This window comes from Diabrotica undecimpunctata, unplaced genomic scaffold, assembly GCF_040954645.1.
Source record: "Diabrotica undecimpunctata isolate CICGRU unplaced genomic scaffold, icDiaUnde3 ctg00000578.1, whole genome shotgun sequence".
Taxonomy (NCBI): domain Eukaryota; kingdom Metazoa; phylum Arthropoda; class Insecta; order Coleoptera; family Chrysomelidae; genus Diabrotica; species Diabrotica undecimpunctata.
Genome location: NW_027311891.1, coordinates 16,628 through 160,806, shown reverse-complemented (window position 1 = coordinate 160,806; position 144,179 = coordinate 16,628).

Genomic DNA, 144,179 nt, shown 5'->3' with positions numbered 1-144,179 from the left:
CCATAGTTCGTGTATTTTTTAATATAACGTTCTCTAAACCAACAGTAGCGTAGAAAAATATAATAAAACAGTTGTTGCCATTATAAATGGAGAGATAATTTGGTAGCTTTTTAAAAATGGTGCAAACATTTAATTGTCATTTTTAACTTTTTATTATTTTTTTTAAATACTTGGTTGAAACAAAAAAATATGAATAATGTCCAGCATCTTCCCATAACAAAAACTATGATCCATTCCGTCTGATTTTTTTAGAGAAAATTTTTTTATACCTTTTTCAAAACGTACCAAAAAAAAATTAAAAAATGACACACCGGTTTTATTTTGGCCCTCGAAATGTTACTAAATAACAAACATTTTATTTTCTAATATCTGTGATGTTTGATACAAGGCACTTAATTATAAAAAACAAACTAACAAAAATTACCAATTGTTTATCGATAATTGCGAAATTCTATTAAACAAACCTATTCGTTAACTTGTTTCTGCTTCTCCTACAGCTATCCATATTTTCCCAGAAATATCATTTGGTGAAGTGAGTTAATTTCATTAAGGTCAAAGAAACAAATATTAGAGTTACTCATAATCGATTTAGTGTACTTTGGACGACCTAATTTTAAACACTTAACTTTACTGTTCATCGTTAGGTCTCGGGAAAGTTGCCTAAAAATACAAGTGACTACTATCACGATTCTGTCAGGTATATTATAAATTTTGCCAATATTATATACATATATATATATATATATATATATATATATATATATATATATGTGTGTATATATATATATATATATATATATATATATATATATATATATATATATATATATCGGATATATATCGCAAAAAAACGGAATCTCTTTACTGCTTTCATCGACTACAAGAAAGCGTTTGATTCAGTGCCACATGAATGGCTTATAGATATATTAAAAATATATAAAGTCGATGATAACATAGTTACCTTTTTAAAACATATAATGTCAGATTGGAAAATTCACCTCAAAATACCTGGTGAAAACAATATCGAAACTGAAAATATTGCAATCAACCGGGGCCTATTTCAAGGAGATTCGTTGAGCCCACTGTGGTTTTGTCTAGCGATGAACCCCCTATCCCAGATACTGAACTCAACTGACACAGGTTTTAGCATCAAAAATAACACCACTGATGTTGCAAAGCTTAATCATCTATTGTATATGGATGATTTAAAACCATTAGCTTCCACTCGAAGACACCTGGATCACATGCTAAAAACAGTAGAAAATTTCTCTAATGATATTAGTATGCACTTCGGTCTTAACAAGTGCCGTGTCTTAAATATAATCAAAGGAAAGGTTGACCATAAGCAAATAAAAACTGTGATAACTACTGAGTTTATACGAAGGGTAAAACAGCTGCTTCGTTCACACCTTAACAGTAAAAATTAGTTTAAGGCACTTAACACCTACGCATGTTCCGCGCTTAGCTACTCATTTGGTATTGTTAAGTGGACAAAAACCGATATAGAAAATCTTCAGCGAAAAGTACGAATACACCTCACAAAGGCACAAAAACACCATCCTCGAAGTGCAGTAGAAAGAACGACATTACCGCGGTATTTAGGAGGACGAGGACTTATGGATATAAGTGAGCAACTAGAAAAACAAATTACTAGTTTAAGAACTTATTTTCAGGTGCAGGCTGAGACATCTACTGTACATCGCGCGATTTGCGCAGTAGATGATACAACACCGATCAAACTGAGGGAACCAGAAATGCGCATAAACCATCTTACTAAGGACGAAAAAATGCGCACCTGGATGGGTAAACCTCTGCACGGGCGACATCCCAATGAGGTCAGTCAAGACCATGTCGACAATATACCGTCGAACTATTGGCTGACATCAGGAAAGATGTTCCCTGAAATAGAAGGTTCACTACTGGCCATTCAGGATCAGGTTATACCAACCAAAAATTACCTGAAATATATCGTCAAAGACTCTCAGGTCAAAAATGACAAATGCCGATATGGGTGTCAAGCTCAGGAAACCATCCAACATCTTACCGGGGGCTGTCAGGCATTTGCTGCAACTGAATATAAGGAACGGCACGACTCAGTAGGAAAGATCATTCATCAAGAGATACCTATCAAACTGGGACTTCTTCAAACAAACTATCTTCCATATTATCAATACGTTCCTGAGAGTATACTTGAGAATGACAACTACAAGCTATACTGGGACCGCACTGTGCTCACAGATCAAACAGTGGCACATAATAGACCGGATCTCATACTTGTTAATAAACTAAAGAGACAAACAACATTAATTGATGTGGCGATAGCCAACAACAATAATCTTCAGTTAAACAGAACGAAAAAATCGCCAAATACAGGGATCTGGAAATTCAAATACAAAGAGAGTGGAGAATGAAAAGTACCCAGACAATACCTATTATTCTCTCTACTACTGGAGTCATTCCAAAGAACCTCCTAGAAAACATAAACAAACTAGGTCTGAATGAACATCTCTACAAGACCATGCAGAAAGCTGTACTACTCTCAACGTCCAGATGTGTACGAACATTTCTGGGAGATACTCCAGCATACCAAGTCACCTAGGGCCCGATAACACGGAAACACGGAAAGAGTCACACCAGAGCTCAATCCTTTTGATACCGTAGGTATCTGGGATGATTGAATTTTCCCATTGGAGGGAGTGTGAGCCGTATGGCTAAATCTGGATATAATAATAATAAGATATAATAATCCGAAAACTGCACGAATTTCTTCTGCGTCCGTAGACTTGGTGATATATTTATGTTGGTCATTATAATTCTGAGCGACTAAACTAATTTTTTTATTAGTGCATTGGACAATATCTTCTACAATAATATTATCCATGAATAATTCCCAGCAAGAAATTGGCGACTTGCAATGTTTTGCATTATTTTGAACACCGGAAAGTAAAGTTATTAAATTTTCTTCTCGTGTTCTAACCGATCTTTATTATCTTCAAACTTATTGTTGTCTTGAGAAGAATCTTCCGACAATGATTGATTTTCCTGATTAGAACTTCCAGGCTGTCAATTTTCCATTGATTGAAGTTGATTTTCTAAAACATCAAAAAGTCTTCATCCTTCATCTTCATTCGCTTTCTGATCCTAACTCTGATCCATTTAATTTATCCTGCCAAAGCTTTAAGAGAACTTCTTGTTCTTTCTCCCAACTACACATATTTCTATATGTCTGAAATTAAGAATATCTAATCAATTTTCAATATTCCTACCAATTAAATTATGTTTCTGTTAAAAAAATAAAGATAAATTGTGCTAGTATAAGAACTTACCTGTTAATAATTAACCGGTGTTGTGGGTTTAAAATTACCCAAAAACTAAATATTATTGCACTTCAACTGTGTAGTGGGGTTAAAATCACCCAAAAGTCCAAAAAACGCGACACCACTCGTTTCAATTTTATTTATATACTGAAATTTATGATGCAATACAAGATCTGTTATATTATGGGAAGGTACTCGTGGCGCCAGATGAATCTGGCGATGTTGCCACTATTTTAACAAGCGTTAATGAATGACGTGGGTGATTTTCACCCCACAACACAGTTGCCGGGTTAATAGCTTATTTGTATGTTTTAGATAAAAAATATATATCAACAACTATGTTTCATTGATGAATCATGCTAAGTCATAGCATTTAATTGAAAAATTATTCTCAAACTATGATTCAAAATTTTGAAATTTTACCCTTGTCATGTTTCATTTAAACCCTATTTTCAGTATTTTATATATTTTAAATAATTTGTAACATCTAATCTTCTCGAAACTGTATTTTGTTTCTCCTATAAAATTTAAGTTTTATGACTTACTATGTTTCAACTAAACTGATTCTAAATAGTGCACCTGTACAATTACAATTGATCACATTTAAAAGTCTTGTTCACGGGTTATCCTTTAAATTTGTAAGTAGAATAAAAGTCCTTAAAAATTATCATTATGTCTATATTTTGTAAACATGCGTATTTGTTTCATGGAGTTAATAGGTAAGAAAATAATAAATTTCTGAAATATATAAAACATTTTAAAATTTAGGGCCGCAGCTTTAAAACAAATTAAAATGGGATAAGCAAATTCCTAATGTCTTTAAAATGATATAAATAATCTGCAAAGAAGGCGTCCATATTATTAAAGTTTTGTAACGAATTTTACTTTTGGGTAAAATGGATTCCTGTTCCAAATATTAATTTTCATTTATTTTCTCGAACACAGCTACTGGGGAAATATGACGTTGGAGATTAACATCAAGAATTTAGAGCTTGTTTTCCAAAGACTATCTGTTATTTTTCAGGACCGTGTGATTAATGATAACACATTTTTTACAGTTGAACTGACACCGATATGAAAAAAGTTTTCGGATGTTTGGCACTGGCCCGATATTAACAAAAATTCAGTAAAACTGATCGAACTGCTATGGCTCATTGGTGTTTTATGTCGCTTGTATGATTTAAAGTAATGAACATCGTTATGGAATATATGAAGGAATAATTTATCCTCCAATATTTTCATATCCGAATGACATGAAAATCTTTTTAACTTTATCGTTCTATCCGTACGAATATTTTACTAACTACCGCCCCAATGATTCCGGTATGAAATATATTTATCGAAATGTTGTGTTTTAGGGAATTGCTAAAGTTATTTTAGAATAATTAGTGTTATGTTGGTTTGGTGACGGTTTATGATCGTGTCTAGAACATCTATTTAATGAGCCATTTAATTAAACCGGTAATCTAATATGCTACTATAAATATACAAATTTATAGTTAGGCATAAAATAATGAAAAACATATAGGCCGATGACTCTAGCTAGAGTATAGGTCGCTTAATTTCGTAATCTTTTTTAATCCATTTAACGCTGTTAATTAGTCCGCATATATTCTTTAGATTCTTTTCTAAAAGTTTTGTTTTTTTCCTTTGTCTATTACCTGTTTTCATTCTCTCCTCTCCTAAATATTTTCTCTCCAGTGTGCAAGTTGGTCTTTTCATTATATTTTTAGTCTTTCTCGATTGTTTATTACTGGTTTCCAGTTCGTTATTCTCCTAATTGATGCATATTCTTCTCTTTTTTGTATGTGTCCAAACCATCTCAGTTTTTATGCTTTAATATATTTTACCATGTCTTTTTCTTCGGTTTTATTTATTATTTCATGGTTTATCAGTTTTCTGTGTTATTCATGTTCTGACTTTATTGGGCAATGTGTTATAATTTTTCTTTTTATTATCCTTAGTTTTTCTTCATACGTTACTGAACCAGTAACCGATCAATTCTATGACCAACTACAAGTAGAATGTGAAAACGCACAGAAGAGAGATGCAGTTATAGTCCTGGGTGATATGAAGATATGAACGCGAAGCTGGGAAAAGAGCCAATATATGCAGAATCCTTTGGTAAGCATAGTTTACATGATATTGCCAGCAACAACGGTATAAGAGTGGCACAGTTGGCAATGGCAAATAAACTAAGAGTTGTTAGTACGTGTTTCCCTCATAAAAATATTGATTAAGGAACCTGGATGATACCTGGTACTAATAAATTTAATCAAATTGATCACATATTAATATCTAAGCGGTGGGCGACCTCCGTAACAGATGTTAGAACTTATAGAGGCGCAAATTGCGATTCGGACCATTTCTTGGTTATATCAAAGATAAAACAAAGAATATCAATGGTAAGAAAAGGTAAAGGCGCCAAACAAAGAAAATGGAATACATATATGTTTAAAAATCCTAAAAAGAAGAATGAGTACCAGCAGAAAATAAAAGTAATATTAAATGAAAGAGGAGAACAAAACAACATTGAAGAAGAATGGAATATCATCCAAACGTCAATTACAAATATAATTGATTTTTTCAGCTCTGAGTCTCTGATTACCTTACTCCTTCTAGTATGATATTAAACATCTCCTTTTCTTACATCATGTTCTAAAAAAAAAGAAATTATATTGATGTCGTTTGTATCCTTGCGTTGTTTTGACTCTAGCCGATGAGTCAGTTGTAATAACTTTGCTGGTATTTTCATTCTTTTAATTTCTTCTAATAATTGTTTTCTGTATATGCTATCGAAGGCCTGTTGGAAGTCGATAAACAATATGTGTATTTCTATGTCATGTTCGTAGCTTTTTTCTATGGTTTGCGTTAGTACGTGTATTGCGTCTATTGTTGATCTTTTTTTTTTCATTCCTGTTAATAGTGTCCTATATATTTTGTTCTATGTAACATTTAGTTGATTTCTGATGATTGTAGTTAGTATCCCATACGTTTTGTACAGTTACATAATAGCTCTATAGTTTTTGCACTTATTTGGATCCCCCTTCTTAAAAATTGGTGTGATGACTACAAGTAGAATGTGAAAACGCACAGAAGAGAGATGCAGTTATAGTCCTGGGTGATATGAAGATATGAACGCGAAGCTGGGAAAAGAGCCAATATATGCAGAATCCTTTGGTAAGCATAGTTTACATGATATTGCCAGCAACAACGGTATAAGAGTGGCACAGTTGGCAATGGCAAATAAACTAAGAGTTGTTAGTACGTGTTTCCCTCATAAAAATATTCATTAAGGAACCTGGATGATACCTGGTACTAATAAATTTAATCAAATTGATCACATATTAATATCTAAGCGGTGGGCAACCTCCGTAACAGATGTTAGAACTTATAGAGGCGCAAATTGCGATTCGGACCATTTCTTGGTTATATCAAAGATAAAACAAAGAATATCAATGGTAAGAAAAGGTAAAGGCGCCAAACAAAGAAAATGGAATACATATATGTTTAAAAATCCTAAAAAGAAGAATGAGTACCAGCAGAAAATAAAAGTAATATTAAATGAAAGAGGAGAACAAAACAACATTGAAGAAGAATGGAATATCATCCAAACGTCAATTACAAATATGGCAAAGGAAACATTAGGTGAAACCTCAAGCAAAAGAAACGAGGAATGGTTTGACCAAGATTGCCAACAAGTAATAAATAGCAAAAATATAGCTAGACAGAAATGTCTACAAAGGGATTCCCGATCGAATAGAAAGGCATATGAAGAACTCAGAAAAGATGCAAATAAAATATGCAGAAGGAAAAAGAGAGAAATGTTGAATAAAAAAATACAACAAATTACAGAATATAATAACAGAAGAGAGACTAGAAAATTTTCCAAGGAACCCAAGCAATGCACCCACGGATACATGACAAGATCAACAATTTGCAAAGACAAAAATGGGGCAATTATCAGCGAGAAAGAGGAAATAATAAAAAGGTGGAAGGAGTATTTTCAAGAGCTGTTAAACCCAGAAAAAAACAAACCGAAGATGAAGAGATAATTCACCACACAGCAGAACAACTAGTTGAGCAACCAACATTGGAAGAAACGATAAATGTCATAAAACATCTAAAAAATAACAAAGCACCTGGCACAGATGGAATAACTGCAGAACTGATAAAGAATGGTGGACATGCGCTATGGAGGCGTATCCATAAACTAATCGACCGCACATGGACACTAGAAGTCATCCCAGAAGATTGGAAAGTAGGAATCATACTTCCTATGTACAAAGGGGAAGACAAACGACTGCAAAAATTATAGGGGCATAACAGTTTTAAATGTCATCTACAAGATATTATCAGGAATTATATACAGCCGCCTGGAATCGTTTTCGGAGGAGATTATTGGTAAATACCAATGTGGCTTCAGACCAAAGAGGTCAACTATAGACCAAATACATATGTTAAGAGGTATACATGAAAATTGTGTTGAATATAACATACCTATTTACTACTTGTATATCGATTTCAAACAGGCGTTTGATGGAGTAGATCGACAAACGATGTTAATGCAACTATCTATGTTAGGGATACCCAATAAGTTGGTTAAACTTATACGAATGACTCTAGAGGGTTCCAAAGCTATGGGGAGAATAGATGGAGATATGACGCAGGCCTTTGATATTGAAAATGGAGTTAGACAAGGGGATGCCTTATCAACAACACTTTTTAATCTAACTGTAGAAGCTGTTGTTAGAAAACTGATCTACTGATCTGAAAACTATCAATACAAGATCTATGCAAATATGCACATATGCGGATAATGTTATATGATGATGTGATATAAATGAAAGCAAAACAAAATATATGGAGTGCACAAAATCGAATGAACATGAGAATCTGAAGGTAGACAACCATACCTACAAATATGCCTCCACTTTTCCCCACCTAGGCTAAATAATAAATGACAACAACAACATCAGTCAAGAAATACAAGCACGGATTCTTAGCGGTAATAAGTGCTTTTATGCATACAAAGACTTAATGAAAAGTAAGTTACTGAATCGTGAGTCTAAGCTGAGACTCTACAAAACAGTAATTAGATCAGTGGTCACATATGGATGTGAAACGTGGACCCTTTCAACCACTGATGAAAATCAACTGAGAATATTTGAGCACAAAATACTAAGGAAGATATTTGGATCAACCCAATGCAGCGATGGTTCGTGGAGAATTAAAATGAATCACGAGCTGGATGAACTAATGCAGAGCGCAGATATTGTCAGATTTGTAAAGTCACAAAGATTAAACTGGCTTGGTCACGTAGAAAGAATGCCAGATAATCTAGCTGTAAAAGTAGTCCAGAGATGGAAGCCCCAAAGAAACAGAACAAGAGGAAGGCCCCGTAAAAGATGGATAGACGACGTAGAGAGGGGTCTTAAAACCATGAACATCAGGCAGTGGCGAAGGAAAGTATCCGACAGGGCAGAATGGAAGAACATTGTTAAGCAGGCCAAGACTCACAAAGGGTTGTAGCGCCATTAGAAGAAGAAGAAGAAGTTTTTCTTCATCTTTTTTCGTAAGAGACATCACTTTCACGCTATATATTATCACCGGTCTAATTGCTGTTTTATATATTTTTGTCTTTGTTTTTTTGCTCATTTTTTTGTCTTTCAGCATTTGGTGATATTTCCAATACACTCCGTTCTTCGTTTTAATTCTTCCGCTTATTTCTGCACTCCTCTATTTTTGCTGTCCACTAACATCCATAAGTAATTCATGTAATCGACCCTCTGGAATTTATTTTCACCGATTTCTATTTCTGTTAGTCTGTTACATCGTCTCTTCTACTTATTAAGTCTTTTGTTTTATTCTGATTGATTATTAGTCCTCTTAGCTTTTGTTTGTTACGTGCTACCAACGCTAGGTGGTCCGCCTATCCTATGATTTGTGTTAAACTTTATAATTGATTTTTTCAGCTCTGAGTCTCTGATTACCTTACTCCTTCTAGTATGATATTAAACATCTCCTTTTCTTACATCATGTTCTAAAAAAAAAGAAATTATATTGATGTCGTTTGTATCCTTGCGTTGTTTTGACTCTAGCCGATGAGTCAGTTGTAATAACTTTGCTGGTATTTTCATTCTTTTAATTTCTTCTAATAATTGTTTTCTGTATATGCTATCGAAGGCCTGTTGGAAGTCGATAAACAATATGTGTATTTCTATGTCATGTTCGTAGCTTTTTTCTATGGTTTGCGTTAGTACGTGTATTGCGTCTATTGTTGATCTTTTTTTTTTTCATTCCTGTTAATAGTGTCCTATATATTTTGTTCTATGTAACATTTAGTTGATTTCTGATGATTGTAGTTAGTATCCCATACGTTTTGTACAGTTACATAATAGCTCTATAGTTTTTGCACTTATTTGGATCCCCCTTCTTAAAAATTGGTGTGATGTGTCCATTTTTTGATTCTACGCACATGTTTTTGTCCTTCCGAATTTTAACCACTGCCGTGTAAATTTGGTTTAGCAGCTCTTCTCCCCCGTTTAGGATCAGTTCATTGTTAATTTCATCTGGCCCCGTTTTAATTGCTTAACGACGTCTATGAATTCTGGATACGTAGGTGCGTCTTCCTCTTTCCCAATCTTTTTTGTTTGTTTTTATAGTTGTTTTTGATAAGGTGTTGTTATTTTCTATATTCAAGCAATCTATTATTATCTTTATTATTTATTTCTAACTGTTGCATTTGTTCAGAGATCCATGTTTTGTGGCTTCTTGCTTTTCTATTCGGAATTTTTCTAGTTGTTCCTTTCTTCCATTCTGTAGCCATTTGTTTGTCGCAAGGTTTTTAGTTTAGTTTTCATCAAACCATGCTTACGATTTTTTTGTTTTCTTGGTGTCTTGTTATTTGTTCTGTCATTTCTATTATGCTGCTTTTTATGTTGCTTAATTTCTTTTCTATATTCTCATTGTTGTATCTATTAAGTTTCTATCCCAGTTCTTTAGGAGACTGTTGTTTTGTTTGACGTGTTTTCAATTTATCTCTGTCCCATTTTTTCTTTCCTTGTTAATATTTGTTTTAATTATTTTCATCCTTATTTTTTCTATTAATGATATGTGATCAGTGTCCGCATTTGCTCCTCTATAAGATCTTACATCTTGTACTGTTGGTGTCCATTGTTTCTGTCTTGTACTGACTATATATGTGTGTTGCAGATGCTAGGTTGCACATTTTTCATCCATTATTACTTGTGACTTCATATCACTTGTGGTTTTTTTCAGCTACATTTTGGTTATAATCTTCCCTTAACACATTTGCATTAATGTCGCCCAATATTAATAAGATATCTGTTCTGGGAATATTTTATAGTCTCTTCTAGGATATCATAAAATGCTACTTAATCTTCTTGGGTTGCTTATTCTGTACATGGCAGTTAAGCATCGATATGTTTTCCAGTTTATTCTCTTTTCTGATATTGGATATCGTTTCATTAACTGTATTATAAATTGTTTTACTTTTTCTTCTAATCTTCTATTCACCATAAAGGCTGTCCCATTTTCCCCAGTTTGTTTTCTTCCTAATACGAATGGTACGTAATCATTTTTTTTCCTTGATTCTTCCATCGTATTTTCCGCAGAGCCATAGTTTCCAGTTCACATTTTTTCATTTTTAGGTCTTTTCTTGCATCTTACCTATTTCTTACCTATTGTTTTGATATTAGCTTTGTTTGAATATTTAGCTTTGTTTTGGACTAACTTTGTTGAGTTCAAATGTTGTTGAATGTAGGTTGTGATCATTTGCATACTTTTTTAAGTAGCCAACATTGTTTCCCAGGCATTGTCGCTGAAGTACAAAGAAAAAACTTCGAAAGGTAATTTTCCAGCAATCTTATTTTATGAGTAGCATGTTCTTTTATCCATTTTGGAATACGGTTTTTTTTGTAGAAATTTTCACCTTTTTTGAAAATCAGTGAAGTTTTTTTTTCTCATCTTCTGGAAACTTTTTTCCTTGTCTTTTAGGTCGACAACAGGTGATAGAATATACACAGCATCGATTCTGTCTGCTTGTTGTAAATACAATCCTCCTGCAATAACGCCAAAAGATTAACAATTGACAAAGATCTTCGACTTATTCAGGATATTACCTAAAAACATTTGAATGTTGATTTGCATAATATTGTTTCGGTATTTTGAGGAAAACCAACTTATTAATTATTGCCAATACTTACTTTTTTTTTTCTGAGACTGATAGCAAGACTCTCTAACTAATTTTGTGTACAAAACCAAAACAGTTGCATCACTCTTCGATACCACCGTTGCCAAACTGTATAGATTCTCGTATAATCCCAATGTTTCGTATGAGCAACAATACTTAAAATACGTTACTAAAACGAAACTAAACAAAAGTTTGCAGATATTTATAATATATTTTAATAAACAAGGCACTGAACTGAATTATTAGACATTTTAAATGTATTTATTATCAGTTTCTATTTTTACTTAGTTCAGACAAACTGTACGTAACTATTTAAATAGATTAGACAAAATTCTAATAGTAGAAAATAACTTTGGAACACTAAATTTTTATACTAAAGTCCACAACATTCTTTTCGAAATGACATTTTTAGTAGGTAATCGGTTAATCCTTCAACATTAACCCTTCAACATTAAAAAAATAATAAAATAATGTTTTGTTTACGCAACGTTGGGGATTGATGGAATCTACAATTACTTTTAGGAGTTCTCATGAACATAGAAAGTGTACGCACTTCGATTTTGGATAAATATGAACAATAAAGTTGCGATAATTATTTAATCTGCGACAAGTTAGGGTTGTGGAATAAAATCGATACAAGTGATAATTAAGTATATGTGGGCTGTTTTGAAGGAAGTTAAGGAAATTCGCAAGTGTTTGGATTCTTCGAGGTTTGAACTAACCTCAGAATTGCTTCCATTTCTTTTTTAATCTTTCGTGCAATTCTAGAAGCTCATCACTTGGGACTGTTAAGTTTTCTATCTGATTTATGGTGGACTATCGTCATTTTTACATCTAATAAAAAATTGGAAAGCAATACAAATGTAATTAACACTCTTATTAAAAAAAAAATAGAAAAAATATAAGTCTTAGTAAGTGATACAAATATAAATGTACACAAATGTACAAGTCGATGTACACTACTCGTTTGCATACATTGTACATATATTCCTCGGTCTTCACCACATATTATTATAGCGTGATGGCATTGGTTACAATGTAGGGATGCTATTCTCGTTACTTGGACAATGAATATATGCCTTGCGTTTTTTTTTTGGTTAACGGACATTCAACTTCTTCGGAAATTTTGAGGACACCTTTAATATTTTTTTTAAGATTTAGACGTCAAGTTGTAATACCCAATCGTTCTTTTAGCCAGAGTTCGGTGAGATGATGGGCCAATTCAACCATATATTCGTATCCTAATAAAACTTTTCCATTTGATTTTAATGTGTTTTTGGTGTAAATAACAAAGTAGTTAGTTCAGTCGTCAGAGAGTTGACCCCTAAAAATCATACGAACAAGCTGAATTTTTTCAGAGAATATTAATTTTGGGAACCCAAAAAAGATGCAAAAAAGTTTACCAGTTTAACCCCCGGCTTCCCCCTTAACACCCCCTCGTAGTGGGGTAAAAATGCAGAAAAAAATCGATTTACAAAGAATCTGTACACCATAGAAAAAATGTTTTAAATAAAACATGTAGTTGAGATCATTTTAAACAAAAATGTTTTTTAAGCATTTTTCATGTAGAATAAACCATTCTCTTAGAAACAACGCTTGAAGCGACCGTCTATTTTTCTTGTCAGTTACGCGCGCGAAATCAAAGTTCAATAAAATTTGTATCAGCTCGACGGTAAAAATTCGATATCTTTTGATCCAAATGTCCTATCGACAAAAATCAAGATGCGTTTTAAAGGCAAAGGGTGCAGCTTTCGTATGCAGTTTTTTATTTTGCCGAGAATAAACTTAGTTTTTATAAAGGTGTTAAATAAATTAACGTGGCACGATTTTTACCATTACCATTATAAAATTACCAATAAAGCTTTTAGCTCATTTTTAATCATGTTAGAAATATTAGCTCGACTAGCATATTTTTTAGATTGTTTTGTAATTTCTGTATTTAAGTGTAACGATGTCTTCTTCTTCTTCTTCTTCTTAATCGTTAACCTGATTCAGGTATCGTGATATCATGAAACTATTAGCTAAATTTTCCAATATAACGATGTACGACATAATATATCATATGAAAAAAAATATAAGAAATATTCTTCAACTGTTGGGTAGTTTTTGGCATTTATTTTGGGACCAGATATAAAATGAATAATATTTCTAGCTGCTGTTCTTTTTGACAATTTGATAATTTTTTTCTGCTATTTTGTTTGACTACATATGCCCGTCTTTACCTTTTAGAGCCTTTTTCGGATTTAAAATAAACTGATAAACAGTGGCACTCTTACCTAATGTTCCACGTACTTCTGCTGTATATTTTTCGCTTTCCATCAATATTGCTGTTATATATGGATCCATTAAATTTTTAGATAAACTGGTTACACTGGATGGCTGAAAAATTTCTGAATTACCACTATTTTTAGAGTCATCTTCTTCATCTGAATCGTCTGATGCAAACTCCAAAGCATATTTTTCCTTCAAAAGGTTCCTGCTTACTATCTTCACCATTCACTATACGCTGTATTTCATCGTTTATTTCATTTACCGTTAAAGGGTTTTTTGATGACATAGTGCTAAAATTAAATAAAATTATATTTACTACAAATATAAAAAATAATTAGATAATAAAAACGTCACCGGCGTCCAGATAAACTCGGGAGACAAAAACTATTCTCCCTTCAAAAATTGTTGAGAGCACAAAATGTGCCTCAAAGTCATTAAACGGTCGTAAAATTTGTATCATCATAGGCGTTCCTGAGGTGTTTATTTATTAAATAATAATATAATGTTTTAATACTGTTATATATAATATTAATAATGTTTTAATACTAACATATTTAGCAAAAAACAATTAAAACTTTCACGGCTAATGTTGGTTATTATATTATATTAATAAAAATAAGAATTTACCCATTAACAATTTTATAAATAAGAATACCTTATCTCTTTGGATATTTCAATACTAATCTTCGCGTTTAATCACTTTACTAGAAAACCTGGAATTCATATCCGAAGGTACTATTCGTTGCAAGATAATTGGGATGGAATTCCCCAGATTTTTAATAGTATTGTGTTCAGTTTATATTCGAAGAAAAAGTGAAGTTATTAAGAAACGAAAACAATTTTTTTGTTTAGTACGTTTTTGATCGCATGTAATTTACGGCTCGTCGGTGTTTCTGTGTCTACGGCAGTAATAAGAATTTACTTACGAACATATACGTACCTTTCGCTCGTGTTCGTTTTGTTGGATTGTTTGTGATGGCTTCATTATCAACATCATCAAGTTTTACACCAGTACTGTTGCGTACAGTCAATAAGTCTGTCTCTTCACCAAGAGAGAAGACTATTGTCCTAAATGTTCACGATGCTCTGGTTTCTCAGAATCCCACAAACACTGTTCGCAACATAGTCGAAAGTTGTGCCAACATGACTGGCGTAGGGGAGTCAACTATATATACGTTCCTATCAGAAAGAAAAAAAAAGTCCTTGAAGAAGCACATAGCTTAAACAAGGTTAAAACGTTCAGTCAGTCAGTCAAAGAAAAAAACACTGTATAGCTAACCCAAACACAAACAAACACTTACAGAGAGGGAAAAAGCCTATTAAAATTGATGAATTTGCCAAAAATGGTATTCGAAGGAAAACTCATGGATTTTTTTTCAAAAAAGAAATACCAAACCTAAACAAAATTTTACAAGAAGTTAGAGACGACCTGGATTTGCCTCATATCGGACGAACTAAATTGTGGCAAGTTTCAAAAGAATTAAATTTCCGGTGGGAGAAATCAGACCGAAAATCACTTTTGATTGACCGGGAGGAGATAATATGTTGGAGAAGAAATTATCTAAGATCCATACGAAAATTCCGGGCTGAAGGAAGGCCAATCTTCTACCAGGATGAAACGTGGGTGAACTCAGGTCATATTCTAAAAAAAATTTGGTCAGATAAAAATATATTAAGCTCCAGGCAAGCCTTTATGGAAGGTTGGTCTCCTGGCATCTCCCCACCTTCTGGTAAAGGCAGTAGATTAATAATTTCTCACATTGGCAGTGAAAAAGGATTTGTTAAGCATGGTTTGTTGGAATTTCAGTCCAAAAGTACAAAAGACTATCACGAGATGATGACAGCTGATGTTTTCGAAGAGTATTTTGAGCAGACGATTGAACACATACCACCAAATTCAATTAAAGTATGAGATAATGCACCTTATCATTCAAGACTAGTAGAAAGACTTCCAACGACTGCGTGAAGAAACAGGATATCCTTGACTGGCTGAGGAATAAGTATCTGCCTTACGAAGATGGAATGGTAAAAGCAGAACTTTTAAAAATTGTCCGGCAACACAAATCTAAGTTCAAGAAATACGTAGTTGACAAAATGGCGGAAAGGCGAAACATCACAGTCCTTAGACTTCCACCCTACCACTGCGAAATAAATCCAATTGAACTCATTTGGGCACAAAATGAAAAGTTATGTGGCTAGAAAAAATACGTCGTATAAAATACAAGCTGTACGTGAATTTTTATACGAGTTTTTACAATATTGTTCTGAAGCTATTTTCTTGTGGCATTTTAAATTAATTTATATTTAAATGGGAATAAGCCACAATTAAAGGTTAAAATACGTTTATTGACGTTTCAATTTCCACTTCGAAAATCGTTCTCAAAATACAAACATTAGTAAATTAAACAAATTTTGTTTTTTGTTACTTAGTGAAAAATTCTACTAATAATTTAATTTTATCTGACTCATCTATATTGACAATTCAGACATACCTTATACATTTTAAAGTAGAAGACTTTAAAATGATATTGCCAATATTGTTGAGTTGCGTTCCTGGGACGACTTTACTTATAAGATAGTTCATTGGATTACATGAAATCAACTTTAACTTGAGAATATCCGTCAGAAAAGATCATAACATGTAATTCGTCTTTAAAAAGACAAATACATGCCATGATGACAGTAAAATTCTCCTGTTAGTGATTCCATAGTAAATTATGAGGGAAAAACCAGGAAAAAAACCTCATAATACTATCCCGACATGGTAAGTATTTGATCGTGCATTTAGTTTACCTTCAATAAACACCAAATTTCGATTTTATATGTTTGTTATTTAAAAAACATAAATGATGTATTCTCTATTATGTTACTGACTTACCAATACTGGTATTTTCCTTTTAATAACTTTTAACGTATTTTAACCTTTAATTGTGACTTATTCCCATTTAAATATAAAAGAGTTTTTACAAAATATTACAGAACAAAACTGGATAGATGCAGTAAGACATGTAATAGAAGAAGAACAAAAAATGTGGGTCTTGATTACATAATTGATGCGACCGTAGAGACACAACCGCTAATTATTAACCCTCAAGACGACTCGATTCCGAAGTTGATCCTATTTATTTTGAATTTGAATAGTTTTCTAATCGTAATTATATAAGGCAAGAGTAGTTGTAATCGTAAGGTATTAAAGGAGAAAGGCGCAAAATGTCGCCTATCCAAATGTTCAAATTCTCTTTTATTTTCACCCCTGTTAGATAACATATCAAAATAAACATTGTAGAAGTTTTCAGGGACTTTCTGCCCTTACTAGTAATGTAATCTTTTATTTTGCGTTTAAATTTTTCAAAAATATTTATTAGTTTTCTTCGGATTAGAAAATAATGGATACATTTAAAACACATTGAAAATTTTGCCAGGCCACATTTGGCGCCTTTCCCCTTAATTAAATAAATGTATCTTTTACTATTTTTGAATAAAATAAAGAAGTTTTATTAAAACAAAAATACAATTTACATAAGTACAAATTAAAAAATATATTTATTTAGTTCAAATAAATGTTTCAATCATATACTCTACGACACTGGTCGGTCATCTGTAACCATTCAACATACCTTCGTAATCGGATTATTAGGTTGACTGCTGTATTGTATTCCTTCAGATACAAGGTGAGTTAGTCGAAAACATCCTAAACCGTCAGTTTCAGGTTGGTTTTTACTATTATATCGTATTACCTATCTCCTCTGTATTTCAGTTCTCTAATTAGGGTCTAACTTGTAGTAAGTTATCGACAAATTGTGAACCGATTATAACGTAGACAGTGGACTTTCGTAGAATTGACGACTTGCCCTCAAAAAATATAATTCATAATTACAGTAGTACTGAAATACACCCACATTAAATCAAGACTAAAGAAACAGCTACTAAGGAGTGTATCGGCATATGTTACGACATTCCACCCGAAGTGCAACGGAAACCGAGAAGCAACGTCAAATTTACGTTATTCCACCTCTCTAGGGTTAAAGTAACAAATATTTTGCCAATCTTCACCTATACCCAATAATATATTTGAATCTTATTGATCAAAGTTAGGTAATATATATAAAAATCTGTTATGACCCTGCCATTTAAACGTAATAAACTAATAATAACAATCATCCATTTGTGCTTTACATGATTTAAATACTTTCCTGTGCAATTAAGTTGTCAAAAAAATCAATATACGACATTACAATTTATATTTTAAAAAGCTGGGAGACATTTAAATTTCCACCTATTTTACCTAAGATAAACAATCATGCAAGAAGTTGACGAAGAACCTGTTAGTGACGTATAAGAAGTAGCTCTATGACATTCCGCGTCTCATATCCTAATCAAATTTAGTCCCAACCCACTTTTCGGTTCTTGAGTAAATCATAACGAGTTTCTGGCATAACCCAAGTTACCGAAGAGGTACATTTTCGGGAGCGAATTATTAGAGCCGATGAAAACAGGGGCGTAGTCACTAAACGATTTCTAGCATTTTTAAGTATGGTTGTTAATTAAATTTTTGGTGATAAATTTTTTCCTTAAATATTATGGTGTTATACCAAAAAGTCGAAATCCGATGATTTCTTAGTTTTCGAAACCAAAATTAATAAAGTCTGTGGCTTCTAAAATTTTCAAAACAAATCAGACGATGGATGGAGCGACATGAGGAAAATAAATTTGCATTCCAGAATACATCACTTCATATAGACAATAACGTTTCGTGAACTGGTTTCTTATACTCAAAACGAGTAAAGAAAAGTACAGAAAAGACAGTTAAGGTTTCATACAGGGCTTCTGCACAGTCGCTCTAAAGAGTGCTGAGAGAACGAAATACGTATAAGTTTAAGAATATATATTATACCTATAAGTGTAGGCACTATACTGAAATTAAATCTTAACTGTCTTTTTTGCATTATGGTGTAGTTTATATTTTTTACCATTTTTTGACCTTTTTTGCAGACGGGTCCTTTTAATAATTTTTAGTCATTTTGTCATTTCAAATATGTTGGATCTTTTTATATAGGTATTCATTTTTATTTTGAATTAACGTGTCTCGACATCTACAGAGTTATGATACAGAGTTTACAAGGGTAGACAATAACAATATTATGTAAATTATATTTTGTATGTGACACTGTGTATTCCTTAAGAAATCTATTAGGGTGTTAAGTCGGCTTGAACCGTTCAGGAGTAACTTTAAACTGTGCGTTATATTGTTGACAATGCCAGTGGCCTGGTAGTGTTGACATTCTGTGGGGATGTGGATGGAAGAAGAAGTATTATTTAATATTAATTTACAATTCTTTTTTTTTTACTGTAAACTTTTAAAGTGGTACACTTGGTTTATATTTGTCGGTTTCCAAAGTAATATGTTCCAATATTCATATGTCAATACTTAAAGGTTAAATTTAGTTGCTGCAAAACACTTTTTGTTGATGTTAACTATTTTTTTTTTGTTACAGGTATGTCGATATAATATACAATATCTCTACACAATATATCGTAGGTAAGTTAATTTATATGAATTTTAAAGAAAAAACCAAGAAAGTTTAAATTTCTTTCAAATAGGTATAGCCTTTGTATAGAGAGCTAATATCTTTGTAAATAATCCAGATAAAACACTATGTTACAAATAGTTTTATATGGTATTACTATTTAATTTGTTAAATTGAAACTTTGTTGTGATGGTTGTCGATTATTAGATTAGAAGAGATCGGATTTTTATTAAAAAGGCCAAAATCTTAACATTTTTATTTAAAAAATTGCCTTTATAAAAGGTGTATTAATAAAAAAAATCTACCGGGCTACATGACAGAACATTTTCGGAATGATTATTCCATCAATAGTGCTATCCTAAAATAAGTAATCTCACTTTAATTAAAGTAAACGTTAAAGTTAAAATTTTGACCAAGGTTATTACAAAAGTGTGGTTAATACTTACTGGATGTACATGTTTGAATCCACTAAAGATGTATGTAAAAACCCTTTAAATGTAGATTGAAAAACTTTGAAGATGTACACTCAGATGCAAAAAAACGCAACGAAAAAAATGTTGGTCAAATTCAAAGTATTTTAATTTTTTTATTTTTAACCTTATTTTGATGATTTTTTGTCACACTGTGTATAAATTTATATATTTTAAACAGGTAAAGTCAGTTTTGTGATGAAATTTTATACTTGACTTATTGTACGGGGCTAATTAAAACGTGATTTTATTATCCTAACTTTGAAACATTCTGTGGAATAATTCTGTTTGCAAATTCTTGTAAAACCTTTTTCCGTTGCAACCATGCCTCCTAAGTATCGTGTTTTGTGTTTCATGTTGAAATATGCATTCGTTTATATTTTAAAGCCAAATGAATTTACCACCCACAACTTAGGACTTTTTTAATTATAATTATTTTGGAGTTATTTTGTAATACGACGAGGTGGCTTGGGTGACTGTTATCATTATGTCATATTGACATATGTAGCTAGAGTACTACATACTTATCGTTCTATCATCCAAAGGGTAGTGAAACGTTTTATATGAACTGGAACAAACAACGGTAAAGCGGGAAGTTGCAAGAAATACAAAACTACCCCTTTAGATGATCGTTTTATACGAGTCAACGCTTTGCGGGATCGTCATTTAACAGCAGTGCAAACAGGAAATCAGTTTCAAGAGGATCGAGGCGATATTATAAGTGTATTTACAGTTCGTCGAAGATTACATGAATTTGGTTTGCAAAGTTGCAGACCAGCAATTGGGCCAAGTTATTTCCACGGCACAGAGTGGCTAGATTACAATTTTCCAGGGAACATTTACATTTGAATTTAGGACAATGGAGTAATGTTCTTTTTACAGATGAGTCGAAATACTGTCTTCACTCATCAGATGTGAGAAAAGGAACATCCCGAGAGGTGCACACTTTTCTCAATATATCGGCAATGATTTTCTATTAATGCCACCCAAGGTAATGTGCCACCCCAATCTGCAATGTGTGTGCCATGCTTGATATAAATATTAGAGGACGCAAAGTCGCACCAGCCTCAATTAAGGAAATTCGCTTGGCTCTAGAAGAAAAACAACAAAACATTCTTCTTCTTCTTCTTCTTAACACGCCATACACAAAAGTGCGTAGGCGACTATCTCATTACTAGAATTCTGTTCTTGGCGGCGTGACACAGCTCGTCTGTATTGTGTATTCCTGTCCATTCTTTAATATTCCTTAACCAGGATAATTGTTTGCGGCCGGCTCCCCTCCTACCTTCGATCTTCCCTTGTAGGATTAACTGTGGTATTTCATATTTTGCTTCTCTCAATAAGTGCCCAAGGTAACCAATCTTTGGTTTTTTAATTAATTTGAAGAGTTCTCTTTCCACGCCGGCTCTCTTAAGGACGTCATCGTTTCGAACTCTATCCACCCAAGGTATGCGCATCATTCTTCTTAATGACCACATTTCAAATGCTTCAAGTTTGTTGATAGATGTTTTTTTCAAAGTCCACGTTTCCATGCCATAAAGCAAGATGGACCATATGTAGCACTTGACCATTCTGTAGCGTATTTCGAAATTTAGGTTTTGATTACATAGGAGCGGTCTGAATTTCACAAAAGCTTGTCTTGCCATTTGTATTCGGGTTTTTATCTCTTGTTGTGGATCCGATTGGTCATTGATTGTGGTGCCAAGGTATTTAAAAGTTTTCACGCGTTTTATGCGATCGTCACCTATGCATATTATCGGGTTTTCTGGAGGGTTTCTGCTAATGACCATATATTTCGTTTTCAAAATGTTGATTTTGAGGCCATATTTTTTACCTATGCTATTCACCTTATCAAGTAATAACTGCTGATCTTCAAAATTATCAGTTATAATCACTGTGTCGTCCGCATAGCGTAGGTTGCTAATTGGTATGCCGTTCACCTTAATGCCTAATTCCGTGTCTTCTAATGCTTCCGTAAATATATTTTCAACATATAAATTAAAAAGCATCGGAGAGAGTATGCAGCCTTGACGGACACCTTTCCGGATTTCAAATTCATCCGTATATTGGTCTTGATCAATCCTCACCTTTGCCATTTGGTTCCAGTATAGATTCTGAATAATTCTGATCTCCTTCTGGTCAATGTTGGCCCTATGTAGTAGTTCCATCATGATATCATGTTTAACATTGTCAAATGCCTTCTCGTAGTCGATGAAGGTGAGATAGACATCTTTTGTAGACAAAACATCCAGCAAGATGATATTCGCAACCTCATAGACACCATGAGCCGACGTGTACAGGCAGTTATAGAGGCTATGGGAGGTAATACAAAGTATTAAGTTATTTTTAGTTTTTGTTTCTTATTTGCGTACTTAGGTTACATTTAAGTTGTTTTTCTTATGTTTTTTTATTGTTATCATTGTTCATCAAAACCGAGATCATGTTGTTGCTTTTAAAGTGCTTCTATGATGTCGATATGACATTCCTTCGATATCAGTCACAAAATCCCCCTTCGTCGATTACAAATTAATAAAAAAGTTAATGGTAATAATAGCAAAAGTCGTAAATTGTTGGTGGCAAAATTATTTGGCTCCTAATCCATATTTTCACATGAAACAAAAATCATAATACTTAGAAGACATGGTTGCAACCGAAAAACAAGGTTTTACTAAACTTCGCTAACGAAATTATTCCACAGGATGTTTCAAACGTTTTTTTGCATCTGAGTGTAATTTGAATTATATATTGGTATTATATAATATTGGTGCGTATAAATGGTTATAGAAACTTAACAAACTCAATATTAATTTTACTTAAAAGTAATTTTTATTGTTCATATTTTTCTGTAACAAAAATTTTCACCAAGTAAGCGTTTCAGCGTTAGGTTGGTTGTACGTTGCAACGAATAAATTAACTGTCAGTTATTATTCTACATAAACACGTCTTTACAAAGCGGCAATATAAACAACTGATCAATATCATTTGCTTTGTCTGAACCTTCCAAAAAAAGAAAATCTGCTCCTGCCTCTGAATGAAGGTGTGGAAGGCACGAAAGTGAGTCACAAGTGATGCAAATTGGATAATAGCAATTAAAGTTCAAAGCGAACGATTTCATATTCAATTTAACGTGTATATCAGAAGTTTGATTTTCGAAATCCAAACGTTCGTAGACTGAGGAAAATGTGTGCCTGGATTACGAATGAAATTGGATGTGATATGTTGAATCACAAGGAAAATGTTATGTAAGAAGTTCTGAATCACTTTAAATTTAAAAATTAATACAAAACTTTTCAAAAATTCATTTGTGTGCTATAATAGCAATATATTTTATATATTTTTATTATATTACAATATTATAGAATTGAAAGAAATGTTACAAAAACAAAAAAACGAAGTATTTAAAACGGTAGGCGTAAAAATCAACTATAACAAAATGAAAATATTGAGCCAAGAATAGGCAAACTTAACAATATCAGTTCATAGAAAACATCGAGCGGTATGTATACTTGGTGAAACTGAATCAAGAGGTTTCAGCTAAAGTTTTCATTAAGCATCGTGTCACACAGGGATTTATTTTGTCACCAATGTTGTTTAATGCCTACACTAAATCAGTTTTCGAGATAACGTTAAATAATCGTTGCTCAAGCATTAAAATCTGTGGTGAAATTATTAATAACATCAGAGACGTAGATGACACGTATTGGCAGAGAGTCTGTAAGACCTTCAAACCCTGTTGAACGCTGTAGATAACGAATTCACTGAAAAGGGCTTAACAATCAACACAAAAAAAAAACAAAATGGATGTTGGTCGGAAAACTAGTACTAAAGTTAGATAACAAAATCTTGGAAAGAGTAGAGCATTTTAGATATTTGGCTAGCTAAATTGACTTCAGGTGAATTGAAAGTGATGAAAAAATTTCGACCAGAATAAAATTTGCACAACAAAACTTTATTAACTAGCGTTGTGCAGTAGAAATCTGTCATTTAACATACGTTTACGAGGATTACATTGCCACGTGGGGTCCGCTTGGTTCTATGGATGATAACGGACAACAAAAATATAAAATCTTAACAAATTAGAAACATTGGAGTTGTGGTGTTACCGTCATCTGCTCAGAATATCGAGGACGGCACACATATCTAACGAATGTGTTCTATAGAAACCATGCACAAAAACGAGAATTGATCAAATTTATTTATCAAAATGATAAAGGTCCAAGATTTCGGTCATATAATAAGATGTCACCTCGGGGGAACAAATAAGGGTCTAACCACCTTCTGATATCCCCGGGTGCTCTGTAGAGGGCTTCGAATATACTGTCGAGAGCTTCTCTACTTAAGTCCATTTTCGGGTTATGGACTTGGAAAATATTTATCTTCGGTGTCTTGTCTTGAAAAAGGCAAGATATTTCTTACATGACAATTTCTTCGACGAAATAAAACACCAAGTTAAGTTGAAACCATTTTCAGCCACAGAGTATGGTAAATAAATGCAGGAAGCAGAGCCCCGAGAGCACTAAGCTCTCGGAGAGCCCGTGAGGAACTGACCTGAAAATATTTATATGCGCTGTTCGAGCGATAAATAGGGATTTCCAGGTCAAAAGCCAATGGGAAAATTCGAGGCGGGGCGATGCGCATCGAAATGCGCATGACTATTGCATTCGATGACATCCCCCCTCCTCTGGAGACTCTGCGGCTGGAAAAAATATTTATTGAATAAAAAATACAATAAAAATACATGTGAAAATACACAAGAAAATATGCCTAAAATTACAAGTAAAATGTTCAAAAAGAAATTCACACAACACTGCACTACTTACAGGAGGAGATAGGTGGTGATAACGGCATCTCAAGCTCCTACAGGTCCATCCTCGGTCGGTGTGCCAACTCCTCCAACGGACTCGTCTTCTTCTTGGTCGTCCGGATCCCATCTGCCATATCCAACGGGGTTTCGTAGAGTACCAGTGTGCCGAAGCCTACGTGGTCGTCCAACCACTTTCGGTAGGGGGGCGATGACTAGTTCTACTCCGGGACTTCCATCGGCATCTGGGACTTCTAACTTCGAATAAGCCTGGCTCGTCAAAGGTGTCTGCACGTCGAAGGCGTCAGGTCTGCAGAAGGCCTCGATGTCGGAGTGTTAGAGTATTACTTTCCAACACTACGTGGTTCTCCCCATTCTTCTCTTGACTTCAACCTATGTTGAAGTCAATGGTGTGTTGCCCTCTGTGAATTCGAGATGGGTCGTGGGTTCGGATTTTAACAACGTTGTCGGGCGCCAGGTCACCTCGGGGGAACAAATAAGGGTCTAACCACCTTCTGATATCCCCGGGTGCTCTGTAGAGGGCTTCGAATATACTGCTTCTCTACTTAAGTCCATTTTCGGGTTATAAACTTGGAAAATATTTATCTTCGGTGTCTTGCCTTGAAAAAGGCAAGATATTTCTTACATGACAATTTCTTCGTCGAAATAAAACACCAAGTTAAGTTGAAAGAATTCTCAGCCACAGAGTATGGAAAATAAATGCAGGAAGCAGAGCCCCGAGAGCACTAAGCTCTCGGAGAGCCCGTGAGGAACTGACCTGGCTGACCTGAAAATCGCCAATATTTATATGCGCTGTTCGAGCGATAAATAGGGATTTCCAGGTCAAGAGCCAATGGGAAAATTCGAGGCGGGGCGATGCGCATCGAAATGCGCATGACTATCGCATTCGATGACAAAGAAGACCTAATTTCGCCCTAAGTTAATATCTCAAGGTTTCAAAATGGCGTCCGATAGTTAAGCCGCAGTTTTAACGGCGGAACTAAATAAGCTAAAAAAGCAGGAACTAGTTGACGTAATAGTTAATTACGTTACGAAAAGTTACAACTGTCCGGTTCTAATCCTCAGTTGTCAGGTTATGTTAATAAATTAACACAAACAGTGCAAAAATATATTAAAGCATTCAATGTCGAATATAACCTAGACGTTATTGTGTGTGATCAGTGTATAACTAACAAGGAATCCGTAAACTAATTTTCGAAACCAAATTTGATTTTAATATCAGATGTCGCTATTTGCTTCTATACGAAGCCATGTTAGAGTTGCTTCCTAAGACAGAAAAGATTTATTTTCACTTACAAAGCGACTGTGAATAGCCGTCTCTGATGATCCTTATTGGGGTGAAATACGTATAAGCAGATACACAGACGCACTGTACGTGAAATCAAATCTTAACTGTCTTTTTCCTTTTATTCCGATATACTCTGTACAAGTACTAGAAACCAAATTCACTAAGGATTTTGCTTAGTAGAGGAGACATGTCGTGGTATGCAATTTTTAGATTCCCCATGTCTCTATTAACATCTGATATCAACGTCTGTTTTGCTTTGCAATTCTTAGAAGGCACAGATAAAAGCAAAAATCTGAATTTGGTTTCGAAAATTAGTTTACGGATTTTAATAATAGATGTCGCTATTTGCTTATATACGAAGCCATGTTAGAGTTGCTTTCTAAGACAGAAAAGATTTATTTTCACTTTTAGAGCAACTGTTAATAGCCGTTACTGATGATCCCTATTAGGGTGAAATACGTATAAGCGGATACACAGACGCACTGTACGTGAAATCAAATCTTAACTGTCTTTTTCCTTTTACTAACAAGGAACTAACTAAAATAGAAAGTGAACTTGCCGCAGTAAGTAAACTATCATTTCATCAAGAAAAACGTACGGAGAAGCCACAAGATTTAATTTCTTTATTAAAAGATAAATATAGCTTCGTTATAGTTTCATCTAGCTATTAACTAAAGACATTTGTAACAACTATCGAGGAATAGCAGTGTTAGGCAATATCTCGAAAATTAATAAAAAAAGAGAATACAGGCAGAATTCAGTAATATGGAGGCCAAAGAAAAGGTTGACCATTGAAGCAAGTAGATCGGCTATTAACTATCTCTTGACAATTATCAAACTTATAAAAAAATGGCTCGAAACCAACCAACACACCTCCTATATCTAGATTTTTGAAAAGCATACGACAGTGTTCCTTAACAAAAACTATGGGAAGCCTTAAAGAAACCAAACATCAACGTAACTGTAGTTAAGGCATTGCAAGAACTCTGTAAAAACAAAACAAGCAAAATAAAGATACGCTAAGAAATATCTAAAGGGTTTGTGGTAGACAAAAAACTCTAACAAGGATGGTGTTTGTCACCAAGTTTGTTTACGATCTATTTGAAGCAAACTCTGAAGACGTGGAAAAAAATGTAGTGGCATTAGAATCCTTGTAAACGACACCAAATTGTAAACGCTATGCTTTGCAGACGACCAAATAGTCTTGGCTCAGGACTATAAAGATCTACAATATGTGACAACCAAAACTATTCACGAATTAATTCGGCCAATAGCATGTTATGGCAGCGAAGCATGGGTCCTGAAAGAAACATCCAAAAACAAACTCGACACATTCGAAAGAAAAGTACTGAGGAGAATACTAGGACCTGTGAGGGAAAACGGAATCTTCAGAATTCGATATAACAACGAGCTCTATCAACTGTATAAGGAAACACCCCTGTCAGACTTCATTAGAATACAAAGATTGCAATGGGCCGGACATGTGATACGAATGGGAGAGGATAGGCTACCAAAACGAGCACTGAACGCCAGAATGCAGGGAAAGAGACCAGTTGGAAAGTCAAGAAAGCGCTGGGAAGACACAGTAAGCAGCGACGCACAAGCACTTTTAGGAGTCCGTGTATGGAGAAGAGCAGCCACAGACAGACAAGGGTGGAGGCAAAAAATAAAGGAGGCCAAGGCTCATTTTGGGCTGTAGTGCCGTAGAAGAAGAAAACTATTCACGAATATTAGAAATGGGGATTAGAAGTAAATGTCAAAAACACATAATAATACACGTGTATAGGAGTAGAAAAACAAAATGAAATTAAGAATTATACCAACAAATAAATTGGTGTAAAATACATGCATATCTAATCATACACATAACAAATTTTGGCAATTTAGATCAGGAGATTAAACACAGAAATTACCAGGGAAGACATGTCAATCGGTAATTGAACAGCATACTGAGGTATAAAACAATTAGGATAATCAATAAACACAGAATCTATAATAGCATTGTCAAAAGGATGGTTACATATGGAAGCGAAATATGGCCTGACGGAGAGAATCGTAAATACTTTATTGCCTTTCAAGATTAGACAGAGTAAGAATAGAGAGAAATTCAAAAATATGGGCTTTAAACATAGAATAATAGAGGACATCAGAGTCATCCAATTAAGATGGTACGGGTACTTACCCAACAAATCTAGTGTCACACAATATGTATCTTATGTATATAAGGTACATGTTGTTTGACATGTATGTACCTTAACTCTACTAACAAAACTAAAAACAATCCATATCTCTATGAAGCGAAATTTGCTTTAAGTTTCCCTGAGGAACATGATTAGAACTACCGAAATAAGACGGACAACAAAAGACAGAGACATTGTTTAATTAGTGATTAAAATAAAATAAGGATGGACTGACCACATAGCCAGATATGATCATAAGAGATGGAAATAAACAACGCTGGAGTGGTTACCAAGAGATATGAATAGAAGCAAAAAAGATCTCAAAAGAGATCGGTAGATAATTTAAGAGCAGTAGCGAGCAAGTAGTGTACAAAACCGATAAAGATGAATGTATTTGGAATATACTTACATTCAGGAGTAGATTGATAAAGGTTGACGAAGAGCAAGAAAGTGAGTTGTTTATATATCCACAAGGAAACTAAGTTCCTGTAGCTGGCTGTATACCATGTATCACAAAAAATTTTTGTCAAAATCCTTTATAAAAGGTATATAAATTAAAAAAACCCAAACGGGCTATGTCATGAAGACAAAATTTTTCGGAATCCATATTCCATCATCAGCGTCTAGGTGTACATGTTTTGAGCCACTATTCAGCTACTGATCTCATCATCATGAACTCATCAGCAACTGATGAGTTGCTATCATCAAGTCCTCGTAGACACTTCGTCTCAGGACCAGCAACTTTATGTGGAGTCGTACGTTGACATGTTATCATATCCATCATCATCATCATTTTGGCTTTACAACCCTGTGTGGGTCCTAGCCTCCCCAAGAATTTTTCTCCAGTCGTCCCTATCCATCGCCTTCCTCCGCCAAGCACGTATTTCCATATTTCTCATGTCTTCATCGATGTTATCTAGGAATCTTGTTCTGGGTCTTCCTCTTCTTCTTTGACCAATAGGTCTATCAAGGAGCGTTTTTCTAGCTGGGTCGGTTTGCTCCATCCGCATTACATGGCCTACCCACCTCAGACGTCTTATCTTTATGTGTTTTACGATATCTGGTTCCTGGTATATCCTATAGAGTTCGTTACCAGTGGATATGTTATCATATCCACTGGTAACTTTAACATCCTAATATATAAGACTAAATAATGTAAACTAAATTATAACCTATAACTTTCAATGGGTTTTTACCTAGATATTTGGTGGCTCAAAACATGTACACCTAGACACTGATGATGGAATAATATGGATTCCGAAAACGTTTTTTTTTCATGACATAGCCCGTTTGGGTTTTTTAATTTATATACCTTTTATGAAGGATTTTAACAAAAATTGTTTGTTTATATATGTTTGGACACGTTTAGAAACTGTCAGTGCCTACACTATACGATCGGCGATGATAACTAATCGTGTATCGTCTATGATCGACACAATTTTCCTGCAAGCGTCCACACAATCGTCAGTAATAATATGTCGAACGACAAGCATTAAGCGATTCCCTTTGATGCGTCTCCGAAAAACCGACAATTGACAGGTTGTCGGCGATCATCGACAATGACGGGCAAGTATAGCCGAGTACGTTCTCTACACAGTCATGCTCGCGCTAAGCTGACCTTAATCGCCGACTGTGAAGATTTCATAATGCATGGCTTATTAAGCTTATTCTTCTGTTTTTGAAAAGTAATAGAATACAAATGCTTTTCAAACCGAGATGGTTACTTTCATAAAGTTTTACCTTGGCGTGCGCGGTTATCCACTATTATTTAAATTTAGCTAATATATAAATATTAAAAATATCAATAAGTGGAAAAAAACTTCTTTATTCGGTTTTAAGCCTTTTATATTTCTTAAACGTCATTTATAATTTGATTACTATTTTTTCATACTAAATTGAGTTTTTAATAGGTAGCATAATTTGTAGATTTTAACTGTCGAGAAATATAAATAATATTGATTATTGAGACAACTATAATTGGGCAAACAAAGGTAATTTTAATTAATTTCCAAAACCCGATTGAACACGTCACTAGAATTAGATTTACGGGTGTCCTGTTTATTCAATTAATAGTCGCAAGACCGAACATTGTACACCATAGACAGAGAGATAATAACATGTTAAATGATGCAATTAACTTTAGCCAATATCAGTTCAAACCGAGTTAATTCTCCATGAGCCAAATTCCCAAGTAATAGGGTAAGATGAGGTGACATGATCGTCGGTGTAATGCCCTCTTCCGTAGGGACTTCCTTAGGGGTTTGCTTGTCTTTCAGTCCTTTCTGTAATCCTGACCGACAGGACTCAAAGCTACAGCAATCCATTATCCTCTAATGAATTATTTACTTTCTCTACGTCTTCGCCGAAAAACGCCAAAAAAGTTTTTGTTTTGGTTCAGCCGGGTAATTCTATTAGCTGGAGTTTATTACTAAATGAAGTAGAATGATCCTGTCGAAATTGGAGCCGTTCGGGTATCCAAGAGAAGAAATTAATATGTTTTGGCAGTGCGGTGGAAAGAAATTAATGAAAAGAAGTAATTGTTCGACACTTACCGCGAAAACGTTTATATTTTTAAAATTATACTCGAATTTTACTTTATCAGATCTATTCTTTAAAAATATTTATACTGTAGCGGTGATACGGTGAGTTGAATGTCGTGCAAGTAAGCACGATTTTAAAATATTTTTGATATACATTTTAAACTTAATTTAAGTTTCTATAAATCTTTATAGTTTAATAAAGTACCAGTTCGCATAGCAGGGTTAAAGTTTTATGATTACAATAAAAAGTTTCATTTGGAAAATAGCATATACAGAGTGGGTTAGAGGAAAATACTGGGCTGGTTTTAGAAGTAGTAATTAGATAATTTCATCAGATTATAATTCTGCGCCAAATTTAAAAAACATACCCATCATATGTTTAAAGATTAAAAGGCAGCCTACGACATTTTAAATAGAAGAGACATTTTCAAAGCATTGAAAGAGCTAGAAGTCCCAAATAAGTGGGTAAATTTAACAAACCTAACCTTTGAAACTGATGAATGTAAACTACAAATCCAGGAAGAACTGTCTGAATCTTTCAAAAAAAATATTGTTTCAGAAAGACTCTTTCTCCTCTATACTATATAATCTGGTTTTGAAAAAAGTAATACGTATGACACAAATCACAACCAACGGTTTAATAGATATCAAGTCAGTGCCAATGTTTGCCTATGATAACGGATATCAATATTATGGGTTACAAAAATGAGACAAAAGTCGAATATGCAATACGAATTTTAGAAGCTTCCGAAAAACATGCGGACTATAAGGTATATGGTTTCACCTCATTTTATAAAAGACATGACAACACCGGAGTGGAAAAGAGCAGATACATTCTTTAAAATATATTTGTGTCAGGCGCTCTCAGTGTGGAGAAAAAAGTGCTGCAATAGGAGCATTCCAACCAAAGACGATATATTGTACACGATACACTTTGCTGAAGAGCAAGCCATTTTAGCTAAAAACGAGAGTAAAATAGACCATATGCTTAAAAAACTGGAAGAGGAGTACACAAAATGGTGCTTACAAACCAGAAAGCCTAGAAATTAAAATGGGAACTATAAAGTCAATCGAAACCTTTAAATACTTGGGTATCCAAATAATATCAAGGGCAGGGAGTATTTTCTTCTTCTCATTGCGCCGTCTCCTTTCGAAGGTTGGCGATCCATATGGCAATTGTAGTTTTGGAAACTGCTGAGCGAAAGATCTTTGCGGATGAGCGGTCGAACCATCTCCTCAGGTCTTTCAGCCACGAGTTCTGGCGTCTTCCTACTGATCTTTTGCGCTGTACTTTTCCTTCCAGTATAACTTGAAGTAATTCATATCTTTCGCCTCTCAACACATGACCCAAGTATTGCATTTTCCTCTCTTTGATTATTCTTAGTAATTCTTTTTGTTTACACATGCGACGAAGTACCCCAATATTAGTAACTCTCTGTACCCACGGAGTCCTCAACAACAGGGAGTATTCATAAATAAACATATTCCAGAATTGGCCAAGCAAGATTAGCCACTGGACCGTTACATGGATTACTGTGAAATAATTAAATAACAAAAGAAATTAACAAAAGAATTTATAAAACAATAATGGAAAGTATTGCGTTGTAAGGGGCCAAACTCTTGGAAATAATTAAAGAAAAAAATCAAAAGGCCATAAAAATGAACTATTGGAGACGATGTGGCTGGCTCACTAGATATGAAAGGGGGAGAAACGAAGATATTCGAAGATAAATGGAAATCTTTCTAAACATAATATTATATACAATTGAAGTCAAAAGACTAAACTGGTATGGACAACTTCAGAGAATTCCTGAAAATAGATGGTGAAAAAAAAAATAAACTTCATTCACTAGAAAATAAGCGAGGTAGACTAAGGCGGTTCAGGGGAAAATATGTGAACCATACAATAACCTTCAGAGATTTAAAAGCTAAATATTACTTCGACAGAAAACACTAAAATTAGAATGCAGAAAATGGCACCTGCTGAAGAAAACTACTGCTGGAAAAAACCGCAGAATTTGCACGGCAAATACGTATTATTTTGGGCTCAATCTCCTTAAATCCTTAATTTAATCAAATAAATACAAAGGTAAAACTCTACAAACCAATAATACAGCTGGTCATATGTTTCAAAAATCTGAAGTTAACAACATGCATATACTGAAACAAAATGTAATGAAAACATGTTAGGATGTTTCATAAGAAAAGTACTAAGGTGAATCTACGGAGCGGTGAGTGACAATGGAGTGTGTAGAAGAAGATACAACTTCAAACTTTATAAAATGTAGATGGAAACTTTTATGTATCCTAAAATGCATTAAGATCGTCTCATGTGGATACGGCATGTAATACGGATAGAACAAACTGACCCAGCTAGAAAACGCTCCTTGATAGACCCATTGGTCAGAGAAGAAGAGGAAGATGAGAAATATTGGACCCATGAAAAATATGGGAATATGTGCTCGCCAGAGGAAGGCGTTTCTTAGGAACGACTGAAGAGAAATTATTGAGGAGGCTAGGACCCACATAGGGTTGTAAAAGAAGAAATATGATGATGCGTGGGTTTACCTATTGAGGCGTAGGCTGCAATCAGTTTAATTAGACCAAAATATGCAAACAATAAATATTATCGTGTGAAAGAAACAGGTTGTTAATGTTTTTGAAAGGTATTTGATAATATTTTCCGTTTAATAAATGTTTATTAAAATCGAAAAAAGAGCAAAACTTTATAAAAGTGGAAAAATAATAATATTGTATTATTATTTTACATTTTGTTGTGGACGGCGCCACTTCGAGAATTTTTGATGACATTTTTTTGAGTAAATATTTTAGTGATTTTGATTAGAAAGTATGACCTAAACAGAATTTGGATGTCAAAAAACGTATTATTGGCTCTGCTTATGGAATTAGCAGGGTTTTGTATATTTCAAGAGAGTTTGTCTCGTGAATTAATTTCTTTGGTAATACTCAGACTTATGTTGGCCATTCAAAATCAATTCCTCTGCCAAGCTACCGTTAAGCAAATGTATCATTAACTGATTTTTAACACTAAAAGAAATAAGGTGGAACTACATCCTGCACAAAACAACATTTGTCTGTTTACATCCTGTAAGAAATTATCCAAAATATTACTAGAAATACTTAAGCAAATCAAAACTAATAATCTCAATTAAATTAAGTAATTTGAAAGAAAAATACATCGTCATCCTAGAGTGTCAACCTGCTAAGTCATTTTAAATAATTTTATAGGAGAGCAAAAAAACGTTGTAAAAATACAATTTTTTGTTTAAATAATAATCTAATACCTGTATCATTAAGAAATATTTTTATTTTACAATATGATGATGAAATTGACATAGATATATTCATACATTTACATAGATATATAACCAGATATATTCTGGTTATTAGCTGAAAAGTGCTAATTTTGGAGATAGCAGGTTTTCGCCATTTAAAAGCGGTAGTAAAAATTGACTTCACAGGTTTTCAAGGATCTTTTAAATAAAACTAGATCTTATTGCTTTAATTAAAATAAAATGAGTTTATTAATACAAAATGAAAACCAAGTCGTAAATCAAAGTTATTGAAAAAGTAGATTACTACTATTAATCGGAAATAACAATAGAACGTTTTTTTACTATTCATGGGGAAGCTCGTCGTAAAATGTATGCATGTGTGTGTAATCAACGAGAAAAGTCTTCTGAATAATTTGTAGATCTTCATATTTTCGCACGGTTATTTTACGCTTTCTGAGTATAGATTTTGTAGTGATTTTCTTTGAGGAAGAATTGTCCATTTTTATGTAAAATGCGTCTTATAGTGAATTTGTCTTTCGGGTGAATATCAAATAGCACGATTATCGGTATCTTCTGCATCGCCCTTTACCCTTTATGGTTGGATACTTTTGTAAAACTGAACTGCATTGAATTTCTTAAAGAAGTCAAAACTTAAATAAGTTACTTTATATATAGCTGGTTTCTTTCTTGCCTGCTGGCAGACGGTGACATAATCAACAGGTACGTTTATTATCCTATATTTTAGCTTTTGTTCTATCACTGAGTGGACAGAATCCACTTCAATTTGTGTATGACCAGGCTCAAGAAATTTCTGTTCTATTGTTATATTATGATTTATTGCTAAATTCAGTAGGGCATTGGCCATAACACAATTGCGATTTTGACAGCTACAGCCATCAATAAAAATAGTAATGGTCTCCCCATTCTCATTCTCTTGCTTAGCAATTTCAGAAAGAATGTGGGTTTCCAAAATGATACTCAAATACTTGCAAATTCTTCGGCATTAAGACCACCTTCGGCTTTATTCCAAAGATAACAAAATACATTACTATTTATTAGATTGTAGAAGCACAGGTTGTGCACTTGTAGTTTTGTTCTATGATAAAGTGTACTGACGTTTAATTTTAAAGCCATCAGCACTACTTTTTCTCATCTTTTTGTCCTTTTTCTTGTCTTCTCTGGCTTCTGTTTTTCTTTGAATGTGTGCTTTATTTTTATCTTCCGAAATACTTCCATTCCATACTTCCATACATCCAAAAATCGATAAATCAATATCGATACGGATCAAATTCTTAATAAAATATTTATCAGCAATATGTTTGCTTAGAATACCTTGGCATGTCAACTGTTCTGGCAGATCTCTTGGAAGTAAAGTTTGAACAAGCGTTAGGTAATAAGAGTAAAAGTTTTCTTTTTTTTTAATAATAGATTATCAATCATTTAAAAGCTTTACACCAAATTTCGGTATTAGGAGAAAATAAATGTTGATTTATAAATAAAATTCTATACCTTAGATAATGTATTTTGTGTCGACAATCACCCTTCCCATGAAGTATTTGTAACCTATAAAAAGTTTTTAAACATTATAATTGTAAAAAACAAATCTTTCTTACGAGTTCGGCCCTGAATGAGCCACCGAAAGGCGTGTTTATTTTGGTCTCAACAAATTTGCAAATTTTATGCAGTAATTATAACAGTTTATTTATAAATAGTTAAGTGACAATTACATGAAACACCAGTAAGTGAACACATCATATTAGTTTTCATTAATATAAGGTGATCAACCAGTTTTTGGTTGATTTTTAATTTAACAATTATCAATAAGATACGACTCAAGAAATATTATTCCAGTTTTACTACCTGTTTGATTACTAGGCAGGTCCGTATTATTTTTAAACACATGTTCCGTGTTAAAATCAAAAATGGAACCTAATATTCAGTCTCTCTAACATACCACAAGTATCGCAATTACAGACAAATACCAATAAAACCTATTCATCAGCAGCTTCTACACAATTTCCCTCAAAACACCAAGCAATTGTCTTCAGCGCTTTAGAAAATACTCGACTGCAAGATTACTTAATTCCTTTGGGTAACCTAATTCATCCCAAAAATATAATATTTTCCTCCCGACTATCCAATAATCGGATTTGCATGTACCTTGCAAACAAAAAAATCGTGGACGAATTCATGCAAAACCATGGACACATACAAATCCAGAACAATATTGTACAAGCTAGAAGATTAATCTCACCAGCGGAACGTATTGTTTTTTCAAACGTATGTCCAACAATACCACACAGTCTGTTAGTTGATTATCTACAAAGTATTGGACTTAATATGGTCTCTCCTGTCACTTTTCTGAAAATCAGTTCCACCCTTCCGGAATATAATCATATTTTAAGTTTCAGAAGACAAATATATGTCAGTCCCCATAATATCTCCTTACCCGACTCATTCACCTTAGACTTCGATAATACAACATATCGAATATTCTTATCTCAAGAAACTATGGCCTGTTATAACTGCAAAAAGTCTGGACATATCGCCACCAACTGTCCCGATAAACTAGAATCAACAACAAATTTAATTGATTCTAATAACAGTCAATCTACTACTCCTTTCACCCCTGACATCATGCCTCAACCTGCATCAACATCCATATCAAACGAACAAATTTCCGTCCAAGAAAAATTAGCAAATAATCTGAGCAATCCTTATGGTCAAGAAGAAGTCAACACCTTGGAAAGCTGCAAAGTAATCAATATCGATCTTCAGCCAAAACGTAGTATCAATGATGTTCTTACGTCTCCAGAAACAACCCATACAGAAAAATCATTTGCTGTTCCTACATCCAAACCTAGAGCCAAGAAAGTTAAAAGCAACGAGGAGCATACATGCATAAAATCAACAAAATCATATGACCTTGAACCTGCCAAAGATTTTATCCAAAATCATTTACCCACATTTGTTCTCAATTTTGACCAATTAAATCTACTTCTAAGCAATGTTAGCGGCGTGCAAGACCCTTCTAACATAATTCAAGAGTTTTGGGATTAGTTCATATGTTAACTAAAGTTCATCCGCAATTAAAAGATAGATCAACCAAACGTTATATCACCTTCTTAAGAAAGAAAATCCTCCGGCACTTGGGTAACGACATCTCTGAATCCGAGGGCGAGTCATCTCAGGTTAACCCGTAAATTCATATTTTTCGTATATAATACAATTCACTAAACTACTGCAATGGAATATAGATGGATTTTTCCATCGACTCCCAACCTTACAAAAACTTATTTCTGAATTCTCTACCGAAATAATATGTCTCCAAGAAACAAATTTAAACCCCCAAAAAAACTACAATTCCAAATATTTTAACATTTTTAGAAAAGATAGAGTACATGACAATAATTTCTCTTCAGGTGGTATTATGACACTTGTCAAAAAATCTTTGGTTGCAAATGTTTTTCCTGTCAATAGTAACATTGAAACTATAGTTATAGAGATCACCGCTCCCGTTCCAATTTTTATTTGTAACATTTACCTTCCATCTAGTTCTTCAGCTACATATGAAGATTTAAAAAGCCTTATCGAACAGATACCCTCTCCTCGAATCATCGTAGGTGATTTTAACGGTCATAACTTTATTTGGGGATCTAAGCGTACTGATCACAGAGGAAAACTTTTAGAAAAGGTAATGCAGGATCTTCAATTAAATTTTCTAAATGATGGTTCACCTACAAGATTTAACATCTGCACTGGAGAATCCTCCGTGATAGATTTAAGCCTCTGTGATCCAGGTCTTGCTCCGCGTCTCTCTTGGAATGTTCTCGAGTATACTTATGGTAGCGACCATCACCCTATTACCATTGAGAATCTCTCAGGTCAGCCTTGCCCAATATCCTTCTTGCCCAAATGGAATATAAATTCGGCTAAGTGGATCGATTTTGAAAATTATATAGATAAGGCTTTGGAGAGTCTTATACTGAATGATAATATTAACGATTCTTTAGGTAGTTTTAATAGTGTCATTCTGCAGAGTGCGGAGCTCTTCATCGGCAAAACAAAGCCCATTAAAAATCATGTTTCTGTGCCTTGGTGGAATTCGGAGTGTAACGAAGCAGTACGTGCCAGCAAAACAGCTTTTAATAGATTTAAGAAGCAAAAAACAGTCGAAAATAAAATTAACTACAAAAAAATGAAGGCCAGAGCTCAACGTTTAATAAATCAAACAAAAAAATCCAGTTGGGCCCAATATGTCTCTAGCATTAACAGCTCCACTCCTGTAAGAGAAGTATGGAAGAAAATACGTAAAATTTCTGGTATAAAGGAGTCATCCCCAATATCTAGTCTCAAAATAGGTAATCAAATTGTCACCTCTCCTCTTGAAATTGTTAATACATTAGCTAAAAACTACAGAGAAATGTCTTCCAATGAAAATTTTGACCCTGTATTTCTGAAAAAGAAACTAGAGGCCGAAAGGTCTAACCTCTATTTAGAAAACTATAACATTCCATTAAATGCTCCTCTCACGTTACAAGAACTAAACAACTCACTGAACGATCTAAAAGAAACAAGTCCTGGGCCTGACGATATCCCAAATATTTTCTTAAAGCACCTACCCACTTCCGCTAAAAATTACATGCTTCAATTATTTAACTTCATTTGGCAGCGACACCAGTACCCATCTGTTTGGTCAAAATCTATCATTCTCCCATTTCTCAAAAGCCAAAAATCTCGTCTAGACCCCAATTCCTATAGACCGATAAGCCTAACTTGTGCAATGGGCAAGCTATTAGAAAAAATTATTAACTCAAGGCTGATTTGGCATCTAGAAAATTCGAATTTACTTATAAACGAACAAAATGGTTTCCGACAAAACCGATCCGGTATAGACAACATATTGGACCTGGAAAGTGATATTCACGAATCTCTGGCAACAAAACAGCATTGTATCGCAGTATTTTTTGACTTAAGGAAAGCATTTAATACATGTTGGAGATTCAACATTTTAAAAAAGTTACAGTCATGGAACATTCGTGGAAATTGCCTTCATTTTATTAAGAACTTTCTAGAAAACAGATCTTTTCGTGTAAGAGTTAACAACTTCTATTCCGAAATGCAGGAAGAAGAAAACGGTATCCTTCAAGGCTTAATTATTAGTCCTACACTTTTCTTAATTGCTATTAATGACATAATCAAGAACCTCAAAAAACCTTTAAAGCACGTTTATATGCAGATGACTTGGTGGTTTACGTAAAAGGCAAAGATATTAATTTAACTTCATCAATTTTGCAAACTTTCTTACAAAAACTCGAAAAGTGGTCTCGCGATACTGGTTTTCAATTCTCGGTTACAAAACCGTTGGTATGGTATTCTCAAAAAAGAACTTCTCAAATAATCCCAATCTCAAGTTTTTCAATACATCGCTATCCTTCAAATCATGTGTAAAATTCTTAGGTATGTGGTTTGATAATCAACTTACTTGGAAAGAACATATTAGACAATTAGTTTCGACTTGTCATAAGAAACTTAACCTAATGAGAACACTGTCAAATAGATTTTGGGGCTCTGACCTCTCTACCTTACTTACAATCTACAGAACTCTAATTAGATCAAAAATTGATTATGGATCAATCGCTTACGCCTCTGCTTCCCCCACATTGTTAAAACAACTAGACTCTATTCACAACACAGCACTTAGACTCTCTCTTGGCGCATTTCGAACGTCACCGGTGCAAAGTTTATATTCTGAAAGTGGGGAGCCTTCATTATATCACCGCCGAATTTCCTTAACACTTTCACACGCAACGTCAATAGCCTCAAATGTAAACAAACCTCTATTTAATAATACGTTCACTAATAAATATATAAATCTCTTTACCAATAGTACCAAACATAAGCCTTACTATGAGCGAGTACGGTGTTACCTGAGATGTCTTAATATAGAATTCCCAATTACCTTTCCAATCAATATTAAAAGCCCCTCTCCTTGGAAAATTAATACCCCAAATTTAAATACTTGTCTAACCCAATACAACAAACATATTAACTGTTACGCAGAGATTAAGAATAATCTAGATCTAATTCTCCGTCAGCATTACGAACATTGCTATAAAATCTTTACAGATGCATCTAAGTGTGATAAAGGAGTAGGTGCTGCATTCGTTACTCCAAGCGATACATATCAATTTCGTCTTCCAATCTTCTTTTCGATTTTCTCCGCTGAGCTCTATGCAATGTTTAAAGCTATCATACATATAAATTCTAATAACATTCCTAACTCTGTTATCTTAAGTGACTCACTAAGCGCCCTTCAAACCCTTAAACAGATCTATCCTAAAGGTCCCCTTGAGAAACTGATAAAACTAGAACTCATGAAGGCTCAAGAAAATTCTAGGAGTATCAGATTTATATGGATTCCATCTCACATTGGTATTGCTGGCAACGAAAGTGCGGACCAGTGCGCGAGTGAAATTGCTAAATGTGTCGATATAGAAAAAGCCAAGAATCGAAATACCGCGAGTGATATAAAAGCTTTTATAAAAAATCGAGTTTTGTGCAAGTGGAAAAACGAATGGCAATCTTCTCAAACTTCACTGAAGCAAATTAAAAATGACGTTACAGCTTGGCAACCTTCAACCAGGAACAGAAGAGAACAATTGGTGATAACTAGATTACGAATTGGACACACGAGACTTACTCACTCATATTTACTGTCCAAAAGTGATCCACCTATTTGTGAAACATGTAATGTACAAATAACCGTTAACCATTTATTAATTGAATGTCATAGATTTGCCCATTTTCGTCTTACATTTAACGTACCTAACAGTTTAAGTAATTTATTAGGCACTAATTTTTCTGTTATTAATATCGTAAATTTCTTAAAATCCATAGGAATATTTTATAAACTCTAATTTTGTAATTCTGTAGCCGCCGCTAATAACCATTATGGTGGATGCGGCTGTAATTTCTAAATAAAAAAAAAAAAAAAATCTTTCTTACGATGTTGTTTCTTATAGAAAGCTCTGAAGATGGCATGTTACATGCCGAAAGTACTCAGCTGATATTCATAAAAGAACTTACACAAGTAGAGAAAATATGGGAATTTCAAATAAAAGATGGCGGCCAGTTGGATGGCTGGTATGTGGCGTTGAGGCCGTAGAAGTAGCCTCTGGGGATGTGGGGGTGATGTACAAGAAATATAAGTATGAAAGAAGTACACCCTATCGTGATAGGGTTGAAAAAAAGGGTGAGAAGTAGAAAATACGCAATATTGTTGTAATAATATTGTTGCAATGAATAATTTGCTGACAGAGTTGGTTAGGTGGCGTTGGGGCCTGTGTAGATGTACAAGAAAGCCTCCCCTGACGTCAGAGGGGGTGTGTGTTCGAAATGGTAAAGAAGAAGCGGTGAAAAGATGAGTAAAGGAAATTTTATGGTGTTATGTAGATATTTAGTAACAAAATATGATAAATGGGGAAATTAGGCAATGCAGATACGTCGTTTATATTGGTCATTAGCAAGCTAAAAAGCAACGATTTAATTTTTTAGTATTAAATAAAATTTCATTTTATTCATATAAAGAAACGAATTTTTGCAATTTAAACCATCAACTAGATACGCCCACTTTCTGATAACGCGTAAAAGTATATACAGTTTTAAAATTAAGAGAAAATGATAATTTCATTTTATTCGAACGAATGTTTTGTAATTTAAAACCATCAACTGAATACACCCACATTCCGATAATGCGTTAATGTATATACAGTTTAGAATTCATATAAAGAAACGTTTATATAAAGAAAACGAAAAAATCGTTTTTCAATTGCAGTTCTATCTTCGTACCACTGTATATCGGCTTTTAACTTTTGTATTTTTTCGTAAAACTTTTCTAATCTACACCGTATGGAAGACATTGATGAAATGACACAGGTTTAACATAACGAATAAATATATAGTAATTTTATATTTGTTTGAAATTTTCGTTAGTCCTGACCTGTTTCTAATAATAAAATACTTATGTGTTAAATAGTATGTACGTATTAATTTAAATTTCGTGTAAGCAAGAATCATAATAATTTCAGTTGATGGTTTTAAATTACAAAACATTCGTTCGAATAAAATGAAATTATCATTTTCTCTTAATTCTAAAACTGTATATACTTTTACGCGTTATCAGAAAGTGGGCGTATCTAGTTGATGGTTTAAATTGCAAAAATTCGTTTCTTTATATGAATAAAATGAAATTTTATTTAATACTAAAAAATTAAATCGTTGCTTTTTAGCTTGCTAATGCCCAATATAAACGACGTATCTGCATTGCCTAATTTCCCCATTTATCATATTTTGTTACTAAATATCTACATAACACCATAAAACTTCCTTTACTCATCTTTTCACCGCTTCTTCTTTACCATTTCGAACACACACCCCCTCTGACGTCAGGGGAGGCTTTCTTGTACATCTACACAGGCCCCAACGCCACCTAACCAACTCTGTCAGCAAATTATTCATTCCAACAATATTATTACAACAATATTGCGTATTTTCTACTTCTCACCCTTTTTTTCAACCCTATCACGATAGGGTGTACTTCTTTCATACTTATATTTCTTGTACATCACCCCCCACATCCCCAGAGGCTACTTCTACGGCCTCAACGCCACATACCAGCCATCCAACTGGCCGCCATCTTTTATTTGAAATTCCCATATTTTCTCTACTTACACACTATCAAGTTTTTTAAGAACCTACACCTGTTGCCAGTTTGACCTAAAATCTATTGGTTGCCTAAATGATGCCTGCGTTATTATTAAAGTAATCCATTCTATAATTCTATAAATCCATTTTTTGAATATCCACATTGTGTTACTGGTAACAGATTTGGCAATTTTAACAAAGTCTTATTTCGTAATTGTAAAATTGTTTCGAATATTTAAAAATACACGACTTTGTGTCGATTAGACACATAAATACGGTTTACCTATATTTTTCTTAAATCAAAATCTTTATATCTGCCACTAAGCCAAAAAGCAAAAACCTATATATACGCGAACAGATCGATATGCAGAAAAAATTCACGTTAATCGTCGCGAATCGTTGGATATAATATCACGCCCTGTACAGAAGAAGCTGAGAAGATGAGAAGGTCTAACAATGAGAGCGACAGCATGCATAATTCATACTCCTAAATAAATATATACCTACCCCAGAAAGATATCATCATCTGGCTGGATTATTACCCTTCAGCAATTTACGCTACAACTGTTAGTCGGGTCCTATTGTTGTACCTGTATTACTCCAGACCAACTGAGAATTAGTGTCATCATTATTTGTTTCCGTGTTGCTATGGTTATCAGGAGAGGATTATTGTTCAGACAATAGCAGAATACAAAGTTTGTTTAAAATGACGCTATGATTACATTATTAGAAAACAACTTAGTAGACGTTTGAATTCTAATTTAGAAAAACCAAAATAAAATGCTATACTATATAAAATAATCTCAAAGACAAATATGAAGGTAAATAACAATAAAAGAGTATATTTTTACGAATTATTTTAAGATAATAAAATCTATATTTTGTACTGAGTTTATACGATTCTCCGATAGCAATATAATATTAGTCGCGAAGGAATTACATTTACATCAGATTAAAATTATTCCTTTATTTGTATTTTCAAAGTATATGAATAAATTTACTAAAAGTATGAATTATTTAAAAATACAAATTCTAATATAATAATAAAAGGGTCAATACAGAAAAATTTTGCAAAAACAGCAAAAAAAAACTTCCATTTTTAACTAATCTGGTATTCAAATCCATACTCAGCAAAATAGCGATATATTTAATAATTTATTCAATTGGACCAAATATTTAAGGTAATGCTGGTTTCGTATTTTTTCATTTAAATAACAATTATGATAAAAAATTACTAGTTTTTAATTTGTGCTCTATTTTGACAACCAAAGTTGCTTATACACAGAAAGTGTTACATTGGTTGGACATTACTTGGGCAGTAATTAAGACCATCCATTAGATCATTTCCATAGGCTTTTTCCCATTATTAGTTCGCATGTTCGTCCTTTACAGCACTATGAGGTATCTATCTCTCCTAGCATTTCCTATATACGTTTTCCATCTTATAGTAAGTCGTTCTCTCCGTCTTTTTTCCGGCGGGTCCCAGTCCAATATTCTTTTCGATTACCCATGCTCTGGCATTCTTTGTAATATTACAACAGTAATGAATAATATCAAATTTAGACAAAAAAGAGCGAGGCACCCGAAAATTTTTTGATTGCGCCGCAATTGTAGGTAGCGATTATTCACCGTTTCTATAATTACATTCTTTAATTGAACACCCTTTTTAAATTACCAGGAGCCGCCACTGCCTACCGTGTACGAGGGTGGATTGATATAAAACTAGCCCTGATATAAAAAACAAGTTTTTTGGAATTAAATCGATTTATTTCTCAACATAGTGCCCTTTTAGCTCGATACACTTAGTAAGACGATATTCCAATTTTTTTATCCCATCCGAATAGTACTTCAGCTCGAGCTCTTCAAAATAGGCCAAAGTTACAGCGACGACTTCATCATTTGTTGCGAAACGGCGTCCTCCGAGCCATTTTTGTAGCTTTGGAAACAAGAAAAAATCGCTAGCGGCAAGATCTGGGGAATACGGTGGGTGTTCAACCAATTCATAGCCCAATTCGTGTAATGTTGCCATGGCGACGGCCGATCGGTGAGCCGGTGCATTGTCTTGGTGAAAGAGCACTTTCTTGCGTTCCAAACCGGGGCATTTTCGATGCAATTCGGCATCGAATCGATCCAATATTGCTGCGTAGTACTCACCATTGATTGTTTTTCCTTTTTTCAAGTAGTCGATGTGGATGATGCCCTTCTTTGGCGGCCCTTCGGCCTGTTTGCACCACTGTTTTGACTGTTCTTTAGGCCTCCCGGGACGCTCATCATCAAAAACACTCGTACGATCACGAACAAATTCAGCTTTCCAAAATTTTACTGTTGCTAACGAAGAAGCAATCTCACCATAAACTTCATCCAGGTCGGCGTTGATTTGCACATTCGTTTTACCCTTTTTGTGGAGAAACTTAATCACCGAACGATACACAATTCGGTATCAAGTAGCGCCATCTATCAAAGGCTAGTTTAATATTAATCTATCCTCATATAAATTTCCGTAGTTATCGGTGGTTATTTGCATATTCCGCTTGTGTGTATACTTTTACATCTTATGTTATTGTTTTGCTTGCAAAACTTTATTACCCTTTTAAAAATTTATTAAACGATGTAAATGACAAAAAGTACACAATTGCATTACTCTGAAGGACACTGTGAACTAAATTGTAATCGAAATAGTGAATAAAATGACAAAATATACAACTAAGATATCAGAAGTTACACACATTTTATATTTGAAAGATTTTTAGTATCAGTAGTAGCAGGAACGGTGTGTGTTAAAATATAAATAGATCAAAAAGATATCTAGGAATCTTTATTTAGGAACTATTTTACGAAAAAATTCTTATTTTAACTAGATGTATAAATAACTTAATAAAATTCATTATTTTTGTTTATAAACAGCTAAAATTTTACCATGGTCTCTTCTTAGATTATCTTTAAGTGGTTGAAATATATGAGACTTCCTTCTGTTTGTGTAATAATAAATATACCGAAGGTGTAAAATCAGCGGGTAGTCCTTTTAATCAGTTTGCTTCCTAAAGTCCATATAGAGACTAAGGCTTAGGGCCAAAAACCCCTTGGGAGGCTTGCGGTGCTATGAAGTACATAAATCTGTATAAAACTTTAAAATCTTAGGAATTTATCAGCAACAATGTAATAAATAACAAATTTTATATTATTCAAAAGGTTTTTACCGACACATTTAGCGGCTTTGTTCATGTATACCTGGTAACAGTACTGATAATAGATCTTTTAGTCCGAAAACGTTCTGTGATGTAGCTCGGAAGGGTCTTTTCTATACATACCTTTTAAAGGATTTTTTAAATTAAATTTTTTAAATTTTAATATTATTTTACTTCATTATTCATACAATTTAAATATTTACGATATATAAACTGAAAAATATATAATTTTTCAAAAATAATTTATATCAACGTGAAAATAGATGCCATATATGCCTTTACATTTAATCGATATTTTCTGCTCTCCATTTATGTAACAAGTATATTTTCAATTAGCATATTGCACAGCAAATCCTAGTAAGGTTGATAAAGTGCAGCTTGTTGTTTGTTGCTGGCTGTATTAGGAGCTTTTAGGATTTACGTCAATATGAATTTATTGTTTGCCTAAGCGATGCATACGTTAATGGATAAAGAAATTTATTATATACATGCATATATACATTGTGTTCATTTCAAAAGGGGCTACTCTGGATATTTCAAAAATGTGAAATATTAGAAACAAATGACAAAAAACTTTTAACTTAAAAGGAACACATTTTAGCGCTTATATCATAAACTCATATTCACCCCTCTCTACTGGAGAAATCTCTTAAATATTTTAAAATATCGTTATGTGCCAAGTCATACCTCATTTAAAAGGTTGGATAAATTTGTGTTCAACCATATTGTTATGACTTTGACACCAATCTTCTGTCGCTGGTTAGAATCTTTGTGGTTTGAGCCATGAGAATCCAACTTGCTGTAACGTTAACAACGTTAACAAATAATTAGTTACATTTGTTCGACATTATATCTTATAAATAATTAGGATGTTAAAGTTACCGTTGGATTAGGTAACATGGCGACATATGACTCCACGTTGAAGTTGCAAGTTCTGAGACGGTGTGTCTACGAGGACTTTATGGAAGCAACTTAGAAGCAAGTTGCTTCTATACATAACATATAAAACAAGAAAATAAATGAAAACAGAATATGTACCTAATTATTATAAATTATTCATAAACAGTGTATTTCTTGTACGGTTATACGAAAACTAATTAAATAATAATTAAAAAAAAAGGGCAACATTAAAAGCACGAACGTTTTTTTAAATGAACTTTTAAGGGTTTTTATAAAATAAAATATACCCACATACAAAGACTAACCTCTTTTTGTTATACGTGGTATACAGCCAGCTGCAGGAATTATTTTCCTTGTGGATTTTAAATAATAATTGAAATATTTAAAAAAATTTAAATATAATTAGGTACTCCTTTTTCCACCTTATTTTTTTTATCCTGTAAAAAAGAAATAAAACATAAAGATCATGAATGTGTTGCTTGTGTGAGTCCATTTCAAAAGGTGAAAGAAATAATAAGTTAGACTTACTCACAATCAATTTAATTTAACTAATCGGACGACCGGTTTCGCTTTCTACAATATGCAAAGCATCTTCAGGTCACGATACAAAGTTAAAATGCTGAAAACAATAATCCCATATTAGGGTGTTGTCTAATAAAGATAAAAACATAGGTAGGTGATACAAATTATATAAATTACAGTAATTATGCCAATATTACATGTCTGTGGTTTTATAAATGAATAAAATAATAATAATAAAATGTTTAAGCAGACAAGGTAAGACCCACAAATTGGTAACATCGTCTATTAAACTGTAATGAATCAATAAATAAATGAACAACTAAATAAAAAAATGAACAACTAAATAAACATGTAAGTAATGTTTATTTAGTTGTTCATTTATTTATTGATTCATTACAGTTTAATAGACGATGTTACCAATTTGTGGGTCTTACCTTGTCTGCTTAAACATTTTATTATTATTATTTTATTCATTTATAAAACCACAGACATGTAATATTGGCATAATTACTGTAATTTATATAATTTGTATCACCTACCTATGTTTTTATCTTTATTAGACAACACCCTAATATGGGATTATTGTTTTCAGCATTTTAACTTTGTATCGTGACCTGAAGATGCTTTGCATATTGTAGAAAGCGAAACCGGTCGTCCGATTAGTTAAATTAAATTGATTGTGAGTAAGTCTAACTTATTATTTCTTTCACCTTTTAAAACATAAAGAATTTTAGTCAAAAAGTCTAGGGTATTTTGTACCTTGAATGATGAAAATCAGTTGTCAGCCGTGATATTTCGATTACTGTTTACGAATAGATAATTTTTTCTAATTGGGACAATCATCTTTTCCAGCATATATAAACGCATTCAATAAATAATGTATTTTAGCATCACACAAATACATTATTTTTATGCCATATTAATTTATTCTGTTTATTCGGCATATACACTTTATATCGAAATCTTCCTCTAAACCCCACCAGCATTTCATCAATAGTCATCAACTGACCACAAGCATAATTTAATTGACAATAAGGTTAAATATTTCTGAAATAGCGGCAAGTTTATCGCCATTCTGGATTCGTTCATTTCTTCTGGCACTATTATCAAAGCGCAACGCAGCGCATAAGAAACAAAAACGTTTTAGTCTCATAGTCTCATTCTGTCGCCCATAACGAACTTACATCTTCATTATTTGATTTAAAAGTACCAGACAGTAAAAGAAGACCATTGAAGGCTTTTATTTCAGCTTCTTCTATATGGTTTGTAAATTGGCAGTTTAGGGCCCTATCAGCGTAAGACATTGTCAAATCAGTAATTCTTTTATTTGCATGTTCTATTATTATATCTAGCATATGATCGTCAAATATCAAATTTCATGATTGTACTGGTTCGGCTGGTTTATTTTTGTATGCATCACCTATCACCGCAGATATGCGTGCTCTGATTGTGTTTTCTTTTCGAGTTTTTCCGCAGACTGGACGTATTTTTAACCACTTGTATTTATTCTTTTTAAAAAAATACTGCCCTGCTACCCCTAATTCTTCCTTTTCATCTTATTCAACCGCATCGGATTGTTCTTGAACAATTTTATTTTCAGCTTGCTCCTTTTTTGATTCCTCTAACACTGAATCACTGTCATAATTACTTAACTCGCTCTCATCACACGACTAGTCACTAATATAAGTATTTAAAGCCTCTTCTTCACGTTCTTTGCGGTCTGTTGCGGCGGTTCTTAATGTAAAACAGTCAAACAAAAATAGTGTCACTAAAGGTATACTGGGTCAAATCTGGCCCGAATTCTTGTGTTTTCGAAAAACAGTCGCCCGAACGCACAATAATCAGAGGTCAACTGAAAGTCTTCTTCTTCTTACGATGCCTATCCGTTCCGGATGTTGGCGATCAACATGGCCATCCTAACTTTGCTTGCTGCTCTTCTGAATAGTCCGGTTGTCGATGTATTAAACCACTTTTTCAGGTTTTGAAGCCAAGATATTCTTCTTCTCCCTGGTCCTCTCTTTCCAAATACCTTGTCCTGAAGAATGAGTTGCAACAAGCTGTATCTCTGTTCATTCCTCATAACATGGCCAAGATATTCTAGTTTGCGCTCTTTGATGGTGTTAATAATCTCGCATTCCTTGCCTATTTTACGTAGGACCTCAACATTAGTCACACGATCCACCCATGAAATTCTTAAAATACGTCTGTAACACCACATCTCGAATGCCTCTAGTTTTCTTAATGAAGCTTCGTAAAGTGTCCAGGCCCCTACTACGTATAATAACGTAGAAAATACATCGCATCTAATGAGAGAGATTTTGGTAGCAAGTGGTAAATCGTGACTTCTGAAAAGAGACTTCATCATTATGAACGCCGATCTCGCTTTTCCTGTGCGTTGTTTTATTTCACGTGAGTGATCCCATTGGCTGTAAATGTTGGTACCAAGGTATGTGTAGCTGTCCACTCTGTCAATTGGATGTTGGTTAACCAAAAGCTGTGTATTTAATATTTCGTGCTTACTAACTACCATGTACTTTGTTTTCTTCGTATTAAGATCAAGTCCGTGTTCTCTACTTATATCTGATATATGCGACATTATTCTTTGCAAACCGTCCAGACTGTCTGCAAAAACTACTGCGTCGTCGTCATATCTAATGTTGTTTAGACGTATTCCGTTGACTAATACGCCTTCTTGTAGTTCGCCTAGCGCTTGCTCGAAGATATATTCAGAGTATATATTAAATAACACCGGGGACAGTATGCTGATTGCCTCACTCCTCTATCTATGGAGACTGAATCTGTCAATTGGTAATCCACTTTAATATTGGTTGTTTGGTTGTAATATAAATTATAGATGATTCTTAAGTCCCTATCATCTAACCCCACTTCTTTTAAGATCTTTATAAGTTTATCATGCTTTACTCTATAAAATGCCTTTTTGTAGTCGATAAAACAAGTATACACATCACAGTTGACATCCCTGCATCTTTGCATAAGCACTTGGACAGCGAATAGAGCCTCTCAACTGAAAGTACCGTACCAAATAGGAGAATTCATAATTGGCAAGTGCCGTGCGGCGTTTGCAATATTGGTTAAATTATAAAACTAAATTTGGTCGGGTCAATATTGATCCATCATATCATTTGAGGGTTATAAATGAAAAAAGATAAAGAGAAACATATCAGGAAAATATAGATGAAAAGAAAAAGCATAGGGATTTGAGGAAGAAGCTCAGACAAAACGATGAAGAGGAGAAGGAGAGACGTAGGAAAGTAGCTAACGATATTGAAAATAAAATAAAAGAACTACAGAATGATCTAAAATCGTATTTAGAAAGTAAAATAGTCAGTTATAAAGAAACAATAATACCCAAGCGTCTTTATCTAACATTGTTTTAGTAACTAATGTAGAATTAGAACAGCTTCATCATCTTCCATGTTTGAACTAGACACAATTAGAACTAGCAAAATTTTAAAACTATCCACATTCGTTGGTTAGACACCATGAAAAACTTATCATTTTTAATTCAAAACTGCAGCTAGGGCAAATGACCAAACTGAGAAGGAAATGGCAGCTTCATTGGTAATGTCGCTTCAAGGACAGGCAGCAACCATCTTGCAATTTCTTCCCCAGGATGCACCCAGTTATATCTCTCTCGTTGAAGCTTTAGTGAAAAAAAATGGCCAGCGGCAGCTAAAATAAGATATCTTAAACTCTTAAAAAGTTTATTCGAGGTACACGGAGTACAGGTTCGAGGAAATGAAGAAGTCATAACCACAGAAAACCAACAACTCCAGATGTAAATCATACTGCAGGATCTTCAACAAAAGTCTCAACATCGAAACATGTGTTTTAATTGCAGACGAATAAGGTATTTGCAAAACGATTGCAGAATATGATCCCAGGCAAGGTCAAAAGAACCAAATAATGAGCTTAGAAGGTCGCCAAATCGACATTTAGAAGCCCGTGGCATAGTTCTTCTAGAAATACTAGTAGATTTAGTCTTCTAAGAAATCAATTTACCACCAGGGACCACAGAAGTGAAAAAGATACTCTATAATTTAAATTTGCAGTCTGTGTCAGCTGAAAGAAAAAGAGAATACAACTAAAGAAGTAAAACTTTGGAGAACCACGGTTAAATATAAAGAAGATAATGATCAGGCTTCCCTAGAAAGCTTTCTCTTGAAAGAGTCAAAATAAAGATAATGACTTAAAAGTCATACGAGAATAACTTAAAATGAAGTAAGACCTATTTGTCAGGAAATAATCAAATACACTGGAACTATGAAGGCGAACTGGGCTCAATAAGACTCTCTCTATCTTTCTGTCTGCTATATCAGAAGTGGGAAAGTTCTATGGAGTACGTACAGTACGTACAGTTCGACAATTAATACTGGCAAAATCACGCAATAAAAGTTTGTGACAAGAACTTCATACCAACCCTTCCGTAGGAGATTTTGAAATCAAAAGAACACTGTCCAGAGTTCGAGACAGATTATACTGGAGCTATTGTCGACAATATGTAGAAGATTGGTAAAAGAGATACGATTTTTGTAACAATAGAAGATGCCTTAGAACAAGATGTGGTAAAATGGCACAATATCTTTTTGAAAAGACTTTTGAATGGCTTGGAGTGAATATTCTTGGTCCACTTCCGATGACAGAGAGAGAGTGCAAGTACTTAATGGTCGCAATGGATTTATTTTTCAAAATGGCCTGAAATTGCACCCCTTAATAATCAAGAAGCAACTATAGTAGCAGAAGCGTTCAAAATACTTATCGTATCAAGACATGGAGTTCCTTTACAGTTACATTCTGATCAAGAACGAAATTTTGAATCACAATTATGGCAACAAATAATGAAAATCTTGGGTATTAAGAAAACTCCCACAATGCTACTAACTACGTATTACAGTAATAATCGTATCCAGTTCCAAATTATATTATGTTTTTACTAGCCCATTACCTTGTTTTAATCCTTGTGTTATTTGAAATAGGTCTGCCGTCTCATGTTATATCCATCTCTGAGCCACTGTATCCGTCAACGTCATTCAGATTAGCCTAATTAGTTTGGACGGTCCAGTAGTCATTGAAGGGAATTTTCAAAGAACACGGTGAAGAAAGATGCATGCAATCTATTGTAGTTGTATTCAGTAAAAAAGTTTCTGTGCATTAGTCGTAAAGTTGGAACATTGGAAGTTGGATAGTCTTCTTCTTCGCGTGCCATATCAGAATTATTCGACGTTGGCGATCACCATTGCGAAGGTTTCTCGATCTTTTGAAATATGAAATAATTGTCCTGCATTTGATATCTGTGTCCATTCACGAATTTTTTTTTAACCAAGAAACTTGTTTTCTTCCTAAACCTCTACGGTCTTCTATTTTGCCTTTAAGGATCAGTTGTAATATTTTATATCGACTCCCTCTTACTATATGTTGCAGATAAGACATTTTTCGATGTTTAAAACTCTTTAGCAATTCTCTATCTTTGTTGACGCTCTTTAGTACTTCTTCATTAGTTTTCCTTGCTGTTCAAGTTATCTTTAGCATTGGTCTATGAACTTACATTCCAATGCTTTAATTTTGTTCATAATCGAGACTTTTAGCCACACGCTATCGCTTCGATAGTACAAAAATTAATTACAAATTGACCAAGCACGCCTTAGTTGCACTCATCTCACTTAGATTTTTAAGCAGATCCCACTTAGATTTCTTTTTTTATTTTGAGTACTAAATGATGATGCCGTACCTTCTTCGATGAACTTAATTTTCCTCGAAATTGTTTGTATGGTGCTTAAATTTACACCTGTTTCTATTACAACACGTTTTTGCACTTGTTTTAAAACTATTAGAGGTACTTTGTCCCTTAGTTCTTGTTGAATAAAGTGTACATTCACTATAATTTCTCGGCTTTTACTGGAAAAAATTTTTCGATTAAATTTTGATTTGATTTCCATTTAACGTCACTATCACTATCACTGTTCTTTAAGAAAACTCTGATGCATACTGTACCGACCAAAGTTTACACGTCCAGCTGTTTACTTCTACTGATATATTTCCGATAATTTTAGTGCGCATCTGGTGGTCGTGACGACTGTAAGATTTTCAAACTTGTTCCTAGACTTGACAAACTTGTACCTATTTTTCTTGACCATTTCTGAAGAATATCTTAAACGCTGTTTACAACGATATTCTTTGTAGTGAACGATATAAGCTTTATTTCTATAATTTGAGACATCGAATATTTTAGTTAACATGCACTAAAACGTTTGCATTTGACGCAGACCACCGACTATACAGGAGTGTCCCCTGAGTGCGGCCTTGTGACCTTCAACTTCTTTTATGTTTCTACAATATTTTATACCTTAATTCTTAAGTCACTTGCCTTATCTCTACTGCTGCATATTTTTATCCGACTGGTATGATGCAGTTTTTAGTTAGAATATGGTTCTTCTTCTTCTTCTTCGTGCGACTAGGATTACTCCTGTTTGTCTGCCTCTTATTCTGTTTCAGTCGTTGTTGACTGTACATTATCTTTCCACCTTTTTGGCGGCCTTCCAACGGGTCTTCTGCTATACGGCTTGTTGTTTTTACAAATGTTCGCTAATCTGTCTGGTCCCATGCAGTTTACATGTTCGTTCCAGTGTTTTTTTCTTGTTTTTATCCACCTGTTAATATTTTGAATTTTGCATTGTTCGCGTATACTTCTGTTGGTTTGTCTGTCTCTTAATGATATGCCCACTACTGATCTTAATACTTTCATTTCGATATTGTTGATTTGTTGTTTTGTCTTTCTTATATCGGTCCTTGTCTCCCCTGCATATGTTAGGATTGGTCTTACTGTTGTCTTGTATACTTTCATTTTGCTTTCCATGGTCAGATATTTATTTCTCCATATGGTTTCTCGGAATATAGTTCTAAATACCTATATAATCTTTACCAGAGAGATTCTAAATTTATATTTGTATTATTTCTAAAAGTGTATCAATGCGTATCTTGTTATTGTATCACTTATATGAATTTAGATCTAGTTCTTTTTATTACTCCTCTTATACTTGAGTTTTCTCTCTTTAGATTTCTTTGTGTACCACATATTACATGTTGCATAATAGTTTTTAATAATAGGGTCATTTGAGCAAAACAGTTTGTTGTATGCTACTTTTTTAACCATTTTTTTTTTATTGCTTTTGTCCTGTTCATGTTAATTAATTAAATAAAATATTACTCCTTTAATCTGGTTATCCCTATTCATAAATAGACTCAAATATAATTAAATAAAGAACACCGTTAATAAAATAAATTGATCATTAAATATGTCAGTTAAATATCAAAAGGCGTAAAAAACATAATTTTTTTCAATATTGTTTTCATTGGAGTTACCATTGCTAAAGCCTTATTTAAGAAATACGGCAGTTACTTTATACGTTATTAACTAAAATAATATATACTCCAAGGATAACTAACTTATTTCCTTTTCCTTCCCTTTCATTTCTATTGCCTGCTATATAATCCTGTTAGCAAAGTTGTGTTGCTTCGTTAACGATAGGTAAAACTTTTTTGCCATGTTCGTAATTTTCCACCGAAATTGAATTAAGTATTTATCAAAGCAGTAAAGCCAGTCAGCGTTTGCTGATACTTGAAAGGTCAGCAAACGCTTATCTTATTTATTCCAAGAAAATAAAAGGAAGGACCCACTTTCTTTTGATATTTAGACGCAATAGGAAGTCTAATATAATAAAATATTTAAATACAGCGTATCCAAAAAGTTTAGAAAACTTTATGGACGCGCACGTCCTTCGGGAGAGTGCTTAATATTAAAAAAGCATTTTCGCTTTTTGGGTCATCGCTGAATTTCATTTTAACTTGTTATGTGGCCCATTTTATAAACCGTTACATATTTTATTTAAATCAAGATATGTGATTTTCAAATCTAATTTTATTTTCTGTTAGAGACCGTAAATATAATGCATGTAAACCGACCAAAAAGGACGAGAAATAAAGTCTTTCCGTTTTTTTACTTATTTAACGTTTTTTGCCTTTTTTGGCCTGAAATTTATTTTTAGAATAAAAGAAAATTTTGATACTCTTCTTTATATAATCATATACAGTAATACCTCGACTTACACAACCCCGACGCTATTTTCAAATCTATTCGATTTAAACTTAACATAATTATAGATTTTGATATATTAATGAAATTTTAAAAAGTAAAGTAGAATCTGTCGAATCGATGAAGTGCACATGTGCACAAACTTAATTAAACCACAAGATTACGCTATTATTGTCGAAACAGAAACAATGTAAAAATTATGGAGTAATGAAATAAAGTACATATAAAAAATTGAGTTATTAATTGGAACACAGTGTGCTCCTAAGATAAGTAATTTGTGACACATTGAAAAAGGAACCTGGAGAAATCGCTAAAGATGCAAAGTTTAAGGCTAGTAAGGGTTGGTTACAATCATTACAAAAATCGCTGTAATTGGCATACTTGTGAAGAGAAATTAAAAGTAGCAACACCAACCAAATCATATTCAATATATATATATATATATATATATATATATATATATATATATATATATATATATATATATATATATATATATATCGGTTTCAAAACGTCTTACGTCGTTGTCCGATGCCTAATTTCCACGAATTTCTATCATTCCATTGTTCTTCGGTCAAGTCTCGGGAGCTCATTGCCTTTGTTATTCCCTCCTTCCATGTTCTTTTTGGTCTTTCTCGTTTCTTACGATTTGGTGGTAGTCTTGTTTCTGGCATTCTTTGAACATGGCCATAACATATAAGTTGTTTCCTTTCTATGTCTGTTGCCAGTGATCCATCTGCCCCCATCCGATTCCTTATTTCATCGTTTCCAATTCTGTCTAGATATTCGAAGTGATCGTCTAAATACATCCATTTCTGTTGCTTCGAGTTTTCTTTTATTGCTTTCTGTTAATCTCCATGTCTCTGTACCATAGGTTAAGCTGGTTTTTGTCAGAGATTCATGTATATTGTATTTTCGTCTTTTACCAATTTCTGAGCTCCAAAGAACTCCGTTAAGGCATCCAATTGTTCTACGTTCCTGGGTTATTTGTTTTCTAATTTCCCTATTGTCTGTGCCTGTGATGTCGAAATCAATTCCTAGGTAGGTATATTCAATATAGATGAGCTAAATCTGGCTTACCGGTGATTTGGAAGTATAATCGTAAAGCTTGGGTGACAGATTCCCTTTTTGAGGATTTATTTGGTCATCATTTGATACCTAAAGTCGAATTTATTGTCAGTGTAAACAAATTCAATTTAAAGTAATGTTTATTATCGACAATTTACCAGTTCTTCTGCAACTTTAACTAGATTTGACCCACGGGCGACAGATGAATTTTTACCTGCTTATACAACCAGCCTGCTTTAAGCGATGGATCAGGGAGTCATTAAAAGATTCAAATTACACCTTCTGTTAAAGACTTTTGGAAAAAATTTAACGCTTCAGATGCAGAGAAAATTATTATATAATCTTGGAATAAAATGTCACAAAAAACTTTAAATGGCGTCAGGAAGAAACTGTCCTATTTTTCTTCACTGACACTAAGGTGGAGTTGACACCAGAGTCTGATCAAGTAAAGAACTGTTGTGTTTTCACAATCAGGAGCTAACAATGAATAAACTCATAGAAATGCAGAGCTTGATCGTGTGGATTCTGTTCAAACTGAGGAACAAATTACGGTTGGAAACTTGACTGAATACCTTAGTTTAATTGAAAAATGATTACGAATTTTAAAAAATACAGGCTTAAGCGAAAAGCGTGGTTTTTCTTCAAAACAAAGAATAAAAGATTAAAAGCCTACATAGGGAAATTTTGCGAAAGAAAACAGATTGAAACAAACTACTACAAATCGTCAAACTACTTTGTTAGATTTTATGAAGCCTTTATAACAAAATATTTTTAATGGGCTTTTATATTTGTATATTCCAAATTTTAATAAACATTTTTTGTGCAAATTGCTATTTTTTAGCTTTCGGTCCCAATTAACACTGTTTTATATACATACATTTACGAAATTATACCCCGACTTACGCAGTTATCGCTCAGTATCACCTACCGCGTAAGTTCGGGGTACTATTGTACTTTATTAAGACACAATACTATCTAAAGGAACTATAGCAAGAGAGGAAATAAAAATATACATACAAGCTGAGCAGAAAACAAACTTTATGAGATTCATAGAGAAGGTGTTACATTATCTAAGGATTAACATCCTAATTTAATGTCCAGTTAGAATACTCAAGGATGGAACCTGCCAATTTGCGTACCAGTAAAAGACAGTAAAGTATTAAACAAGACAAAAATGTATTTTTCTTATAGTGCCGTGCACCTGTAGTGCGTTGGCGAATTATCTTAAGGTCAGACGTCTGTCTTTTGCGGCATGCAATTGATCGCCAGTGTTATTTATGCCTGTCCAGTTCTTTATGTTCCGTAGCCACGACATTTGTTTGCGACCTACTCCCCTCTTGCGTTCAATCTTTCCCTGGATGATTAGTTGAGGGTGCGTTCCAATTTTTCGTACCTTGATCAAATTTAGTGGTTACCTCCCAGTATTTGCCTTTCCTAAGACTTCCTCGTTTCTCATCCTATCTGTCCATGGTATGCCGAATATTCTTCGCAACGTCCACATTTCGAAGACCTCCAACTTAATAATGGAAGATATTCTTAACGTCCATGTTTCCATGCAGTATAACAATATGGACCAGACATAGCATTCAACCATCCTGTAGCGGAGATTGAAGGAAAGATTGCGGTTACATAGTAGCGATTTAAATTTGATAAAAGCTTGTCTTGCTTGTTCGGTACGGCACTTTATTTCTTGTTGAGGATCCCATTGGTTATTCATCATCATTTCAAAGTATTTAAATGATTTCACTTGATCGATTGGAACACTATCTACTTTCATGCTTTCAAACTAAATACATGGCAATAAGAAAAAAGTGCATTTTTTTATTGCCATGCATTTAGTTTTACCAGTATTTATTTTCAAGCCATATGTTTTACCTATGGTGTTTATTTTATTTTACGTCAACTGCATATCATGTTCGTTGTCTGTTATTATCGCGGTGTCGTCGGCGTAACGAATGTTATTTATCGGGAACCCGTTTACCTTTATTCCACACTTAGAGCCTTCCAGAGCCTCTGCAAAAATGTTCTTCACATAGAGACTGAAGAGCATAGGAGACCAAATACACCCCTGTCGCACCCCTCCTAAAATTTCAAATTCTTCTGTGTTGGTTGATTTGTTCAGTCTCACTCGTGCTTTTTGATTCCAATAGAGTGACGAAAATTTAACAAATAAATATTTAAAAAAATTAAAATAACCAACAAAATGTAAAGAATATTTACCGGAAGTAAAGATTTGTTCGCTAGAGGAGTTGTCACAGTATATAGAAGAAATACTCTGAATTTCTATAAAAGAATAAGAAGGATATTTAATAAAATAATAATAAATTGCATACAATTACATATAACTCCATTTAATAGTTATAACAACAATATATGGAGAAGCCAGTTTACAATAATAAAAATAAATGGTCCTGATTCTCAGGTTATTATGTCATGACGTATAATAGACCACTATTATACGAGCTGTAAGTAACCTAAAGTGGAGAACTAAGGAACCAATAAACATGTTTATACTGGAATTTAAAAATAAAGAAAGCATTGACAAAGTATTTCAGATTACCAATATCTCATTAATTAAAGTTACCATTGATGCCATCAAAAAGTCAGTGCAAAAAATGTTAAGGTTATGGACACACAATGCACTTTTGAGGTAAACTGCCTGGATGTGTCAAATGTGCAGGTAAATACCTTACAAGCAAATGTACAAAACCCGCAAACCAAAAGCCTAAATGCGTTCACTGCGGAGAGCCTAAACCTGCTAACTATTGGGGATGCAAAGTGGTAAAGGCACTTCAAAAAATTAAACTGAATCGCTCAAAAAAATCAAGTCCTACCCAATATGTCCAGATTAAAGAAGCTAAAGGAAATATAAATAGTAACTCAGAGAAAAATCTAGAACAAATACTAATAAAAACTTCGAGAGAACCCAAAACACAAAGTCCTTAGTAGTAAGCGCTAAGAAGACATATGCACAGACTGCTAAATGTACTAAGACCAGAAACTAAACAGAATTTAATAATCAACAAGACTCAACTATAGAAACCAGCCTTTAAGTGATTATGGAAAAACTGACTAACCAGTAAAGGCTTCTTCTTCAGTGCCTTATCCGGTCCGGATGTTGGCGATCATCAAGGCTATCATGGTTTCGTTGACTGCTCTGCGAAACAGCTCCGCTGAGGTCATCCCAAACCATTGTCGGAGATTTTTCAACCACGAGATACGACGGCGTCCCGGTCCTCTTCTGCCAAATACTTTACCCTGCATAACAAGTTGAAGAATTCGATATTTTTCTTCGTTCCGCATCACGTGGCCAGTAAAGGCTATTTAAAAGAATTGAGGGAATATTGACTGCTTTAGAATATGGCAATAAAGGAGCCATTCCAAAAAAGAAAATCTAAATGACCAGCGTTCTTAAAATAATGAGTTGTAATATCCACGGATTAATGCAGAGTCAACAAAAATTACAACTTGGTTCAACCATGGCTAAACAATCACTTATAAGATTTAAGGGATACAAAGTTTACCACACCGTACATTCTAAAAATACTGCAAGTGGAGGTAGTGCGGTTATTACCAGAAAAAAATCTTCAGCATAACGAGGAAGTTAAATTTGAAGCTGAAGATATTCAGGCAACGGTGGTAAACATTAGGACCAGGAACTATGACCTGACAGTTATTTGTCTATATAATCTCCCAAAAGATAATTTCAAAGCTGAAAGATATACTACACTTTTTGAATTCGTAGGCGATCGGACTAACATGGGAGGAGATTTTAACGAAAAACACACAGAATGGGGTTTAAGACTGATAACAACAATAGGTAAAGAATTGCTCAAAGCGATAAATGAGAATAAGTGTAAAGCAATCTTAACAGGAAAGCATACGTGTGTCCCATAGACTATGAAAATTCCTGATTTAATAGACTCTTACATTATTAAGAACAGATCGAGCAAGTATATACAAATAGAAGAGAACTTAGTCAACTCGGATCATACTCCCATTATATTACATAACTACATAAAATTAAAAGTGTTACATACAGTTTAACTGGTATTGAAGTGAAAATTTTAATAAATGTAGAATATATAGGGTGTTGTATTTAAAAAATCAAAGTGACTAATATCAGAAAAATCTGGTAACGTTAAAAACATTAAATTTTTTATCCTCATATTGCAAAATAAGTGTATGTCTGTTTTTATATAATTGGAATCATCCTTTTTAGAGATAATTAGGCGTTTCCAGCTTTTAGGTCCACTCTGTATATAAATATCATAAACACAAGAAGAATATTCTATACATAATTTAGATTCATGGACAAAAATTTCGCATATTTTGGAATTTTAATTTTTTTTTTTAAAATAAATTTTGGTCAATCAAGGTGCTTATTGTAAAGAAGAGTTTATGTTAACAATGTTTAGTGAAACATTTTAAGTCTTTATGCGGAGAAAATAACGAAAAACTAATGCTTAATGTTAGTTGAATAAGGTTATTTTACTCTAAACTTAAATGCTAATTTAAATTGCTTAAACACGTCTTGTTAACTGAAATAAGTGCATGATCAGTAACGAGTGTTGCCCTCTAGCTATAATTACTGCTCGCATCCTTCTTAGCATGTTTGCAAGAAAATTTTGGACATATTCTTGGAGAATTTCACTGTGCAGCAAGCAGATCTAGCTCTATCGTATTTGGAACGGTATTTTTTTGTCGTATGCAGCGTTCTAGCTGATTTCATATGTCCTCTATCCAGGTTAAATGATGGCCAATAGAATCTACGAATTTGGACCTCAAGATAATTACTCACTATGGCAGCGGCATGTGGTCGAGCATTATCCTGCTTTAACATGAATATGTCATATCCAATTTAACCAAACTATGGCAAAACATGCCATTGCAAGATGTTTTGAAGCTAAGAGTCACCGGTAATTCGTCCAATCACTTCCACAAGTGCAGTGCGTCCCTCGTAACTAATACCTCCCTAAAGCGGTATGCCACCACCTCCAAAACTAACAGTCTGGGCGAGATTGCAGGTGGCGAACCTTTCTTCAACTCTTCTCTAGAACTCTTCTCTCTAGACGTGGTTTTGATCCTCTATGATCAACAATTTCGCAGTTGTTATTCCACTGAATATGTGTTATTGCAAATTCTAAACGAGTTTTATGATTTTGGAGAAGACGTGGAACGTTGGTTGTAGGATATCTAGGCTTTAAGTTTGTTTCTTTTAATCTTCGTCTAACTCTTTTCAAACTCATATTAACATTAACTTTTAGTAGCTCATTATTGAGGTGCGTCAATAAGCGATTTCGTGTAGAATAAAGAACTTAAAAACGATCATTAACAAGATTTCTTGTCTCGTGATACCTTTTTAAAAGTATTCGAAACTGTAGATTGACTTCTCCTGAGACGTCTTGCGATATCTTTTTGTGACTTTGTGCTGCTTGGACTTCACCGCAATGCCGAATTGGTGTCATAATTATTTTAAAGTTAGGTAAATCAAAACAATATTTAACTAAAATTAATAAAGTTAACTAAAAACTAACCGAATTCTTGTGGTTTTTCCTTTACGTAAAGTAGGTTTTTTATGATAAAATGCACGAATGAAAATAACTCTGAATAAACGCCAAAATAAATTTATACATAAAATATTTCAAACCAATTACATCAGACTACTATATGAGTAACATTATTAATCTAAGATTATTTTAAAATAATGGTGACTATAAGGGACATGGAAACTTTTAAAATATTCGATATATTTCTCCATAAGTTTATTAATATTAAAAAACTCATTCATGCATTTCATTCTAAGGCATCTTATATTTTTTAAATTGATATTCGGTTGTATATAACTTAACTAACCACTTAAAATTAAAAGAAAACTTTATATTTTTACAAAAACTGTAAAGCACGTAAGAGATTGCACATTTATTTTTTACATTCTCCCTTTTTTATCGCTTAATAGAGCACGACACATCTTAATTACTGCAGACGAATATGATAAAGGACGCTCTAAAATAAAGGACTGGATTCTTTGGCGTCGGTATTGTGCTCGATTCTCGCTCTTCTGACTAATGGCAAATTGTTTATTTGCCAAGTTATATCTGGCATGGAACATCTCCCAATTCACCGCCGTAACTGCTTATAACGATCGTGACCGCGTGTTGGTTATTGCTTTCTTTGGTCCGCAGTTCACTTTTATGTGTTGTATTAGAGAAGTTGTCTAAATGGAGTTTAGAACAGGCTGCGCGATGTCTGTCTAAACGGCCCCGAATTGACGACTATCATCGGACATCTGTGATAGAAAACTACGCTTTCTTCGGATTTTTCTAATGGCTGTCGGTATTATTACGACCACGTGTCGTCTATTGACGTTCTTTACTTTCTAAAATCTATACATGAGTAGATAAAAAACCAACCAAGTTTTCGGAAATAGAACACGCTAGGAAATCCTACACTAATAAAAAAAATTAGGAAAAAGTATTAGATAAATAATTGAGGCATTCGATTGTTACTTGATGGAAGTTTATTTTATCTAACAATAAAACACTGAAAGCTTTTGGTTTCATCCTTTCCACAAAATGCATTATCACTACAGCTGTTTTCACAGAGTACCTTTCTCAAGTGAGCTGTATTTAATATGCGTCTACACTTGATAGTATTTAACTAAATAAGTTGAGAAGATGAGAGCTGTTTCTCTCAAGTTGGTAATTTAGAATCATATCCGTATTTTTTAATTTGTTGATTTCCATACATTCTAATAAAGATATTTTGGGGCCTTTATTTTGAATGTGAAAAATTTGAAATTGGTCATTAAAAAATGATTATGATCTTGAAGGTGGAGTGTTTACGTCGAATCTATTTTTCTATTATTAAAAGCCCTTTTGTGTTCTGTTATATGTGTGCTAAAGGTTTTACCAGTTTGAACGATGTAAGGTTTTCGGCAGTCGATACATGTAATTTTGTATATACCACTGTGTAAGTGCTTTTTCTTTTGGCTCTTGTTGTTTTTATTATATTTGCTTGAATTAATATATGATAAGAGTTAGTCAAGTTGTTTGTTAGTTCCCATAAGGCATAACGGTATATCGTTTATCTATCTCTACTAATATAAAGACTGTTTGAATACTGGATGTTTTGAAATCTTTGTTTCTAGATGTTCTTCTAAAACCTATAAGAACATTGCTATCAGATATTTTTATGGATCATCCAGAAACAAATATGTCAAAACATCCCTATTCAACCAGTTTTTACATTGCTGGATATACGTGGACAATATACTGGTATGCTTTACAGGAACTAACAGACCACTATTAATTCACTTTATAGTCAAATTGAATTTACAACAGAAACAGAAAAGAATCAGTTAATAAATTTTCTACATTTAAAAATTATCAGACTTAAAACCAAATATGAGTTCTTCGTATTCCTACCTATACTGACACAACTATACACAATTCATCATCTTATCCTATACAACATAAATCGGCAGCCTACCGTAGCGTGTTTCATAGATTAATAGAAATTTCTATCTCAAAAACAACTTTAACATAAAATTGAATATCAGTAGACAAAAAGCAGTAAACAAGCATATTAACTTTGAAAATTTAAGACTAATAAACAGTATCATACTACCAATAATTACATACACATCTTTTGCATGGGGACACGCAAGTCATACCGACAAAAATAAAATTTAAGTAGCATACAAAAACTATCTTAGAGAAGCAGCAAACGTACCCAAATTCGCTGACCTAGAAGACCACCCAAACTGGATCCTGCAAGTGATATTAAGGTATACTTTGTACCATAGATGGACACACAGAAGATTCAAATAGCAAATATTAGCAAACATATAATAAAGTCTGGATAATCGTAGCTCTATTAAAATAAAACAACGGGCTCACCTCTGGCATGGTAGTGTATTAACTAACTTTTATATGTATCAGAGAGCCCTCAAAAAATAATCTACAAAAAACGTTTTCGGCCACCAAAAAAATTATTGAAACGCTAACAAAAGGTGCCAGCCGCAAAAAATACTAACAAAACCCAAAAGAACGGGCAAAATGGACCCAAATCCTCGACCGCCGCGTTACCGAACTGAGCGTAGTCCAGAGCGGGGACCCAAAGCTCGAGCAAGCATTACCGATCGATGATAAGTCACTAGAGCTAGAGGAAATGAAGCACCTTACGATGGTCTGCATTGTTTGGGATAGCATTTCATACGGTAGTGTTTGTACCCAGGACTCCCATATGATAAGTGCTATGCTGATAAGAGAGCCTCTATAGCAGATCAGAGTGGTTTTTTGGGTTATTAGATGACATGGAGCACTGAGGCGGGCAGGAGTGATTTCTGTTAACACAAGTTAATCCTCCTCGCCCCGATGAAAGAATTACGTTATTACCAGAATTTCATTTTTAAGGGTTGTCCAAGACTATCAGGCTGGGTTAAACACCATTACAAAACGTGAATGTCCATTCACCAACAGTAACTTTATAAAATATTGTGTCTTAACAGTCATCGCGCCGAAAAAGTACGTCCGGATAACACAAAAAATTAATGTCTCATTCTCTCTGCTAGAAGTCTGAATCGACACACTGAACAATTGTACAGGTGTTAAGGTGCATGAATGTGTTTCTCTCTAGCAATAGACGAAAGTCCTTATATGTAGATACAGCACCGTTTCTCTTATATTTACCTTCGTGGTATTGACAAAAACTTTAATGTTTATGAAGAGCTATAAAAATAGTAGTTTAGAAGGCACTGCTAGAGGTGAAGATACAGCACAGATATCTTATTCGCACGTTGTATTAACGAATATTTTCCTTTTTATGAAAATGTGCAGTGATAAAAAAGGTACTGTAACAATAATAATTTGTTGAAACAAATACGCTTGAGGGAAAGGTAATAAGTGTTACTACGGACGGGGGTAAGAATATAAGCCGCCAAAACGAAGGTGTTGAAGGAGGAATCAATGCACAACAGAAGTACTCAGGATCGGTTGAGTCCTTGATATTTCATATAATCTGATTTAATAGAAGAATCAAATCAGATTAAGGCTGTTTTAGCAGTTCAAGCACACTGCGATTTGAAATGGGCGTATCACTTACTTTTCTACACTGCTTACGTGAGACCACCTTTACTCAGTGCCGCCGGCCGACGGGTAGTTTAATGACAACAAATACATTATTCACCATTCAAATACGAAATACGTTTTAATACGAATTAACTGACCGTACGTTCATGAGATTTGACGTCACGAAGGCGATAACGATGAAACTAAGCGCCAATGATGAGTAACACGTTTCACTATTAGATTTCAGTATTTTTTAGCAATTTTCTTTAAAGTTGGAACACGCTTTTCTCGATCATTACTGGACACAGAAAGGTAAAACAAAAATCAACGATTACAGAAAAAAAAACCCTTTCGAGTGATGGGCGTAAAAAGTTTGGTTATAATAGAACGTTTAACAGTATATTCCAATTTTTCAACAGAAGTTTCAAAAAAATAAAAAAAGTAAAACCATCAGTTTAAAGGGAACATAATTTCGAATAACGTGTCCAAATTTCGAGACATTTTGTTGGTAAATAACAGAGAAAACACTGTCCCTAGGTTTTGGTGCACCGATAAAACAGCCTTAATAAACGCTTGCAGGGAATAGAAAAGTTAATATGTGAGATGTATTCAGATTTAACGTCATTTGAGGTGAAACTGAAACTATTTATCAAATAAGTTTTTAATGGCAGAAGAAGAAAATTAAAAAATGAGTTGATACTATTCACAGCTGAGTTTTTAAGTCGATTTTCTGATTTTAAAAAGATCTCACTTAGCATAAAGATTTTCCAAAATCCTTTTGCAGTAGATATTGATATTGTTCCAAATACTTTTTAAATGAACATAGTAGATTTGCAAAGCAATACCATTTTCAAAACGGAATTTAAAAACAGCGTTATCTTGGTACACATCTACGAAAACTTGCTAGGGTTTCGATATAACTTTAAGAAATAAAAACATTTTTTTTCAACAGATGGTTATAATCTTTGGTAATAGACATAAAATATGTATGAGTAGACATTTTTAATTCTTATCCATCTAACTAACTTAAAAACAACCATTGTTCTCGGTTGACCGATGAAGATTTAACTAAAATACTGCGCGTTTCTATGAAAGGAAAAAATTTTTAAATAAAGTACAGCCCCAATAATCGCATTAGCTTAAAGAGTATCACTTAATTTTTTACCTACAATACCAAAATGAGAGTAACAATAAATGTGGTTAATAATGCAAAAATTTGTTTGATCTAAAAAAGTTGTGTTGAGATTAAATGTGGCCCACACCATTATCCCCATACCATTTGTGGAAAAAAACCATGTCGAAATAAAGAAAAGATCTTCTGAGAGAAAACCAAAGAGACACTGCAGAATTTAAAGAACTTAATCGAGTAATAAGAAAACAGATAAAAGAGGACATTAAAAACATCAAGAAGACCGTATAGAACAAGTCATAGAGAAAAACCGAAGTCTCAAATGCACCAAACCGAAACAAGAAAAGAAAAACATAATACCGATTAAAAATGAACGATGATAACTAGAAAAAAGTAAATCTGATATAGCAAACTCAATTGAAAAGTTCTACGCCGATCTGTATCGTTCCAGAAACGATCCTCCTATCCCCTCAAAGCAGAACTTGAAAAGGCAGATAACAAATGTTACCTCAGAAGTAATGCCCGAAATAAGCCACGAAGAAATAGAAAGAGCAGTAAAAGAAATAAAAAGGAATAAAACTCCTGGAAGCAATGGAATTCAAGCAGAAATGCTGAAGGAAGGCGGAGAAGAAGCCATGACATATCTAAAAATACTATTTAATAAAGTTCTATTCGAAGGCATACCCGAACAATGGAATACTGCTAAAACAATACTAATACATGAAAAGGGAGACAGCACAGACCTGAAAAACTATTGACCAATTTCACTTCTTTTACAACTTTACAAAACATTTACAAAGATTATTACAAACATTATTAACAATTAAATTTGACGGATGTCAACCAGTAGAACAAGTCGGATTTAGAAAAGGGTGCAGCACCTGTGACCATCTGTATACTTTAAAAATCTTAATAGAAAAGACTAACGAATACAATCTCCCATTATGTATGGCTTTTATAGATTATGAAAAAACTTTTGATAGCGTAGAACTGTGGGCAATAGAAGAAGCATAGGTCAACAACCGGATTGACTCCAGGTACAGAATATTATTACATAATATTTACGAACAAGCTGAAATGATAGTGACTTTCGGGTAATGGAATCGAAACAAGATTAGTAAAAATCAACCGAGGAGTAAGACAAGCAGACACAACATCTCCAAAATTATTTACAGCTGCCCTAGAAAATATCTTTAAGTCAATAGACTGGAAAAATAGGGGAATCCCTATTAATGGAAGATACTTGAACCATCTTAGATACGCAAATAGATGGTGTAGTACTAATAGCCGACACATGGAATGCACTGAATAGGCTGATTGAGGAGCTACACAAAGAATCACTAAAAAAAGGACTGAAAATGAATTTCAGTAAAACTAAACTAATGTCAAACAAAGATTACAAACCTATGATAAACATCCAAGGGACAGAGATAGAACACGTAGATGAATATACATATTTGGGTCAAAATGTCAAGGTAAGCAAAGAAAATCAGACTACCGAAATAAGCAGACGTGTAAAAATGGGATGGGCAGCATTCGGAAGACTCTAATAAGTACTTAAAAATAAAAATATACCTCAAAGACTACGAACCAAAGTGTTTAATTCCTGTATCCTAAATGTACTGATTTGAGCTCAAACCTGGACATTCACTAAAATAAACATGGAGAAAATCAGAAAAACTCAGAGAGCTGTGGAATGACAGATGTTGGGTATCTCACTCAAAAACCATAAAACCAATGAATACATTCGTAATAGAACAAAAGTAAAAGATGTTGTCGAACAGGCAGCTAAACTAAAATGGAAATGGGCTGGACATAACGAAAGCCTTAAGGATGGCCGATGGAATAAAGAAATCGGGAACTGGCGGCCATATGAAGCCAAAAGACCACGAGGAAGACCGCAAATGCGCTGAAGCGACGATATTAAAAGAACTGCAGGACCAATGTGAAAACGTCTTACAAACAACAGAGATGAATGGCGAGAATTAGAAGAGGCCTACATTCGGCAATCCGAATAGAGAGAAGGGCTATAAGAAAAAACAAATAGAAGAAAAGGTTGCCGACTCGTGTCTAGATTATGGATCCTAGGCACAGAAAACTATTAATTTTTACAATCATTTTTTCTATTGTGAACGATGTCCAATCGCAAACCTTAAAAATTAAGTATAGTGCAGCTAACTAAAACTAACCCAGTTATTATGGCTTTTCGGTGCATCACTAACGAGGTAGAAGAGACAGGTAACAAACGTGACGTAAATATTTGCGTAATGGAATGAATTTATGTTGTCCGTCATCATTTAAAATAATTTTAGCGGTCCGTGGTCGGAATAATAATGCGTATACACTGGCTTCATTTGCATATAAAAAGCAAAAAAGTCGAGAACGTATTATCTGCTTCACCTCGCACATTTTCAAATTATTCCGCCCAGCAGGGAGACATCGTCACCAACTATGCTGAGGTGGTTCATTCTTTTCCTGGATGCAGGTTCGGACCGTCCTGCTTTCCGAAAGTAAGAATTTTTATTATATATTTCCTGTATGTATTATTGGTACCTTTATAAATTACGTTTAATTTTCTTTGTTTTTTCATCCATTTGAAACGTATTTTTAGAGATTTTTAGTTGAAAATGTATCTATACAATTTGGGTTACGTACATATGCGAAATTATTAGAATACTTCCTGAGTTATTAGAACTGTATCAATAGGTTTGCTTCAAAATAAATAGGAGAGATAATTATATGTTATACAGACAATAGATGAATTAGTTTTATAAACATTCACCAATAATTCTACTGTATATACTGGCGGGGTTGTCATAATTATGGTTCACACGTGGTGGTTTCTCGTATAAGTTTTATTTGTTGGTAGCGGATTCCCGTGTACACGTGACTTTTGCGTTTTAACTAGTTCAAAAGGAAAAAAAGCGTTCAATTTACCCGACGATCATGAAGAGAAAAAACGTTTATACTCTATGGTACACAGCAATCAAGAAAGAGGAGAAAAAGCTTATACCTTCTAGGGGAACCAAATAAAGAAAGGCAAAAAAGAATCTGTTCTCTATGGAAATCAATAGGTTTTAAGAGCATAGTACATATCTGCTGCCTACGGGAACCAAAATTATAGTTTCTCGAGGACGGTGTTATGAATAGAAGAAGAATAAATTCTCACATAGGAAACTAAATTGACAATTGTTCATATATTTTACTAAAATCTAATGTAATAATACTTTCCTTTATATTACCTTAAATAACTTTTGCTGTTCTAGAAAAAGCGCAAAAACACGTCAATTATTAGTTGAAGGGGAAGACATTATGTCATACAGCTTGCTGGGAAAGACACACTCTCGCCCCCGTATCATCCTTTATTTTGTTTTAAATTACTTTCACCTTTTTTATATTTAATGTTTGAATTTCTCCACTCTGTACTGATTTAAAAATTAAATTTTATTACAAACATTAAACTACAAAATTTTTTAAAAGTATTTGTTCTAAATGACTGCCATACTTACGTACAATAGTACAGTCTATTTTGAAATTCTTCTCTAACATTGCTTAACACGTCTGTATTTAATTGTCGGTATTCATCATCGATTCTTTATCGTAAATCATCCAGAGATTCTGGTTAAGTAGCAAAAATTTTTGTTTTTTAATAACTTCATAAAAAAAAGTTCTAGTGGTGTTAAATCCGGTGACCTAGGTGGCCAATATATCATCTGTCCTGTTCTACCTATCCAACAAGCGGGAAAAGTTTTCTTTAAAAATGGTCGCACAAGTAGAGCAAAGTATGAAGTTTCATCATGTTATCTTATAAAACAACCAAATCTTCGGAAAAGTCATTTTCTACTATTGTTCTATTACAATCAACCATCTGTCTAAGTAACTTAAGATACGATGCACCATTTAAGTTTCTAGCGATAACGAAGTGTCCGATAATGTGATCACCTAGGATATCACACCATACGTTTAACCTTTGAGAATGCTCTGTATTAAATTTACGCACAATATCACACAGCATTACTCTTAGCCCAGTATGAGCAATTATGTCTGTTTATAAAGCCATTTAATAAAAATGTTCATTCACTAAAAAGGAAATCTTCTTCTTCTTCTTCTAATGGCGCTACAACCCTTTGTGAGTCTTGGCCTGCTTAACAATGTTCTTCCATTCTGCCCTGTCGGATACTTTCCTTCGCCACTGCCTGATGTTCATGGTTTTAAGATCCCTCTCTACGTCGTCTATCCATCTTTTACGGGGCCTTCCTCTTGTTCTGTTTCCTTGGGGCTTCCATCTCTGGACTACTTTTACAGCTCGATTATCTGGCATTCTTTCTAGGTGACCAAGCCAGTTTAGTCTTTGTGATTTTACAAATCTGACAATATCTGCGCTCTGCATTAGTTCATCCAGCTCGTGGTTCATTTTAATTCTCCACGAACTATCGCTGCATTAGGTTGGTCCAAATATTAAACTTAGTATTTTGTGCTCAAATATTCTCAGTTGATTTTCATCAGTGGTTGAGAGGGTCCACGTTTCACATCCATATGTGACCACTGGTCTAATTACTGTTTTGTAGATTCTCAGCTTAGACTCACGATTCAGTAACTTACTTTTCATTAAGTCTTTGTATGCATAAAAGCACTTTAAACACAAAATTACCGCTAAAAATCCGTGCTTGTATTTCTTGACTGATGTTTTTGTTGTCATTTATTATTGAGCCTAGGTAGGGAAAAGTGGAGGCATATTTGTAGGTATGGTTGTCTACCTTCAGATTCTCATGTTCATTCGATTTTGTACACTCCATATATTTTGTTTTCTTTTCATTTATATATAGATCAAACGTAGCAGCTTCTCGTTTCAGTTCTATGACTTTTTCGCTCAATACCCTTTTGTTGCGGCTTATTATGGCAACATCATCCGCATATGCGCATATTTGCATATATCTTGTATTAATACAGCCGTTTACATCCAGTTCTCTAACAACAGCTTCTAAAGTTAGATTAAAAAGTGTTGTTGATAAGGCATCCCCTTGTCTAACTCCATTTTCAATATCAAAGGCCTGCGTCATATCTCCATCTATTCTCACCATAGCTTTGGAACCCTCCAGAGTCATTCGTATAAGTTTAACCAACTTATTGGGTAACTAAAAAGGAAATATTGCTTAAAAATTGTGGATTGTTAATGATGCTTTGTGTCATTAATTCGCAAAATTCGAGACGACATAAAAATCTTCTTCATTTATCTGTTGTACCAATTTAATTTTGTATGGATGGAACTCAAATTTATGGAGGATTCGGAAGACTCCGAAGACTTCGGAAGTTGAAACACCGATTGCTCTGCTTACTGTTGACAATGACTGTGATTGCTCAGCATCTAAGTTAAATTGGCCTAAAATGGCTACTTGAATTGCTTCCTTATTCAAGAGTCCCTGTTGTTTATGTTTTTTACTGCAAACTGATCGTGTTACTCTAAATATCTGCGTCAGTCCAATCCCATGCTTATTAGTTGAATATCAATTGTGGTGTGTTTCATAAAAAATTCTAACAGTAGCTCTTTCACAATTATTATTTTTGTAGTATAAACTAACAATTTTGATTCTTTCTCGCAAAGTGTAAACCATTTTAGCGATCAAATTGCACACGTATCAAAATACTCTGTTAAAAGTTGTAACAAATTGTCATTAACTATTAACCGATTAAAATAAATGTCCAAATATTCAAAATCTTCGATAAAACTTTAATAAAAAGTGAAATTTTTTGTTTCTGTGTTTTTGAAGGTACTGCAAATAGTAAGGTTAAATATTTAAAAAGTTTAAATTATGCTACAACCTATTTTGCTACAGTCAATAAAGGAGAGAGAGATACTATCTTGTTAAAAGTAAAAATGTATAACTCATAAACTAATCACTTGTCGAATGTATTTAACATTTATGAAATGAGCCCAAAATGAGAATACCAGTATAAAATAAAAAAAGGAGGAGGTAATTTAAAAAATACTAAAGCGTTGATGGCGGTAGGGGTAAGAGGGTGTTTTTTCCAGAAAGCTAAAATATGCCATAATGTCTCCCCCTTCAAATATTAATTGAGGTGTTTTTGCGCTTTTCCTTAAAATTAGAAGTTTAAAAGTTATTTAAAGTGGATTAGTTTTATCTAAAAGCACTGTATATATATATATATATATATATATATATATATATATATATATATATATATATATATATATATATATGTATATATATATATAAGATATATATATACATATATATATATATATATATATATATATATATATATATATATATATAATATATATATATATATATATATATATATGTTCGGAAAGATTTCCGCGGTTAGTACAATTAAACTTAGAGCTAAGATTATTATTATTATAAAAATTAATAATAAACTCACCAGTCTTCCGGGTTGAACCGCGTCGATATCCATTTTGCCGAGCTTTCGACATCCTCTCTGATGTCTTCTTCAGGGCTTCCGAGGTCCCAGTCTCCCGAGCCCCCAGACACTACTACACTCAATAGTCACTTCTAGTTCACTCACTAGTTCACTACTACTGTACTGTAGTACTGTACTGTAGTACTGTACTGTACAGTACTGTACTGTACTGTACTGTAGTAGTAAACTAGTGAGTGAACTAGAAGTGACTAGTGAGTGTAGTAGTGTCTGGGGGCTCGGGAGACTGAGACCTCGGAAGCCCTGAAGAAGACATCAGAGAGGATGTCGAAAGCTCGGCAAAATGGATATCGACGCGGTTCAACCCGGAAGACTGGTGAGTTTAATATTAATTTTTATAATAATATTAATCTTAGCTCTAAGTTTAATATATATATATATATATATATATATATATATATATATATATATATATATATATATATATATATATATATAAATTGTTATGATGTGTTTTTTGTTTGAATGATGAGCAATGAGTATTTTTAATAATATAATATATAGGGTTTTTATCGCGGTTCTCAAAGAATTAGCTTGTAAGTACTTTTTTTAAATTATCTTTATTATAACTATTATGAAACACACATATATATTTAACATAGCCAATGTAAATTTAAAATAAACTATCTTTAAATTGATGTTCTTATAAAACTAATTAAATTCTATAGACAATGTTAAATTTAAACAAACTATCTTCAAAATTGAAATTGTTATAACACTAACTAAATTATATTAACAAAATTTTGTACCTTTCTTTCATTGAATGCCTAAATGAACTGTTTTCCACTATATATATTCTAATCACCACTGAATGTCTTCGTACTTCGGTTATCCTTGTTTTTGTGAAATTTCTTTTTCCAATTATCAGCTTCTACCAATTTAAGATATATTTTTCTCCACCAGCATTTATATTTATTCTTCTTTTCAATATACCAATATCCAATTATTATAAGTTGATTTATACTAATCTCCAACCATAATATAATTTAATTTCTTCCAATATACTTTTTTTAATCTTCAATAATTATTTGTGTATAATTATAAATGTGCATTAAATTATATGCATAATTTTTAATCTTCATTTAACTCACTATATTAAACAATTGGACTATTTGTACTTGATTCACTGACTCCAACCAACTTTCATATTTCTTACTAAACTTTTCTGACTGACTTCTTGAAAATTCTGAACAATTTACTAACTAAATGTGTCTACTAACTTTCATAATGAACTGGCCTGACTTCTGACTAAAAAACTGCCATCTTGAATCCAAATCACGGGTATTTATATCTTTTTGGATATTCCAGAATCATCTAGCAAGAGATCATGTTCCAATATGTTCCATTACTTCTATATAGATGTTCTCGAAAAAATATCTGTTCCATCCACCGACATAATCATTATTCCAGAACGTTCGACCGTAAACAATGGTCACACTCTGCACTCTGGAGAATTCGTTAATGTTCCATTGATAATTTTGTTGACATTTAGGCTTTTCAGATCAGAATAAACATTCAAATTAGTAACTAACACTCTAATTTAATAAAATACACATTTCAAACAATATATTATTATAACCTCACTTTATATTCGTAAATATTCTTAAATTCTATCTGTCACTTCGAGAGTATTTTTGGTTGCCTATGCACATGGCTCACTTAAATATATTTACAACATTAAAATACAACTTTTTACAATTATTATATGATAATTTCTTAAAAATACCCTCACATAAATAATTTTTATTAAATTCTCTAGTATATAACTTATTTAAAACAACCAAATATCTAATATTATGTAGTATATAACTTATAAATTATTTTCTATAAACCCTAATCGTATCAATATATATATATATATATATATATATATATATATATATATATATATATATATATATATATATATATATATATATATCTTTTAATGGCACTAAAACCCTTTGCGGGTCTTGGCCTGCTTAACAACGTTCTTCCATTTTGTCCAGTCGGACACTTTTCTCTGCCGCTGCTTAATGTTCGTGGTTTTAAGATCTTCTTTTACATTCTCTATCCACCTTTTACGTAACCATTCTTTTGTCCTGTTTTCTTAGTGTTTCTGTTTCTGGATTAGTTACAACTCCATTCTCTGGCATACTAAAGTAGCTAAGCTAGTTTAGTCTTTGTGATTTTACAAATCTAACGATATCTCCGCTCCTCATCAATTGATCTAGCTAATAGTAAATTTTTATTCTCCACTATCGCTACAATGGAATCGTCCAAATAGTTTTCCTAATGTTTGGCGCTCAAATATTTTTACGTCAAACACGTTTTGTAGATGTTTTGTAGACACATGTATATATATATATATATATATATATATATATATATATATACACCTGTGTGTGATTATTTTTTTTAATACCACCCTGCTCTTTGAACAATGAAAATAAATTTTTGCCGTTTATTGCAGATACCTCCATAAAATGTGTCTAATACATAATTTAATTTAATTTTGGATTTACTTGATTTAATATTTGATAGAATTGGACTGATATTGAACATAGTGTATTATATAATATACACTGTGTCCGTAAAGTATGGAACAAATTCTTTTTTAGCTAAACAGAGCATTTTAAGAAATAATCCTGAAACACGTCGATTTTTGATTTTAATTTACCGTATTTTAAAATAATATTTTAATATACAGGGTGACAGGGTGAATTACTTTCGAGTAATGACGTCACCGTCATTTTTTTTTAAATGGAACACTCCCATTTGGTCTCAATTTTTACCCTAGCTGAGCTGATTCCAAAAATGTATCACATGTTGATTTAAATTGGTACAGGGTGGACAAAAATACAATAGTTTTGTGTGTGTTCATAAAGTAACGCGTTAGTTAAATTAACAATATTATCAAAAATATTTATTGTCTAGCGGACAGAATATGATAAAATACATGACTTTATAAATGTTCGAACTGCAGCCCTTGCTGTATTTGACAGTAACCCAAACGTTGTACAAATTCTTGTTAAACCTTGTTTATTGTGTCTTGAGAAATATTGTTTATTTCTGTCCGAATTCTCTGTTGTAATTCTTGAATATTTGCTGGTTTTGTTTGATACACAACATTCTTCAGATGGCCCCACTTTAAATAATCCAAAGGATTGAAATTTGGTGACCTCGCTGGCCATTCAATAGGTCCACGTCTACCAATCCACCTGTTCGGAAAATTTCATCTAGGTACCTTCTAACATCTACAGCATAATGTTGAGGTGCATCATCCTGTTAAAACCATAAACTTTCATCAAAACCTCCAAGATTACGACTGCTGGGAAACAAATTACGTAAAGTAGGTTCGAGATACCCACTTAAAAACTCAAGGTACGTTACCCCGTTTAATTACCTTCGAAAAAGTAGGGTCCGATGATTCGATTTCTTACAATTACAGCCCATACATTTACCTTTTGCGAGTATTGTGTATGATGTTAACGCATCCAGTGGGGGTTTTCTTTTGCCCAATATCTACAATTCTGACGGTTAACCTCGCCATTTAACGTGAAAGTGGCCTCAACAGAAAAAATAATGTTTTGTACCAAGAGAGGGTCTCGGTGGCAGTTATCCATCATTGCTTCGCAAAATTGCATTCCTCTATCGGGATCATCTTAGTTTAATTCCTGCACATATTTGATTTTATAAGGATTCCATTTTTCAAGCTTTAATAGTTTGTGTACCGTTGTTTTTCTAACACCAATATCGCGACTAACTTTACGCACAGAAGTGTGCGAACCTTCTTCAAAACTAAGTAAAACATATAATGCTGTATCAGCATTTGCAGAGGAACGACCTGATTTCCGTGCATTTTTAACCGTACCAGTTTCTCGAAATTTCTTGTCAATCTTACTAACTGTTGAACGCGTTATAGGTCTTTCTGGATATTTATCATTAAACAAATTGCACACTTCCATCTGAGTTCGCGATCAGTCTCCATACCCAATCATCATAAGTATTTCAATTCTTTGCTTTACACTTAACTCCATTTCTACTTCAAATTAAATCTAAGCAATAATTAAAATTAATTACTATTTAACTGGGAATAAGCCACAATTAAAGGTTAAAATACGTTTATTGACGTTTCAATTTCCACTTCGGAAATCGTTCTCAAAATACAAACATTAGTAAATTAAACAAATTTTGTTTTTGTTACTTAGTGAAAAATTCTTCTAATAATTTAATTTTATCTGACTCATCTATATTGACAATTCAGACATACATTATACATTTTAAAGTAGACGACTTTAAAATGATATTGCCAATATTGTTGAGTTGCGTTCCTGGGACGACTTCACTTATAAGATAGTTCATTCGATTACATGAAATCAACTTTAACTTGAGAATATCCGTCAGAAAAGATCATAACATGTAATTCGTCTTTAAAAAGACAAATACATGCCATGATGACAGTAAAATTCTCCCGTTAGTGATTCCATAGTAAATTATGAGGGAAAAACCAGGAAAAAAAACCTCATAATACTATCCCGACATGGTAAGTATTTGATCTTGCATTTAGTTTACCTTCAATAAATACCAAATTCCGATTTTATATGTTTGTTATTTAAAAAATATAAATGATGTATTCTCTATATGTTACTGACTTACCAATACTGGTATTTTCTTTTTAATAACTTCTTGGTATTGATGGCTGAGTAACAGCAAAGTTTAGACCCTTTGACAGTATTAAATTCTCCGTTGCATTTAAATGTCTATTTGATAGATTGACAACTGTCGCTAAAATGTCATTATTTCTATTTAGGTTATCTAAAGTGTGTATACTGTTTTGTTCTAATAGAATATTAAATTTATTTAAATGTATATCTCTTTGTTTAATATATGAATTTTCATAAACTTTTAATAAATTTTCATAAATTTTCAGTAACATATAGAGAATACATCATTTATATTTTTTAAATAACAAACATATAAAATCGGAATTTGGTATTTATTGAAGGTAAACTAAATGCAAGATCAAATACTTACCATGTCGGGATAGTATTATGAGGTTTTTTTTCCTGGTTTTTCCCTCATAATTTACTATGGAATCACTAACAGGAGAATTTTACTGTCATCATGGCATGTATTTGTCTTTTTAAAGACGAATTACATGTTATGATCTTTTCTGACGGATATTCTCAAGTTAAAGTTGATTTCATGTAATCGAATGAACTATCTATAAGTGAAGTCGTCCCAGGAACGCAACTCAACAATATTGGCAATATCATTTTAAAGTCGTCTACTTTAAAATGTATAATGTATGTCTGAATTGTCAATATAGATGAGTCAGATAAAATTAAATTATTAGAAGAATTTTTCACTAAGTAACAAAAACAAAATTTGTTTAATTTACTAATGTTTGTATTTTGAGAACGATTTCCGAAGTGGAAATTGAAACGTCAATAAACGTATTTTAACCTTTAATTGTGGCTTATTCCCAGTTAAATAGTAATTAATTTAAAATGCACAAGAAAATAGCTTCAGAACAATAATTAAAACATTCACAAATACCAAAAGTATTGTAGTACTAAACTGTCACTGAACATCAATAAATTACTAAACAAATAATGACATTTAACAAAACATAGCCTACTATGTTTCTTTTAAATTGATAAGAAATAATTTATTTCATATTCTGTCCTCTAGACAATAAATATTTTTGATATTGTTAATTTAACTAACGCGTTACTTTATGAACACACACAAAACTATTGTATTTTTCTCCACCCTGTACCAATTTGAATCAACATGTGATACATTTTTGGAATCAGCTCAGCTAGAGTAATCCGAAAATTGAGACAAAATGGGGGTGTTCCATTTAAAAAAAATGACGGTGACGTCATTACTCGAAAGTATTGCACCAAGAATTTGTTCCGTACTTTACGGACACAGTATATATATATATATATATATATATATATATATATATATATATATATATATGAAAGTAAAAGATTGCATTTCATTTCAACGATTGAAATGAAATGCAATCTTTTACTTTCATTTAAACGTCTTTCTCTACGTAAAAAGCGAAAAAGATAGTAATTTTTAATGTGAATCGTAGATGCATGTTTAAGTAAAAGGATACTTCTAGCGTCGTTAAAAGTCTCTAGTAAGAGGCTTTGAATTTGCGGTTCACCTAATTTACTATCAGAAAGAGGTCTCTGGACTTCTTGTTACTTCATATATATATATATATATATATATATATATATATATATATATATATATATATATATATATATATTTTTACATGCTTGGTAAGTCAAAAGTTTAACTTTTAAATCGTATTATGTCTATCATAAAATGTTTTTTAGTCAATATTACTTCTTGAAAAAGGCATGGATTTCCTGCCGAAACGTCGAAAAAATATATAAAAATGCCTTAGTATCAAATCAAATTTTTTATGAATCTAAGCCCAAGAAAATCCACTAAAAAATATATATTAAGGTTCAAGAACTAAACTCAAACTATATATATATATATATATATATATATATATATATATATATATATATATATATATATATATATATATATATATATATTTGTGTGTATATGTGTGTGTGCATTCAAATTGCTAAAACAAAATCAATATTAGATAGAGTATGGCTTAACGGATCAATCAAATGGGGAAATCTGTCTCCAAATCTGTTTATATCGAAGGTATTTGTTACGTGAACGATAATTTAAGCATAATACAGTATAATTTATCAGATAAACTATTATACCTGATTAATGAGACTTCAGTACTTGTAGGTTAGAGTTAGAGAATAACGCAGCGCTGCAAATTGCAATTTGTTTACTTCACTTGCATTATAATAAGTTTAATGCCAATTAATTTCTCAAAATAAACAAAGCGCAAATAGTTTCAACTTTACGACACGCATAAAATGGATAACTAATTTTCTGCAAGTGTTGTGCATGACGGATTTTCATTTGTGTCGAAATCAATTGTATGTTTATAATAAGCAGGGAATTGATTTGAAGCAGTACAACTTTAATTTGCAAAAGTAAAGTGTATATTAAACTTACTACGCTTATTAAACTCTGCAATTTAATATATATATATATATATATATATATATATATATATATACATATATATATATATATATACATATATATATATATATATATATATATATATATATATATATATATATATATATATAAAAACCATACGTCAGCTGTATAGCAAAATAAAACAACCCCTAACCACTCTAGAGACTACAGATGTTGTTTATTGCATTCAATGTACTGAATGTCCATCCACGTACATTGGTGAAACTGGAAGGAATCTGTCTAGCCGTATTATTTCTCATAAGAGTGATTGTAGATTAAACAAACCTACTTGTGCTTTGGCAGAGCATACTATCGATCTAGACCATAAGATAGATTTCAACAATGTAAAAGTATTAGCCAGAGAGAAAAATAAATTTAAGAGAACTTTCTTAGAGATGGTACATATCAGCAAGAGTGATAATAACAATCTTAATAAGAGATCTGAGATCCAGAATCTTAGCAAAATTTACAATTTTATATTGACTTTTGACTGAGCTATTTTGCATCTCAGAGTTTTCTTTGTTCTTTTCTTTTGTTAAATATTTCAGTATTAATTGAATACTTGTGATCAAACTTCAGTTACTAATTTAGATTTGTTTTGTTTGAGTTATTATTTTTTCTAAACCTATTTACTAAATACTATTTTCTTTCGATTGCTTATGTCATGAATAACATTTTGAACTTCCCGCTTATTTTTAAGTTGGTAATACAGTTGGTATTACTCAAAATTCATAAACAGTATCTTGTGAGACGTTAATTTCAAAGTTGTTTTTTGTATTTTCTCCTAACTATTTAAACAATAATTGTCCACCCACGTTCTCTTTCTGCTCGTGAAATGTGACTGAAATCAAGCCTGCAGCGACGACTGTTTTAACATGTCGTCCTTAATTTTGTTGTTAACTTTTAACGTATTTAGAAATTTTAAAGTGTTTTTTTAACAGTAATTTTTAAAGTGTAATTGCAACTTCAGTATATCATGTTATTTAACGTTGTTGTTTCTGCCACGAATCTTACATTCGGGTAAGTTTTTTATACTTTTTATAGCCTTTTTTTGGCACCATTCAAACTGTTTAAAACATAGTAATTTTCTTTGTAGACCTTGATAAAGGTGGCAAAAAACCACCGAAAGCTTGGATTCAGAATAAATAGTACGCCTTAGCAAAGCTCTGTTTTTATTGACTACCACACCCAAAAGAAAAGAGTATTTACATATATATATATATATATATATATATATATATATATATATATATATATATATATATATATATATATATGTTAGTTTTGATATTTCCGCGGGAGCTGTATGTTATATCAATTATTATAATATATATATATATATATATATATATATATATATATATATATAGGTTGCCAGAAATCGACAGGAGTGGCGAAATCTTTGTGAGCAGGCCAAGATTCACAACGGATTGTCGAGCCACTTATGATGATGATTATGTATTTTGTTCGCCCAAGCGCCAAATAATGGCATTTTTTGGAGTTTTCCCAAAGTGTCACACACACACACACACACACACACGCAGTGATCAACCCTGCCCCCAGGAACATATGTATACCAATCTAAGAATGGGATCCACATGTCCGAAGATCAAACCGGTCACACTTCGCTAGTCGAAGTGGTACCTATCTGACCCCCAGGTTTATCCTCCACCCCTCCTCATCGTGTGACTTACGTGAGGAGGCTTATGATCTGAAAGTTACTTAAGGTGTCCTGGGTAATGGAACACACTCTGTTTTTAATGACTGTGGTTATGCCACCTAACTGTAGGGGTAGCTACATCTAGGCTTTTCTCCCTATTTACATTACTGACTCTATTGAAGTTACTCTATCATGACTTCAGGACTTGAGTCCCTAAAACAAAAAGAAAAAAAGCGTGTGTTCCGACCATAGAGCCCCCAGCCTTGGCTGACGACTCTATGTTCGGAAAAGAGTGTGTGCTAGGTCACTCGGCCGCCGATTTGGCAAAATAAATTTTGTTCTCCTCGCCGGCCGAGGACCCGAGTAGGGTCCGGCCACTGAGCCCCTGTATGCCGCACAAGACCTCAGTGCTCGGATTTCGCGAGAATATTAGTATTCACCTGATCTGCCTTAAGGGCCTAGTCCGCTGATGCGGTATATGTAGAGCCAGATGGGCCCTCCATATTTGGTCTATGATGAAAGTGAAAGATACAATAAATGTAGAGTGGAAAAGATTTAAGTATTGGATGAATCCAAAGTGATTTAGATAGTGAGACCGTTTTTTGATTTTTGTTTTTTTTTTTTTTGTTTTTTGTGGGATCTTTGGAGCTATAATATGCCTGGGCAACAATTCTTTCCTTTTCTTGTTTTCTTAACATTCTTTACTTCCCTGTCTGGCTCATTTGCAATCCTTTTGTCCTCTACCGTTCTTGTGCGGTAGGCTCTTCTTCTTTTCCGATTTTTCTGCTTGATTAAGTTTTTAAGTTCGATACTTATATCCCTAAATCTTCCTTTCTGTCTAGTTATTGTTTCGGTTTTGGAGCTGGCATCGATAGCGTTGATAATTGTTTCTTCTAGTTTTATTACGCTGTCCTCTAATTCTGTAATGTTGTTAATTGTAAGGATATTACCGATGTTCTCGCTCACAATTCTTCTGTAGTTTGGTCAACTTGTCTTTTTTCTGTTGTGGGGCTGCAACTAGTTTGTTTTTATTGCACCCAGGATCAGGACGATTAGGTTGTGTGTCGAATCGCCTTCGTTTAGAGAGTGTATCTCGTATTGTTAACCCACGTTGTGTAGGATTGCAATCTCTAGGTAAGTAGGAAGTTGTCCGTGAAAACAGGTCGGCTCTGTTGGTCCGATCACGTACGTATTTGGTCTATTTTCGAGATGGTTGCATAGTCGTCGTCCATTGTTGTTGGTCGTCCTATCAAACCAATTGGGAGATCTCGCATTAAGGTCTCCTATTATTATGGTTGGCTGTTCTGAGTTTAATATTAGGCTCAAATCTTCGTCTAGGATCGGTTCATTAGATCTGACATATGCAGACACTATTTTTAAAGTTTCGTTGTTGGTTTTTAGTCTTATAAGTGTGGCTTCCATTGTGACCAGTTCATCTGGTGTTGGGATATGTTCGTGTTCGATTTCTTTTTTCACGAGTATGGCTGTTCCTTCTGATACTGCTCTATGATCCGTCCTGTAGATATCGTAGCCAGGAAATTTTGTTTTCTTTTTTTCCACTACTTCTTTGGTTTCTTGTAGGGCTACGATATCGAGCTCTAATCTATTTATCATTTCATCCAGAAGGTTGATTTTTTTGAATATTCCGCCGGAGTTCCAAGACCCAATGCGAAGATCTTCCGTTTGGTGTACTAATATTTCTGACCTATGTTTCCTATGGCTGTCATCACTTGTTGCATCTGATCTAACATGTTCTAGACATGTGCCATTTTGGCATTTAGATCGGCGTTGAATTTAGCTATGAGTGCAGCTGCTTCGTTGGTTGCGTGTGCCTCATTGGGCACGCTTTCAGGCTGTTTAGTAGCCTGAGCGTAGCTAACACCTTTGTTTGTGTTGCTATTATTGATAGGACTTGCCCTTTGTTGTTGTGGGGCGGCTTTCTTTTTGGGGGCTTTTGGGCATCCTCGATAATTGGCTGTATGCGCTTGTTCGCAGTTGGCGCATTTTGGTTCCGTTGCTCTGTCCTTTTCGCATTCGCTACTAAGGTGATTGTCTCCACACTTCACACATTTCGAACCACAGTGGCATGATTTTGAACTGTGGTAAAAACCTTGACAGTTGAAACATTTTATTGCTTCTTGTCTTATTTTCATTTCGTCCTCTACGCTGATCTTCATGTAACACAGGTCAGAAATGCTTTTCATTTTTCTGTCCTCTTCTGCTTTGATAGTTACTAAGAACATTGGGAGGGGTTTCTTGTCTAGCTTCTTTGAGATAATGTTCACGACCTTAGTTGCGTCTACTCCTTTGCTGATAATTTCATTTAAAATGAGATTGGTGTCGGTTTTTGTCGATAATCCTCTTATTATGACCCTCTTCATTTTATCGGTATCTATAGGATACGCGATAAATTCTATAGCTGGACTGTATGTTTCCAGAAGTTTTACCATTTTAAGGTAATCTTCTCTGGTCTTTGTTTGTATAACAATTGACCTTCCCGATCTATCAAATTTATTTGCCTAGATTATCTTTATGGCTGCAGCTTGCTGCAGTATCTTCTGATGCTCGTTTACCGACTTCAGTATTATGGCTGGTGGTTTGGCCTGTTTAGGAGCAGCGACAACTACCTCGTGAACGATCTGGGGGGTAGCTTCTTCTGCAACTTTTTTGTCAGGAGGTTGTGACTCCTTACTCTTGTTGTCAACTTTTTTGTTAGGAGTTTGCGTCTCCTTTTGCTTTACTTCAACTTTTTTGGTGGGAGGTTGCGACTTCTTTATTGTTGTTTCATTTTTGTTGTCAAGAGCTTGTCGTCTCCCTTGTCTTGATTTGATGGTCCTGACCATTTCTTCTTCTTTGCGCTTTTGGATTAGCTGCGTTTGCTTCTCCGCTGCGCTTTGCTTTGATTTCTTTTCGTTTTTTCTTTCGACCGTTTTCCATTCGACGGGGCCGGTGTGCCCCAGTCTTCTTCGATATCTAACTCTATCCCTTCTTCATTAGTAATGATGGGTATAATTATTGTTTCTGTGTTAGAGTCTTTTTTAGAATTCGATTTTTTCGCCGAATTCTTGATGGTTTTCTCCTTTTGTGGAGGTTCCGGGATGCTGATTTCTTTTTCTTTTTCTTTTTGGATTTTTGCCTCATTCCGTTGCTGAGTTAATGCATCCATTAACTCTAGTATTTTATCGGTTAGTCTTTTGACTTCCCGATCTTTTTCCTGATTTTCCCTTCTTAACTCATTTAACTGAGCTAGAAGTTTTTCTTCTCTTGACTTCATTTCCTTCTTCATATCCTTTATTTGTTCGGTCAGTGCATTGACTGACCTACTTAGTTCGTTTGCCTTTTCTCTGGCTTCCATTTCCTTTGCCTTTTTCCTCGCTTCTTCATCTTCATCGATTTCGGGGGCTCGTTGTCTTTTCAATTGTTTCGATGGGGCTTCCATCTCAACGGTAGTATCTTCGTCCAATGTGGGCGCGGCTTTGGTTGACTCGGGGCTTGGTACCTCGTCGGTAATGGCTTCCATCGTCGTTTCTGCGGATGTCGATAAATTATCATCCGTTTCTATTTCGCTTTTTTTGTCATCTTCTGACTCGGGCGAATAGGAGTCGTCATCAGATGAGCGAAGATTGTAAAAGGGATTGTTAATATTTGCGGTAAAATTATTATAGAGTTCTATTGCAGTGGCTACAGAGGGGGAGGATGACTGGGACTTGTCATCATCATCTGCTTCATGTGTTGTCACCTGCGTGACAACACTGTTTGGGGGGAGATTTTCACTCATGTTGCCGGACTGCAGTGAACATTAAGAGTTCAAAATTATTTAGGAGTTTATCACACAGAAGACTCTGTTTTTGTCGTCCCGCCTGGCCGCTGCCAGTCGGTTTTCCTGGGTGTCGTCCCAGCTACCACACGGTTGTTCACTACCTGATTTCTCAGGCAGGGATCCTCTTCCAGTTTCTCACACCTCAGGAGCAGGGGCCGTTTTTGTCCGACCTTGTCAAATGTCTAGGCCTTACAGTGTCATCCCTGACGACACACTGAGGTGATCCCGAATTCTTCGCAAACGCGAAGCTATTATAGCCTCCGCGAGGAGCCTATAAAAACAGCTCCCCGACGGTTTAACTAGTAACAACCTCGCATCCGCTTTTCGCTAATATGTAGAACAAGTACCTATGCCACACTCGGTGTCTTACCCACCGGGAGTTGAAAAGCTCCGTTGACAATAGGTCAGTCGCCCCCACCTAAGCACACTTCACTTGACTTGCGTCCGTACTGTTCGGCTGCTGGAGCCGAACTCTAAACTGTCTCCCAAAGCGTGCACATGCGTTAAGCTGTTAAATACCAGTTAATAAATATACTTCAAGTAGGTGGTTGGACTGTCTGGGGTCCATTCTGACCCGACGACGATAACATACGCATATATTTTTACGACCATGGATTCGATTGTTATTGATGGAAAACGTTATACAAGTGAACAGACAATTGAAAGTGAAAGATAGTGTACTAGTGAAAGTAAAACACTCACAGAATTTAAAAGATTTCGTAAATAAAAACTGAAAATTAAATTTTAAAATGTATTTGTACGCCATTTTTGTAATGTTCAAATTGTTTTAGTTTACTCCTAAGGAAGCTATTAAATAAATGGCGAAATATTGAGTATCTCAGAAAAAAGAAAGATTTTCATTACAGACCACTTTACCCGATAATTCGAACGTATTTATAAATTATTTTTTGGTCGAAATAATCACTTCTAATATATTATATATATATATATATATATATATATATATATATATATATATATATATATTGTAATATGTGAATTATATTATATGTATTTCTTTAAATACAAATACAACATTCTAGCATTAACTCTATGATTAAGCTATTTTTTGCTGGTGTTCTAAATTAATCTGACAACAAGAAATAACCAGTAATCTGTTTCGGGTCTCGAAACACATAATCAAAACAGAGAGAGCAATGTCATCGCCAGGGGACACTTCATCTCGCTTCTGGTCCCTTCGAATTAGAATTTAACTTCCTTAAAATGCTGCTAAAATATGCAAATGTCAGTTTATTTTGCATAATGGCGATCGGGAAGAGCGATGCAGTTGGTACGACTGTTTGGGCTTGTTCTTACTGTGAATATGGCGCCCAAGAATAATTTGGCCGTTATCGTCACTATCTCTGCTGGCCGTGACTTGACTTATGAAGGGTTATTTATTTTTCGACTGCCTCTGCTTAACTGGCGATGACTCGGTTCAGTTTGAATAATGAGTCAGGGTATTAATAGAAAGTTTTGCTAATCAACTAAACACAAATAAAGCTGAAAGATTTAAATAAATTATCAGTTATTTTAACTTCTATGTGAACAATGTGCTTTTCAGCTTCATTTGTATATACAAAATTTCTAATAAAAAACCAATCCTTATTTGTAATGCTACGAATAAAGATTAAGCAAGTCTTATGAACTTATAAACTATACCAGGACTGAAGTAAAAAGTATTATATTGTGTGCCTGAATGGCTGTAATTTTTGACACAAGACCAACTTTAGCCACTAAAAATATACTTAAGTTTATAAAATAAAACCTTAGTTTAACAACAAAGATGAGAAAAAGGTCCCATTTTTATAAAACCAAATTTTTAAGGGTACAAAAGACGGCTTTATTTTGAACTAACAAAGTAACAATGAGATTGACGTACGTAATCGTTATATATTTCGGAATGTAGTTATTTCTAACATTATTTAAAAAAAATTAAATTACAAAAACTTAAAAAATCGGAATATTTTGGTATAATTTAAAATCTGCCTACTACTGGAAAAAATGAGATCTTATACAAAAATGTATCCCTTTTTTGATTTTGGTAGAGAGGTCATCAATCTGTATACTGCCAACTGCAGCTAGATCGTTGGTGGAGAGCGAGTCGTGGGTTCGAAACGGGTTCCTTTGAAATTGGCATTTAATTCAACAGATCAAATTATCAAAGACACGATAAGATATTATAGATAACTAGATATTTAGATAGATATATAAGATAAAATTACCATAGATAAGAAGATAAAGATAGAAAGAGGGTACCACTTAGCTTTTTGTAGTTCAAACTGTAATTTTTGCTTCTCTTTCACAGTGGTCCAAAGTTTAAGAGAATTTGCTATTACCTTTGTATTAACCGCGGACCGTTTAAGTTAAAGCTTTTATCCCTATTCAAATATAGTCGCAAATTCGGGAAAAATACTGTATTGTCGAACTGCATCCAATTTGTTCATATTCCATTAACTATTATATACATTCTTGGGACTAAGGCAGATATTCGATACATAAGCTCTCACCGAGCGATTGCCGGTTTAAGCAGTCCCCCTTTTGTACTGAGGTTGTGAAATCGGCCTCGAAGGCAAATGAACCAAAGATTTGATCAAGAGCATAAAGATGGGGAAGCACAAGTAGGGCAAAAGCTCCATTAAAGATCCACAGCGATACGCCGTAGTCAACCAATCATTGAAATGCTCAATACTAAAATAAATTCGGGTCTCCCGGGAGGACAGTTTTGAGTTTACCAAAAGATAATAAATTGAAATGCAGTAAGAATATAGATGGAATACTTGGGGCACATTGTGAGAGGTGAAAAGTACGAACTTTTAAGAAATATCATGCAGGGCAAAATTAAGGGCAAAAGAAGTGTGGGAAGAAGAAAAATATCGTGGCTTCGTAATCTACGTGAATGGTTCGGGTGTAGTTCGATTGAACTTTTTAGGCGCGCTGCTAACAAAGTCGTAGTGGCCATGATGATTTCCAATCTCCGATAGGAGTGGCACGAGAAGAAGAAGAAGAATATCAAGATCTGCACATGGAATGTCAAAACTTTATACAAAGCAGGAAAAATCCACAATGCAATTGTGCATTGGAGATGAATATAATGTATATTGAAATTATGGGAATAGCAGAAATAAGATGGCCAAATTCTGGAGAAATACAAATAGAAGATCACAAGGTGTATTAATCGGGAAAAAGTGATGGATCACATGAATATGAAGTCGAAATAATCGTATCACCCAAGGTTGCCAAATACGTTACTTACTTTACACCAATATCAGAGACAGTGATGTTACTACAAATAGGAGCCAACCCTATTAATAAAAACATCATCCAAGTCTATGCTCTCACTGCAGACAAAGAGAAGAAAGAAGCAATTGAGTTTTATTAGAACATCAACAGTATTATACAGAAAATTCCTCGACATGATGTTCTCATAATTATGGCAGATTTTAATGCTACGATTGGAGATGGAAATAAGATACAGTCCATTGGAGCACATGGACTTGGAGTCAGAATCAAGAAAGGAGACCTCGTAGAAAAATTCGCGGAAGACTCAGAACTAGTTGTCACCAACACATTCTTCCAATTACCGCCTCGCAAGCTGTACACGTGGAAATCTCATCAAGACGGACTTGGGACAAAAATTAGGAATCAAATAGACCACATTTTAGTAAATAAAAGAATCCGAAACAGCTTTACATATTATGTCAAGACTTATCCTGGAGCAGACTTGGAGACAGACAACGTTCCACTGGTAGGAGCATTTCGAGTCAAAGTCAAAACAGTGCATAAAAGGAAAGCAAAGTCATACGTCCTACATATGCTGAAAGACCTTGAGACGAGGATGAGAGTCCAAGCCACGTTAAACGAGCAAGTGACTGCAATTAGAAACGAATCGAACGAAGAACAAACGATCAAACATATTACAGAAATAGTGCAAAATATAAAGGATAAACACTTAAAGACAAATATAAAACCATAAATATATTAATAAGAACGAAAATCAGAGAAGCGAAAGAAAAAGAAGCAAGGGAAAAGTTAAAAAACTAACAGGGGGGCTAAGACGAAGGCAGAAAGAAAATATAACTGATTCTGGCGGAAATATAATTTTGGACAAACAGAGTAAAATAAGAACGTGGATAGAATATCTAGAAAAACTATTTAAAGACTAAAGAGATAACACCTTTGAGCTAGAAAAAGAGATAAATAATGGACCAAGAATATTACAGCAGGAAGTTTATTTCGTAATAACACAGTTAAAGGATAGCAAAGCGGCAGGCTCTGATAATATACAAACAGAACTACTCAAACTAATGGAAAACGAATTAATACTAATAATCGCAAATATATTCAACAACATATACAACTCTAAAGAAATACCAACATAATGGATAAAATCTAAGTTTATTGCACTTCCAAAAAAAACAGGAGTCAAAAAGTGCAAAGATTACTCTACTATAATTCTCATGAGTAATTTTCTAAAATTGTTTCTAAATATAATTTATAAGAGAATCTACAAGCTGTGTCAAATTTCTCTCAATCAGTTTGGGTTCACAAATGCTGTTAGTACTAGAGAGGCTTTGTTCTAAGTACAAGTCAACTGCGACGTATACGCATGTCTGGTTAATTACAAGAAAGCGTTTGATCGATATCACCACGCCAAGATGATGCAAATACTAACAGAAGCAGAAATTAACAACCAAGATCTGAAAATAATTAGAACTCTTTACTGGAATCAGACAGCAAATCTCAGAGTTAAAGGTGAATACACTGACTATGTGAAAATCATGCGTGGAGTGAAGCAAAGCTGTATTTTGTCCCCTCCTATCTTCAATCTGTACTCTGAAAGAAAATTTATCGAAGCTTTGCACGAAACTGAAAAAGGTATTCTACTATATGGTAACCGGCTAAACAACATCATATATGCAGATGACACCATAGTATTTGCGGACAATTTAGAAGACCTACAAGTCCTTATGTTTAAAATCACGTATTACAGTGAACAATATGGACTCAATATAAACGTTACGAAGACAAAGCTTATGATAATTAGCAAGAAAAGGATAACCTACGTCAAACAATCCCCTGTAGAAAGAGTAACGCGCTACAACTACCTCGGCACCATAATAAATGAAGAATGAACCAATAACCAGGAGATTAGAGCACGCATTGGAAAAGCTAGATCCACCTTCAATCGGATGGGGGCCTTCTTGAAGAGTCACAACCTCTCTCTTGATACAAAAGTAAGAATGCTCCGATGCTACGTCTTCTCTGTCATTTTTTTATGGTGTTGAATCGTGGACCTTGAACAAAGCTATGTGCCGAAAACTGGAAGCATTTAAGATATGCCTATATCGGAAAATACTTAAGATCTCGTGGACTGACCGAGTCACAAATGAGGAGGTCCTCAGAAGAATGAATAAGAACCGAGAGGTACTGACCACCATCAAATCTCGAAAGTTACAATTCTTCGGTCATATTATGCGACATAAATCCAGATATGCTCTCCTTTAAGCCATCCTACAAGGAAAAATATTTGGAAAACGAGGTCTCGGAAGAAGAAGAACATCTTGGTTAAAGAACCTCAGAACCTGGTTCAATACAATATCTCTGCAGCATTTCCGCGCTGCTGCAGATAAGATAAAGATTGTCATGATGATCGCCAACATTCGTAAGGCATAGGCACATCATAAAGAAGAACAAACTCTCGACCAACTTTATGTAGATCTTTTATAAGACCATGGTAGAATTAGGGTTGTTACATCAGGGCAGCATTAAGCTTTTCCACAGCAACCATAACCAAAACTACCTAATTGCGCTTAAACGTCAACTATACGAGTCTAATTGGGGTGCCTTTTCCTCTTTTTTTCCTTGTATTTTTATTTGTGAGTTCAGAAGAGTCACCTTTTGAGAGATCTTTATTTGTCTTTTTTCATTTTATTTTAGTGAGTCATGGGCTAAGCTGGCAAGCAGGGCAGTGCAAACATACCTCACAAGGGCATGATGTATTATTAACACCTGACAATCCATGATGTCTGATATGTACTCATTATCTATTAATTATTACATGATCTATTAGATTATTGAATTCAGCGTGTGGAAAAACCGACATTTTGAGTGAATATTTTTGTGTTTGAAATGCGAAGTAGAGTTGTTTCCTATAAAAAATAGGCTCTTTCTTTCTATCATTTAAAAAGAGACATTCAATTTTATATTAAATGGAAAACTTATCTATGTATTTTAAAAATATAGAGAAAGTTATAATTTTTTATACAACAAACACATAGTCTGAATAAATAATATAATTATGCGTATACTATTTCGAATATGTTTTCAGTACTTTATATCTGCAGCAGAAAATATTCACGTTTTACAGCTGGGTTTAAACGTACAACGCAAAACTTATTCATGTATCCCAATGCAAGTAACGAGCGGCCTCAAACGAAATAATAGAAATCCGAATTTCAGGCTGCAATTATTCATTGCAGCTTTCGGTTACGCGGCAGCCATAAAAAATAAATTTACTTGTGAAAAATAGTGAACACGAGATAGCGGATATTTATGAAGCTAAATCGAAACCATGGAAAGTAAAAAATTATTGCGCATTTGATTGTTGCCGAGCACCGACTCATTTGACTGAAGTAAATATTTGAATGTTTGTTCAATGGACGTCGGGTTGAGAGTAATTGAATATATAAAAAAACAAGCAAATCAAAGTAAAAACTCGGTAAAATACAATAACTAAAAAAAAATTAAATTGGTCTTAAAGAGTACTTGAAATTATAATGATGCACCAGAATTTGACCGAATAACAAACCAATCAAAAAAGAAATGGCTCTATGGCTCTGACCCATGACGTTTTCATACCCAGATGGAAAACTGAAACTGCTGATTGGTTAAAATTCGAAAATTATATCGACAACTCAATGCCGAACTGTAAAATAGCTGAAAGCATTGATGAATCCTTACACAATTTGAATAGCATTATCATAAGTAGTGCTGAGCAATTCGTTGGAAAATCAAAAAAGACAAAGAATAATCAGACTCCTGTACCTTGGTGGAACTCAGAGTGTGGAGCAGCTATTAGAGCAAGTAAAACTGCATTTAATAAATATAAAAGACATAAAACACCTGAAAATAAAACCATGTTCAAATCACTTAAAGCTAAGACACAACTTATTATAAAACAAGCTAAGAAGGCTTCCTGGTCCAAGTATGTTTCAGAAATAAATACCTCAACTCCTGTCAGCGAAGTATGGAAAAAAATAAGAAAAATTTCTGGTCTGAAATACACGCCAATGATTTCTAAATTAAAAGTTGACAATAGGATTTCAACTTCTCCTCAAGAAATAGCTAATACTCTAGCTGAATCTTTTAGAGAAATGTCTTCAAACAGTAACTACAGTGATACATTCCTTGAAAGGAAAATAATAATAGAGAATACTGATCTTTTTGCAAATGACAATTTAAATGATCCATTATCAATTTGGTCTAAAGCTATTATATTACCTTTTTTAAAACCTCAAAAATCAATCCTAGAACCTGACTCATACAGACCAATCAGCTTAACATGTTCTATGAGCAAATTGATGGAAAAAATGGTAAATCTTAGATTAACGTGGACATTAGAATTATCAAATCGTTTAGTTCCGGAACAAAACGGTTTCAGACAAAATCGTTCAGGCATTGACAATATTCTTGATCTAGAATCTGACATTCATGAAGCGCTAGCAACCAAACAACATTGTATTGCAATATTTTTCGACTTGAAAAGGGCATTTAATACTTGTTGGAAACTCAATATTCTGAAAGAACTACATTCATGGAATATTCGTGGAAATTGCCTGAAATTTATTAAAAACTTTCTACAGAACCGATCTTTTTGCGTAAGAGTACATAATACTTACTCAGAGGAGAAAAGTGAAGAAAATGGAACACCCCAAGGATCAGTCCTAAGCCCTACTTTATTCTTAGTGGCAATAAATAATATTATTAACAACCTTACTAAACCTCTAAAGGCTCGACTTTTCGCAGATGACCTTGTTGTCTATATCAAAGGAAATAACACCGAATCAATGACAAACGCTTTGCAATGTTTTCTAAACCAATTAGAACAATGGTCTCTAACGACCGGATTCAAATTTTCAGTAACAAAAACATCAGGTATACTCTTCTCCAAAAAGGTCTCATGAATGCCCCCTACATTAAAATTATACAACACTACGCTACCATTTAAACCAACGGCAAAGTTCTTAGGTATGTGGTTTGATCAAAAACTTACTTGGCAAGAACATGTCATAAAAGACTGAATCTAATGAAAACATTGGCAAACCGAAATTGGGGATCAGATCAGGAAACTCTGTTGAGAATATATAAAACACTAATTAGATCTAAATTAGATTATGGATCAATTGCATATGCATCTGCTTCAAAAACACTACTTAAAAAACTTGACAGCATACACAACGCTGGTATTAGAATTGCACTCGGAGCCTTCCGGACAACTCCCTCCGAAAGCATACTGAGTGAAGCCGGCGAACCACCTCTAAATAATTACCGAAGAATGTACTTAGCTCTAGCGCATGCTACATCTATAGCCTCAAATATAAAAAAACCCCTCTACTGTAATACTTTTAGTAACAAATATATTAATTATTACAATAATAAGCCCCGTGCTCCCAAACCTTATTACGAGAGAATCCGATTATATAGCTCCAGACTGAACATTTAATTCCCAACAGTATTTCAAACGAATACCAATAACTATCTACCTTGGACTATTGAACAGCCCAAAGTCATTACAGCGTTAAGCATATATAATAAACATGAAACTAGTCCTATTATTTTTAAAGTTAAACTAAATTCAATCCTAGATCAACAATACAATGAGTGGATTAAAATTTATACAGATGCATCCAAAGGGGAACTTGGCGTTGGAGTAGCAGTGGTAACCCCAAATGACACTTTTCAATTTAAACTTCCTCTAAATTCAAGCATCTATACTGCAGAACTATTTGGTTTGCTCAAAGCCATCAAGCAAGTAAATATTAAAAACATCCCTTGTTGTCTAGTCCTTTCTGACTCTCTCAGCGCAGTCAAAGCTATGCAAAATGTATACCCTAAACACCCCATTGAGAAAATTATCAGGGCCGAATTAATGAAAGCTCAAGAAAATTTCAGAAGAGTCCACTTCCTATGGATACCATCTCATATAGGCATAGAAGGGAATGAAGAAGCAGATACTAGTGCGCGTAACGCTATCACCAGTGACGTATCAGAAACAGAGTGTCGGAGTATCGCAGGCGATCTAAAAGTTTATTTCAAAAATAAGGTGTTGAGTGCGTGGAATCGGGAGTGGAGTGACTCTAGTTCGAAACTCAGAACCATCAAAAGTGATATTTTTTCATGGAAGTGCACAGCCAGAAGTAGAAGATGCCAAACTATTATTACACGTCTACGACTTGGACACTGTAGGTATACTCATGCCTATCTCTTCTCAAATAGTGAACCACCAAAATGCGAAGTATGCAATACAGTAGACAGTATAAAGCACTTCTTGATAGACTGTCCTAAATATGTAAATCAAAGACAGTCTTACAATTTGCCAAATAACCTGAAAGCACTACTCAACAAAAGTTTAGTTCCGGACAATTTATTAGGTTACTTAAAATGTATAAATATGTTACACAAAATTTAACTTAATTAATTGTTACAAATGTTCAATTGTTCACAAATTGTAATTAATTGTTACAATGATTGACTGTTACAAACGTTAATTTAATATTATTACAAATGTTACAGGAGTGTCGCTAATAACCTTTGGGTGGATGCGACTTTGTTTCTTTAAATAAAAAAAAAAAAAAAAGAAGTATCAATAAATGTCACACAACTTACTTTATTAAGAACTTGTATTTACGAAAAACAAATACATAATTATTTTTAATCACTAGCAATTGATGTTCGTAAGTCCTAGGTTTTCACACAGCGTGACTGGAAGTCAATGTTTGAACTCTCCGTGTAACTTTCCGTCGATTGATGTACAATTTCACTAATTTTGAGTAATTTTTGCCAAACTTCCGGTCATAAATGTTCAACCGGAAATCACATCAAAGCCGGAACTAAATATTCGAGCTCAACTTTATAATACGAGTCGATTGATATATCACATATACTCTTTTTGCGACTATAATGTGTCACTTCCGGTTACAACTTTTTAACCGAAAACGATATGAAATCAGAACTATATTTTTGTTTTCATCTTGCTAAGACGCGTAAAATAATATATCATGTGTATTATTTCAGTAACTTTAACATAGTACTTCCGCACAGTACTAACAACCTTCTTTATGTGCCGTCTTCTACCGAAGGTTGGCGACCATCAAGCGATAGGTTTCTCTGTTTTGTGCCGCATGTATTATGTTTGCTGCTTCTGGTATTTGAAACCATTCTCTCAAATTTCTCAGCTAGGATTTCTTCTTTCTACCCAAACCTCTTCTACCTTCAATCTTGCCTTCCACGATAAGCTGTAGCAGACTGTACTTATCATTACGGAACACATGGCCCAGGTATGACGCTTTCCTCGTTTTAACAGTTGTTAACAATTCCATCTCTTTACCCATTCGTCTTAATACCTCTGTGTTGGTCACTCTGTCTGTCCAAGGTATTCTCAGTATGCGTCGATACAGCCACATTTCTAGAGCCGCTAACTTCTTTATAGTTGCTGCTGTTAACGTCCACCCTTCAACTCCGTAAAGTAGCGTAGAGAGTACGTAGCATTTCGTGGCGCGCCATCGGTGGTTAACGCTTAGGTGGCGGTTGCTTAAGAGCTTTCTCATTTTGGTGAATTTGGATCTTGCTATTTCAATTCGGATCTTAATCTCTACATCTGGGTCCCACTTATCATTTACTGTATATCCCAGATATTTAAATCAGTGTACTCTTTCAATACGTTAGGCTTCAATATTCAGGTCTATATGCTGAATGTTCTTTTTACTGATCACCATAAATTTAGTTTTCTTAACTAGCTTAACTAACAACCACTTACTAGTAATAAAGAACATGATAAAGAAGTCTGTTTAACACAACAAACCATTGGGACTGATATTTGTCGACTACGACAAAGCATTCGATACCATAAGCCATCAGAAAATGTTAAAAGCATTGACAGAATGCCGAATAGACCATCGCTAATAAATTCTGTATACAGCGAGGAGTACGGCAAGGAAACACAGTATCCCCAAAGCTATTCACGGCGCTTTTAGAACATACTTGTAAGAAGACACTTCTGAACGAGAATGGTATCAACATTAAGGAATCCGAACCTGTAAAGACATTAGTTATCTACAATTAACCTTTGATTACCGATTAGAAAAAAAAAGCCTTCATGCAAAGTAAAATTATATTTTAGGATTAGACTTAATTTTCATTTCTATTGTAGCAGTTCTATTATTTGTAAAAATAAATTTTTAAAAAAGGTGATTTTTGAAACAAATTATTTAATTGGCGCTGCGAACAGGATAGTCAGAGGTGAACAGTTTATCATCGTGTATTTCAATACTTTGCTGACTATAACGTTGAAAACTGGAAGTTACAAGAAATTCCTGCCTACTAGCTGACATGAAACTACTATCTGAGTAAGTGCATATTTTATTTGGTTTTTAGGAAAATCTGTCTGTCTGTCTGAAATTCTTTGGTTACAATTTTTGCTTTTAATATATACACCTTTTTCGAATAACTTTACATGAACAGTGATCTTGAACATTTACTACTTGAATTCAGTCTCATTTCAATTTCTGACAAAAATCCTAATCAGTTAATCAATTCCCAACTAGAAAAGCAACAAAAAATGGCTACTCCAGTTATTACGGATGAACAATTGAAAAGCTTTTGTCAAACTATACCTATTTTTTCGCCTGAACAAAATGATACTTTATCTACGTTTATTATAACAGTTGATGATATAGTTAAACTCTTTGAATCTGGTACTTTTACAATGTGTTCAAATGTACAAGTTCATTTGTTAAATCTCCACATCGTGAGTAAACTAAAAGACACAGCTCATACGTATATCACTTCAAATAATTATCACGAATTTATTCCTAATTCTTTTACTACTTGGAAAAATATTCGTAAAGCCCTTTTAGAACAATTTGTTTAAACAAAATCAGAAGACACATTATTTAATGAACTACAGAGAGAAAGGCAAAAACCTAACGAACATTATAGAGATTTTCATCTGCGAATTAATACTAAATTGAATATTCTTATGAAGCATGTACAACTAGTATATAATTGTGCACAGAAAATTGCAACATTAAAAGATATTTACTATACAGAAGCTTTAAAAACCTTTATTTCAGGTTTACAGTCGCCTTACAGAGAAACTGTATATTATGCCAATCCTCGTACATTACATGAATGCCTTGAACAATGTGAGCGTTACGCTAACCTCATGACTCGTTAACAAAATAGATCGTTCAACCAAAATAACCAGAGACCTTTTAATACATTTAATAATAATAACTTTAATAATAATAGCAATGGCAACTATAATAATATGTCTAGAGCTAAATTTAATACAAATAACTCTAGAAATAACACTACTACTACTACTAAGGATTTCCACAGTTTTCACTGTCTTCCTTCACTCAACCGTTTTCTCCAATTTTTCCTGTCATTCCAGTCTCCATCTCGCAGGGTTATTTTCTCCATAGCCTCGTCGATTTGATCTCTGAATGACCTTCGGGGTCTTCCTCTCTTTCTTCTTCCAATGGGGCTCCATTCTGTGATTTTGTTTATCCAGCGTCCTCTGTCCGCTCTTCTGACGTGGCCGTACCAGGATAGTCTCTTCTCCTCTATATAGTCGATTATGTCTGATTGCACTCCCATTCTCCGCTTAATCTCTGCGTTTTCAATTCTGTCTCTTTTTGTAAGTCTACAGCTTCTCCTCAGGAACTCCATTTCTACTGCTCTTATTCTACCTCTATTTCTCTTGTTTATTGTCCAGTTTTCGGACCCATATGTCAGGATACTTCTTGTCAGGGTATTATATATTCTCTTTTTTGTCTTTATCGTAATGTTCTTATCCCACAACACTGAGTTTAGTTGTCTTATACAGTTTCTTGTTTGTCTCAGTCTGTTGTTTATATCTTCTTCTGTTGTTCCCTGGTTCGATATTATGGTTCCTAAATACTTGAATTTATCTGTTCCATTTATTTGTCTTCTGTCGTCTATCTCTAGGTTTCTCATATCCTTGTTTTCTGTTGTTAGGTATTCGGTTTTCTCTAAGTTTATTTCCATTCCGTTGTTTTTATATTCTTCTTCTAGTTTTCTGAGCATAAAGTTGAGATCTTCTTCATCTTGTGCGATGACTACTTGATCGTCGGCAAAACTTAAGGTGTATAGGTATTCGTCTCTTACTGGATACTAGAAATAACAATAATTCAAATTACTTTCAAAGAAATTTCACTCCTCGACAACCACCATCACAACCACGACGTGATATAATACAACAAGTTAGAAATAATCAACAATGGGAACCAATGTCTATGAGAACTACTTCTAACAGACAAAACGTTCAGCACAATTTTCATAACTTAGAACAAGACCAATTTTTAGAAAATAATTATCCCAGCAATTCATATTCTTGCGACAATTTGAACAATGAAGATAATTATTCTTGTACTTCTAATTACGAATCTCAAGTAAACAATGGTATACAAGAGAATATAGGATATAGAGAATTTCTTTCTTGGAGAAATGCTAGGGAAAAGAAACATGAAAATCTTCCAATAGATGCCTTCCAGAAAAACCACCCATATTACAACTAAACAATGTGAACAATACTAAATTACCCTATATATTTTTACCTAAACTTAAACCTTAATAGACTCCGGAGCATCTGACTCTATTATAAATCCTGAAGTTATGAGTAATTTTCCAAAAGATTTTCAATTCCAAGAAAATTTTACAATCAAGTCGGTATTTACAACTTTTCACAGTAATCAAAATACTAAAATTCCTATATTTAAATAATATAATGTAGAAAATCTGGTAAAGTTCCGAATTTTTAAATGGCATGATAAATTTGATGCATTAATTGGCTCTAGTGACTTAGAAAAACTAAAAGCACAGATAAGCTACATAAATAAAACAATCAAATTAAATGATAATATTATTCCTTTTCAACTAGGAGAGACAAGATACATAAGGTAATAAATGGTCACATAGAAACACCAAATCTAATTCTAAAGGCACCTCTTAATAAGCCCTTATATGTACAAAATCTAAATAATTTTGATGTGAAACAATATATAAAGGATGGAACAAAAAAAGATTTCGATGAAAATATAATACGCACTAATCATCTGAACAAAGAAGAAGAAGAAAAAATTATTAGTCTTTGTAAAAGATACTCTTATCTATTTCATGACAATAAAGAATACTTGTCAGCAACGACACAAATTAAACATTTTATAAGAACTTTAGATGAAGATCCTGTATATACTAAAAGTTTTAGACATCCTCAAATGATGCAACAGGAAATAAAAAAACAAATAGATAAATTACTAGATCAGAAAATTATACGTCTAAGTACCTCACCTTACTCTAGTCCGGTATGGATTGTCCAAAAAAAATTTGATGCATCAGGAGAAAAGAAATTTAGAATGGTTATTGATTTTCGCAAACTGAACGAAAAAACCATAGAAGACAAATTTCCTCTTCCACGAATTGATGAAATACTTGATTATTTAGGAAAAGCAACTTATTTTACCTGTTTGGACCTATCTCAAGGTTTCCATCAAATTATGATGCATGAAGATTCAATAGAGAAAACAGCGTTTACAGTTCCTCAAGGTCATTATGAATATCTTCGAATGCCATTTGGACGAAATGGACGATATCGTAGTTTTTTCTAAAAGCTTACATGATAACCTTATTGATCTAACGTTAATCTTTGACTCTCTTGCTAAAGCAAACTTAAAAATACAGGTAGACAAAAGTGAATTTCTTTAAAAAACGTAGAATTTTTAGGACACATAGTTACACCTCAGGGAATCACTCCAAATCCATCAAAGATTGAAGCAATTAAAAAATACCCTATTCCTAGAATGGTTAAGGAGATCAAATCTTTCCTCGGCTTAGTAGGTTATTATAGACGTTTCATTCCGGATTTTGCGAAAACAGTGCCTAGAGTCTGCTTGATCACTAGCTTGATCCGATTAAGCTTGAAAGCCCTTATGTTAATTTTATCTGCAGAATGAAAAACTGCATAATTCTCTATCTGAAATACATATACCTATTCTATTGACGAAATAGAGATATTTACATTTCGAACACTTCATTTCTACTTGTAAGCAGATATAAATATGCAGTCTGCTTTTTTTATACCCTACTCCATTCCTGTCGTAGCAGATGCCCACCTGGGAAGGTACTTTGGGGTTCTACATGTCAGGTTCAAAGGTATCCCTAATTTTTGTTATATTGTTACTACAAGTATATCTCGATCTAATCATAATGTTGCTCATGATTTTCCGCAGTCTGTAATAGATAACCCTTTAACACTTGATGCTTAATAACCGTATGCAAAAAAGGTGGAGTTAGTAGAGCATACAAAGCTGTTGTTGTTGTACCCCTCAGAGCTCCGCAGACAAGCAAATCTTTGCTTCTTGCTTAATTTAAAAACTTTTTTGGTACTGGTACTTTTTTGCTTTGCCTTTGGCTTCCATACTATAAAACTATGTTATAGAACCATACATTTTTCCATGATTATGCCTGACTACCATTAAGGTAGTCACTGACTTCTTGGTTATTCGTTCTGCTTGATTGCAATTAAGCCTCAAATCTAATATTACCATAAGGTAATTTATTTTACCTACCCGATTTAGGTTTTTATTATTTATTTTTCAGTCTACGACGAAACATAGAAGAGCAGATAAGCCTTTTCCCTGCCGGTAGCATCTGGCTGTTTGTATTCCCCAGGAGCGTAGCGTATATCACAGGACTTTTCAGCATGCAGTGAATCTTGGACCCTAATGCAGGTGGAAAGAAGGAAGATAGACGACACTAAAATTGAGCAGTTGTTTCTAGACTTCTCAGTGTTTTCTTCATTACTTTTTTTAATAATTATGTAATACTTTTGTCTTATCTATAGTGTTTCTGCTGCAATATTTTGGATCATACTTCTTAAACAAATTAACTTTAATCTCCTCGTTTTCTTGATGTTAGGTTGGCTTGGTATTATTTACATTGAAATTGTTTTGACCTCAGAATTATGGTAGTCTTTACTTATTTTGTCGCCATAAGCTACTTAAGTAGAGAATTTGGATTGTACTTTTTTTATATCAGAGTACTTATTATTAATGTATTTTTATAGCATCAGTACATGTAGTTGTCAGCATCATTATCTTTTATTCCAAATTATATATACTCTATTTATTAGTACCGTACTAAAAGTTGATTGGAGAATAAAACTGGACACTATGTAACTTTGTAAAAAAAATATAAAAAATCATTTTATATTTTCACTTTGAATAATGATCGAATAAGGCTGTTGCGTTCTGCACATACGATGACCTCAATATAACAATTGGGATCATCCTGAAGGGGGAGAGAAGATATTCTGTTCAATCTAGAACTCGCTGGTTTCCCCCTTTCGGATTGGGTATGTATATTAAAATAAAAGAAATGAAAGTTTGGGGACTGTATAAAACTCTATTTTAACAAGAAAAAAAAAACCAATCATAAATATACATAAATACATACAATTATAACTAAAGAAGAATATATACAAACTTAAATATTAGTCAATACGAAAAACGACACACAAAAAGAGAACCATAAACAAAACAAAACTGTCGATTCTAAAAAAAATTACTGACCGAAAGCAGTAAAATAATTTGGTATATATACCACGTTATACAGAGAAATAATATTATAAAAAAAATAAAAATATGAATATATATGTCATATAAAAACAAATTAATAAACTCAATTCAAACGTATACTCATAATACACATTATGAGTTAATATATATAAGGTAATAAACTACACAACGCTGTGATATACATACAAAAATAATAGTGAAATTATTATAATCTAATAAATATACAAATCTCCGTAAAGGTAATAACGTTTAATGTTCTCAATAAAGTTAAAGTTCAAAATCGCGACACAATATGTAATAATTGGGCACCAAATAAACGTACTTAGCCCATGCAGCAACAAAATTATGATGTATTGTAGCTTAATCCATAAATCATAGCACCAACCGCTATTACCAACGACGTCTTCATCAACGTACAACAGAAACCACAAATTTCATAATGCAACTTTTCTGCATCAAACCGACTTCTTCGGTCAAAGGACCGATGCCAAGTGTCTTAGGCTTAGGTACCTTTTACTCTTTTACCCAAACGCCCATACACATGTGTGTGATTTGAGAGATAAAACTCGACTCTTGTTATCTCGCAGATGGCTCATCTTGGAATGTTTAGCCCTTAAAACTGCTGTGCCCTTGTACACGCAAATCTCGTTTAAATATACTACGGGGAGAATCAAAACTAACAAAAAAAAAGTCTGTTCATATTTTATAAATGTTTATATATCGTTGCGAAACTGCAACAAAGGCTACATGAAGCGAAGTGAACTTTATAAAGAGTACAATACGCGTTTGTATAAAGCATATTAGGTGGTTTCAAAAGGAATTGGTTTAAGAATAGCATTTTTTTTTAAGTTTATCATCAATTATTCATCATAATCATCATTATACGTTATGAGTTTACCGTTAAACATATGCCTTCCGTAAATAATTTACTTGCTTCCAGTCGTCTTGACTCCCTTGAATCCAGTTGTCTTAGATCCGCATAATGTCGTCCGATCATATTGTTGGAGGACATACTCAATAACGATAAGCATCGTGTTTAGGTCCCCAATATAAAATTTTCTTGGTTCATCTTCCGTCTCTGACCCTAGCAACATATCCTGCTGAGTTCCATTTCAGCGTTTTTATTTTTTTAACTGCATCCGTAACACCAGTTGTTCTTCTCCTTGTTTTGTTTCTTTTTAACATTATTTTTAACTATTTGATTTGAAACTATACCTCTGCAGATAGTTATTTGTTCTACATGCTTTACACATCGAAACTTTTATAAGGGCACTGAATATCTCCTGGCCCTAAAACACGCAAATAGCTTACGTACTGGTTAAAAAAGAATTTAGACAAATAAACTAGATGTATAATGCAGGCGTGGGGCAAGCTGCAACTCAGAGTATCTGCAAGTACAGACACAGTTTAAATGTAAACTCAGTTGACAGTAAAGAGAAAATATCCAGAAGAAGAAAAACTAAACTTAGATAACCTAAAAATTTAGAACAAAAGGTTAAGAGTAGATAAACTATGCAAACAGAAAAAGAGAAAGTACGAAAACTAACGGATATTAAACATGTAGAAAGAGGTCAAGGAAAATCAAACACGCTGTGTATACAAATTTATCAAACATTCAAGACAGAGATACAAGTCGAAGACTAGCCTATGCAGAAATAGAAAATAGGAAATAATTAGTAACACAGAGGATACTAAAACCCGGATAACGTATTTTATGGAGCTATTGAACGAAAGAGTAAAACCGCTAAAACAATAACGGCAGCTGAAGGAACAGCAAAATGTACAAAAACAAGAATTAATGGAAGATGAAGAAGAATTAATGATAAATAAATGAACTAGCTAGGTTTCCAATGCTAGAGGAGGTTTAATTGGCAATCCATATACGACTTCGTTATCGTCTTGAACACGCTGACCGCCCAGGTGTTTCTTCAAGTGCTGGAACAAATGGTAGTCGCTGGGCGCCAGATCAGGGCTGTATGGAGGATGATCTAGAGTTTCCCATTTAAATGATTTGATGAGATCTTTGGTCTGATTAGCCACATGTGGACTGGCAATGTCATGCAGCAAAACGATACCCTTACTCAACTTGCCAGGTCTTTTGTTCTGGATTGCACGACGCAGATTTTTTAATGTCTCACAATAAGACGCTGCATTGATTGTCTCATTACGAGGCAGAAACTCCACTAGCAATACTCCTTTTCTGTCCCAAAAAACTGTGCACGTGATTTTCCGGGCAGAAATTGTTTGCTTAAACTTCACTCTTTTGGGTGATGATGAATGTCGCCATTCCATGGATTGTTGTTTCGATTCTGGTGTGACTTAGGCCACCCACGTTTCGTCACCAGTAACAATTTGGTCTAAAAAAACTTCACCTTTACTGTGGTACCGCTCAAGGAAAGTCAATGCACTGCCTAAACGTTGGGTTTTGTGCAAATCCGTCAACATTTTTGGAACCCAACGTGAACACAATTTCCGGTAATTCAAGTTCTCAGTAACAATGCGATACAAAACACTACGAGAATACTGAGGAAAGCAGTCGGACAATGATGAAATTGTAAAGCGTCTGTTTTCTCTCACCTTTTCGTCAACCAAACTCTGCACCAAATTTTCATTAACGACCAAAGGACGCCCACTCCGTTCTTCATCATGCACATTTGTGCGGTCATCTTTAAATGCTCTCACCCATTTCCTTACCATTCCATCACTCATAATGTTTTGTCCGTAAACTTCAACGATCTCACGATGAATATCGATCGGTTTTACGCCTTTAGCACTAAGAAATCGTATAACAGCCCTTACTTCACAATCAGCGTGACTCACGATTGTTGGAGTCATTTTAAACACTGGAGTAAACAAGTATACAATGAAGATTCAGACTGTAATGGCGTCAGTGCGTAGACAAGAGATGTAGGTAACCAGCGCTCATGCGCGGAACGCCGACCGTAGCGCTGCGGCGGCGGAATCGCAAAACGGTACTTACTTAAAAAACATGACTCGTACAATAAAGCGTTGGGAATAGATGAAATACCGGCAGAACTATAGAAGTAAAGAGGAAAAATTTGACAAACCAGACGCACAAAGAATTACATAAAAATCCCCAAAAAAAAATGAAACAAAAGTATAATCTGCCCTATTCATAAAAAAGAGACAAATTATTGTGTCAGAATTATAGAGGTATTTTTCTACTTTGTGTGGGATACAAAAAACTCACAAATATTAATCAACGATTTTAACCTTTCGCTGAAGAAATCATCAGAGAATATCACGCAGGGTTTATACCAAATAGATCGATCTACCGTCAACTGATTCTTTACAGTTAAAGATATATTAGCCAAGGCATGAAAATATGACATAGCCATTAAAAATATTGTTGCAGACTTTAACATAGAGAAAAATAGAGTGGATATAACAGTTTATCATACGATATGGATTAGCAGATCGAGACTTTGGTTTCTTAGGACTTTCCTCATTTTCAAAAAGGCTGCTCTTGATTGCTTTATTCTTGAATAAATTTCTGATTTCGGACGGGTATGCTACGATCGAATAGGAACAAAATACCAAAAAACTAATTTTTACTAAGCTGAAGAAAGGACAAACTATTGTGAAATATTCCAAGGGAATTATGATAGGAAAATGGAAAGATAAGATGAAAGTTCCTTATATTTCAATATTCTAAAAAAACACAGACGCTATTGAACAATAAACGGTTGTTTTACAATGTTGCAATGAATTGGGCTGTTCATTCATACATTGTATCTTAACAACAAAACATAGAGAAATGAGTGTCTGTCGTTAAAATTGTCAATCGCTTTGGTAATGATTGCTCACACGTAGCAAAAATAGTTTTGCACTTGAAAAAAAGAACACTTAAACTAACCACAGTCATCCAGTAGAGATTGAGTTCCATCGGCCAAGCAAGACAGACGTGTCTTAGTAAGGGGTACAGGCCCGCTTTGTAAGTTAACAGACAGTCGAATGTTAGTCGTTCCATCCAATAGGAGTGGAGGCTGCTTCGACACCATCAATGCTTTTGCGGTTCCTGTATGTCTTAGCAGACTTCGTTTTCGATAGCGGACGCGGCTATTATTCCATTAGGGTAAACTATGACACACGATTTGTTGCACAAAACTATTTGCTGCTGTATAGAATACCGTTTACTGGTATACGTTCATTCATGAACTCTATTGAATCTTGTGCCGCGAATTGAAAGACATTTTAATCTTTATTTGGAACATTTAAATTTAACTTGATTAAAACTTTTTGCGTTTGTTAATACACGTATTAACTAGTTTGTATAATAATTCCCATTACAATAGTATCTACTTTAAAATGCTACAAGAAAATAGCTTTAGAACAATATCATCTTATTGTGCTGATATTCATTGGCAATTAACTGTAAAAGTCATCGGTGATCAACACAAAAAACGGACAGATACAACGTTTGAATGTGTAACCTGTCCAGAAAATCCTGGTTATTGCCCCAACTTGGAGTAGTATTATTCGCAAATAGATTATAGTATTGCAAAATTTTTTAATTTCTTTATATATTTATTTTAATTTTCTTTGATTTTTTTCTGTATCTGTTCGAGAATATATTTTTATTATTTATATTTAGCATAGTAACATTATATTTGTTTCTCATTTTTCTGTATTTATTAGGGTTAGATGGGGTAACTGTGGTTTGGGGTAACTGTGGCACCCATCAATGTTTTTTAAAATTGACAAGATATTATAAAGTTTACAATACTGGTTTGTTTAATCTTTCTGGTAGTAACTAGTGACCAATTATTAAGACATTCAGCCACCAAAACAAAAGTTCAGTTAGCAACTAAAATTCTGATCGTCGTGTTTTTATTTAGGTAACTTGCATCGTAATGGAGTTAAATTTCAAAAACTTGGTTCAGTATAGAAGCAGTGCTAATTTTCAATACATACTTCTAAAAGTAAACTTGATGCGCCATCTAGCACTCGGTAACCTGAGTATGAGAAGAATAGTTTGGTAATTGAGAATTTCCTGAATTGACGTCATCAGTGACAACCAAACTGTGGACGGCAATACCGGGACAAATATAGTTTCAAGAGTTTCTAACTTTGTTTTTTTATAACTTATTCTTTGGGTGCAAGAATGCCAAGCAAATATATTAAAAAGACTATCAATCGTGGTATCGGATATACATATTCACAAAAAGCATAAGAACTGGCAATAATAGATATGAAATCGGGAAAATCTTCACTAAAGAATATTGTAATTGAGCATGGTGTACCTTAATCGACTCTTGGATTAAAAAGAATGGGTGGAAAGGTAGACCAATGACAGGGCATGCACAAAGTGATAACAAAATTAGGTATCTACTAGATTTTACTTAAAATAAAGTTATATTTAAAATAAGTTCTATTTAAACAGGTGTGACTGGAGGTGGTAAAACTACCTTTTCTAAAGAAGATAAAGACATTTTAGCTTCTTGAATAAAAACTATTAGTTAGTGGTGATTTGGACTTTCTCGCAAAAAAATAATTAACACTATATGTTCAGCTAAATAAACTGCAAACACTATTTGAAGAGGAGAAGCCTGGTGAAAATTGTATTCTGAATTTTTCAAAAACGCAATTTACTTTTTATTAAGAAAGACCCATTTGTTGTTTCCGATTTCTTTAATCAACTGGAAACTATTGCGAATAATTTGGAACTCCATTAATACCTTGCTAGGATATGAAATGCAGATAAAACAGCTGTTAATTATGACCCCAGCCATACTAAAGGTTGTAATAGGAATCGGAAAAATAGCACAAAGGCAAACAGCAGGCTTAGCATGGAAAACAACAACAGTTTTGGCATTAGCTAATGCCAACGGATCCATATTGCCACCTATGATAATACACAAGGGCAAAAGGTTATGGGACAATATATTCGCTACAGATGAGTATCCAGAGACATCTTACTACATATCCGAAAATGGTTGGATGACTAAACAAGTATTTTTTCTATGGTTCAAAAATGTGTTTTTGAAAAATAAAATATTCATATGTGCAACATGGAATATACAAGGATGGAACAAAAAGGCGACGGAAGTGATCAAAGAGTTTAAAGAAAGCAACATCGACATACTAGTAACAACAGAAACTAAAAAGAAAGGAAATGGAACGGAAACAATAAAAGACCATATCCACTGCTGGAGCGGAGTTAATAAAGAATGTAGAGCAAAGGCAGGAGTGGGAATACTAATCAAAAATAAGTGGAAGAACAGAGTTAGAACATGGGAACCAATCAACGAGAGAATAATTAAAATGCATATAGACATATACGGTAAAGAGACAGTAATACTCGGAGTATATGCATCAACAGACGATTCTCCGGGAGTAGAAAAAGAACATTTCACGGAACAACTTCAAAATCAAATAGAGCTAATTAAAACGAACGTGGAGATAATTATAACAGGAGACCTTAACGGCAGAATCGGAAGGAAAGAAAACGATAAAGTAGTGGGGAGATTTGGAGAGGATGAACAAAACGATAACGGAGAACGTCTGATTGAACTATGCGAACTAAACAACCTAAAAATCACCAACGGATTCTTCAGACATAAAAATATTCATAAATATACATGGACGCAAGAAACACGAAAGCTGAAATCGATAAGAGACTACATAATAATCAAACAAGATACCACAATAGAGATCAAAGATGTGCGAGTCAAAAGAGGAGCAGAATGTGGAACGGGCCTTAGACTACTGACAGCAAAAATGGGCATTAATTGGAAACATAACAAGACCCCCTCCACAGAAGAACCGTTGAACACTATAAGAGAAAAACAATACAATATAGAACTACTCCAAGAACAATTCTTGGAGTAGTTCTATAAGAGAACTATACCAACAACGTCTAGACCAAAAATTAATAGAATTTAGATACGGCAACATCGAAGAAATATACGAGCATATAAAGGCGAGTATAAAGCAAGCAGCATTCTAAGCCCTTGGGGAAAAAGAACATATAACAAATAAACAGCACTATTATGAAATAAATGAACCAACAAAAAGAATAATTGAAGAAAAAAAGCAACTATACAGAAATTGGCTGACTACAAACAACGATGAAGTTTATAAAGAATATAGAGAAAAAGATAGAGAAGTGAAAAAACAAATAACACAGCAAAAGAATGAAAAATGGGAAATAATCTGCTTAAATATTGAAACATATATATGAGGTACAAGAACTTCGGAGTCATGGACAGTACTGAAAGGATTGAAACAAAACTCAAAAGAAAAAATTAAATTGGAAAATATACAGGACAAAGAATGGAAGGACTACTACAAGGAACTATTAACAGAACAAAGACCACAATTCATTGGAAAAGAAAACAGGCGAAGACGAAGCAGATTCCCACACATTAGTGCGAAGTATTATGACATATGGGGCTGAAAATTGGACCATAAACAAGAAAAACAGCAGTAGGATAGTAGCAACAGAGATGGAATGCCTGCGAAGATGCTGTAGAGTAACAAGAATGGATAGGAGAATTAATGACGAAATAAAGCAAAGAACATCAATAGAAACAGACATGCTAACATATTTAGAACAAAAAAGATTAAAGTGGTATGGACATGTAAGAAGAACTAGCGACAGCAGATGGATAAAGGGAATAACCGAATGGAGCCCCATAGGAAGGAGGAAAAGAGGACGACCCCGAAAATCCTGGAGGAACGAAGTAGACGACGCCATGAGTAAGAAAGGCCTAAACAATGGAGAATGGAACAACAGAGAGAGATGGAAACGGTTGAGCGAGGGAAGGCAGTGAATACTGTAGAATCCCTAAATATATATATGCGTTGGTATTGCGTTGGCTATGGCAGAATATGTGACTATTCTTAAATTACCGCCACATACTTCTGCAATATTGCAGCCTTTGGATGTATCTCTCTTCAAGGGGCTCAAGTCTTAATGGGATGCATTGTTAGCAGATTGGCAGCGCAAAAATTTAGGATAACAACTAACAAAATCCGAATTTTCCAACCGTTTGGAAAAAAACTTGGCGCAGTATTCGAGAAACTGTTGTGATGAATGGCTTTAGAAAAACTATTTTTTTTCCTTTAAATCGAGATTCCATTTGCAAAGAAAAGTTTATTTCCGAAAAGCTGAAAAGATATTATAAAGAAAAAAACATTCCTGACAATATTACTAACGAGCAAAGTTCTAAGGGTAAGCAAACTACAATTCCATGTACAAACTCTTTCAGCTCTACTATAGAAAGCTAGAATTGCATTGCATTAACTTCTGTTGCATCCTGGGGAAATGTTCTACTAGCAACAGTAAAAAAGGATGACGAAAAGAGTAGATGTTGCTGAGGTGATCACAGCTAAAACACCTACAGTTACCAAAAGCTAAGACAAAACTAAGACAAAACGAAGAATGCGTTCAAGCAACAATCAAAGTTAAGTAGTGACGATGAAAATCCCGAAAAAGTTCGGAACGTGTTCCAGGTCGACGAAGAACATCCTGGCTCCGAAATCTCCGAGAATGGTATCAAGAGACCACTGCTAATTTATTTAGAGCCGCTGTAAACAAAGTTATTATTGCCAATATATTCGCCAACGTTCGATAATCGGACAAGGTAATGAAAGAAGAAGAATAATTTCAGTGAGTAACGTAATTTTACAGTGAACAAAAAAGATTGGGATTACGCTAAGTGTAGGTATCTAAATCAGAGTGGCATCGAACGTGTTAAAGTGATTTTAGAAGATGTTTTGTCAAAGTAATTCACGAATTATTTTTTGGTTATAGTAAAATAATATATAATATTTTATTTTCTGAAATTAGAATAATTCTGCAATGCACAGTAGACTCTAATATTACAGCAACGCAATTTTTTTCTATGCAGCGAAATTTTTATTATACATTCTTTCCTAAATCTATATATTGCAACCGACAAAAAATTCTTTGATTCTTTTTTATAGATAGGTATGAAAAATAGAAATATTCTCGGCTTATTTTTTCAAAAAAATTAAAGGAATAAATTTATAAAAATCGGTAAGATAGTTTCGAAACAAATTCAGATTTCTGCTTTAATCTGGAGCCTTCTAAAAATTGCAAGGCATAGCCATAAACATTTTAAACGTTTTTCATTTTCATTTCAGAATAAATTTATATTCGAGCATAAACTATTAAAGAATTTAAGGCAAAAGCTGATGCTTAATCCGTATATCGATAAATGGAGACGATATATGTGTATATCCAAGATGATAACATTCATTGGAAACTGTGACACGTAATATGATTAATGCGAGAAGTTAAAGTTAAACGTATCACTGTGGCCTGATTATGTAATTCAAACCGACACAGCTAACATAGCAGTCAAGTGTCACAGATTTGGTATATATATTAGATGTTTAACTAATGACATCGAGCATCCCAAGGGGGAGTCGATTTATGTGTAATTTAGATCGTGTTGGTAGTATTTGTGGAGTGATTTATACACACACATATATAAAAAAACTCCAATGTGCTAATTACAAAATGGATATAGTCGACAAAGTAGGTTATAGAGTTATGAATAATGTGATGTAAATTACATGCGTAGGAGTGAGGAGAGCAATGATTTTGTTCCGTGCCATATTAGTTATTTTCTAATATACTGTTTATATGTAACCGAATTTTCTTATACACTTTATTTTGTTTATGTTTTACTTGACTTTTCTTTTGCTAATATTTGAGTTAAGTATTTTTGTGTAAATAAAAAATAGGAGCAAAAATTAAGTAAATTACGTTTTGTATTCATGAAAATATTTGGTTACGAAACATTATTATAGTTACCTATCGCTTTTAGTACATTAACAAGATAAGTATGGTATATTTAGACCCAAACCCTGACATCCAAAGTAAGAATTGATTCTCCAACACCAACTTGTTCTATTATGGTCCACATATCGTTTAGTAAGAAGTTACACTATTGCGAGTGTTGGATTTGGGGGAAGTAAGGGGAGAAGTCGGAAAATTAATAGTTTTTACGTTTTTCGCAAACAGTTCGAAAAGTATGCGATTTAGCGTAAACAAGGGTAAATACAAAAATGTTTTTACGTCAAATTTAAAAGAAGAAAGGTCAGATGCATACCTGTTCTAAAATTGACGGTTCCGGAGTTACGGAAAATGTGAAAATGGAGGTTTTCACATATTTTTTATATTTTTTTGGGCAAACTGTAATATTGTTACTAACAAAACTAATTTCTTTTATCAGGATTGTGTTTTGTAAATGTAATTTGCTATTTCAGTGGCCGGTGGTATGTTAGTGATAAGCCCTTAAAGGAACTTCAACCTTTTGGCCTTGACACAAGGCCAAGAGAGGTGTGTACGGGCCCAGCTTGTTCAATCTCGCCAGATTCTCTTGGAATGAGAGTAGAGTGGTACCACGAGACCACGAGAGTCTCGTCGTCTCGTCTCGGATACTAGGAATGTAGGCCGGTGACCGTGTTGCCTAAGCGTGCGTTTCTACAAACCCGACACCTCAAGCGACGGCTCTCTACCTCTCGATTCCTACCCATTAGTTGCCTCTTACGACAGGCAGGGCCTTCTGACCTCTGCCGTATTCTTATCTCCGCGAGCCGAACGGAGTTCGGGAGCAAGTACTGTTGGAATTGGTGTCAGGTGTTCGTTAATCTTCTTCTAACCCCACTGGAGCTGATTCTTCTTTTCATTCAGCCACTGCCGTACCTGGTGGTAGTTTCTAAATTAATTCTGGCTAAAAGCTGCCAAAGTGGGAGGTAGTGCAGCTAACTTGAGCAAAGAATGTATAGGCTACTTTACAATGGCCTTCAAGTAAGACTGATAGCGAAAACAATCTAGATCTTCCATGTTCCTGGCACCAAACATCGCAAAAAGGAAACCCTTACAGACGTCAGCTACTTCACTGGTGTCAGCTGTGGGGTCGTTACAGACTAGAAGTTGCACTTTCCTAGACATTGTACCTTTCTCTTTTTTGTAGATAGCTGATACCGTGTCACACCCTGTAAAGGCGCATATTGCAAAGAGTACATCCTTCATATTCCCAATGCCTCTCTGAACGTCACCAATAGTACAGACTTTTTGCTGCTGATTGCATTTCTTTGATAATACTATTTTTAATTGCTTTTCTGATGGTGCGTAGACAGTTAACAAAAGTAGTAGGTTCGTGTCATCATCAATATCACAAGATTCAACATCTTACTTAGCTTCATATCAAGTGAAATAAGGCCCATTTTGTTGTTAGCGATAGCCAAAAATTTACTTCGGTTTACATTTACATGGATTGAGTCTTTAACTTTTACTTTAATGTTAGAACGTGCTCTGTGTAGGTGTTCTTCATCTTTTGTATTTTCTTGCTAATGTCCATCAAATTCAACAGTCACTGTTCCGTAATCCCTAATTACATAGTCTTTGCATTGCTCGCAAATCTGTTTGAAGGTAGCTGGACATCGCCAGACAACACGATGAAGGTATGATATTTTTCCTGAATCTAGAGTATAATATACTAGAGTATAATATACTATAGATTCAGGGATAATATACGATAATATGTCTATTCTCTTGTGTCTGGGACCAAAACAGTAACCATTGAAGATTTGCTTCCTTTTCTCATCAAGTCAGATTCGTCGAGCAAAACTCGAAGATTCGAGTTACTTTAAAGTATTTCTTCAAGTCTCTTATCACTCCTTACTGTGCACACCATCCGATGTAAGAGAGTTTGAGTTTACACATACCGTGGTGGTGTTAATTGTAATCGACCTGGTTGTAGAGCCTAGGGACTTATGAGCTAACTACTTCAACTGCCACTTATAGAAACAACACATGACTTAATTAACAATTCTTGTCAAAAATGCCGGCCACATGGTTATAATAAAATAACTTTAAATATTGAATGAAGGCCTTGTTTGCCACTTTTCCTCTAGTTGGGAGATGCGATTGGTTTGTTTTTAAAAATATGTGTATGTCCATGTCAATTTAATTATACACTAAGAGATAGTGTCGACATTAAGCAAAGAATAAAATAACATCTTTAATTATGATATTTTAAAGAATGTTTTTTCATTACAGCAAGTTCTGATGAAGCCCAAAATAATGTGGCGAAAGCTTGACTTTTAATTAAAGACACTCACTTAGAACCGTTTTTTGTTGCTTCCTTAGTATTGGGTCGTTCCCGGTTACCTTCAACCGTCTGTGCTTGCCAGTAACCCGTTACTGTCTTTGACTTTCTTTATATATATATATATATATATATATATATATATATATATATATATATATATATATATATATATATTAAAAGTGATTATTTCCAAATACCAAAATAATAATTTATAAATCTGTAGGAAATTTTTGTTTTTTTCTAAGACTTAATATTTCGCCATTTACTTTATAGCTTCATCAGGAGTAAACTGTAAAACAATTAGAAACATTACAAACAAATGATGTACAAATATATTTAAAGAACACTCACAGAAATTAAAAGATTTCACCAATAAAACTAACATTGAAGTATGTAAACTTTTGAATGTCAAGATTAAAGATCAGTCTAAGGTTTATTTTAGTTTCTTCCTTACATGACTGATCAATAAGTATATATATTCATTAACCTTCTCCAATTCTACAACTGATTTACCTTCTACCTCTAATTTAAAGCAACCCCTGGTGGTTATTCCTATTTTGCTTGAAATTTCCATATACTTGAATTTATTAATTTTAACTTTCACTGCCATTTTAGAGCTTGCCCGAGTCAGTTATTTCGCGATACTTGCTAGTGCTTTTCCATTCCTTGCTATGAGAACCACATCATCAGCGTACGCTAAGCATTGGAGCTCTTTGTAAAAAAGAGTGATTGGCCTATTTATTCCACTTACCCTTAAAATTGTTCCCATACCTATATTGAATAGCAAGGTATACAACGGGTCTCCTTCGCGAACACTTTTTTTTACTTTGAATTCTTCTGAGACTGTGCCATTGGATTTCACAGTACAAATGGTTTTTCTAATTAATTGTCATTTTTACCAATCTAACTATTTTTTCTGACACTTGGAATTCTTTTAGCGTTTCTATTAATTTGTTTCTGTCTATTGTATCGTAGGCGAGTTTTAAATAATGAAAAGTATTTGTGCTGAAATATTCTAATCACAGCAGTTGATCAGGATTTTTTTATGATAAAAATTTGGTCAAAAAATAATCGGTTGTCTTTCCTTGCAAAATTCACAATGGTATTCCCCTATAATTTCCTTAACAAATATTTCTAATCGTTTTTTAATTGGTATGGCTAGCAGTTGGTATATTACCTCTAGCAAGTATATTTCTCTACAGTTTGCACATTCAGTTCTATCCCCCTTTTTGTATGTACAAAGTACTATTATTGGTACATTTTTTTGGAATTTGTACATTTCTTCTCTTGTGGACTTTAATATTTTATCTACTACTATTCGGAGTTAAGGAACATTATAATTTTCTTTAGTAGTCGTAGTTCGCTTTCCTTGTAATTTCCTTTAATATGCTTTACTCGCAAACTTTTTATTCTCATATCTGATCTTTTTTTAACTCTGCTCTACATCCGTCATCGAACCATTGATTCTTTTCTAAATCTTTTTGATCTTGGTATATTCTTCGATGCTGTTTCCTTTATAGTGTTTACCATTTCCAAGAACTTATGTTGTATGTAGCACAGTAGCACTATCTTATTTGGCGTAAGTTTCTTCATCCTCTTAGATAATTCTGCACTACATACTTTAAATTTTCGCAGTTTTTCAAATTTAAATTAAGGTAGTAAGGTTGAATATCTCACAATAACTGACAATTCAAATTTGCATTACTGTCATATGACAGATTATGGCCCTACAGAAGTTTTATCTGAGTAATTTTTCTTGGCTGACAAATCCGTTATCTGCTGAGAAGCTGAGAGCGCCAAAACCGGAAATGGTAATAACGACTCAAGCGCACTATATAGATTTTAAGATAGCTTAATTATATGACATTTCACAATAAAGGCAATGCCTAAAGAAACGTGTGGAACGTGTGCCAAAAAACATATTTTTCATTTGAGATTTTCCATTTTTTAGGGTTATGGTACTCTTAAAGTCAAGGTGCGACATATTTCCGAGGTTTTATAAAATATATTGAACTAAGATGGATTTTAATTATTCGGAATAAATAGAAATAACAAGATGAAAAGAGTTAAAAATCTTATCGAGAGAAAAATTTTGATTATTCATTGTTTAAAAAAATATATATTCTTACTTTCTACATCTTTTTTACCACACATATTGTGTGGTATAGCATAGCATTACATTAATTTATAATTTATATCAAATGGGTATTGATAATTTATCATTATCTGAATAAATCCATCGTGGCGGAATAAACAAACATATAATATTAATTTTGTATTCATACATTCACTAAACTGAACTAATTTTATAAATACAAGCCATCCAAATGATTAGTTTGTACCCGGCCAAAATATAATTGATTTAATTATTTTATTATATTCTGCACCATAATATAAAATTTTAATATTTCGTGTAACATAAATATATTTGTGTTATTAAGTAATGAATATTTGGTGCAGTAATTAATATCATCTGAATAATAAAATGGCAAAGCTTGTGTTACAGTTTTGTTTGCAGATCCGGTAAATTAATATGCTTATACCAATGTTTAATTTTAAGGTTAATAAAATTTTAACAAAATAAAATATTGGGAGAGTACGCTTTTTAGCAAGAGTTGGATTTAATTGGTCATGGATCGTGTTTTTTAATTAACCCATTTATTAGGGAACTGATAGGGCCTTCTTGAATTCGTTATCTGTACGTCTTTATATCTGTCTTTGCGAACCTTGGAAGGGGACGTTATAGTGTCTAAAAACTCGGTACAGTACGACAAGCGACGAGTGAGTTGTTGCACCGTAAATTCACTGCAGTGTTGTCAAGTATTTATATAGTTCTTTAAAATGAAACTGGCAAATTTTGGAATTAAATTGTAACTGAACTGAACTGAACTAAATTTATGTTCATCTTCTTTGTCATTATTTAGTATTTGTTTAAGTTCATAGTCTGATAAACCTCGTATATTTTGTAAACTCATTGTGTAACAGTAAGTACTGAATTATTTTAACGATTCAACATGTATCTACAAGTACTCCAACTACACTTAATCTCTGCGTGGCGTGCCAAAAATCTCTCCCTACTACCTAGGAAGTTGAATTGTCGTGGCGTAAAGTGACTTTGGGAGAGCTTCCACCAAACTGGCATGACAAGTGGCAAGTAGCAAGTAGCGCGCGTCTAGCGTGTTACTTAAAATGTAACCAATGCAAACGAATTATTCAGCGCACACCAAACTGACAGTGACAGTGGCATCATGCAGCTTGCTACGCCACGTCATTAAAAATAAAGCTTGTTCTACTTTTTGCCACGTGCTACTTGCATTTTGTATATTTGTTTGTTGAAAAATATAAATATGGAAAACAGTCCAGAATATAATATTCGTTTTGTCTCATTGATGGAGAAATTCCAGGTATCTATGACAGCATAAGTCAGTCATTCCAGTCCAATTTTTATCTAGATATTTTGAACATGGCTAGACTCTTAAAGTTTTGTCTAGACCAGAGTCATACCTCATAAGCCGGTGTAAAACTAATCCGTTTATAAAATTGAGCAAATACCTATATTTTTTAATAGCTCATCTATCTGACATTTTCGTAATGAAAAAGAAGCTGCATAAAAAGCTTTCGTTTTAAAAAAAATGGTGTTAGCTTGTATTGTACAACCATAACGTTTACAATAATAAAACTATTTGTTACCGTATTTATTGGGAAAAAACCAATAAGGCAAAAGATGAGAGCTAAAAACACTATACCGTTTTACTAGAATACCTTATTTTTATTTACCTATTTGGATATATGTATGCACAAAGCTGTAAAACACAGTGGTCATTCTGCCAAGGCACCAGTAGCCTGATTAAAAAAATTACATGGTCTATTTCTTATTTCTAATGCACCATTTGTTGTCCTGCGATACCTCCCTGGTGGTGTTGAATATTTATTGGCTATAATTTGTTCTTTCAGTTGAAATATGAGGTTAATAAAAACTCCATTATGAACACGTATCAAAATGTGTAACACACAAATAGCTTAAATGATGCTATCAATTTTGTTAATATTGTAACATATTGGCGTCTCAAATACTCTGAACATTGAAGTTAGCAAACCAAATGCACACTCAATAGATCTTTGCCCTCTAGAAAGTATGTAATTAAATATTCGTTTGTCATTTGTTAATTGTCTTCTGGGATATCGTTTCATGACACGATCTGAGAGGGGAAAAGCTTTGTCTGCTATAACATAGTAAGGACTTGCATTATCATTTTCTCCTGGCCACGTTTTAGGTTCGGGAAGATCAAGTTGGTCGCTAACTACTGCTTTTCCAAATGCACTTTCGTTGAATTCTCTGTCATCACTATTTCGTCCACATTCCCCTATATCAACCGACAACAATATCCCGTCTGCATCAGCCACAGCTAACAATACATTAAAAAAATATTTCTTGTACTTAAAGTATGCTGACCCAGATTTTGGGGGGCTTTAATCCTGATATATGCTTTCCATCAATAAAGCCACAGCAATTAAGCAAATTACAAAGTTCCCAGTATCTACTCGCTGTTTTAAGCCATAATTCCCTTGATCGTTTAGTCAGATATTTTGGCTGCAGTATTGTCCAAATTTCGTCAGATATATATTTAATTCTTTAAATACTATAAATACATTATGTCCTTTAATCTGTTTCCAATAAGAGTGTACCCAAAACTGATGTTGCCGACAAGTTTTGTTCTATTGTTTACGTTTAAAAGCGGTAGCATAACTTCATCCTCAGAAGACGAAATTATGAATTTTGAAAAAACTAGCCTTTTTAATGTCATGCCACTTTAGTGTGCGTTACCTGCCATGCCAGTGCCATGCCCGTGCTATGTCACTGCCATGTTACATGCCACGCCAGTTTGATGGGCGCTCTCGCTTAAACTCTTTCTACGCCGCGTCAGGCCCATCGGACCGGCAGTCAAATATTAACATTTAATAGTGACTATCTGTCATTTTTTTGGAATATTTTTCCAATCTTCTCATAGATTAAAAGTGTAGAGTTTTCCTCGTCCCTCGACAAAATACTAGGTGGTGCCTTTTCTTTCAACCCTTCTTTCAGTACCAAATTCTTTTATTTCCATTGGTACCTCTTAATTCCCAATTTTTTTTTAATATACTTCATATCAGGTCTAAAGACCCACGTCCCAAAGCTCATTGTTCTGTCCTTCAAAAGACCTGAGCTCCGGTTTGCAAGGTGAACATACCTGTATTTTCTATTTCTCTTTTAATCCCCCACTTCCCATCCAGACAATTATCGTTACATTGTAAAAGCATGAATAAATACTATTGGCAATTTTAAAGAGACAAACGAAGTTTTAAATGATGTATCGCATAAGCTATATTCTTATTAAACATCAGTGGCGTCATCTAGATATAATATATATCCATATATATATATATATATATATATATATATATATATATATATATATATATATATATATATATATGTGTGTGTGTGTGTGTGTGTGTGTGTGTGTGTGTGTGTGTGAGTGTGTGTGTGTGTGTGTGTGTGTGTGTGTTTTATTGGCACTGGTTTTGACAACCAACTGGCCAGTCAATTTGTTTTGAGTTCTCTCTTTACACAAGATATTGTTAGTATTTAAATTTAAAACTACTATTCTATTGACAGTTAAGACATGGAATGTTAGAAACTTACTTACTAGTTTACTCTGATTTTGCTGTTTTATTTTTTTTTGTTTTTTTTTACTTTTTTTTACTTTTTTTTATTTTGTTTTATTTATTTTTTTTTATTACTACGCTAAGACATAAACCCGATTCGACACCTCGGATGTTTAGATCTTCTTAGTAACTTTTTTTTATTTTAATCTCCATTTTTTTTATTCGTTATTATTTTTTTTTATTGTCAGAGCTTTAATTTTAAGCAATTAATATAACCATATAAAATTTTATATATATATATATCTAGATTCTATGACTCTAAAAGATGTGTTAGATTAGAAGGTAATTGAACATTAACTTGAACTAGCTTGGTAAAAAAATTCATCAGCTAGATCAGCTAGCTCCCCACATATACATTCATTATTATTTGCTAGTCCAATTTTTCTTTTGTATACTGAAGTCATACAATGATTGCTTCTTCCTCTACAAATAGTTTTGATGAAGCCTCTGGTGGAAACTTGTTTAAACCATGTATTGACGGAAATTGTAGGTTGGATTCTTTTATAAAATTTGCCTTTGTCTGAATTGTTGTAGTGTCCCTGCCATTTTGTGCGTTTAAGAGACCTGATTACAGATATTAAATTTCCCATAGGAAGTTGATAGCTTTGCAGAGTGGAATCTTTCATTGTTGCTTTTTTAGGCAAGTCATCTACTATTTCGTTGTTTTTTATACCAATATGTGCTTTTATCCAGCACAATATGATATTTTTGACCGATTTCAAAGCTTCACTATTCAGTGCTATGATGTCACTGATGATACAACTTTCTTCAAAATTATGTAAATTATATTTCAGTTTATGTACAATGCTTTGGCAGTCTGTAGATATAACATAGTTTAGTTCCTTTTGATTTATGCATATTTGGTAGGCTTCTTTGACTGCTACGAGTTTAGCTGTGGAAGTTGTCATTTTGTCGGGTAATCTGTTGTTTATCTTTATACTTTTTTGGGGGTAGAATATAGCATATCCAACTTTGCCGTCCATTTTTGAACCATCTGTATATAATTTTTGATAAACTACTCCCCCAATGATGTTGTACATACTGAAGGTGATCATTTTAGTAAGAAAATCTGTGTCAAGAATATTACTTAAATGGTAGTTAAATGGAGATAAATAATCTTCATAGTTTAATTTTCGAGACGAGGTTTGTTCCATTTGCTGTATGTTGTCAATGTAACTAAAAACGTTGAGAAAACTTTCCACAACTAAAAGCTGCTTCTCTTTTTCCCAGTAATGATGAGTTAGGTATGTAGTGGTTAGTTGTACAATTTTATTCAACAACAAAGTATTGGAAACCATCAAGACACGAAAGCTGCAATATCTGGGGCATGTTATGCATAATGAGAGATACAACCTACTTCAACTGATTATACAAGGGAAAATCCAGGGCAAGAGAAGTGTAGGAAGAAGAAGAATCTCATGGTTGCGTAACTTGAGGGAATGGTACGGATGCACATCAATTGAACTATTCAGAGCAGCAGCATCTAAGATCAGAATAGCCATGATGATTGCCAACCTCCGTCGCGGAGATGGCACGTGAAGAAGAAGAAGATTCAACAACAGTTTATTGTTAACTGCCACTTTAGCTATAAATTTCTCACTTAAGAATTCTCTGCGTAATGAAAGTAGAGGTTCATTAAGCTCACATTCCATGACCAATATGGGAGTACTACGAACATAACCAGTGCTTAACCTAAGTGCTTTATTTTTTATACTTTCGATTTTTTGGAGTACAGCGTTTGATGCTGAGCCATAAAATATAGATCCGTAATCTAGGATCGATCTCATTAAATTTCTGTATACTAATATTGAGATGTTTGGGTCAGCTCCTCAGTTACTGACACTTACAGTCTTGATGATATTCATTACGAATATAACTCTAATATAACATAACGAACATATAATAGCTCTAATATAACATAACGAATAAAAAAAATATGACAGACACCTCCTTTAAAATTAAATTCAGTGAGGTGTGACATCAATAATTGATTCCTTTCATGTGCATTTATGAAGTGTATATAAGTAAATATCATATTAAATCCAACATGCAACGCCAGACATAACATTGCGTTTTATCTAGTAATGTTATTCGTATTAGAATTCCACACATCATTTCCCGAAAATCAATACAGTAACTGGAGCACCGGTGAATGTAACACGTTGTATATTAATTGTGTGGTTCCGATATCACTCGCGGTCTTGATTACAGGTATTAGAACTCATTATTCATCTAGTTCGCTACTGAAAATTTAAATTTTCACAGAACTGATAATGGGAAAACTTGATATTTCCGTTTACAGAGATACACTTTTTATATTTGGCTAGGTATTATTAGAAAATAATCCATATGCACCAAAAATTTACTTGTAAAATTAGAAAATTTTACAAGATAATAAGAATAGTGTGTTACTATTTGAAGGGTACAGGGGAAAAACGGGCTAAGTCAATTTTTGGCGAATTTGAGATATTGACGTTATCCTATAAAACACGTTATATTTTGTCGTAAAGATACCGCTAAGGACAAAAACACGATACGTCAGGAAATATGTAATAGGAAAAATATCCTGTACAGGAGAATAACGTGATAAATCTATGCGGTACCGGGCAAAAACGGGCTAAGTCGGGTTTCTCACTTCTATTCGTTAGCGTGCCACGTGTCGCTATTGTGATGGTTTGTTGTATTTTTGTTAATGCATGCCTGGAAACTGTACTAAATATTAATACGGGACACTTGTCCGTCCATTTAGCAACTCTTATGCCATCATTTTTTTTTTCTAGTTATTTGCCCTTTCTTCAATTTTTTTGACGTACATCTTTGGGCTTTTTTTTCTGTTATATCTAAGGTTTCGGCAAACATATGTTTTACACTGAAGAAGCTTTTTATATAAATTTATACTAGTATAATAATTATGAATATATAGTGTCCTACTTCCTATAGAAGCCTCTCAAGTAATTATACTGTCGGAATGTCCAAAATCATTTTGGACATCAGGAATATTATATTTGAACCATTTCTACCTGTGTATATTTTTAGGTTATATGTATGACCTTCGACAGTGCAGACTTTGTACAATTTTACACCGTACTTATGTCTTTTTGCTGGTATTTTATAAAATATTACGACACCCACGACTTCACATTGTGTCCACCGGTGGTATACGACGTTTTTTCTTAAAGAATGTTCACTACAGCCGGCGTGTACCACGGGTAGTACATACAAAAACTAGCGTTTAAATAGAAAAATATGGTTTTAAACATATAAAAAATATATTGATAATAGTTAAAATAGAGACTATTAGTTAAAATATATACAAAAAAAATTACGACTGAGAGGTAAAATCTCGGAATTCTGCGTCGTCGTCGCGAACGTGTTAAGTAAAAACTTGTATGGTGGAACGTAAATTACAACTAAGAAATTTTTTTGACTAAGCCAAACTTAGGTAAGATTTTACTTAGATCACGTTGGTGGAACCGGACGTCAGATAGTTTAAAAACATAGTGGTAAAAAAAAAACAAATTCTGACTTCAAAAACTTTAGTGTTTTGAACGTTTGTAGCGTTTTGAACTTTAAAATTTCTTTATCTTAAAATCATAAAATGTGACTTAACCTGTTTTTCTCCTGTACCCTTTATTTGAGTTAACGTATTTGCATAATATGTAAATGTTTAATACAGGGTTCCTTTACATATTGCTAAAAAGCCTTTTTAAGTAACACAAACCAATATAATAAATAAATAATACTTGGGGACTTGGAGCTGATAGTAAGATTGACTTGAGAATGCAAAATATAAGGACCATAAAAATTTTATATTGTTTATTTGATTTTAGTCGAAAGTCTAATTAATATTGAGAAACTACTTACTACCAAAGAACAAAAAACTAAATACGGAACAACCGATGAATACAGTGCGTTACCGAAAGAAATCAGAAAACAATACCGCAAAGACAAAGCTGATTACAACTCTCAAATATGCAGAGAAATAGAGGAACAAGGCTGTCGAAATAAACCGAGTGATTTATTTCAGAAGACAAACTCCTTACCAGAGAATTTAAATCTCAAACTAGCAACTGATTGAAATGACAATAATAACATGTTAGAATGGAAGTCCTAACAAAGCAGTCAATGTAACTTGAGGTATTTGTCTAAATATGACAGTAGCCAGTAATATTTAAAAATTGAATTTGTTAAAATTACAATAATAATAACAGTAGCAACCATCAATATGTTATAGTTTGAAGTATGAATTTATCCTAAATTTACGTTGGGAAATTAAAAAAAAAATCTTAATAATGAAGGTGACAGGGCCGCCGCTACCATGTGTGCCAAGTGTGCATCGCACACGGGCGGCCAACAATAGGAGCGGCCAAAAGCAGTCCACTGATGATAATACTTTCTTAAAACGAAAATAATTAAATAGTAATGATTCAGATAATCCTGTGAATTGTAATATTCCAAACAATAATAATTATTCAGTACGTGATAATACTTAAATGCGTTTCATTTATCATGTATACTTCTTTTTTTCATCCTAATCTAAAAAAAATGTCAAAAAATATTATGTATTGTATGAACTGCCGCCCTTTTGCAGGTACAGTCATAAAGCAGTTTCGGGAATACTTTTTAATTCAAAGCGGCTGGCAGCTTTCGGACTTCAGTTATTTGAGATTTCACACGTAGATACTTTACAAGAATTTAGGCAAGTGGTTGTAACGTTTCTGTTATAATATTGTTCCTATGGTTATGTTTATAGATGGGTTATTATGTCTTATGTTCAGTCTTAGTTGAGAATTCGATGAATTTGGACACCCTTTTGATAAATGATTTTGTTTGTAAAATATAGTAGTGTACCCGTTTCTTTTGCACAGTAGGTACTATATTTCGAAGTAACGTCGAGATCAGAGCAATTTTATTTGTATACGCGTTACGGCTACGTATTATTTGGAGAACATTATTTGGACAACTTATCTACAGTGTTTTTGGATTTATTTTGTTAAATTTGCCCGGCTTCGTTCTTAAGTGATAATTTCAAAATGTCCGAAAGAAAAAGAAAACGACTTTCAGGTTTTTAATATAGAAAAATAAAAGAGGCAAAAACTGAGGAGAAAAAAAAACTTAGCGGTTCACTGGAATCATTTTTGATGAAAAACATACATGAAAATGTAGAAGACTCGGATATAAATTTAGGACCTTCAACTTCAAGCGAAGTCCAAATCATAGAAAAAAGTACCAAACAATTGAATATTCCTGCGAATAGACACGGATGGTTTTATGACAATAATAGCGATAGTGCGAGTGCTGATGCTGAAACGCCTGAACCTGAAACCACCAACCAAGAACAATTAATGTTCCAGTTAATCTGGATTGCAGTGTAGGAAGCTCCAGTATATACTTGGTTTCAGATGATCCCGGAAAATGGCCTGAAAATATGAATCCAAGTGAAGTTCAATTTGTTGTTGAAAATTTTCCTCAGCAAATTACAAAAATTAACTTCCCCAGAGATACAAATAATAGGAAATTTTCAGAAACTTATTATTATCGCACATTACCTAATCAAGACCAAATTCATCGCCCGTGGTTACTTTACTCATTATCACTAAATAGTGTTTTTTGTGCCCCTTGTAAACTGTTTTGTTGTGATGAAAGCAGCCGACAATTACTTAGTGGAATTAATGGGGTAAGTGACTGGCAACATTTAGCTATTATTTTAAAAAGACATGAATCCGGTGCAGCTCATATAAAATATTCTCAAAAACTGTTTAAACTATCTACAACATTAAAAAAAGGATTAACAGTTGACTCTGCTCATCAAAAATTATAAGAAAAGGAGAAAAACTATTGGGGTTCACGTAGAACAAACAACAATTGTAGTAAGATGTGTTTCTGCAATGTTATCTATAGAACATGAAGTGTGTGCGACATTGGACAGATATTGGACCGAGACGAAAGCCCGAAAAGTGCGTTTTTAGTTTTTTTATGTGTTTATGTTTCTATTCACGGTTTATTTTAATTAAATGGACGTTTAAATTAGGATATTAGGATATACATATTCTGGACGTTGGATCATGGTTATTAAATTAGGATAATGGGCGTTTAAATTAGGATATTAGGATGGGATATTAGGATATTAGGATATACATTAGGATAATATATGGACGTTGGATCATAGAGATTAGTCTAAATGTTCATGTAAGTATTTATCTATTTACAAATTATTATTGTTATATTATGCATCTTCTGCACATTTCTTTAAATAATAATATGTATGTCTAAAGTGTTGGAAGGGGGGCGGCAAATATTAAGTTGCACACGGCCGGCCAATACCTTAGCGGCGGCCCTGAAATGTGAACTAAAGTTTGGTAACAATTTTCGAGGGTACTGGTAGGCAACCAACTATACAAATATCTGAATTCAGTGGTGGTGAACTAAACATTTTTACAAAAGCCCTTTATGTTTTTTTAACATTTGGTACCTGAAATATGGAAAGCAGATATGCGTAGGAAGTTTCTTCTTTCTATTTAATAGTTTAAAACATGATCATCCAGTAAGTATTAACCACATTTTTGTATTAACCTTGGTCAAAATTTTAAACTTCATGTTTTTTTTTTAATTAAAGTGGTCATACTTTTAGGATAGCACTGATGATAGAAAATAATTCCGAAAACGTTCTGTGATGTAGTCCAATAGGTTGTTTTAATATATGCCTTTTGTTACGTCCCTCCACACATATTCTTAGTTTTTAATAATAATTTTTATTATTTTATTTTTATATATAATTTATTAATTAACGTGTGTGTATGTCTTATAATCACGAATTAATACGGACCTGTACAGAGCGCCCCCCTAAAAGTCTTAAGGGAGCAAAGCTACGGGACGACACGCACCTCAGTTTTAGTCTTGTATAAATCAGCGCGCTAAACACTTCAGTAATTTTGTGTAAACCTGACGAAGCGACTTTAAGAAGATTCTGCCCCATCTAAGTCAACCCCAGTGCACTGTTGAAGAAGAAGAAGCGTTAGATCAACATCACAGGTACCGTAATTTGATTGCATACACACACACAGTATTTATATTAATTGATAAATTTACATATAACTTATTTTCATATTAAAATAATACCAGCACCTAAATAAACATTTATGAGCGAGTGTTTCTCTTATAGAATTTACAGCTTGTTCACCTTTTATAAAGAAATCTTTGAATAAATTTTTTGTGATACATGGTATATAGCCAACTACAGTAACTTAGTTTCCTTGTGGATTTTAAATGATTTAAATTATTCAGCACTACCTGTATCACTTCACTTGTAGTTTTACAAAATACCAGTTCTTGCATGTTAGGCTATTCGATTCGCAGAAAGAAATCCATTACAAATTAAACCGTAAAATAATTTTAAAACCTTGGTTTCTAAATGTTTAATACCCAGTTGTATTTTTTACCAATACCGAATTTGTTATTTTCTCATTAATATTTTCACTTCCTTAATTTAATAATATCTGTAACAGCTAAACAAAATAAATGGGTTATTTTATCATCATTAATTTTTGTTAAATTCCAAAGACAAACTATGTAGAGTGTCGCTGAGAAGAGTGTTTTTTGGATTGTGTTTCACTCTGCTAAGTAATCTATCTTGGTTTTTAATTAGTAAAAAGCAATTTTATTTAATATCATTGTTAATCAATATACCTATAGACCAGGAAAGATCTGTTTTGGGGTGGATGTCGAAAGTGGCACTCAGATTTTTGCTGTGGAAAAACTGTGTGATAACTTCAGTAATAATAATTGACTTATCTTCCCTCTTAAATATGTCGGCAACATTGATAAAAAATTAGAATATTTAATTCTTTAATAAATCAGCTATTTATCAAAGAATTAATCTAAAAAATAGACGCATACACTAGGCCCAAGTGCTACTGAAAAATTATATTTTAAAAAATGTTTTTTTGAAATTTTACACTATATGCCCCGTTTTGAGTGTCAGACAAGTTATGAAATGTATTCAACATTTAATTTAAAAGGGAAATATGTTTGAACAAAAAATGTTATTAATCATTTTAGAAATGGCGTGAGAAGGGCACGTTTTACGCGTCAGACTGAAAAAAGGGCTTGCTCTTGGTGTCAGACAATTATAGAACCGTTAGTTTCCTCGTTAAAGCAAGACATACAAAAAAAATTAGCTGGTTATTTATCATTTTTGCACTGACCGTTTTTGGTAATGTTTGGGGGGGTGGACACCCTTACGGTCCCATCTATGGCGTCAGAGAATATTATTTCCTTTTATTATTCACTGAAATCAAGCCATTCAATAAATATGGCAAGAGTATGTATCATTTTTGCACATGTCGTGAAACGGTCATGTTTCGGAAAATATAGGGGAAAACGCCCTCGAACCAAAAAAAGTCACAGAGGAAAACTGTGGCAGACTTGGTCTAAGGAAGCCGTACAAGAAGTTTCAAGAGAGTATAAATCTCTAAAAAATTTGCTGGCGGGCACTCTAACTATACTCTGAAATGCGCTTTTGTTGAAAGAAAAATGGTTTAATAAACTACGATGAGTGGTTCCTGAAATACCTCAGAGTTGACCGCCATTTGCGACTTCATACGTTCATTACCATAAACTAACAAAAATGCAATAAATATGACTTGGTCACTTCTGATTTACATAAAATTAAGCTATATGACTTGGACATGACAAACTTTAATAAAACAAACGTAAGTACCGATAACAATAACAATAATATATTTTCTGTAGTGTAGACATTTATTAGTTAATTCAATAAAATTAATTAACATTAATATCGCTATCAGAATCTGACGCTATTGGTTCTGGAACTCTATTAAGCGCTTTATTATTTACACGCAAAGACTTGTACCAATCATGATATTCAGGCGCAATTATCTTACTTGCTATGATTTAAATCAAACTGTTTACTTCTTTTCCGTAATTGTTAACAACGATCTAAACAATGCCTGTAGATATATCGCATTTGCTGTCTGTCTTTCTCTTCCAGCTATCCGAAGAACATGAAACTCAGTATCTTAAGATGTCTCCTCGGGGGAACAAATACGGGTCTATACACCTTCTGTTGTCTCCGGGTGCTCTGTAGAGGGCTTCAAATATACAATTAAGAGCTCCTCTACTTAAGTCCATTTACGGGTTATGGACTTGGAAAATATTTATCTTCTGATGGCTTGCCTTGAAAAAGACAAGACATTTCTTACATGACAAAGATACACCAAGTCGTAATAAAGCATCAGGTCGTGGTTTTCTGACGGCTTGTCTTGAAAAAGACAAGATATTTCTTACATGACGAAAATATAGGTCGAAATAAAACATCAGATTGTAGTGGAATAATATCTCAATAATATCTCAGCCACAGAGTATAATTGGTACAGCAGGAAGCAACGCCCCAAGAGCACTAAGATCTCGGAGGGCCCGTGAGGGACTGACTTGGCTGACCTGAAAATCGCCAATATTTATATGCGCTGTTCGAGCGATAAATAGGGATTTCCAGGTCAAGAGCCAATGGGAAAATTCGAGGCGGGGCGATGCGCATCGAAATGCGTACTAGACCACAGACTATGGCATTCGATGACAAAGATCTATATTTAAAGAACATACATCGTGGATTGGCCATTTATCACCTCATCGATTTCAGTTTTAGCAATTTAAACTGGTTGCTTTTTGCATCTTTGCTTTTATTTTTAATAAAGTTAGTTACTTGCTAGAGCTTTTAAGTTTGTGAAATGAGAAAATATTAATTCGTGAACGTTATTGGGACTATAACTTTTATTTTTACGGAATTTGGAACGTTCAAGTCGAAAAACGTTTAAAAGGTTATTGTGTGTTAAGATTGGTACATTTTTCTTTCCTCTTTCGATTGCAGAATGCATTGAGTCCACCTCCATGCGTGTGTACCCTTTTTCCAAAAAATTAAGTTCCTATTTCACAAATTCCCCTTGGGCCATCTAATTCTGCTCAAAAAAAGCAATTAACTTTATTGCTTTTCGTATTGTCATAAATAGTCAAATTGTAGGCACATAACTTCCTCGCATAACATTTGAGAAACGTCCGACGTTGGAATATTTAAAACGCTTTGTAGATCAAAAGTTGCACTTATAGAATTAGTATCTGTATTTGCCCTAACCATGTCATTGTACTTGAGTTAATTTGCTTCGTAACGTCGCGTAATATGAGCTCAGTAATCTTCATCTGATATTAATTTCTCATTATGTTTCTCGCGTACTTCCCAAAGATCATTTTTAGGATGAAAAGAAGATAAATTATATTCTTTTCCAAATATACGACGGTAAGTAATTTCAGAAACGTATTGTTTATTATTTTCTTTGCATTTATTGATATATAAGTCATATATCTTGGATCTAGATATTGGCGATTTGAAGATTTCCTGCAATAATGAGAGTTAATTGCAGTGAAGCTGGCAATATGTTCTCTTACTATAACAACTATTTGTTCAGGTGTTTTGTTTGACGGAACATGATGACATCTGCTATCTGAAGTAGCAAATAATCGGCAAGTTATAAACAATAAGATAATAATCTTTAATCCACTGCCTTTTTTTTTTCGGAGCTCTTTCTCGATCAAAATTTTCATATCTTTAAAATATTAATTTAGGTGTGAGCTCCTCTATAGCTTCGGTATAAGTAATAACTTTTATTGGTTTTTCGTAAAAAATATAACGGAAAATACTGGAAAACTCTTACATTTGGCGATAACCGAAAAACCGTATCATATTGATGCTGAAAGTGGTTACGATTTAGATTCTTTGCTTAGGCTTATTTGTTCATAAATGATACTCCTTTGTTACCTTTGGGTATATTAGTAACAATATAATTTGTATAAAAGAAGTGTGTTTAATTTTCACTATGCTATGGATTATTACTAATCAGATCTGTCGGGAAAAACTAATAATTTGTAACTTTTACACTACCAATATCGGAAAAATATAACTTCAATGAAACCGTTTAATACCTATAAAAGTCTTTGTGGTAAACTTTTGCCAACTAAGTATTGCTAAGAGAACTGTAATACCCGCTGAGAAACATAATCTAATTTTTGCTGGAACTTTTATCTGAGAGTTTTGAAGTTCGAACAGAAAAGTGTCCGCTCCAACTGTCTACAGAAAAAAGAACTACAAGGACCACAGAGGCGGAACTGTCATTTTATTACTTTTAATATCTGATACGTTTCACTACAATTTCTACGGATTACCTTAGACGGAAATTCTGATAAAATTACGTGGAGATGGAAGAACTATCGCTTACAGTTCTTAAAAAAAAAAACTAATAATTTCATTTTGCTTTCGAAACTATTTGCTTGTGGTATGTCTTTATTAATTATTCTACTGCTCAATATATTACTATATATTATTTTACTTTTTTATTATTTACCAAATCTTAGCGTTACAAGAAATTCGATGAAAAAATCAAGGGGTAATAGTAAAGAAAATACACAATGTTTTATTCTGGAGATACCAAACCGAATTATAATGGTACAGCTTTTCTAATTAGCAGTAAACTAAGGGTGATAGATTTTAAAGCTATATGTAGAACAATATCTTATGTCGGAATAAAGAACAAGCAATCCAATTTAACGTTCATTAATGCCTATGCTTTGACTGAGAATGCCAAAGCAGAAGACAAAAACGAGTTTTATGAGAAACTCAAACGAAAATATACCCTATAATGACATATTAATTTTACTAGGCGATTTCAACGTAGTGATAGAAAAGGAAGAAACAAGTAAAGACGTAGCTGGAAGAAAACTCTCCACACAATAATTACAAACACTAACGGAAGAATGGTCTGTAACTTAACAAAAGTAACAGACACATTTATAATGAGCACACATTTTAAACACAAAAAAGAACATAAGGTAACATGGCTAATACAAGTATCAACTGAGAGTAATCAAATAGATTATATTTTGATTTCAAAAAATGGAGAAGAACAATTCAAGTTTTCAGGTCACATCGGGATTCAAATGCAGATTCTGACCCCTTCCTGGTAATAGGAAATATGGAAATGAAAGTAATTAGAGACACAAAGCATTACACAAAAAGAAAAAAGGGAAGTGTAGGTAAACTTGAGTTAGATATTATTTAAAAAGATTATTTTAAAGAGTAGGAAGCAACTTTAAAAGTCTCAAACCCAAACAATATGGAAGAAATGCGGAAAAAAATAAAAGGTCACATATCGATAGCAGCAGAAACAGTAATAGGATAAAAAAAAACAGGAAAAAAGAATAGTAGGGCAAATACTGCGAAATAGCAATCAGGGAAAAAAACCTAACACGAAAGAAATAGCTGAAGACAGGTAGAGCAGAAGACTTGGAAGAATATAGGAAAAGAAAGAAAGACTCAGACAAATGCTGTACTAGTAGAAAAAAGAGATGAATTGGTCAACTTATAGCGTACAAGATTTGGAAAAATAAAATTCCAAAACAAGAGATAACCAACAGGTAAGATTGATATCAAAATATGGAAAAAAAAACATTACGAACAGTTATTAAGGGCTAAAGAAAACACTCACGAATGCAAGGAAGAAACATACCTTATGATAAAAACGAAATCGAATATCCGTCATATGAGGATTTTTTACGTGTGATAAGAAATCTAGAGCAACAGAAAGCAGCAGGCTCAGACGAAATCTCAAACGGGCTAGTAAAACAAAGCGGAGAAGAACTGTAACAAAAAATAAGCGACCTAATAATAAGGATTTGGGAAGAAGAAAAAATGCCCGAAGAATGGAAATCACGGTAGATATTTCCTATTTTAAAGAAAGGGAACAACACACAATGTAACAACTGTAGTGGAATAACATTGTTAATCATCTGCTTTAAAATATTGACATCATTAATCAGACAAAGACTCTCAAAATACATTAAAACTAAAATAGGAGAATACCAGCAGGGATTTAGAGAAAGAAAGTCAACAATAGACGCAATACACATAATCCCTCAGTCAATTGAAAAGTGGTACGAACATGATAACGACTGAATCATCCTTTTCATAAATTCCAAGCAAGCATTTGACAGTATAATAAGAACCGACCTAATAGAAGACATGAAAATCCTAGATATCCCAATGAAACTCATAAATTTTTTAAAACTGACAATGAGGGAATCGACAGCAGTAATAATAACAGATGATGGCATCTACAAAAATATAGAAATAGCAACTAGAGTACGACAGGATGGCTCTCTATCTACGTCACTATTTAACGTCGCTATAGAAGGAACAATACAGTTAATGTGACAAGGTTAAATATGGGGGAATATGAGTTTAAAAAGGTAGAAAACTTTAAATATCTTGGAGTCCCTGTTAATGGAACTAATGAAAGAAGCATCGTAATCGATGAAATAATTCTGGCAAGAAACAGATCTAGAAATACAACAACTTCCTCAAAGATAAGAAGCTTACTCAGAATGCCAAACTGAAAATTTACAGAGCAGCAATTAGACCAGTAATTATATATGGTGCTGAAGTAATGTGCCTGACATAGAAAGATAAGGAAATATTGAGGATCTTAGAGAGAAAAATCATTCGGAGAATAGCAGGACCCTAAACTTAGGTAATATTAAATTTAGAAAACTAATGAACCATGAAGTAAGAACTTTTGAAAGAAGAAGACATCGTCATATTTATTTAGACAAGGAGACTTAGATGAATAAACCATCTAAAAAGAAAAAATCCAAAGGCAGATATCAAAAAAATCACAAAATGGAGACCAGTATCAGACAAACCACGAGGAAGACCGAACACCAGATGGTAGAATCAGATAATTGCGGACCTTAATAAGATGAAAGTTAAAGATTGAAAAACCATCACCAAAAACAGGAAAAAATGGAGAAATATTGTAAAAGACGCCAAGAAACATAACCAGTTATAAAACCAAAATGTTAATGCGGACTGATTCCCCGCAACAAATGAATCGGAAGAGCCTAAGAGGGATAGATGCCATGATGCCATGATAATACCATTTTAAATAATTGAAGACAGATGGTGGATAAAGGTGTCATGTCGCAGTTTTTAAATTTTAGGTAAATTAACACAACGCCTTTTATATTTTTTATTGATATTAAATTGATATTTCTAAGCATTTGTGAACAATCCAAAATTGTTTAAGGCAGAAGTTGTGTACTCCGTCTGGTCTTAAAGATTTCTAGTTATGAAAATCTATGATGACTGTCGTAACTTTTTCTGTAGTGAACGGTTGGTAAAGAGTATGACTGTAGCCTTGACAGTACTGCGTAGTTTCTTGATTTTAAGAAGTATTTATGTTAAAAATAGCTGGCGTTGAGTATTGAGTTCTCCAAAACTTATTAAACATTTCTAGTTATATATATATATATATATATATATATATATATATATATATATATATATATATATATATGTATATATATATATATATATGTATATATATATATATATATATATATATATATATATATATATATATATTGTTATGATGTGTTTTTTGTTTGAATGATGAGCAATGAGTATTTTAATAATATAGGGTTTTTATCGCGGTTCTCAAAGAATTAGTTTGTAAGTACTTTTTTTAAATTATCTTTATTATAACTATTATGAAACACACATATATATCTAACCTAGCCAATGTAAATTTAAAATAAACTATCCTTAAATTGATACTCTTATAAAACTAATTAAATTCTATAGACAATGTAAAATTTAAACAAACTATCTTCAAAATTGAAATTGTTATGACACTAACTAAATTATATTAACAAAATTTTGTACCTTTCTTTCACTGAATGCCTAAATGAACTGTTTTCCACTATATAGATTCTAATCACCACTGAATGTCTTCGTACTTCGGTTATCCTTGTTTTTGTGAAATTACTTTTTCCAATTATCAGCTTCTACCAATTTAAGATATATTTTTCTTCAACATCAATTATAAACCACCAAGCAAACCAGCAAACACCATTTATATTTATTCTTCTTTTCAATATACCAATATCCAATTATTATAAGTTGATTTATACTAATCTCCAATCATAATATAATTTTAATTCCTTCCAATGTCCATCCAATATTCTTCTAATATACTTTTATAATCTTCAATAATTATTTGTGTATAATTATAAATGTGCATTAAATATATGCATAATTTTTAATCTTCATTTAACTCACTATATTAAACAATTGGACTATCTCCAACTAACTTTCATATTTCTTATTAATGTGATCAGTTTCTGCTCAGTTTCATATATAACAAGCTCAGAAATCTGTATTTTACTTGATATACAACTACGTCATGGTTATTATTCTCCCATTCGGCTTCGCTTCTGATGACCTCGCGTCTAATCTCTGGAATAAGATTATTTCTTATAATTAGTCGGTATCGATCTGGTATTAGTTATTTAGATACATAAATCTCTGGGTACTCCCAGCACAACTCTACATTTTACTGTTGTCGATCGTTTCTGGACCGAGGTTTATCATTTCATCATAAAAGCTCAAAATATCAGTCAAACGGTAAAAGGTAGAACTCATTATCGGTTGAGATTCGAACTCTTATCGTCTAGGCTGCAGCAGAAGCGATAACAACGCTCTAGGTAAGTATCTTTATGACTATTTTATTAGAAAAGATTGGTATATCTTAAATAGAGGCAACGAACCTACCTTTATTAATGTTCGTAGTCAAACAGTCATTACGCTAACATAGACATTACGCTAGCAACAGCTGAAATATCAAATAAAATTCAGAACTGGCAGGTATCGTAGGACATCTTTATGTCTGACCAGCGTTGGCTAACCTATAATATTAGTCTGAAAAAAAGCCTTATCCAATCTCGCGACCCTAGGAGAAGTAATGTAGAACCCTACAATCGACTCTTAGAAGATGCTCTGCGTAGTGAAAAGGCTTCAACTCTAGGAACTAATACAGTATTGGAAAGATATACCGTATCTATCCGAAACAAAATAAGCTATGCTTATAAAAAATGCTGTTCAATAAGGATGGTCCAGGAAAGTCGCAAAACCAACTCCTGGTGGTTCACTTAACTGGAAAACCTTAAGAAGAGACTAAGAACAGCTTTTAATAGAACAAAACACGCCAAACTCAAAGATGATTGGGATTCTTATCAATCAAACCTCATAGAGTTTGAGAAAGTCTGCAGATAAAGACAGAGAACTGATTGGAGGACCTTCAGGGAAGAAATCGAAGATTTCATGCAGACTTTCAGGCTACAAAAAGCGCTCTTAAAGGAATCACATCGTCATAACGAAATATTAACGAAGGAAGATGAAAGGAAAACTTCTAACCTTTGCGAAAGTGTGAGATCCTACTGTAAACACACTTCGCCGGTTTAAGCCCCTTAACAGCACCAAACTGGACAGACAAAGTAATCATACTCTTACTAAAAGACTGGCATTTTGCGAGAACAATCATTAATGAGGAAAAGGTTAGAAGTACCTATTCTGCACTGTATCAAATAGTGCGAAGAGTTGAAAGATCGCTGGATAATAAAGAATCCACTCCAGGTATATTCATAGACATTAAGGGAGCTTTTGATAAAACCACATTCCCAATGCTAACTTACGGAGCTATTGCTTGGGTACCAAAAGTGCTACAGGCATCAGCGATTCATAAACTAAACCATATTCAGCGGATTGCTTGCATAATAATAACAGGTGCCATGAAAACAACACCAACTGCTGCAATGGTGTTGATCATTGGCATCATGCCTTTAGACATATATGTCAAAGATGTGGCGCTGGTGACAAAGATGACACTGCACTCATCTTCAGATGCTGAAAAGTCAGCATCAAAGAAGTACTTGAAAATGATCAGGAAAAAGCTACACTTGACAGTTGACACTTGACAGACTGGTCATTGTCAACTAAGCAAACACCTTGACACACTGGAGCTAGTAGACACATCTCTATGCAGGAAGTGTGAACGAGAAAACGAAACTGTAGAGCATGTCCTATGTGAATGCCCGGAGTTATCGTTAAAACGAGAGTACAAGTCCTGGTCCATACCAGAGCACATAAGGGAGATGTCCCCTGGTAACTTGTCCACCTTCTTAGAAATGACAGGATGGACAATGAGCTAAGAACGACAGCTCCCTGGGAGGATGCACAACGGGTCAATTGTGGCCTAAGTGCTCTGGAACTTAACTCTCCCTCCCTATTCTACAGATACAGATAGAAGCTCAATAGTTTATAGGCATAGTTCATTTTATGCGCTGCTTCTGTCATCTGGCGTGGATCATTGTCGACTGGTCTTCTAGCGCAGTACCTTTAGCGAATGGAGCTCTTGTTGTTGTTTGGCTTTGCCAATATTTGTCGTTGTTCGACTGAAGCTGATTGTATAACGAAAACGTGCTTTCTCAACACCTATATTTATACTCGTGATTTATTAAAATAAATTTTATTTTATTTAGTTAAAAATATTGTTGTCCTAATAAGAATGACTTTGAGGTATCAGAAAAATGTTGTTTTATTCTACGCTACTGTCTTTAATTGGGAAAATTTTCTTGAAAAATCGAAACAGCCCAACCATTTGAAGCTCAAACAAGAATAAAGTCCAAACTTTAACCACTTACTGTCGCTAATTGCCTGTTTTGATGTTGTGTTTGAAAATTGAAATAAATACTTTGTAAGTGAGTTGTTTCCGACTTATATTTCAAAAGCTTGTTTCTTTACTCGTGGCTGTGGAATGATATAATTTTATTTCAGTTTTGTATTTGGGAGGATATTAATTGTATAGTAATTATAAAGATCAAATAGATTTATATCTAGTTTACCAAAAACACAATAGCATAAAAAAATTAGAAATTTACAATTTAAAATACATTTTAAATTAAAAGTAATTATGCCTAATGAATGTATAATAAATGGAACAGAAATATTACAATATTTTAATTTCCAGGTATTGTGTACGCTAAAGAATAATAATTTATGTTATAGATTTTTATTATTTTATTAAAATATTTGAATTATACTACTATAAATTCTAATTTTATAATCAAATTAATGCAAGTAAATCGTTAAACAAAAAATAGTTATCCCAGAGCTAAGATCAAAATTAATATTATGCTTGGCAAGAATAGAAGGCACGCATAGAACAGTCAGAACCAGATAAAACTAGATTTTGAAAGTACCAAAAAAAAAACACAAAAAATTGGTGAGCATTTGCTTTAAGCAGTAATACTAAATAAAAATAAAAAGAAAAGTAAGATACTAGAAACCTAGCCTTCCGAAGAATTGGAAACAGAAAACTAACCAAAAAAAACAAAAATTAAGATATAAAAAAATAAGAAAATTTAAAGAATTGATATATTAGCTTGTTAGTTTGGACAAAATAAGGACTTTTTTTTATTCAAATGTATGTGAAAATGTTCCTGTTCGTGAGATTAATTACCAGTCCTTTTGGTAATGATCCATTATAAGCACCAGGGCCGTATTCAGGTTATTTAGCCCAAGCATGGAAATGGATTCAGCAGCCGGAACTTCCACCATGGAAAGTTCAATCATCAAAATTATACTCTACAGCTCTTAATCATCCTACAAATCGATTTCCAAACAACAAACAAGCATTTCTACTTCACTCACTCCCTAACTCTAATATTGAAGTTTACCTTAATGCATTAACTTCTAAAGGGGATCCCAGAAAAATACATTCTATTTCTAAAATTATAAATGATCGTATTTGTATCTTCTTTACCAGTGAACAGATAGTCGATGAGTTTCTGGCAAACGACAATGGAATTGTAGTAATTATTCAAGAACGTATTCAAACCTGAAGACTAATAACTCCAAATAAACTATTGATTATTTCCAACGTATATTCAAGTATTCCGCACAGCGTTATAGAAGAATAACTAAAAAACTTAAGCACACATCTAATAACTCCAACTGACTTTCTCAGGATAGGGACTTCAGATCCAGCATTCAAGCATATCGTGAGTTTACGACGATACACTTTTATAGCGCCAACTAACTTAGACAAACTACCTAATTCTACGTTAAGTACCCATGAACATAACAACTATCGAATTTTCTTTTCCATCGAAAAGCAATCTTACTACTTATGCAAGCAGCAGGGACATTTTGCATCTCAGTGTCCCAATAAAAAATAATCAGACTCCTTTAAACAACACCCAAAATAATGTTCATCTGAACTCTTTACAGAAAGTACAACAATCAGCTCCCCTTTGGACAATTTCTTTTGCACAATCCTCTTCTACTGAGACTGAAACTACAGTACAACAATCAGTTCCTTTGTCGATAAATTCCTCTACACAATTCCCTCTTACTGAGGCTGAAACGTCTAGAAAAATCATTACCTTTTAATCAAATAAGCATACTCCGATAAGCTGCGATACACCCAATGAGACTCAAATGGATACCTTTGATCAAGATACATCCTCATCATCCCAGAACCCTAAACGAAACGTATCTAAAATAATATCCCCCTCCCCCCCCAATAAGAGATAGCGAAAATGTTTTCGCTGAATCGAAGCCACGAAGCAAAAAACCAAAAACTCAACAAGAAAACAACAGAAACCTAGTAGAAGTTTTTACCAACTGCGCCAGTCAATACTTCAAAAAAAAATCCAACAATTAATACTTAACACAGGAAGAACTTTTTGACTTCTTTGAAAATGCGTATGGTTCTTCAGATCCTTTCAGTGTCGCCAGAACTTTACTCGGAGGATATCGAAGGATTAATAGAGTTTCTAAAGAAAATACATCCTATGTTAAGTCCAAGATATCTTAAATCTCGTTGTTCTAGAATTAAAAACAAAATTACAGAACAAATTTTAAGTAATACTTCTACCGATGATCCTAGCGATTCCTCTCCGGAGACTTATTAATTAAACTATTTTTAATTCGATTATTCAATGAAACTTAAATGGGTACCATACCCATTTAGAAGATCTTAAAATTCGTTTCAATAAAGTTCATCCATCCATTCTACGTTTGGAAGAAACACAGTTCAAAGGAAATTCGTGTCACAATCTTTTAACTTCATGTCCAGACTACGATTAGGACACACCAAGATCACACATAATTTCCTACTACAGAAGTAACCCAAACCTTTGTGATACGCGTGTGACAGTGATCTAACAGTACATCACTTATTAGCGGAGTGTCCGTTATATGCATTTGATAGACAATATCAACAGTTACCTACAACAATAAAAGACATTCTAAGTGACCATAGTGCTGCAATCGTACCATACTTTTTTTTTGTTTCCTTAGGACTAATTAACAAAATCTAATTGTATTCTTTATTGTTTTTTATATTAATGGTATCTGTAAAATCGATCATTACTAATAACCTTGTAGTTGAAGCAGTTTCAAATAAAGAAAAGGAAATTTAAAAATATTCGAAAGAAAAAAAATAATTCTATGGATCAGTCATAACCTTAAGGGTGGGAAAAACTTACCGGTTATAATCCAAGGCCGGTTTATTTGCTTCGCAATAATCGGATTTTCCGGATGGTTTTTGTCCCTTTTATAACCGGCTTTTCTTTTTAACTTAAAAACCGGTGAAAAACCGGATAAGTTACCTGTGGAAAAAATAATGAATTAAGAGAACAAATGGGGGAATTTTTCGCCGTCGCGCGCGCTAGTCGCTCCAAAAGTTTGCACTAGAACGGTTTCTGGTGCAAACACATAATTGATCAATGAAATTGCAAGCATTTAATTGCATTTCTATGAGGCTACAAAGGAGATCTCGGGTTTCCAGTATATTACTGCTTGCCTTGTTATTTCCTTGTGTCCATCATTGATCTTTTTCTTTAAAGGTCTATAAAACACCTCTCCGCAGCCCAAAGGCTTTGCCAAAAACTTGTAACTAGCCTTCAAAATAGAGGCACTGAGCTTATACAAAACCGTTAGACATTTAATGCTACACTTCCAGAGAAAAGATTCAAATAATTATACATAAATTCGTTGATAGTGGGCAAAGCCACTTCTAATTTAGCCTCAGAAGCCAGGAAGTATCTTGCCAAAATTAAAACACTTCTGCTTCCTGCTGATTCTCTAAGTCATCCTTTAACTCCTGCATCACAGGAGAATTTACTTCTTCATCTGAAGAATCTGCCAACTCCAAACTTCCGTAATCCGTTTCTGAATCACTTTCACCTGGCTTGGTCTTTTTTCTGGAAGTGCCATTTTTCCAGCCTTTTGTATGAATGCAAACCGCTATATAAGAAAAACTGCTGCCTTTGCTTTAGGATTATGATATTAGCATAATATGGTCTAAGAGCAATTTTAATGAATGATGTCAAATTAAAATAATAAATAACAGGTTGTCCATAGATTTTTTCTTTTAGAATGACAATAACCTTGTACTTGATATTTCTCTCTAGTTAATTAAACGTTTTCGGAAATATACATTTTTTAAATCGATATTTTAAGTGAAACTGTAACAAAAAATGTCTTCTTTTGTTATCATTATTCACCCTTTAATGCAACAGTTCAACACTCAAACAATGCAAAAAACGAAACAACCAAAAACGGTTTCTACTCGTCGATCTGCGGCTTTCAGAAATCATTTCCACAATCCCGAAAATTTAATTTATCTGATGCAGTGCGATTAATTCAAATGAATGTGCTCACGAAAGGCGACGAAGAGAATAGCCCGGGAGTCCTACATAACCATACAATTTTAACCAATACTTCATCAAAAAATATAACGTTTGAATTGTATATTGTATGCTACATTTCATACTTTTATTGAAACATAAAATAGTTGATTTGAATGTGTATTATTTTTAATACATAGTCTATTGTAGATTTATTAGTTATATATCTACTATATCTTAAATTAGATTATTAGTTATAGGGTATGCCCACACTGGTGCGCTTCCACTTTCAACATGCCTTGCAACATTCCTTTAAACATTTAATTCAATGCGTCAACGCATGTCTTTGCACTATTTGTCCAGGATTAGTATTACAGATTTGGTGTTTTGATGCTCTTTTAAAAAACAAGATCCCAAACTTTTGATCTCATCCCTAACCATTTTCTCAGGAATTCCATACTTTTTAGCTAAATTTTGGTCCGCACCGTTCCTTTTATTTTCATTCGTGTAAGACCATTTATTTGTTATTCATATTACCACGACACAACAAACTAAAAAAATAGTAAATATAAAAGCACGTTGAAGCGGAAAGAAATCTAACTGCGGTGGAACTATGTTCGCTGTGCTATGCGCAATGAAAACCAGGGTTCAGGACTGTAAATAGGCATGCCTCAGCGCATGCGATTCGGTGTAAGGTATGCGCTGTAGCAGTGGAGACATAGATCCTTGTCTAACTCTGAACTGGGTTTGTTATCTATTACAATTTGTGCCCCTTGATTTTAGTTAATGTTTGTTATTATTCCTTTTTTAAGTTAAGTCTTTTTTGTCTATGTTTCTTTAAAATCAACGTAACAAACAAGCACATCCACATTCATATCCATGCATTTTTGAGCTATCACATTAAAGGTAAATAATACCTCTCTGGTTCCTAGTCCATTTCTGAATCCTCACTGACTATCATATATTTCTTCTTTAGGTTTTTTTTACTACCGTTTAATATTTTTAAAAATTATTCGACAACATGACTTATTAATGATATTGTTCTGTATTCACTGCAGTCTTTGGCGTTTGTATTATTAGGGATAGCGCAAAAGCCATTGTTTCGGTATACGTCGTGTTTTGTATATTGTGTTAAACAAGCGTAGTATAATGTTTAAGTTTTTATTATTTATGTATTTTAAGCTTTCTAGTGGCATTTGTTCTGGACCACTGCTTCGCCATTTTTTTTTTAGTGTCATAGAGTATCACGGTATAATCCCAAAGCCGCAGTAGTAGTCGTATAAAGGGAGACTATTATTATTAGTTATATAGATATTGTACAAAAAGGGTGAACATATGTGAAATTATGAACATAATTTCAGTTAATGAGGAATGTATTAGATAGGGCTGGTTCAAATAAATTAGGATATGTGGTAAAAGGTTATACAGATTATAGCAAACTAAGTTTATACAAAGTCTTACTAATTTTTCTGCTGCACACACTCGCGGTATTGACAGGCTTCCACTCGCGGTTGTTTCTCATACGCGGAATCTGTCCGGGTACCGGTTTCTGAACACGTGTTTCGCGGTACTAACACTAAGTTCACGAGATAGAGCATATTTTGCGTCTGTACACGATTTAAAACAGTATTTGCGGTATTTTTTGCGCAACTAAAAGCAGGAGAAAGATAATTAGTTAGCGGCAGTCAACAGTAGAGAAAACACCCCTGTCATCAAACGACAGTTAAGAGGGGAGAGAGAGCGTCCGTTCTCATCGACAGACAACAGAGAAGAGAGGTACGTCTTTACCAAGCGATAGGTAACAGGCAAGAGAGAGTCTTTCTTGTTTGCTGTCTTACAACTGTCTGTATTTCTAATGGAGTGGGGTTAAAATGTGAGTAGGAAGGGTTGAAGAATGAGAAATATTTGTAAAATTGTGGTAGAATGGTAGCTAGTCATACAGCGAAAAAATGACATGATTTTTCGCATGTAAAATTTGAACAGATATATAGACCCAAAGCAAATAGTCAAATATTTCCCATAATGTTTCCTGCAGATGATTTTTTCACGTAATTAGGTATTAACAAATTAAGATCAAAAAAAGTAAATTATCACTGTTTTCGTTAATCAGCGAAAAGCAAAGCATTTGAAACAAATTCAATTGACAAAATTTATGGCATATATAAACCTTTAAAATTACTTTTTTTAAATATTTTTATCCTTATTTATTGCTTAGAAAGTTACAAAATAAG